Here is a 144,179-nt window from a genome sequence, read left to right on the forward strand (position 1 = left end):
AAAAAACCTCACACTTGCACTAACGGACAATTTGTTGGCGTAAATGCCTCTCATAAAAAGGTGAAATAAAACTGAGCAGCCCCTTTGCCCACAAACGGATCACCGCTAGAAAGTTTCCCATAAAGAAATTAAATAAAATTAAAGGGACATTGTTGGCTTAATAGTAACTAGTCATTCTCCACACATGCTCTGTATGTGTAAATATTTTTTATTTTATTTTTTCAAAAATAAAAAAGAAGACTGTCATTACAGAGAGAAGATAGTGGGAGTAAAAGTTGGGTTCTGGGTTTTTTTTTTTTTTTTTAATAATAAAAGTATATTTTGTAAATGTCATGATTGTCTTTATGATTTAATTAATTCTCAAAGTTTTTTAATCTTTTAAGGTCATTTCTGTCAAAATTTTTGATTTTGGCTAACAGACCCTCTTCTCTTAGTAATAGTATAGATAGAGTTATACTCCAAATGCCCCAGATTCATCTTCTTCAGCTCTTGATTTTAATAATGAAAAAAAAAAAGAGACAGAACCTGGACTAATGTGTGTAACCGAGATCTTCCATTAACTCAATATATGTGTAATTGTGTATCATTCAATACATTTGTTCAAATAATTAAAGACATTCTTACATCTATAATATTATAGGATCCTTTATTAACATGGACATTTACTATATACTAATTCTCAACGCACTGTTCATCGGCTTATGAACAGTGACGGCTCGAGCCGAGCCATTATGTGAAAAGTCTATTTTGCCCCTGCATGCTATTTCACACCTGGCGTACTGCTCCGTGCTATCGTGTCTTTGCTTCTTCGCTCCACACAGGGGTGGAGAAAGAGAGAGAGAGAGATGGCAAAGGAAGTGCTCCTGTCTAGCGTCTCAAAACGTCGGTGTCTTTCTTCTTCGCTCCAGAGGTAGAGAGAGAGAGAGAGAATGAGGGGAATTGAAATCGATGCTTGAGGTAGAGAGAGAGAGAGTATCGGTGCCCAAGTGGGAACAGCTGCATGTTCCGTCCCAGATTCAAATCGACGGCGGCCATGGCTGTTGGGATGAAGAGTCGATCTGTTTTTAGGTCCAACGCTCCACCCATCAATTCATCAAGAAGGTATTAATTGTTGAAGTGGTCTAATTGGAAGCATTGAAATTATATTCTTTTTTTTGTTTGATTCAGGATTTTGTGGGTGTTCAGAAAGCGGAGAGTTCAGTGAAAGAGCTCGGTTTCAATCCCAGTGGCTGTTCTTGACCTTGATAATGAAGAAGGTACAGACCATTTTGGGTTTTTTGATTTCTTCCCTGTTTTGAAATTTAAATGCTCAAATTCTTCCTTTCATTGTTCTTTTGTACTGAAATTTGAGTATTTTGATGGGCAGAGTGAGAACGAGAAGATAGACCTGAAATTGTTGTTGTGAATGTAGAAAAGAAAACAGGAGAAGATGAGAAGAAGGGTGAAAGGTCTGGTGCTTCGTGCTCAAGCTCGGATCTTCCTTGCATGGATAAGCTCAGGGATCAGATTTCTTGAGAGGTATGGGCTTGAACTTTATCAACAAATCTTCATATATGATTGATTTAGGATCTTTGATCATTGTTTATATGTCAATTATTATGGTTTTTCTTTGATAAATTCAATATTTACTGGTGATTTTTTTCCCCCGGATTAGTGATTGGATCGACCAGTTAAGGAATATGATGGCTGACGGCGGAGAGGGATCTGGTGGCGATATTCAAGGCGGTGAGGGAGAAGGAGAGGAAGAAGAGGTGGGCGGTGGAGGAGGAGAAGAAGAAGAAGAAGGAGGCGGAGGTCAAGGCCAAGGAGGAGGCCAAGGTGGTGGAGGAGAAGAAGGACAAGGAGGAGGAGAAGAGTGGAAAGAGAGGTATGGATCATGAGCTTTTTGATTTCAAAGATATAAACTTTTTGTTGTGTTTAGTTATATGGTATGATGTTGTGATTTTGATTGATTGTTGGGGAATTAGGAATGAGGTGTGTAAATTGAAATGTTCATTTGGAATTTTACTGAAGAACAATGTGTTTGTATAGTGTGGAAGATAATGGGATGAAATGTATGAACTCTAGAATTGGTTGGAAATTTTGGTAAAGAACAATGTGTTTATATAGTGTGGAAAGTTTTGAACTTGGAATCTTTTAGCAGATGAGTTGTGGTTTTGCAATGTGATTGTTTCATATGTTTGGATTTTAGGAAATGTGTTAGGATGTAGAGACCGATATGTTCAAAATTCAAAGTGTTAGGGTGATTTGTGTTGAAGATTTTGAAATTGTTGTTCGGTGGCATATTTGGGGGTTTGTAAGAAATTGGTGATTTTGAACCATATGCTTGGGGGGAGAAATTAATGTGACTGTTGTGGTATTGGAATGATGAAGCACAATATATTTGTTGGCATTTTATTCTGTTTCTCATACAAATGCTAATTGTGTTTGCTGCCCCAGGTACATAGAGTATAGTTATATATTCTTGACTTTATAACACTGATTATTTATGTGCAGTTCCAAACAAAGGGAATGGGCTTGATATGGAGAAATACTCATGGACCCAGAGTCTGTAAGAGGTCAATATAATCATTTCAGTGCCTGCTGGAACTAAATCAAGGGATATTGTTTATGAGGCCAAGAAGAACCGTCTGAAGTTTGGACTGAAGGGTCGGTCTCTTATAATTGATGTAAATCTGCTGCTTTATTATTCATATTATTAGTCGGCCGTATATCACAAACAACTAGATATGATATGAATGCATAGAGTAGTTTACTATGGTAACATTTCAAGCATAACTCTAGATATAGTTAGAGATCCTACACATAATCAAAAATAGTGGCAGATTAGAATGTGTGTGCATGAACTATACTAAAACAATGATGGTTCTGGTATATACCCCTTCCATTTATTTCTTTAATTTTGATCCTTCTTAATGGTACAGATGCATAGACTGCATATAGCTGCATTATGCATTAGTGAAAGTACTTGACACCATACAAAACTTGCCTTTCTAATTTAAATGGTATTTAGTAAACTTGGTGCAACTTTTATAACCTACTTTTCTTCGCTTCGCTCAATCATTGGTTTGTAGAGTTTGCTGCATGGTGGCTTGCAAGGAATATATTTATGCTTGAGTGATCACTCGCTTGGGATACTAACTAAAAGTTTTGGAGCCTTAGCAGTTAAATGTTTTGATTATACTTTGGCGTTAGCATGATGTAAAAAGATTTTAAATGTTCTGTATGCAGAATGTGTTCAGTTAATCTGAAATGCAATTTTTATTTTCTGTTGTGTTTTCTTTGCACCTAAAGAGTTTATTGACATTTTATATTACGTTTTGGACTTTTGGGCAAGTAAAAGCTGCATCACTCAGGCTTTAAATTCCCAAATAGTTTGAGGGTATCATACTGGCAATAAATGAGAGGAACATCTATTGAGATTGTGAAAACATCATATGAAAGAGTGATATAAAATTCATTTTTATTAGTGTAATAAGTAACAAAATAAATGCGAGATTGTTTATATGCCTGCAATTTAACAAACATATCATTTTCTATGCGAATTTGGATAGGACAATTATAGTATGAATTGGTTTCAATTGTTTCTTTTCTTTCAGGTTTGTCAACGTCTTCATTCATTTTTTCTGTACTATGCAGCAAAAGATATTCTATCAAGTGTAGGGAAGAAAACGGTGGAGTCCATGGTGCCATTAGCAGAGAAAACTAAAGACATGGCCGTATTTGCAGGTAAGACCACTCTGCATTATGTTGGTCATGTTGCGGTGGATTTGAAAGACAAGGCCGCTGTGGCAGGTTGGACTGTAGCGCACGACGGAACTGAGGCACCAGTGGAGGGAACCAAAGCAGCTGCAAGATTAGTTGCCGGAGCAGCAGGGTATGCTGGTCATGAGGCTGTGGATATTGTGTCCATGCCTTTTGAGTGCTGCTAAATATGCTCTGTTGTGGTGACTGGTGAGAAAGCTGAGGAGTTCACTGCTCGGAAGAAGGTAGAGGCGATGAGAGAATATGAGGCCAAGAAAGCAGCTGAAGCAAATAGGCCCAAGGTAGATATGTCATGTCGCCTATAATATGCTTACTGTTATTCATTCTGCAGTTAAACTTTCTGAAAGAGATGGAGAGGAGTAAAATTCTCAAATATATTGAATAAAATGGTTATCTTCTCTTTTAAAAAAAAAAGGTTATCTTCAAAGGCCACCAATTACTTATTTACTGATGATTAATTAGTATAAAACTAATTAGTTTATTGCTTGATGTGAACAAGGGTTCTGAGACTACTTATCAAGGAGGATAATCCAAATGCTGGGAGCAAGAGGAGACATGGACGAAACCAGTTCAGAGGGAATCTCAGCATATGCAGAGTGGCAGACCAACTGAAAAAACCAACCAGAAACCGCACAGTTAGAGAGGGAGCGCAAGAGGGCGGTACCTGGGTGCCGGGAACAATCGGCAGGACTTGAGGTGTGATACCGAGAGCTGTTAGTGAGACATTGGTTGAGATAGTTGAGAATACGAAAAACTTTGTTATTGGGTAGGGTGAAAATGGAATGGTTGAGGAGAGCGAGGAAGGGTGGAGCTCAAATGCACAGCAAGGAGGGCAAGAATGGAGCTCAAATGCACAGCAAGGGAAGCAGGGGTGGAGGTCATCTGAGAAGCATGGCAGGCAGGAGGGGAGGTCATCTGTGCTGGTGGTGATGTTACTAGAACATGATCTACTTAATGTTGTAAAACAGGCTAAATCTTTTGTTAATACAATGATTATGTCAACTATATTTTCTATGCTTTTGAATTTAGTCCTTAAATAATGTTGTGTTAGCTCCAAAACCGCGGCAAAGCGCGGGCATACTTTCTAGTGCAATCTAAAGCCGTGGAATAATCATTACAACATTGACATTAATCTATTAGCAGGTTTAGTGTTATTTATACTTTCCACCATCTCCGAAGATGTCATCCTCTCGAGTTCCTGCTGAAATCTCGTCATACTCCACAATGGCAAGCACACTGGCACCAAAATCCCGTCCTCTTTTTCCTTCTTGTGCTGGACAAAGAAACTAATAAGGTTCAAGGCCTTGTGAGGTCCAGAAAATGCCGGCGTTCCCCACCCCAAGTTGACTTCTCCAAAGCCAGTACGTCTAGTAACTGAAACTATGAAGTTCCCGGTCAAAGTAAATAGAGGCCGTCCTCTTATGACCATAAGATCTGCCACTGATTTCATGTACTCTTCATTCATTTCACCTTTTGCCTTCATCACCAACTCCAGTGCATATCCCAACAGACTTTCACACAATTGTTTCACTCCCGAAATAGCAGCTGGGTATGCGAATGTATTGCCGTAGTAAGTAGTAACGCAGAGGAAGACGTAGATTGTTGCGCTTCCCACGTGCATTGACTACGCATGAAACCCGAACAACCTGTTCCGGATTAAGTTCTATTGCAACTGTGCGGCATTTCCACAAACAAGATGTTATAAGGTCGAATGTCGAGCAATTGGAAAGGTGTGATGGAAGATGTTTCTTCAAGGCCATTATCTCCTTGTTTCTTCAAGATTTTTGCACCATTACTGCCTCATCAGAGCCCTGATCTGAGTAGTCAATCATTTCCTCGTATTCGTGATGTATACATGTAATTCGTGGTGGATCTCGGGCATTCAAGACCTCTCGCTCCCACACTAGCTGGTGGAATAGATGGTGCATTCTTTCCTTGAGCCATCTCCCCTACTGTGTTCAAGAACTGGACCAATCCAGGGGCATCACACATTGTGTAGTTTAGGCGCAATGCAAATATGAAACAGATGGTCACCTAGCAATTAAGTATGATCTAGTCAGCGATTTTTATCTTTATGTTCTTGTTATCATTATTAGAGCAAATTTTAGTTTAGTACTGTGCTGCATGAAAAACAGAAAAAGGAGGACATAGTCTAGCTGGTAATAAGTAATAACTTGCAATAACTAATTTTTTTTATTTTTTTTTATGAAAATTTGTAATAGGGCTAAATACTAGTTAGTAGTTACTACATTGTGGTTTCGGTTCAAAATCAATTCAGTCCATGAACCTCTAATTTCATCAAAAATACCCCTGCAATAACATTTCTCGTCCAATAGGTCATTCAGTCAATTGACAGTCAAATAGAGCTGTTAACTCGCTGAGGTGGCATGCCAACTCAGCTCTGGTGGGGACCCACATAGAAGGAAAATTCCCAAATTGACACTGGATTTTTTACAAATTTGATCAATACTGCTCCTCTAAAAAAAAAAAAAAATTCATGGCTGCTGCTAATTACTAATAATTACTCAAGTTTTCGGCTCTTTCTTCTTCAATTTATCACATACTTCTCAATCCATCATTCTTCTATCAGAAACACAGAACCTGATGGATTCAATTCCTCATCTTCAAACCAAAAAACATCAACTTCGATCAATTCTAAATCACACACTGCTTGTTTTGCAGTAAGAAAAAAAAAAGTAAAATCCTTTCCATATCTACCTAATTTCTGCAAATGATTGTATTAATAGTTCTGAAGGTGGACCTTCAGTGTGAAAAAAATAAAATAAATAGAATTCCTAATTCTGTTTATGAAAGTATTAGACATGAGGCACTTGCAAATGTCATAATATAGAACACACACCATAGAAAGAACAGATTGTGATCTAGATCGATTGAATTCAGCTATGTCAGGTGCGTAAGGGGATCCGCATGACAAGATGAGAAGTAGAAATGTGAATAAGGTGGCTTGGGAAGAGCAAGCTCCTCGGCCTGCTCATTGAGTACGGCTCCATCAAATCAGCTCCTCCTAAACCGACACTGACTCCGCCGTCGCGGTCATCTTCGCCACCACCTAGCTATAAGGAGGAGGTTGAAGACGAACATAACCATAGTTGCGTGGCACTGTTATGCTAGTTACTGGCAGTTCCACAAGTGTATTAAGGACAACGGCGATAGCGCACCACAATGTGTGAGATTGAGAGGCGAGATGAAGATCAAAAGCTTGGAGTGTTGGTGATAACCCACTAACCCATAACTCTAATTGTTGAATAAAAGAAAAACATAACAGAAAAAAGAAAACGCTCCTCATAAAGAAGCGGTGGAAGTGGGTTTCATTGGATATGGGGAGAGTGAAGAACTCATCAAGGAGATAAGGATGGAGGAGAAGGAAAATCAAAGGAGGTTGAGAAGCCTAGAAGAGAGTCAGGGTCAATTTGGGAACTTTACCTTTCGTGTGAGCCCCACCTGAGCTGAGTTGGCAGGCCACGTTAGTGAGTTAACGGCTCCATTTGACGGTTAATTGACGGAATGATCTATTAGACGAATAATGATAGTACAAGGGTGTAATTGATGAAATTAAAAGTTCAAACACTGAATTGATTTTAAACCCAAATTGTAGGATAGTAACCAATATTTAGCCATTTGAAATAACTAATTGTATCTGTTGACTTGCCTGAAATAACAACAAAGGGCAACCGAGAATGCCATCCGAGCCCGGGACATTGCATAGGAAGTCCTCTTACACAGGGCAAGGGGGTCGAATAGCATCTATGGTTTCCTCCAGAGTAGCGTCAGCATTAGCCTCAGCGAACAAGACACCTTCTCCGTTGCAATCCACCATAAGCTTTCTGTCAGGCCCTTCCCGGAGCCTACATGCCAAAGGGTAGTAATACACCAATTAATGCTTTACTTATTGCTTCCCTGATCATTGGAACGGGGTCTTTTCGGTTCGACATTGAAGGATTGTTCTTGTAGGCTATGATGACTGGTATCTGAAACCTAAGGCCTTGTTGGTCATCTATATCTGACAACATCTTTGTTTCATGTGGAGTTGGCCTCGCCGGAGTTATAAGTTGTGGCTGGGTTCGATTAACCTGAAACACTAAGGAGACTGGCAACGCCATGGCTTGATAATCAAAACCTTTACAAAGAAAATAGTGTTGAATGAGAGGATAGTGTTGGATGACCACAAGAAAACTACAAGATCGATAACTTTAGACTTTAGTTGTTATTTATAGAAAAGATGCAAGAGATACTTCTGTAGGCAGTTTTATTTGACTGTATGGGGTTATTATCACTGATAGGTCAGTCCCTCCTCATTTGGAGGAGAGTAAAACACGTGGTGGATTACACGTGAAGAAAGCATGAGAAATTATTGCTTTGGTGACCCATTAATTGAAGAATGGTATAGCTACATGATAGAGCTATAGAACATAGCATTTTTTGTTGAAGATGAGAAACAAATGTAGGACAAGATGGTCTGATGGTGCTTGGAGTTTTGTCATGAATTGATGAAGGAGACATGCAATTAATGTCAGCATGCAAACATAGGGCGTAAGAAATGGAAAAGCATGACCTGCCATGAAGAGCCAATGACGTAGCCAAAAATTTTGTTAGGAGGGGGTCAAGCAGTTGAAACTAAGAACCTCTAAAGAACAAAAAGCTTTAGAGAACAAGAAGCTTTTGAGGATAAATTCTCACACACTTTTCCAATCAACATACAGAGGCATATTTATACAACTTTATACAACCCTAAAACTGGGCTCACAAGGTGTAGATACCTCTACTAGCAAGACTAGTTTGCTATCTCACCAAGCATAAGTAACACGCTCTTTGGGACACCCACAAGCCATGGTGAGGCCCAACCGCTACTTGCATCTTGTAGCCCTATGTTCAAGCTACGCTACGGTATCCGGAAGTCACAAATCCGTCGCCGGGAAGCCACCTTTCCGGCCTTGCCAAGTTGCCTCCACAATATGATTTTCTAGACTAGAATAGTTGTTTGCTTGTCCCACATCGAAAACCATGTAAAGGAGAAGCATTCCTTCACCTATAAAAGGAATGCCTCCTCCCACTTAAACACCATCCCATTACATCTTTTGTAATCCCCTTGGGCCGCAAGGCTCAACACACATAGTTAAACATTCAAGTGGACGTAGTCTCTCGCTAAGTCGGGAGGCGAACCACTATACATCTCGTGTCACTCTCTCTCTCTCTCTCTCTCTCTCTCTAAAGCTAACTAGAGACCCCCTCGGTCACTAACGTTAACATTGGCGCCGTCTGTGGGAAGCCAACACAAAGGCTTCGTCACCTACCACGAACTTTGACCCGTAAGCGTCGAGTCAACGCTCGTTCAACATCAAATCGGGGCCGGTCAATGCTTGGTCAACTCCCATCTCAAAAGGTCAACGATGACCTACTCAAAAAAAAAAAAAAAAAATTATGGGTGTCAATTTACTCTGGACACCCGGAAAAATTCTTTGGCCACCCAATCTCTTCCTTGGCTTGTCATTCCGCCAGGAGCTTCCTCCAAGCTTTGATAGATTGCGGCCAGCGAAACTTCATCACACCTTCGTCATGCCTCCGTTGACCAACCAAGAGCTCTGCTGACCGAAAGCTTCGCGGACAAACCCCGCTGGTCACAGTCTGCAGCTGAGATTCACCGCTGGCAGATCACCATCAAGTGCCAGCAGACCTCAGCTAGCCTGCCTCCGCTAGCCTCCTTCCGCCGGACTTCCTCCGCTAGGCACCACCAGCGGAAACTGCTTCTTCCTCCACTAGCACACCAGGGCGCCAGCGGCCTCCATTCGGCCACCCACCGCTGGAAAATCATTCCGCCACCCTCCGCTGGGAAAAGTTCCGCTGAGCATACCCCGCTAGGTATCACCGCCGGACTACCTCAGCTGGCCTGCCTTCGCTAGCTTGCCTCCGCCGGACAATCTCTGCTAACCCACCACCGCTGGTCTCCTCCGCTGTCACGCCCCGAATTTTGAATGACAAATTCAAATCCGAAACATGAATTAAACAACTTAAACAATTAAACGTTCTGAATTTTTTTTTCTCAGAAACAACCTCGCCACTCACGCTCAAATTCAAAACTCGAAGACCTCGAGTTAATTATTACAACTCACTCGTACAAAGTAAATTGTAAAGCTCTAATGAGCATAACAAACCTCACAACTGAAAATCAGAGTATTACAAAGCAGCTACTCTACACGGTTCGATCACCTTCCTGAATTCTCCAGTCCTGTAGGATTATCCGCTACACCGTTTGAATAGTGTACCGGGATTGCAACAACACAAAACCCGGTAAGCTTTTGACAGCCAGTATGAGTAAAAGAAAGAATGGTTGATTTATTATAACACAGTACTTTTAACTCAAGTAACAACCAACAATTTCAACATCCACAAAGAAAACCACAATCTCGATAATCGATCACCAAAATCATTAACTCCAAATCATTTGAAATCACACACAAAGAAATCAAATGAATCACTCATCTCTACTCTTAACAAGATGTCTTTATCCCCACAATACGGAATAATATTTCTCAACTTTCTACAAGTCTCATCCATCACTGCACTTCCCAATTAAACTAATAAGAACATTAATCATGCATAGAAAATTAATTCAGGAAATAACCAACACGCATAAAATCAGAAGTCATAGTAATCCCTGCATATAATTTAGTTCAGGAGATTACATTAAAATCAAACAATAAAATGAAAACGAGAAATAAACGGGAAATCGAACCATAGAAATGATCAAGGAAATAAATAGAGATAATAAACAATATAACCGAAAAAGAAGAAAAGAGAAAAAGAATAGAAATTTAAACAAAAGAATTAACAAGGAAATTAATTAAAAACATCATCAACTCACACTAATAAATCCATCCAAAACTCAACACCTTTTACCAAAAGGACTCTTACAAGTCACATCGTGACAAAATCATAGGAAATGTTAACCTAACAAATCATTATGAAAATCCGGTCCAACCTGGACACGTTGGCAGACAGACTAGAGCTCTAACTGATCGAAATCACTAACCGGGCCAAAGGCGTAATTACGATATATTGCCTGAGGATGCAACCTGCAAACCCCGGATCTTTAGGCCAACCTGACCCTTAGATCAAAACATTTAAGCGAGTCGCACTGGACCCAAAATGTTAAAACAAATCAAACGGAGAAATCACAACCTGTGACTCTCAAATCCTCAGACCACCGGTCGTCAGATTAAAACATTTAAAATGGTCATACCGGACCTGAAAATGTTTCCCAACCCAAAAGGAGAAATCACAACCTGCAACTCCCCAAATCCTCAAACACTTTTCAAAACAATAGAAATACCATTTCCCACGACATATTGTTTCCCGAAAAGTCATACCCAAAAACAATATATGAACTCACTCACAAATATTGTTTGCATCACAACAATTCTACCAATACATATATGTTTCCGACATATGTAAATATTCAATTCAATAATCCACATACCACAATGCCACACCATCCATATATATATTCCACATAAATATATATATACGTAATTATCCGCTCAGGGATAATCACTAATACCAACTATAGTCCACACAATAAAATCGTGAAATTCATTTTTATAGTTTAAATACATTTTACTTACCTATGGACCGTAGTTGATCAAGCCCATATGATTTAAAACAAATATTTATTTCATAAATATTTTCACACAATTACGACAAAATAAAGTAATTAAATTTATTCGGTTCGTAATATGAACCACGTGAGGTTTACTCACCTCTGATCCAGCTGCGTCTTCTTAACAGCTCAATTAACAATCTCACGAATCGTCCGCCAAATAAATCCATCGATCACCTAATCCAATAATGATCTTAACTTAGCCAACAACTCAAAAGCACACATATACGGGAATCTGACGGTCGGATTCTAACTTATACAAAAATCCGACGGATGGATTCTCACAAATCGCCTCCCGAATCACCATTTCTCAATTATACGAAGATCCAACGGTCGGATCTTCGTCCGTGACCACACAAAGTCATCGGGACAGTCATACGATCAACATATCAAATCTACAATTCCATCAGACGGTCTGATCTTCACAGATCACAAATCGAACGATCGAAATCGATCGAACTTAAAAATTCATAACTTAATCATACGATATCCAAAAATTACGTGTAATATACCAAAATGATCGTATTGAAATATAGAATCTGAAAATGTACAGAAACCATATTTTTGATCCCCGGAGGTGGCCGGAAAGGGCCGCCGGAGTTAGTGGCAGAGCCGCCGCCGACCACCGCCAATGGTGTCGGGGCCGGGCTGCTCTTCTTCCTCTCATCATGCTTAACAAAAAACTCTAAAGGCTTGCTATCAGAAAACATCAAGAAGAGGTCGAAAATTACCAAACTCAGTCACGGTGGCCGGAATTTTTCCAGAATCCGGCGAGAGCTCCGATCAGCGTGAAAACGTCCACCACTCGCTTCGATTCCTTCTGGAGACTGGTTCAGAATCTCAAGGCGAGTTCATCAAGCCAAGAATCACAAAGAAAGGTGGCCGGAAACTCAAGATATCGGCGTTGACTCAAAATCGGGCTTAAATCGGAACAAGCTTTCCGCCGCCGCTACAGGCCGCGCCGCCATGAAAGGCTGCCACAGACAGGTGCGGAAGGACCATACGAAGCCAATGGAAGAAGTTTGGTGAGGATCGGTGGCCGGAGGAGGAAGATATGGCCGGACGAAAAATCAAGGCGATTTCCGGCCGAGAGCGTTTTCTGCAGCAGATTTTCCATTTTTGGAAAATCTGTTTTTATTTTTGGAAATTTCCAAAAATGGAAGCTTTATACCAAATTGGAAACTTTTTCAAAAAAATCATAACTAATTCATACGAACTCCGATTTTTGCGTTCCACATATGCACGCGATCGTATCGACGAGCTCTACAACTTTCATGAAGGAAGTTTTCCCAAATTCTGTATGTATAAAAAGTCACTTTTTGAGACCCCCTAAATAACGTTCGTTTTCGAAAATTAAATCGTTCGAACTAATTCCACAACTTCTTCAAGCCTCGTACTCGCTCCCACAATGGTGAAATCATTTCTAAAAATCCACGGAATTAAATTTGAATTTTTTTCGGGGTATTACAATCTACCCTCCTTAAAGAAATTTCGTCCCGAAATTTAAGCGCACTACCTATCAATCAGGTAAGGCTATCTTATTCTCAAATCCAGTCCATGCTCTCCTGCGTCGTAATAATTGGAAACGAGATCTTCATTCCATCTCAAACAACCTACCACTCACACAACACTCCAGAACAAGAAAACATAGGTTAGAGTTTAACCACCAACATTAGCCAAAACTTAAGCACACAAAACAATGTGCAGAAAACATTGCTTCACTAAATCATGAATTTATAAAATTCAAACACCTCCACAACGTCTTCTTATTCATTATGGGCCACTTGGGCCTTCTTGTGGGCTCTGGGAGGGTCCATTAACCCGCGTTTACTCCCAGTAATGATAGCTTGGGCTTGCCCAATCCTTGGGCTAAGCATTTGAACCGGCCATTTGGGCTGACCATTTGGGCTGAACATTGGGCTTCCATTTGGGCTTAACATTCGGGCCGAACATTTGGGCTGGAAACTCGGCCCACCAACTTTCAGCTCGGCTACGGTATGAAGTTGTACATACCGTTGGTATACCGTATCGACTTTACATACGTATACATACCGTACATACCATATGTATATCATACCGACCGTATATATGTATGAATACCGTACATACCGTATATACGTATGCATACCGTATATACGTCCGTATATCGAGCATATACGAGATCCAAAAATATTTGTATGATGTAAGGTTCGAGCTCCCGACCTCGAACACGAAGGTTTTGCTCCCAACCACTGAAGCAAGAGCTGTTTTCATTAATATATGCACACGCGTTATATTTATTATGTCATAGGCGACATAAATAAAATAAAGGGGGAGACAAGGTTCGAAACCTTAACCTGCTGCACGAAAGTTTTGTCCCCAACCACTGGAGCACAAGTTGTGCTTAATATAACGTGTACAAATGTTATACTTATTATGTCATAAGCGAACATAATAAAAATAAACGAGAGGCAAGGTTCGAACCTCTGACCTCTTGTACAAGAGCTTTGCTCTTCAACCACTAGAGCACCAGCTGCACTCGTTATTCTCCATGCAACTCCTTTTATTTATTCTATCATAAGCGATAGAATAAAACAAACTGTCGGTACACTCCACGTGCCACGACACGTCGCTTCCGTGATTTACGGAAAGCAGATCCCTTTCGGCGAAAGCTGTCTGCCACAGCGTCTCGAGATTCGGCATGTCCCCTTACACGCTCAACACGCGCCAACAGCTTTTCCGGGTTTCGGGGCGACTTTAATCCAACGCGTGGATTCAAATTCTGAGATCGTTCATCCAACGGTGGAGATCTGCTCACCTTGTTCTATAAATAGGTGCATTCTGGAGACGCGACTGTTCACTCCAAAGGAAAAGAAATTTTCTTCCAAGCTCAAGCCTTTCTCTCTCAACTCTTCAGCCTTTCTCTTCTCAAATCCCCAGTTTTTCACTCTCAAATCTTCAATCCTTCTCTCTCAGATCTTTTCTTCCATTTGAAGATTCGATCTCTTCTTTCCTCTGAACTTTCAGATCTCCAATACCCCTTCATCGACCTTAATCCTTCTAAGGTCAATCTCCCACAAACACTCAACAACTTCGTTCTTCAATTTACACTTCCTCTCAACTCATCACCATGGAACCACGAACTCTGCAACTAATGGAGCTACAAACCCAGCAACAAATCGAGGATGGAGGAAACAACCAAGCAGCCGGGAGTAGTGCCAACACGGATTTCTGGCGAAGCCGTACCAGGTGGATTCCTACTCCAGATCAAATAAGAATCCTCAAGGATCTTTACTACGACAAGGGAGTTAAGACCCCAACTACAGAGCATATTCACGAGATCTGTCTCCAGCTGCAACAGTATGGACAGGTTGAGGGCAAGAACATTTATTTTTGGTTCCAGAATGTCAGGGCTCGAGAGAAGCAGATGAAGAGGTGCAATCAGGCTGCTCAAGTGCCCATGGGAACTAGTTCTCCTGGTACTGGTGGATCCATTGATCTCAATTTTGGGTCCACTGGTTCTACTGGTGCTGGTGGATCCATCGACATCAATTTTGGGCCAGCTGGTGGATCCATTGACATCAATTTTGGGTCCACTAGTTCTACTGGTGCTGGTGGATCCATTGATCTCAATTTTGGTTCCACTGCTTCTACTGGTAATGAAGGATTTATTTACTTAAAATTTGTTTCATAATCTTCCTCACCCTTCAATACTAATACCAGTACAACTCTTTTGGCACAACAGGAGGACAATCTTCCATGGAACAACGAGGAGGAGTTCGCCAGGAGTTTGAAACTCTTCCTCTGTTCCCCGTGCACGGCGAGGACGTCTATGGTAACCCGAAGACTACTTCCGAGGAAGGTAGCGCATATGATTACTATTTCGGTGGCTCAGGCGGTTACAACCGTGGATCTCCAGTTTCTCTTGAGCTCAGCCTCAACCCATCCGGAGCTACTGATTAGGCTTAGTATAGCGTAGTTCCAATTTCCTTTTTGTAATATTAAATCAATAAGATGGTGTGCATGTTTTCTTTTCTTTTTGTTTAACCAACAACAACACCAAGGATCGAACCTTGGTCACCCAATACTATTTTCAAAACCATAAACAACTCTACTGCACACATCTCTCATAATGATGCAATAAAAACAATCACTCAAAAAGAATCCAACAATCAATTAAGTCGCATCGAGGTCTAGCTAGTATCGTCTGAGTCAAACCAAACACAAACAATTTCGTCGCTAGAATCAGGGATTAATAAAGCTAAACACTTCCTGAGTCAGCTGGGAAAAACCCACATCCTTAGAGTTACTCTTATTACTCTTATAAAGTCTCAACCATTCCATCTAAAAACATTTGTACGTCCAACTTAAGAAGGCAAAATTTCTATCAATTCATACTCGTATCCACATTCGATACTTGCATAGGTCAACATCATGCCTTCAACCAAACACTTCAACATTCAAAAGAACCGCACTTCCATAAAACAATTCTCATTGACTCAACAGAGTTAAATCCGGAGGTTCCCATTCCTCAAAGATTGTAACTCGCGGTAACTGAACTCATTCTAATACGAACCTACAAGACAACTTTACGGTTCTAAGTACTACCTCTTCGAATATCCATCATCTAAGAAGTATAGTATGCTTGGCTAATACACGTATAACACTTAAAACACAGTATAAGTCAAATACAAATCCATATTAACCAAGTTGTTACTACAGGGAAGGTATTCACGTTCCTAAAACGACCTAGAGGCCTAAACAACTCCCAACACTCACGCATACCCAATGACTTAGCCAATACCGAAGAGCACACGATGGGGATCCGCTGCAGACGGGCCATCACTCGGAAAGTATTGACACATCACCAAATATGCACCTTACGCTCTGATACCAAACTGTCACGCCCCGAATTTTGAATGACAAATTCAAATCCGAAACATGAATTAAACAACTTAAACAATTAAACGTTCTGAATTTTTTTTTCTCAGAAACAACCTCGCCACTCACGCTCAAATTCAAAACTCGAAGACCTCGAGTTAATTATTACAACTCACTCGTACAAAGTAAATTGTAAAGCTCTAATGAGCATAACAAACCTCACAACTGAAAATCAGAGTATTACAAAGCAGCTACTCTACACGGTTCGATCACCTTCCTGAATTCTCCAGTCCTGTAGGATTATCCGCTACACCGTTTGAATAGTGTACCGGGATTGCAACAACACAAAACCCGGTAAGCTTTTGACAGCCAGTATGAGTAAAAGAAAGAATGGTTGATTTATTATAACACAGTACTTTTAACTCAAGTAACAACCAACAATTTCAACATCCACAAAGAAAACCACAATCTCGATAATCGATCACCAAAATCATTAACTCCAAATCATTTGAAATCACACACAAAGAAATCAAATGAATCACTCATCTCTACTCTTAACAAGATGTCTTTATCCCCACAATACGGAATAATATTTCTCAACTTTCTACAAGTCTCATCCATCACTGCACTTCCCAATTAAACAAATAAGAACATTAATCATGCATAGAAAATTAATTCAGGAAATAACCAACACGCATAAAATCAGAAGTCATAGTAATCCCTGCATATAATTTAGTTCAGGAGATTACATTAAAATCAAACAATAAAATGAAAACGAGAAATAAACGGGAAATCGAACCATAGAAATGATCAAGGAAATAAATAGAGATAATAAACAATATAACCGAAAAAGAAGAAAAGAGAAAAAGAATAGAAATTTAAACAAAAGAATTAACAAGGAAATTAATTAAAAACATCATCAACTCACACTAATAAATCCATCCAAAACTCAACACCTTTTACCAAAAGGACTCTTACAAGTCACATCGTGACAAAATCATAGGAAATGTTAACCTAACAAATCATTATGAAAATCCGGTCCAACCTGGACACGTTGGCAGACAGACTAGAGCTCTAACTGATCGAAATCACTAACCGGGCCAAAGGCGTAATTACGATATATTGCCTGAGGATGCAACCTGCAAACCCCGGATCTTTAGGCCAACCTGACCCTTAGATCAAAACATTTAAGCGAGTCGCACTGGACCCAAAATGTTAAAACAAATCAAACGGAGAAATCACAACCTGTGACTCTCAAATCCTCAGACCACCGGTCGTCAGATTAAAACATTTAAAATGGTCATACCGGACCTGAAAATGTTTCCCAACCCAAAAGGAGAAATCACAACCTGCAACTCCCCAAATCCTCAAACACTTTTCAAAACAATAGAAATACCATTTCCCACGACATATTGTTTCCCGAAAAGTCATACCCAAAAACAATATATGAACTCACTCACAAATATTGTTTGCATCACAACAATTCTACCAATACATATATGTTTCCGACATATGTAAATATTCAATTCAATAATCCACATACCACAATGCCACACCATCCATATATATATTCCACATAAATATATATATACGTAATTATCCGCTCAGGGATAATCACTAATACCAACTATAGTCCACACAATAAAATCGTGAAATTCATTTTTATAGTTTAAATACATTTTACTTACCTATGGACCGTAGTTGATCAAGCCCATATGATTTAAAACAAATATTTATTTCATAAATATTTTCACACAATTACGACAAAATAAAGTAATTAAATTTATTCGGTTCGTAATATGAACCACGTGAGGTTTACTCACCTCTGATCCAGCTGCGTCTTCTTAACAGCTCAATTAACAATCTCACGAATCGTCCGCCAAATAAATCCATCGATCACCTAATCCAATAATGATCTTAACTTAGCCAACAACTCAAAAGCACACATATACGGGAATCTGACGGTCGGATTCTAACTTATACAAAAATCCGACGGATGGATTCTCACAAATCGCCTCCCGAATCACCATTTCTCAATTATACGAAGATCCAACGGTCGGATCTTCGTCCGTGACCACACAAAGTCATCGGGACAGTCATACGATCAACATATCAAATCTACAATTCCATCAGACGGTCTGATCTTCACAGATCACAAATCGAACGATCGAAATCGATCGAACTTAAAAATTCATAACTTAATCATACGATATCCAAAAATTACGTGTAATATACCAAAATGATCGTATTGAAATATAGAATCTGAAAATGTACAGAAACCATATTTTTGATCCCCGGAGGTGGCCGGAAAGGGCCGCCGGAGTTAGTGGCAGAGCCGCCGCCGACCACCGCCAATGGTGTCGGGGCCGGGCTGCTCTTCTTCCTCTCATCATGCTTAACAAAAAACTCTAAAGGCTTGCTATCAGAAAACATCAAGAAGAGGTCGAAAATTACCAAACTCAGTCACGGTGGCCGGAATTTTTCCAGAATCCGGCGAGAGCTCCGATCAGCGTGAAAACGTCCACCACTCGCTTCGATTCCTTCTGGAGACTGGTTCAGAATCTCAAGGCGAGTTCATCAAGCCAAGAATCACAAAGAAAGGTGGCCGGAAACTCAAGATATCGGCGTTGACTCAAAATCGGGCTTAAATCGGAACAAGCTTTCCGCCGCCGCTACAGGCCGCGCCGCCATGAAAGGCTGCCACAGACAGGTGCGGAAGGACCATACGAAGCCAATGGAAGAAGTTTGATGAGGATCGGTGGCCGGAGGAGGAAGATATGGCCGGACGAAAAATCAAGGCGATTTCCGGCCGAGAGCGTTTTCTGCAGCAGATTTTCCATTTTTGGAAAATCTGTTTTTATTTTTGGAAATTTCCAAAAATGGAAGCTTTATACCAAATTGGAAACTTTTTCAAAAAAATCATAACTAATTCATACGAACTCCGATTTTTGCGTTCCACATATGCACGCGATCGTATCGACGAGCTCTACAACTTTCATGAAGGAAGTTTTCCCAAATTCTGTATGTATAAAAAGTCACTTTTTGAGACCCCCTAAATAACGTTCGTTTTCGAAAATTAAATCGTTCGAACTAATTCCACAACTTCTTCAAGCCTCGTACTCGCTCCCACAATGGTGAAATCATTTCTAAAAATCCACGGAATTAAATTTGAATTTTTTTCGGGGTATTACATCCGCTGACCAAGCTCCGCTGGGTAGCCTCCACCAAGCATCACCGCAGCGCCAGCGTCGAGTCTCCGCTATCTTCGCTGAGCACCAAGCTGCCGCTAAGCACCAACCTGCAACCAGTGGACAAGGCCCCGCTCCGCCGGTCAAATACTCCGCTCCGCTAGCTAAAGCTGCTTCCGCTAGCCAAAGCTCCACCGCTGGCTAAAGCCACAACTCCAACTCGCTCCAAATCGGCATAAGATAAGTACCTATATCTTATCTTTTACGCTCTTGTAATTAGAGCTATTACCATACCAATGCCGTGCTTTTACTACTTTAAGCATGCCTACAAATATATCACACTTGATCTATCTTTACATGTTTCCATAACTTTTAAGCATGCCTACAACATTTCGTAGATTTGGCAACACTTTCTAGATCTCACATACTAGATATGCCATGCTTCACATACCGATCTCAATGATCCTTTAGCATATCTACAAAAATGCAAAAATGATATTAGCATCCACATTACAAGTACATGCTATACACATATGCCATGCTTCTATTTAATTGCAACTCAATTAAATAAACATGGGACACTCAAACAAAATATTATTACTTGTTCTATGTGTTTATCATTTTTCATACAGATACAAACTTTACGAGTCTATGGTCTACAACCAACCGCCAAGCGGTAAGGCAACGCCTCATAATAACAATGACCGCTACGCGACATTGCAGTAAGGGACTAGTTAACACAGCCCACGGCAGCCATTGATCTGGCAGTTAACCCCGACGCTTGGGTATCTAAGATTAGGTTCGCTACCTAACGCCCACTGCTTAAACGCAGCTCCCCTCATCAAACATTTTCCGACCATCCGGAGGTCTATAGCCAGGAGTGGGGGACTCCTTGCAGGGCCTAGCAGGGGCCCACCCGAAAGGGCAAAAGCGTTCGCTCCAACCAATTCTAGATGGACGACGCACTCGCACTAATTATGCTTGATATACGGCACAAAGCTACGCTTTGGTATCAACCCGCAAGAACACCCTCCTTGACTGGGCACTTCGGGGACTTGTACATACAGCCCAACATAATTAGCAACAGTCACGCTCATGCTTCAAGGCATCACCTCGAGCTACCTGTTAATGCCTCAGCGGCACCGCCGAGCTTTCACGCTCTCGCCTCAGCGGCATCCGCCGAGCTTTCGCGCTTGTGCCTCAGCGGCACCGCCGAGCTTTTGGCGCTCGTACCTCAGCGGCACCGTCGAGCTTTCACGCTCTCGCCTCAGCGGCAACCGCCAGGCTTTCGCGCTCATGCCTCAGCGGCACCGCCGAGCTTTCGCTCACGCCTTCGCGGCACCCCTGAGCTTCCGCTCACGAGCTTACCGCTCATGCCTTCGTGGCACCCTTGAGCTTCCGCTCACGAGCTCACCGTTCACGCCTTCCCGGCACCACGAGCTTCCGCTCACGAGCTTACCGCTCATGCCTTCGCGGCACCCTTGAGCTTCCGCTCATGCCTTCCCGGCACCCCGAGCTTCCCGCTCATGCCTTCGCGGCACCCCGAGCTTCCGCTCATGCCTTCGCGGCACCCCGAGCTTTCCGCTCATGCCTTCCCGGCACCACGAGCTTCCGCTCACGAGCTTACCGCTCATGCCTTCGCGGCACCCCGAGCTTCCGCTCATGCCTTCCCGGTAACCCCTGAGCTTCCGCTCACGAGCTTACTGCTCATGCCTTCGCGGCACCCTTGAGCTTCCGCTCACGAGCTCACCGCTCACGCCTTCCCGACACCACATTGAATTTTTCTACCATTCGTCGTTTACCGACCGCGACAAATCAAATTCTTTTCGCGTTCCATTAATACGAGCGAAAACCAAACAGACACAACCGTACGTGCGGTCATCATTCATGAGTTACAAATGCATACCTTCGCGGCACTCATGCAACTTACATCTCACGAGTGTAACCCCGTCAAACTCGACTTCGTTCGTCTCCTTGCGCGCGTCACACATTTATCATATGCAATCCATATGCTCACACGACCATGTATCACGCACCCCATACGTTCATATATGCCAACGCATATCAATGCAACTCACATTTGTTGCCCAATGCAACAAGCATTCTACATATGCCTATTTTTTTATCTTTGTTGTGCAGGTTAACGAGTCACTTCTTGCTTACGGAGTTCGGGGACTTGTAGGGGCTCCGTGCCGCCCGGTTACTTATGCTTGATGACTTCATGTTTATAACTCCCCAACCAAGAAGCTCCTCTTGCTTGCGGACTTCGGGGACTTGTAGATACCTCTACTAGCAAGACTAGTTTGCTATCTCACCAAGCATAAGTAACACGCTCTTTGGGACACTCACAAGCCATGGTGAGGCCCAACCGCTACTTGCATCTTGCAGCCCTATGTTCAAGCTACGCTACGGTATCCGGAAGTCACAAATCCGTCGCTGGGAAGCCACCTTTCCGGCCTTGCCAAGTTGCCTCCACAATATGCTTTTCTAGACTAGAATAGTTGTTTGCTTGTCCCACATCGAAAACCATGTAAATGAGAAGCATTCCTTCACCTATAAAAGGAATGCCTCCTCCCACTTAAACACCATCCCATTACATCTTTTGTAATCCCCTTGGGCCGCAAGGCTCAACACACATAGTTAAACATTCAAGTGGACGTAGTCTCCCGCTAAGGCGGGAGGCGAACCACTATACATCTCGTGTCACTCTCTCTCTCTCTCTAAAGCTAACTAGAGACCCCCTCGGTCACTAACGTTAACACAAGGAAAGTAATCAAACACAATTACAATCCTGATTCTATACAACTAACATAATTCTATTCCTAATAGTAATCCTAAAATATCTATGACTCACAACACTCCCCCTCAAGTTGAAGCATACACATCTCGAATGCCCAACTTGTCAAGTGAGTCATGAAATGCTTTAACTAACACACCCTCAGTCAGAACATCTGCTAACTGCTCCTCAGTTGGTATAAATGGGAAGGCAATCAGGTTTGTGTCCAACTTTTCCTTGATAAAGTGTCGGTCAACCTCCACATGCTTTGTACGATCATGCTGTACAGGGTTATGTGAAATTTCAATGGCTGCTTTGTTATCACAAAACAACTTCATAGCTTTTTTTTGGCTTGAACCCCAAATCACGCAATAAATTATGTAACCATAACAACTCACATAACTCATGTGCCATTCCTCTATACTCGGGTTCTGCACTAGATCTTGCCACCACCTTTTGTTTTTTACTCTTCCAAGTGACAAGGTTCCCTCCAACAAATGTAAAGTAACCCGAAGTCAATCTCCTATCTGTAATACAACCAGCCCAATCAGCATCAGTATAACCATTCACCTCCAGGCAGTGATGTTTAGAGAACATAAGGCCCTTCCCAGGAGCACGCTTCAGATACCGCAGGATTCGCACGACTGCCTCCATATGGTCTTCACTTGGGTTATGCATGAATTGGCTCACCACACTCACAACATACGCCAAATCCGGTCGAGTGTGACCTAAATAAATTAACCTGCCAACTAACCTCTGATACCTCGCCCTATCAGTCGGAACTTGATCAGGGTACTCTGCTAACCGGTGATTCTGTTCAATTGGTGTATCTGTTGGCCTACAATCTAACATGCCCGTTTCTAACAGTAAGTCTAGAACATATTTTCATTGGCACAAAAAAATGCTGTTACTCCCCCTGGCTACCTCTATCCCAAGGAAGTATCTCAAGTCACCGAGGTCTTTCATCTCAAACTCTGAAGCTAACTGCTGCTGCAACTTCCTTTTTCTATTTCTGTTCTTTCTTTCTCTTTCTTTTCTTTCTGCATCCTTCGTACTGCTACCACTCCCACTGACCATCTCTTCAAAATAACTATATTGCTACCCCTGAAGAGAAGGGTGAGTGGGGGCAAAATAGCAAGCGTCTTCGAAAAAAGTGACATCCATCGTTACATAAAATTTTTTGGTAGGAGGGTGAAAACACTTATACCCCTTCTGATGGGTCCCAAACCCGACAAAAACACACTTCAAGGCACGAGGGTCTAGCTCCGAGCGTTGGTTCTTACGAATATGAACAAAGGTAATGCACCCAAAGACTCGAGCAGGAAGATTATGAAAAGAAGGAAGAGATACATGGGACGAGAAAACCTCAAATGGAATCTTATTTTGAAGAACACTAGATGACATCCTATTGATAAGATGAGAGGCAGTGAGAACTGCTTTTCCCCACAAATACTTGGGCATATTTGCACTAAAGAGAAGCGAACGAGCAACTTCAAGGAGATGTCGATTCTTACGCTCAGAGACACCATTCTGTTCTGGGGTTTGATAACATGTGGTTTGATGGATGATACCCTGTGTACAAAGATACTCCTGAAACTCATTGCTCATATATTCCCCCCCATTGTCAGGCCAAAAAGGTTTGATGTGACCATTGTACTGGGTATGAATCATATTTTGAAAATTTTTAAAAGCTGGGAACACAGCATCCTTGGACTTTAGTAAAGCAATCCAAGAAACACGAGTACAATCGTCAATAAAAGACACAAAATATCGCATACCAGAAGGAGTAGGATCCCGTACGAGGGTCCCCATAAATCAGAATGAATCAATTCAAAAGGCACAAGACTTTTATTTGAAACACTCAAAGGGTAGTTAACTCGATGGCTTTTGGCCAGTACACAAGTTTCACACTTAAAAGATGACTCTGAAATACCCAAAAACAAAGAGGGCATATACTTTCTCATATTACTAAAGGAAGGATGACCAAGACGACGATGCCACAACCAGACTTCATTTAATCGCTGCTCAGAACTCAAAATCAAAGCTACTGGGACCTTCTTCCCTGGTGTTATCCCCGCATACATTCGATCCAGATGAAACAACCTCCCCCTCAAATCCCCTCGACCAATTATCTCCCTTGTCTGAAGATCCTGAAATACAACATGCATGGGAAAAAATTAAGGTCACAGAGCACTGAGATTCAGTATTTAATTGGGGAACAGAGATTAAGTGATGTGACAAATCAGGAACATATAACACATTCCTAAGCTCTAAGTTTGGTGTGACTCTAACAGTTCCTATTCCTAAGACGGGAAAGGCTTCACCATTAGCATTAGTAACTTTGGACACTGGTGGGGTTGAGAGAGAGGTAAAGAATGATTTATTGTAAGTCATATGATCAGATGCACTAGAATCAATAATCCAAGTATCTTCCCCAACAAAGTCAGAGACAAATAAAGCCTTACCAAACTTACCTCTTCCAACAAAAGAGACTGACGCATTACTTGGCTTCTGATCTTTTTCCTCCATACCCTGATAGTCCGGGTTTTGAATTAAATTTGCAGCAGTGGTACGGCCCTGTTGGTTAGGTCCTGATTTATTCCAGGTATTTTGTTGATTCGGATACCCATTCAATCGATGACACTTAGTCCTCCTATAGTACCCCGAAAATTCGTCATTATTTGCCGAGGATTTTCCGGAATCTAAATTGTGGTTATAGGACGGTTTCGTGGGTCGTGGACCGAGCGGAAGTGTTTCGGACGAATTAATTATTTGAAAAGTATGGTTTTAGGGGGGTGCAAAGGTTGACTTTTTATACATTAGGATTCTCCTAAAACTTCCTTCACGAAAGTTGTAGAGCGTGTCGATACGAGTTCGTGGACATGCGGAACGCGTCAATCGGAGTTCGTATGAGAAAGTTATGGTCTGCGGAAGTTTTGGAAAAGTTCTATAAATAGGAGTTTCCACTTTTGGAAATTTACTATTTCCATTTTTACTTTCACCATTCCCGAAAAAAATCAGAAACGCTCCGTTCTCTCTCCTCACCGGCGATCGACCCGACCCGAACCCGGTATTCCGACCCGGTCGGAACTCCATTCCCCGGCGACCTCCGGCCTTGAAATCTGCACAGAACGATTCGCCTCCCTTGTGCGGTCGTCTCTGTGGCAGCCTCTAGCGACGATTCACGGCGGAGGAGGTGCAACAAGGCGGCGACTTTTGGAGGAATCTGACCCGATCGGTTCTCCAATCTCCGACGTCGGCGAGGCTTCAAGCCGAGCTTGGGGAGCTCAGAGCAGCCTCTTTGATCGATCCTTGGTGGTTGTTTGGATCGATTCACGTGAAACTTGGTTCAACTCGGATTGAACAGTAATTCAAAGCTTGTGAGGTAGTTTTCGACCCTTTATGCTTGTTTTCTGACTTCGAGCTAGTTATGAAAATTCACAAGCATGCTTAGATGAGTAGCTTTGATGTTGGGAGTTTTGGGAAATAATGAGTTTTGGCCGGCGGTGGTGCGCCACCGCCTGTGGCGGCGTTCTGGTGGCTTTCCGGCCATGTAGGGAACTGTTTTTAGTATTATATATGTTCTACTCGTTGATACGAGCGTTTCGATATATAATATGCAAATTTTAGAGTTCGAATGGAATTGTTATGATTTTTACGGTTTCATATTGGTGAATTTATTCAATCATTGAGGATTTAAGCATCGGATCGACTTGTGGTTTGGACACATCGATCGTGGAAGTGTTCCGGAGACTTTGGGAGGTCTCGGAAGTGGTTTCGCCTACATTTGGCGTTACCTTGAGAGTTTGGTTCGATTTGGGGATTCGAACTTTATTAAATTGTGATTCGTTAACTGAATCAGAGCTGTTTTTCCTTAGGTATTCTTTGGACAGCTATTTTGGGTGATTTGGCTGCTTTGTTCTGTATTGAAGACGCAGCGGGAGTTTCGAGGTGAGTAATCTCACAAGGTTCATTAATGAAAGGAATACCTTTATTTCTGAGAGTTATTTAGTAACTGCAAACTATAGTTGGTATTAGTAGGCATTCCTGAGCGGATGACTACATATATATATATGTATTTTAGGGTTTGTGGATTTATGAAAACAATATGCATGAATTGATGCTTTTTATTGTTTTGGGTTATGGCTTTCGAAAAACAATGATTATGGAAATGTTGATTTCGATTGTTTTGAAAAGCGTTGAGATTTGTGTAACATTTTGGGTCCAGTGCGACTCCTTTATGTTTTGCTCCAAGGGACTGTGCGGCCCTAGGAACGAAGGTCTATGACCTTGGGCAGAATATCAGGTAATCACGTCTTTGGCCGGACGAGTGGTTACGTTCCAGTTAGAGCTCTAATATGTCTGCCATATAGATAATTCATGGGGTAACGAGAACTGGTTATTGATAACTCATGACATTATGTGTTTTTAGGGAACAAGTGTGAGTTGCTTCCTTATTAACGGTTTTTAGGGAGACAAGGTGCAAGTTGTTTTCCTTATTAACGAATTGATAGAATTCAAGTGTGCGTTGTTTTCTATGGTACGATTTTGGTACAATTGATAGAAATCAAGGAGTGAGTTGGTTTCTATGTTATATTGATAGAATTCAAGTGTGCGTTGTTTTCTATGGTACGATTTTGGTACAATTGATAGAAATCAAGGAGTGAGTTGCTTTCTATGTTATATTGATAGAATTCATGTGTGGGGTGTTTTCTATGGTACGATTTTGGTACAATTGATAGAAATCAAGGAGTGAGTTGCTTTCTATGTTTCATTTTAAAAGAAACCATGGGGTAAGTTGTTTTCTTTTATTTCGATTTGAAAGGAAATTAAAGTGTGAGTTATTCTCCTTTAATTCATGTTTTAAGGAATCAAAGCGTGAGTTGTTCTCCTTATTTCTGGTGTGAGTTATGTTGACTGTTTTGAGTTACTCATACGGGCTTGCAAAAGCTTACCGGGTTTGTTGTATGGCAACCCGGTACACTATTCAAACGGTGTAGGGGTTAATTCTGCAGGTTAGGATAATAGGGACTGAAGCTGGGATAGCGCCTTTGCAGCTTTATGGTAGGAAGCCATTTTTGTGACTTTACCGTTGATAAGGACTTCCGTTGTGTAGTTAGCTCTGAGGAGCATTTACATTTTATTTTGTTGTTGGCAATTTAATTTGTAAGCATTGTAATATATGACTCTGTGGAGCGGGTCAATATTGACATAGTGGGTTCAGGGCATCAATATGTACTTGGGTTAAAAAGGGGAAAAAGTTTCTAGGTATTTTGTATTGATGGATGAACGTTCACGTATATATAATTATGGGATTGTATATCGATTTTTATTTGTGTTAAAAATCAGGGGCGTGACACCTCCAATGCCCATAATTCTTGCAGAAAGTACAGTACGGCCATGTTCCTCCTTGAGAACTTGGTTGTGGTCGAAGTTGTTGAGATGGTGGTACATAATTCGACGGTGAAGGTTTCGTTTGGACAGTGAGACTTGATAACTCCGAATGAATTGCTTTGGTGCTATCAAGTTGAGCCTCATCTTTGCGTATATATGCAAAGGCATCCTCAAGGGTAGGTGGAGTTCCACGTCTGAGCAATTCACCCTTTGCACTAGCATGCTTGTCATCGAGACCATGAAGAAAAATATACAACCTCATTAGATCCTTTTCTTCATTGTGTAACTTGATGTCATCGACATTCTTCATCTTGTTAGGGCGCCTTTGATTAATTTCCAACCATAAGCCTTTGAGGGCAGCATAGTATACTGCCACAGGCCGCCCATCCTGAGTCATCATGAACGCCTTGGTATGGAGCTCATGTATTTGAGCAAAATCTGAGTCATTCAGATACAATTGCTTCAGAGTACTCCAAATTTCTGCTGCAGTTTCACACCCAATAATCAATTGTACTACCTCATCCGTCATGGCCTTGTAGAGTACAGACATCACGGCACCATTGTGTGTTTCCCACTTTGCATATCCCACATCTTCTTCATTCGGTGCCTTAATCAATCCATTCACATATCCCATCCTATCCAGACCGCAAAGATGAGCTGTCATCATCTTCCTCCAAGTACGATAATTTATGCCATTCAACTTGGCACCCCCAAATCCTCCTCCTGAGGATTCTTGATTCACAGATACCTCCACATTCTGCACATCAGAAGTCACAATCTGCTTGGAACTTTCTTCTCCACCCATGATACTTGAGCTGCTACAATCTTCTCCCTTGATGCTGCGGAAGCAACGAACAAAAAAAAACAAGACCAAAAATCCAAGACCAGATACTTGGCTCTGATACCAAGTTGAAACTAAGAACCTCTAAAGAATAGGAAGCTTTAGAGAACAAGAAGCTTTTGAGGATGAATTCTCACACACTTTTCCAATCAACATACAGAGGCATATTTATACAACTTTATACAACCCTAAAACTGGGCTCACAAGGAAAGTAATCAAACACAATTACAATCCTGATTCTATACAACTAAAATAATTCTATTCTTAATAGTAATCCTAAAATATCTATGACTCACAACACAAGCTTACATAGCTACTGGTCTATAAAAGTATAATGACCTAACTAAATAGAAAGAAATTTTTTATTAGCTCTCGAATCTCTTCGTATAATTAAAAATCGAGAAAATAAAACATTGTAGATAAGGATGAGATAAACCAAATTAAGGAGAGGAAAAGGAGCGAAAATAGATACAAGGAGACACATAGTTTTTTTGTTGTTGTTGTTGCTTTGGTCTTATAAACCAGTTAAAAAAAACTATATATTTATCGCATTAGAAGGGGTAAAATGAGTCAAATAAATTATATTCTCTTATATGAAGGTTGTAATCTAAGACATAAGGGACTTTGTCAAGATGGTGAGCAAGGTCAATTGATCTTCCTAATGTCCATGTAGCTATGCCATTGTGAAGAGCAATGCTTATATAAAGGCATCAGATACAAGAACAAATGGATCTGAGCTTGTCTAAGTTCAAGATCAAGGCAAAGTCATCCAAACTATAGAGAGTTTGTGATAGTAGTGAGATCTTTACTTGAGAGATTAGTGAGAAGAAAATTCATGTTGAGAGATAAGAGTGTGTGTTACCACTTTAGTGAAGTTTAGTCACTAAAGTGAGATTGTTTTTTGTAATCTCATTATTTTATATAGTGGAAGAAAGTACTACTACTGCCCTGAGGACGTAGGCACATTTGCCGAACCTAGTCAAATATTGTGTCTTCCTTTATTTATCTGTTGCTATTTCCACAAATCACACGAAAGGTGGAAAAAGTTAGATTCTAAGCCCTTCTTTCCCAATTACAGATGTTGTTCACAATCAAAAACCTTCCCATCATATCAATACTACTAATATAGACTACCAATGTTATCAATTTGGTTTCGTACAATACAAAACTTGCCCCTGTACCAGCGGTGTGGTGGTAATCTGAAGTTGGATGAAAACTTTCTTTTTCTTTTTTGGTCAAAGTTAGCTGAAAACTGGGTGATCCTTTGTATTTTTGTTAGGTGACTTTGGTATATAATGTTAATCATATAATTTGGGTACATGCATCAAATTTGGTAGCATGTGATACTAAATGAACTTGGTTTTATAGCATAGATAGATTAATTAATTAAAATGATTAAATTCAATTTAACTCTCTGAACTTTAGGGCTAAAATCAGTCCGGTCCTTAAACTTTTTTTTTTAATTACGTTGGTCCTTGTACTCTCAAATAACATCACCCGAGTCCAAAATTTGAATCGGCTGGGTCCAAAAATGACGTCACTTGCTGAATTGGAGCCAACATGGGCCACTTCAGCTTTTTAAACCTTGAAGGAGGGCAGAATGGACATTCTTACAATAAATAATAATAATAAAAATATAAAAAACTCAGAGAATGTCTTCGTGCAGCCAGAAATCGGAGAAATCTCTTCACGCCACCAAACCCATCCAATTCCCTTTCCTTCTTCTTCTTCCAAACCCAAACTCAAACCCAGTTGCTATCAAATTCAAATCCAAAACCCGAACTCAAATCCAGTTGCTATCAAATTCAAATCCACTGTCTTCAATCTCACCCTTCATGGCCATGAGCAGAGACATAGAGCCCCAAAACCATCACATCCTCTAGTTTACAGAACTAAAACAGGCCTCAATTTCCAACTTCCGGATAAAAAATTCCAACTCTAATCCACCAGCTAGTAGCTAACATTCAAGGAAGCACAACCAAATCTATTGAGAATGATCAACTCCCAGAATCAAAATCTCTGTAGAAACCCAGCATGCAGTAGCTGTTTGGACCCAAAATGAGCATTTTGGCCTGACAAGGCGTGTCTTGGAGAAATTGAGCCCATGTCAGTGGCTCAAGCTATATATTGTCGACCAGTTCGAAATATATTATTTAGAGGCTAAATAAAGCCTACTATGGAAGATTATGCGAGCTGCAAGAAAAGGAAATGATGGAAGCATGGAAATGAAAAGTCAACTTTAGCACATTTTCCTACTTCGACTAGGAGAAACCGAGCTAAACAAGGAAGGAAGGGCGGAAGACTAACCAAATGAAATCCAAATGAGCTAAAACTGTCCAGATTAATTCTAGACATCCCAATGATCATTTGTTATGAAGAGTTCCAGAGCTAGTTATGAGTGGAAAGCCTTTAAACAATCAGTCCAATTTTCTGCATAAGCAAAACTGGACCTGTAAGAGGTCCAGCAGCGTTTCCGGCCCAACCACTATACCAAAAGCTCTGAAATTTTACCAGGATGATCTTCACTCATAGTGGAACATTTGTTATGAAGAAGTCAAGGTCAAAATCTGAATTCTTGATGGAGATATAATTGAAGGAATAAAGGAGCCGAAAGTGCTTCCTTATCTCCAAAATTCATCATTCCTTATCTCCAATTATGCTTCCTTATCTCCGAAATTCATCATTCTTTATCTCCAATTATGCTTCCTTATCTCCAAAACTCATCATTCCTTATCTCTACTATCATTTGTTTAAGAATAAACACTTTGGCATGGTAGCCTATAAATAGAGGTTACAATGAAACACTTCAACACACAATTCATCAACAACAATCTCTAAGATTATCCAAGCCTCTCTAGAGCAGCCCTCTCCTTCTCTTACCGGTAGTCACACTCCAGTCCTAGTCTCCTCAAGAGCCGACTGTCAGTGCCACCAAACCTTCCAGCCAAGCTAAAGTCACGCTTTAGCAAGTTCTCCTCACTTCCTAGTAATTCTCGCTCTGCTCGATCTACAACATCGAGTATCGATTGTGATTTTGAAGAAGCTCAGCAAAAGTCCTTGCCACGAGGCACAAAGAATCCCACGACGAGGTTGGTGCTCTCCTCATCCACAATCGCTTGAAAGAAGTCAGGTCAAGGGACACCCCCGACGACCGCACCCGAACGGTGCTGGCACGCTCGCCCAAGAAAAGAGACTGTTGACCAGCTCAAGGAAAACTGGAGCCAAACAGTAGCAACAAGATCCAGAACCCAAAAACAGAAGAGACTCAAAAATGGAAGAATTAACCAATTTTTGTTCACTGAAACAAGAAATTGGGGAGAAAGGCCCCAACTTTGACTCCCAAAAAACTTGAGATTGAGAAAACAAGGGAGACCTAGATGAGAAAACATGGAAAAATCAAGGAAGCAGAAAGAAAACTCACCGGCCAAGAAGATTGAAAAACAGAAAAAATTGAAAGAGACCCAGATGAGGAAATTGAGGAACTTGAACAACCCAGAAGAGAATGGCTAGAGATGAGTGTGGTGAAGAATCAAGGAAGCTCCGTCGCATCGATGCGTACTGTAATACCCCGAAAAATCCAAATTAAATTCCGTTGTTTTTTAGAAATGATTTCACGATAGTGGGAGCGAGTACGAGGCTTGGAGAAGTGGTGGAATTAGTTTGAACGATTTTATTTCGAAATCGTACGTATTTAGGAGCGTCTCAAAAATTGACTTTTTATACGTATGGAATTTCGGAAAACTTCCTTCATGAAAGTTGTAGAGCTCGTCGATACGATCTCGTGCATATGTGGAACGTAATATTCGGAGTTCGTATGATTAAGTTATGAATATTTGAAAATTGGGAATTTTCTATAAATAGGAAAAATATCTGATTTTTTTCATTAAGGACGAAAAAAATCTGATTTTTGCGGAATAGTCCCCCCTCTCTCTCTCTCTCTCTCTCGCGCAAAACCCTCCCACCCTTGCCGACCCGCCGACCCGACCCGACCCGACGCCAGCGGCGCCGTCGCTCGTCCTCCGGCCACGACCCGGCCCTCCCCGAGGTCGCCTCGAGCCGTCCAGCCGCTCCCTGCCACCGCCTTGCCCCGCCGCTGCCCCCAGATGGAGATCGAAGACACCCCAGCCATGCAAACCCGACCCGGCCGGAAATCCCCGATTCCGGCGTTGCATGGGCCGATCGTTCCCATTTTCGTGATCTCCTCTTCCCCCTGATCATCCCCATGTAAGCCTTTCATCACGATTTTGTGTATAGAACGCTAGATCATGGTTTGACTTTTTCGACGTCCCTGATTTAATCTGAAATCTGATCGGACGCACAGGATTAATCCGACTTCCAAGCTTGATCTAGGACGATCTAGGCCAAACCAGACTTAGCTCCAGGTATGGAAGTCGATCACCCTTTCATTTTGAACCAGTTTGTAGTTGGTCACTTTGCCATCTGAGGTGGTTGACCGGCGTTGACCGCCGCGTTGACCGCCCACTGACCACCGCTTGTGGCAGCGCATTCGACCATATTTTGAATTTTTATTATCTAGGCTATGTTCTACGCATCCATACGAGCGTTTTGATATATTACAAGGTTAGGTTAGAAAAAGTTGATAAATAGTGGATTTACGTTTTTACGTTACTATTTAACGTTTTTACGTTTTATCTTAAGTTTACGATCTGCGAAGATCTGACCATCGGTTTTACTTCAAATTTAGATATGTTGATCGTATGACTGTCCCGATGACTTTGTGTGGTCATGGGCGAAGATCCGACCGTTGGATCTTCGTATAATTGTGAAATAGTGATTCGGAAGGCGATTCGTGAGAATCTAACCGTAAGATTTACGTATAATTTTGTGAAGATGTTAGTAAGGACGATTCAAGAAGATCTGACCGTTGGATCTTCATTATAATTTTGGAGGATGATCCTAAGGGCGATCCGTGAGGATCTGACCGTTGGATCATCATTAAATTAAGATTCGACCGTCGGATCATCATATAATTAGAATCCGACCGTTGGATTTCAGTATATGTGTGGTTTATGAGTAATTTACTAAGTCAAGATAGTATTTGATTAGGTGATTGACGAATCGAGTTGGTGGACGATTCAGATGGATATGTGGCTTTTAGAAGACGCAGCGGGATTAGAGGTGAGTAAACCTCACGTGGTTCATATTACGAACCCAATATATTTAATTGCTTTATTTTGCAATCATATGAACTATTGTTGGTGTATTAGACATTCCTGTGTGAATGTCTGTATATATATTATTACGTGAAATAATATGTATTGTTGGAGTTGTGTTGAGTTTATTGTTGAGAAACAATATATTGTGAGGGGTATTGAGGTTATTGTTGAGAAACAATATATTGTGAGGGGTATTGAGTTTATTGTTGTGAAACAATATATTGAGAGAGATGTTGAGTTTTATTGTTGAGGAACAATAAATTGTTGTGATCTGTGGAAGATCAATAGGTCACGGGGTGACCATGGCATACTATCAGCGAACCACGCTCTCGCGCCGGGTAGGTGGAACTGAATAGTATTAAATCGTGAACCACGCTCTCGCGCCGGGTAGGTGGAAACGATCAGTTAGAGCTCTAGTCTGTCTGCCAAATATTGAGTGACCTTATGGGGGAAATTGAGAGTAACTCATAAGTGTCTATATATATATATATGAGAGTGAGAAAGTAACGTGGGTTTGTGGTGGTCTTGTAATTTAATAAATCAACAGTTCTTTCTTGTTTACTCATACTAGCTGTCAAAAGCTTACCGGGTTTTGTGTTGTTGCAACTCCCGGTACACTATTCAAATTGTGTAGCGGGTAATCCTACAGGACAGGAGAACCAGGACGGTGATCGTGCGGTTAAAGCAATTGTTAGAGTTTTACAGCAATTGTAAGTTGTGAGGTGTGTTATGCTCATTTGAGCTTTACAATATTGCTTGTGAGAGTGGATTGTAATAATGAACTCGAAGTTTCGAGATTTGGATTTTGTAATTGTAATTATTCATGTTTCGGATTTGAATTTATTATTCAAAATTCGGGGTGTGACAGTTTGGTATCAGAGCGTAAGGTGCATATTTGGTGATGTGTCAATACCTTCCGAGTGATGGCCCGTCTGCAGCGGATCCCCATCGTGTGCTCTTCGGTATTGGCTAAGTCATTGGGTATGCGTGAGTGTTGGGAGTTGTTTAGACCGCTAGGTCGTTTTAGGAACGTGAATACCTTCCCTATAGTATTGACTTGGTTAATATGAATTTGTATTTGACTTATACTGTGTTTTAAGTGTTATACATGTATTAGCCAAGCATACTATACTCCTTAGGTGATGGATATTCGAAGGGGTTGTACTTAGAACCTTACAGTTGTCTTGTAGGTTCGTATGGGAATAAGTTCAGTGGCCGCGAGTTACAATCCTTGAGGAATAGGAACCTCTTGATTCAACTCTGTTAAGTCAACGAGGATTGTTTTATGGAAGTGAGGTTCTTTTGGATGTTGAAGTGTTTGGTTGAAGGCATGATGTGGACCTATGCACATACCTAGTGTGGATACGAGTATTAATGGATAGAAAGTTTGCCTTCTTAAGTTGGACGTACATATGTTTTTGGATGAGATATACATGTCAAATAATAGATATCTTGTTTTGTAACGAGATGTCTTAGTGGGGTTTTGGTAATTGGCATGGGTGATGTGTTTAAAGTGGCTTTGAGATAACTATGCTAATCTTGTGTGAGATTGAGTTATTAGTATAGATTGAGAAGGTTTTGTAGTGACGCTATATACACAACGTGATGAACTTTTAGAAGGAAAAGTTATGAGTAAAGGTATGGGTTTTTCCCTGATGTCTATAGTAGACTTGTGCATATGGCAGCGTTTGTGGCAGTGCCAGTAATGATTTTGTAGCAGCTTTCGTAGCAATGCTTATGTGATAGGCAGCTTGTGTAGTAGTGCTTGTGTGGCAGTGCTGGTAGTGCTTTAGTGGTAGTTTGTGTGACAAGGAATTTTATGGGGGCTAGATAAAGCTAGGCTTTATCTTGATTGTATTCTAAGTGGTAGGACACCTGTAAACAGGGATTGGAAATTCTCCGTTTGGACACCTTGGTCTGTTGACCTGACTATGACTTGTGGACATAGTTTTATTTAAGTGAAGGAAATTGATTTTGTGAACTAGTTTTCTTAAGTTTTGGATCGTAGTATGGAGTTGGACTGAAGTGAATTTGAGGTTGTTGTGTTTTAAGTTTAAGTAGGCGGGACACTTAAAGTTTTGAAATGGAATTTGATCTTGGTCGGTAATTAATGGGGAGATTTAGAGTCAACTCTCTGTAAATGTTATTAGATGAGGGTGTGTTTCTGTGGTGATGGATTTTAGGAGAAATGGTTAAGTGCAATTTTGGGTATTGATTGTAGTGACATTGTTGGGTATCCATAGTGGTTCAAGTGAATTACTATGCGATATGGAGTTTGATTCGGTTTCTAAATCGTAAATTCATAGGGTATGAATTGGGGTAAGTTTAATGGAGAAATTAATAGAGGAAATGGTTGAGATTTTATAAGATTTGTATGAGTAACTCTAAGGATGTGGGTTTTTCCTAGCTAACTCAGGATGTGTTTAGCTTTATTAAACCCTAATTCTAACGACAAAATTGTTGTGTTTGGTTTGACTCTAAGGATGCTAGCTAGACCTCTGTGCAACTTAATTGATTGTTTGTGATAAATCATTATGATTGATGTGTGCAGTAGAGTTGTTTATGGTTTTGAAAATAGTATTGGGTGACCAAGGTTCGATCCTTGGTGTTGTTGTTGGTTAAACAAAAAGAAAAGAAAACATGCACACCATCTTATTGATTTAATATTACAAAAAGGAAATTGGAACTACGCTATACTAAGCCTAATTAGTAGCTCCGGATGGGTTGAGGCTGAGCTCAAGAGAAACTGGAGATCCACGGTTGTAACCGCCTGAGCCACCAGAATAGTAACCAAATGCGCTACCTTCCTCAGAAGTAGTCTTCGGGTTACCAAAGACGTCCTCGCCGTGCACGGGGAACAGAGGAAGAGTTTCAACCTCCTGGTGATCTCCTCCTCGTTGTTGCAGGGATGTTTGTCCTCCTGTTGTGCCAAAAGAGTTGTACTGGTATTAGTGTTGAAGTGTGAGGAAGAATATGAAACAAAATTTAAATCAAGAAATCCTTCATTACCAGTAGAATCGGTGGAACCAAAGTTGAGATTAATGGATCTACCATCATCAGTAGAACTAGTGGACCCAAAATTGATGTCAATGGATCCACCAGCTGGCCCAAAATTGATGTCGATGGATCCACCAGCACCAGTAGAACCAGTGGACCCAAAATTGAGATCAATGGATCCACCAGTACCAGGAGAACTAGTTCCCATGGGCACTTGAGCAGCCTGATTGCACCTCTTCATCTGCTTCTCTCGAGCCCTGACATTCTGGAACCAAAAATAAATGTTCTTGCCCTCAACCTGTCCATACTGTTGCAGATGGAGACAGATCTCGTGAATCTGCTCTGTAGTTGGGGTCTTAACTCCCTTGTCGTAGTAAAGATCCCTGAGGATCCTTATTTGATCTGGAGTAGGAACCCACCTGGCACGGCTTCGCCAGAAATCTGTGTTGGCACTACTCCCGGCTGCTTGGTTGTTTCCTCCATCCTCGATTTGTTGCTGGGTTTGTAGCTCCATTAGTTGTAGAGTTCGTGGTTCCATGGTGATGAGTTGAGAGGAAGTGTAAATTGAAGAACGAAGTTGTTGAGTGTTTGTGGGAGATTGACCTTAGAAGGATTAAGGTCGATGAAGGGGTATTGGAGATCTGAAAGTTCAGAGGAAAGAAGAGATCGAATCTTCAAATGGAAGAAAAGATCTGAGAGAGAAGGATTGAAGATTTGAGAGTGAAAAAAACTGGGGATTTGAGAAGAGAAAGGCTGAAGAGTTGAGAGAGAAAGGCTTGAGCTCGGAAGAAAATTTCTTTTCCTTTGGAGTGAACAGTCGCGTCTCCAGAATGCACCTATTTATAGAACAAGGTGAGCAGATCTCCACCGTTGGATGAACGATCTCAGAATTTGAATCCACGCGTTGGATTAAAGTCGCCCCGAAACCCGGAAAAGCTGTTGGCGCGTGTTGAGCGTGTAAGGGGACCGAGGGAATCTCGAGGCGCTGTGGCAGACAGCTGTAGCCGAAAGCAGATTTGACTGCCGTAAATCACGGAAGGGATAAGCCGTGACACAAGTGGGCCGTACTTGGGCCTGTCTCGGATCAAGGCATCACTGTAGCTGTGGGAGGAGGCCTGATGGGCCGAGTTTCAGAAACAGTTTTGGACATGATGGGCCGAGTTTCTGAAACAGTCTTGGATGTTTTGGGCCGAATTGTTGAAACAGTTGAAACAGTTGGTTAAATAAAAGGATTGGTATGGATAATAACGTGAGCAGCCGTGCTCGAGTGGTTGAGTGTAAAGTTCGTGTACAAGAGGTCTGAGGTTCGAATCTCGCCTCTCGTTTATTTTTATTATGTTCGTTTATGACATAATAAGTATAAAATTTGTACACATTATATTAAGCACAGCTTGTGCTCCAGTGGCTGGGGACAAAGGTTTCGTGCAGCAGGTTGAGGTTTCGAACCTTGCCTCCCCCGTTATTTTATTTATGTCGCTTATGACATAATAAATATAACACGTGAGCATATATTAATGAAGGCAGCTCTTGCTTCAGTGGTTGGGAGCAAAACCTTTGTGTTCGAGGTCGGGAGTTCGAACCTTACCTCTTACAAATATTTTTGGATCTCGTATATGCTTGATATACGGACGTATATACGGTATGTACGGTATACATACGTATATATGGTCTGTACGGTATGCATACGTATATACAGTTGTACGATATGCATACGTATATACGGTCTGTACGGTATGCATACATATATACGGTATACCTACGGTATGTACAATTTCATACCGTAGCCGAGCTGGAAGTCGGTGGGCCGATTGGTAGGCCCAAATAGTAAGCCCAAATAGTAAGCCCAATTGTTCGGCCCGAATGGTAGGCCCAAATAGTAAGCCCAAATGTTAAGCCCAATCGTTCGGCCCGAATAGTAGGCCCAAATGTTAAACCCAAATTGGTTTGGGCCGGTTCGAAATTTGGATGGTTCGGTTTCTTCGGCCCAAATGGCCAGCCCTAATGCTTAGCCCAAGGATTGAGCAAGCCCAAGTCATCATCGCTGGGTGACATATTTTATTGGCGTGCTTTTGGGGATGAATTGTTTTGAGTGATGCATCTCTATTGTTGTGTAGAATAGTGCATGCTTAAGTTTTACTATAGAGATTTACCGTGATGCTAATTGAGTAGCGAAATGCTTTGTGGGAATGTTTACTGTGCTTGTATGCCAGTACAGAGTGATGATCTAAGTGAAGATCTATGTGATGATCTATGTGAGGATCTATGAGATGATCCATGTGACGATTTTGTGTATGTGATGTGGAGTGTTGTTGAGCAGTTGTTTTGTGAATTTACATTGTGATGAAAGGATTTAGTGGCCATAGGAATGTATTTTTATACAAGGGGCTGTGGCTTTGTAGATTTCTACAGATTTGGAAAAGATGGAGATTCTATGGTTAGGTCAACCTTAATCGAGAGGAATTGACTTACGCTCAAATTTCGGGACGAAATTTCTTTAAGGAGGGTAGAATGTAATACCCCGAAAAATCCAAATTAAATTCCGTTGTTTTTTAGAAATGATTTCACGATAGTGGGAGCGAGTACGAGGCTTGGAGAAGTGGTGGAATTAGTTTGAACGATTTTATTTCGAAATCGTACGTATTTAGGAGCGTCTCAAAAATTGACTTTTTATACGTATGGAATTTCGGAAAACTTCCTTCATGAAAGTTGTAGAGCTCGTCGATACGATCTCGTGTATATGTGGAACGTAATATTCGGAGTTCGTATGATTAAGTTATGAATATTTGAAAATTGGGAATTTTCTATAAATAGGAAAAATATCTGATTTTTTTCATTAAGGACGAAAAAAATCTGATTTTTGCGGAATAGTCCCCCCTCTCTCTCTCTCTCTCTCGCGCAAAACCCTCCCACCCTTGCCGACCCGCCGACCCGACCCGACGCCAGCGGCGCCGTCGCCGTCCAGCCGCTCCCTGCCACCGCCTTGCCCCGCCGCTGCCCCCAGATGGAGATCGAAGACACCCCAGCCATGCAAACCCGACCCGGCCGGAAATCCCCGATTCCGGCGTTGCATGGGCCGATCGTTCCCATTTTCGTGATCTCCTCTTCCCCCTGATCATCCCCATGTAAGCCTTTCATCACGATTTTGTGTATAGAACGCTAGATCATGGTTTGACTTTTTCGACGTCCCTGATTTAATCTGAAATCTGATCGGACGCACAGGATTAATCCGACTTCCAAGCTTGATCTAGGACGATCTAGGCCAAACCAGACTTAGCTCCAGGTATGGAAGTCGATCACCCTTTCATTTTGAACCAGTTTGTAGTTGGTCACTTTGCCATCTGAGGTGGTTGACCGGCGTTGACCGCCGCGTTGACCGCCCACTGACCACCGCTTGTGGCAGCGCATTCGACCATATTTTGAATTTTTATTATCTAGGCTATGTTCTACGCATCCATACGAGCGTTTTGATATATTACAAGGTTAGGTTAGAAAAAGTTGATAAATAGTGGATTTACGTTTTTACGTTACTATTTAACGTTTTTACGTTTTATCTTAAGTTTACGATCTGCGAAGATCTGACCATCGGTTTTACTTCAAATTTAGATATGTTGATCGTATGACTGTCCCGATGACTTTGTGTGGTCATGGGCGAAGATCCGACCGTTGGATCTTCGTATAATTGTGAAATAGTGATTCGGAAGGCGATTCGTGAGAATCTAACCGTAAGATTTACGTATAATTTTGTGAAGATGTTAGTAAGGACGATTCAAGAAGATCTGACCGTTGGATCTTCATTATAATTTTGGAGGATGATCCTAAGGGCGATCCGTGAGGATCTGACCGTTGGATCATCATTAAATTAAGATTCGACCGTCGGATCATCATATAATTAGAATCCGACCGTTGGATTTCAGTATATGTGTGGTTTATGAGTAATTTACTAAGTCAAGATAGTATTTGATTAGGTGATTGACGAATCGAGTTGGTGGACGATTCAGATGGATATGTGGCTTTTAGAAGACGCAGCGGGATTAGAGGTGAGTAAACCTCACGTGGTTCATATTACGAACCCAATATATTTAATTGCTTTATTTTGCAATCATATGAACTATTGTTGGTGTATTAGACATTCCTGTGTGAATGTCTGTATATATATTATTACGTGAAATAATATGTATTGTTGGAGTTGTGTTGAGTTTATTGTTGAGAAACAATATATTGTGAGGGGTATTGAGGTTATTGTTGAGAAACAATATATTGTGAGGGGTATTGAGTTTATTGTTGTGAAACAATATATTGAGAGAGATGTTGAGTTTTATTGTTGAGGAACAATAAATTGTTGTGATCTGTGGAAGATCAATAGGTCACGGGGTGACCATGGCATACTATCAGCGAACCACGCTCTCGCGCCGGGTAGGTGGAACTGAATAGTATTAAATCGTGAACCACGCTCTCGCGCCGGGTAGGTGGAAACGATCAGTTAGAGCTCTAGTCTGTCTGCCAAATATTGAGTGACCTTATGGGGGAAATTGAGAGTAACTCATAAGTGTCTATATATATATATATGAGAGTGAGAAAGTAACGTGGGTTTGTGGTGGTCTTGTAATTTAATAAATCAACAGTTCTTTCTTGTTTACTCATACTAGCTGTCAAAAGCTTACCGGGTTTTGTGTTGTTGCAACTCCCGGTACACTATTCAAATTGTGTAGCGGGTAATCCTACAGGACAGGAGAACCAGGACGGTGATCGTGCGGTTAAAGCAATTGTTAGAGTTTTACAGCAATTGTAAGTTGTGAGGTGTGTTATGCTCATTTGAGCTTTACAATATTGCTTGTGAGAGTGGATTGTAATAATGAACTTGAAGTTTCGAGATTTGGATTTTGTAATTGTAATTATTCATGTTTCGGATTTGAATTTATTATTCAAAATTCGGGGTGTGACACGTACTCTCTCTCCTTCCTCCATCACTTCTCGCTGCGCCACTCAGCGTTCCGCCGCTAGTTCTTCCACAAGATTTCGTCGCCGGCGGACTGCTGCATGGCTTGGAGGAGGGCGCAGGATTGGCGGAGGGTGTCGTTGGAGTGGAGGTCTGCTTGGATCTGAGTGAAGAGTATGTCCATTTCAGAATTCTGAAGGTTTGGTCCGATCCGATCGAGGAGGAGGACGAGGAGCGAGACGGCGTGGCATTTTCTTCGTAGTCAGCGAAGCTGAAGAACTTGGGGGCTTGTTTCTGACTCCTCTTGGGCTTGGCGGAGGAGGAGGGTTTTTATAGGGGTTTGAGAGTAGAGGTGGTAGAAGGGGTTTCGACGTCATTAGAGTGGTCGCCGATATAGAGAAAAAGAAGAGGAACAGAGAGAGAGAGAGAGTATAGAGAAAAAATAAAAAATTATATCAAATGAGAAATGTCAATTCTGCCCTCCTTCAGGGTTTAAAAATCTGAAGTGTGGGCCCCATGTCGGCTCCAACTCAGCAAGTGACATCTTTTTTTGGAACCCGAATTTAAATTTTGGACTTTGGTGATGTTCTATGAGAGTACAAAAACAAAGGTGATTAAAAAGAAAAGTTTAAATATCATACTGATTTTAGCCCTAAAGTTCAAGGGGTTAAACTGAATTTTTTCCTTAATTAAATGTAAGTAGACATATTGATTAATTGATAGACAGACATATGTGTTTATAGTGCCACCGTAAATTTCAGGTTAGTGCTTATTACTTGTCAAGTTTTATATATATATATTTTTTAGATAGTGAAATCTACACTCCCATTTTTATATTCTGCACTCTCATTCATACTTTGAAACTTGAGTTTCTGAATTTGCCTTTAAGTAAATAACTGACAGGACTCGCCCCAGATTTAATTTTGAAATCCGAGGTGGCCCTGCGGGCCCACCTTAGGAATAACTCTACCGAAAATTTGGCAAAGTCACCCCTAAGAATGGACTATCCAAAACCTATAGAAAAAATATTTACACTTCTAATATCAAACATCATCCTCAACTCCTGGAGCCACCCTGCTCCCCAAATCACGACAAACTTCACAATAGCCAACTGAACATCTAAAATTTAACATGTTCCAAATACACAAATATAACTCTCAAACTTTAAAACATTTGTCCAACAAGTTATCAGAGCAATAAAAAAAATAAAAAAGGAAAGTGAAATCAAGATACACGTAGATTAAATAAGTATCCTACAAGATAAATTACAACAGCAGTTGATGCTATGCCCCGACTCCTACTATGTCAAACCAGCTAATTTGTAGACTGAGCATTTGAAACCGAAGGGCCCAGGGGAAACTAATTGAAAAAGGTTAGCGTGAGCAGACAAAAATAAATAATCGAAATAAAAGGAAAAATCGAGAACTTATCATTTTCCCACAGTATACATTTTAAAACCAATGCATGCAAGTTTTAAGAAAATATTTCGAATAAAAGTTAGTTCATGAAAACCGACTAGCCCTGCTAGTCACAAACAGCAAAGTAAGAAAAACTGAAAAGTAGTAAAATAGAGTATGAGGGAAGAAGAAATCACCATAAAGTAAGTGAGGAGGACCTTTTCAAGACTCGACTGCCACCCACGAATTATCGCGAGGAGAAGCTTGAATCTAGCTGGCAACTAAAATATAACAACTCATGTACGGTGCAGAAGAAAACATACGAAAACTGATATCAGTAAGGCTTCCCCAAAATCTTGCAATAAACAATAATCGCAATAAAGGCATGAGTACGGTTCCCAATCATACTCGGAAAATCTTAAGTAAGAAATCATGTTCGAAATAAAAGAAATTCATAAATTCAATTAATAAATACGTTTCGGAAAGTTCAATATCATTTAAATCCGTAAAGTAATTTCAATCTTGAAAGTCATGACAGAAATCAATCTTGAAATTCTGCAACCCAGACTGTATCGATGAAGAAACAAGAATGGAAGTCGAGACTGATTCGGGGTCATATTCAGTGTTGTTCTTTCTCCAGAGCATTTTTTGTTGTTCACTACATTCATTCTTCTTCTTCTTTTAAACTCTCTTATCCTCATCACAGTATAAGCAGAATGTAATGTGATGATTTGAGATAAATGATTACATGAATAATGTTACTGCATTCTGTGATGATTTGAATAAATGAATACATGAAAAGGCAATATTTCAGTGGGGGTCGTTTAGAGTACCTTGATGTATGTCATATCTTTATTTTTTATTTTTTATTTTTACTTTTAATAAATTAGTATAGTGGAAACCTATTGAACTGGTCAACAGGTTACTCAATTAAATATCGACATGTGTCATTTTTAAAAATAAAATTTACCATGTTAACAACACATCCTTTCTTGACATGTAACATTGTTCAAAATCATGTAACAAATATTGTCAAAATAATAAATTACACCTAGTTGAACTGCAATTATGACTTATGACAACACTTATTGTGGTTATTGTAATTGAGTGGTCAAAGATGCAAATATCATATTCGGACAACTTTTATCGAATGAAAAACCTTGATTAGTTGATTATCAAGTGGAGAACCTCCTTACGATACAGAGTTCTTACATATATTTTGGTCTAATTTTAATTTTACCATGTTCACAACACAAAATATTGTCTGAATTGTAAAATGATTGATTTTTTTTTAAAATTCAATCTAACAGTAATGCTTGTTGTTAATGCTCGAAGTCTGGCGGTAGCCAAACCTTCGTTTAACGCGGGTCCGGCGGGCGGACCGCTACTCTGTATGCTTGGTGATTCCTGCTAGCTGCCAAATGAAAGACAAGGCGTCAGAAGGAGACCGCGTTGGGCGGTCATCACTTCTCCGATGCCTAAGTCAGTTGATATATATATAGGCAGCACAGTAATAAATGAGAGTTAATGCGTAATTTAATGAAGGGAGAAGAGAGGACCTTTTATAGGTGAGGAGAGGTCTGATCTTCTCCTTGTTTTCGATGTGGGACTGATGTGCTTCAGTTCCCAGTTTCAGTAGCTTCTGATGCCGTCTTGGCAGAGTGTGTGGCGGCGCGTCAGCGGTGATCCTGGGGAACTCTTGTGCTCCGGCCGTGGCCCGCCTGGCTGCCTATCTGTGGGTTACTCCTTTGATGATAGTTGGTACCTCTGGCGGTACGATGAGTGTGTCTGATTATAGCTAATTATGCTTTGCAACGTACATGTAGGTACAAGTCCCCCAAGTCCCCAGTCAAGGAGGGCAATCTTGGTTGGGGAGTTGATCGGCGGTGTGAAGCGTTTTCTTCCGCTAGACTTTTGCAAAAGCATAATTAGCGTCAGTGCGTTGTCAACCATGGATATTACTGAGCAAACGCTTTATACCCTTTCGGGTGGGCCCCTGCTAGGCCCCCCAGGGAGTCCCCCACTCCCCGGCTAAGATGGACCTCCGGATGGTCGCGAAATTTGTTTGGTGAGGGGGAGCTGCACGGAGCAGAGGGTGTTGGGTAGCGAACCCAATCTTTAGGACCCGAGTGACGGGGGTCAACGTACCTGATCAGGGTCGTCGTAGACTGTTGACTAGTCCCAGTGTCCCGTAGGGACAATCTGACTGTAATGACGCGTGGCGGTCATTTGTCAGAATGAGGCATGGCCTCGGGATCCGCCGCTGGCGGGAGTCCCCCCGCTGGTTCATAGCAGTAAACAGCGTCCAGTGGACGTGCTTGGCGTTAATTTATTGAGCGGTACCGCGCTGAATAAAGTACGCGATTTGTCAGATAAAAGAGGTTTCCGCTAGAGGTGCGTAGCGGAAGGTGTCCCGTTTGTATGATGACAAGGGAGAAGTGTCGCTTTTAGGAGACTTCGTAAATAACAGCTAGTGAAAAGTTCTGCTGGCGGGGTTCCGCCCAGCGGAGAACGTCACTAGGAGAGGATAAGTGAGAAGTTCCGCTGGCGGGGTTTCGCTCAGCGGAGACTCACTTGGAGAGGACAAGTGAGAAGTTCCGCTGGCGGGGTTTCGCTCAGCGGAGACTCACTTGGAGAGGACAAGTGAGAAGTTCCGCTGGCGGGGTTTCGCTCAGCGGAGACTCACTTGGAGAGGGGTGTACCCTGGATTGCTTTCGTGATACGCCTTGACACGTGGCAAGTAACTAGAGGGTTAGCGTGTGGAGACGCGTCTCCTCAGTCCGGCCGTCTTCTCGTCATTAATGCGAGTAATGATGGATTTCGTAACCGAGGTGACGCCTCGGTTAACCCGGAGGGTTAGTGCGGACAGGGGACACGTGGACGGCTGGGGTGTGATGTCGTTTTCTAGCGATCGGCCCAAAAGCCGCTGATGTTGACATAAAAGGGGGGGAACGTATTGAGAAGGGAGATCAGAAAATCCATTCGAACTGTTTGTCGTCTTCAAGCTCTGCCCAGCCGAGATTTGCAGAGAGAGTGCCGTGAGTTGGTGGAGTTCTCGTGGTCGAAGAGACGAAAATTTCCGTCGTCGGGGCATAGCGAGCATCAGTACGCCGGCGAGTTAACGACAGGTTAGTGTTCTGGTTATCCTTCTCTTCGGTTTTGTGTTGTTGTCGAATTGTGGGTTTGGTATTTGTGTCTGGGATTGGTGTGTGAACTGGGTTTCTTGATGCTCGTCGAGGGTGTAAGATGAGATTTTAGGTAGGTTACGATGTTTTGACAGAGAGTTGACAGTTAGGGTTTTGCTAGATGGTTGAATCTGGGTTGGGGGGGGGGGGGGGGGTTTGTTCATGTTTTGGTATTTTCTGGGTAGCTGTTCGTGGTGCTTTGCTATGGCTGATATAGGGATAGGTTAGATCCTTCTGTGGGCTAACTGATTTGGGTTTTAGGGTTTTTGGGATGGCCAACGTCGTAGAGATCTCGAGCAGTGAGGACTCCGGGTCTGACGTGTCAATCAGTGCGGCGGATAGGGTTTTTATTGACTCGTTGCGTCCGTCTGCCCGTGCAGGAACCTCACTGCCAGAGCCGTTAGACATCGAGCCGCTGCAAACCATACCCTGGGAAGTTGTCATGGGCCGTACGTCGCGTCCGGAGAGTTCTAGGGCGGGTGAGGAAGCTGCTGCGCGGGAGAGGAGTGAGGAGCGGCTAGCAAGTAATAGTGCCGCCAGTGGTTCTGCTGACGGGGGAAACTTGACGGGGGAGGAAACAGAGTCGGCGTGGGTGCTCCCGGATGGGACCCCCGTCGATGAGGCGGGAGGGCGGATGACTGCCGCCGTGGTCAACCGGATGAAACGGACATACCGGCTGCCGGGAGTGGTGAAGCTGCGCCAACCGACTGCGGACGAAAAGGCCTCAATTCTTCCAGCGGGGTTCGCCGCCGTTCACGAGGCAATATTCCGCCAAGGAGTGACGTTGCCGCTAGTGCCCAACCTTCAGATCTTGGTGTGTGAGTTCGGCGTCGCTTTTGGGCAGATCTGTCCCAACATGTGGCGGTTGATGCTGGCGATGAACTCCTTGTGGCGGCTATCCGGGTGCGAGGGGCCGACGGTGGCGGAGGTTTTGCACTTCTACGAACTGGTGTACATTAATCGCCAAGGGTGTAGGGGGCAAGTAAATTTGAGCCGCCGGCAGGGAGCGCCCAAGCTGATAGAGAATTTGAGGGATTCGATGTCCTACTGGCGGGGGACGTTTTGCGTGGCAACGACGGGGTGGGAGTATCAAGCGGAGTCCAACCAGGGGGAGCCGACATTTAGGATTAAGTCGGAGTTTCAGCCAATCCGAGGTTGTCCGTCGATCTCCGCTGAACATAGCTGGCGGTTTATGGTATACATGTTGCAATCGTTTGACTGACACTCTGTTGTTTTACAGCGGGCCTGCGCTACAATCTGACGCGGGAGGAAGAGTGCCGGGTTGCGCGTATCAAAGGTTGTTGGAAGAACCGCAATTTGCTGGACTTCCGTCTCCTCACCGGCTGGGAGCTGTTGGTCGATCAGCAGCTAACGCGCGCCATTGGTAAGAGGCCTCCGCCACATTGTATCTTTTGATAACTTGGTTAAAGCTGACAAGTGTTTGCATGTTCTCAGAGACTCCGCCAGGCAACAAAGCGAGCCGTGACGCCTTTGACAAAGCCATGGATCGCGCGGAGATAGACAACTTCCTGGAGACAATGTATGCTTCAGGCGAGGCGGCCCAGAGGACAGTTGTGAACCCGGAGACGCTGGAGGTGAGCGCATCCGAGGTTGCGGTGACGCTGCCCATGCCGCACCACTCGCACCTAGGGGCCGACGGTCTGCCCAGCGTGCAGGGGGATGGGAATGCGGGCGGGGGAAAAAAGGGATCCTCTACCGTGCCGCAGAAGGAAAGAGCGGTTGGCACTCGACGTGGGCCGCAGAAAGAAAGAGTTCTGGCGCCGGCGGGGGCTGCCGCGACTGCGGTGGGGAGACAACCGCCGATGGGGTCCAGGACTGCGCCCACTGGAGATGCACGGGGGATTCTGCGGAAGCGGCGCCAGTGTGACTCAGGCGGGGAGGAGGATGATGACGAGACCCTCGAGGTCCACAGGCAAAAGAAGAGCCGACAAGGCCCGTCGAAGGCCCCTGTGACGGCCGAGAGGGAGATGCCCGTGAGCGATCTGGACTCCTTCGCTGCCTTCACCGAGTTCATGACCGACAGTGAGAGGGAGTTCCTATATCACTTGTGCGAGCGGTTGGGGTTTGGCGGCCTGGCAGGGATGACGCGGCCAACGGCGATCGAGCGGTCGCCCTTTAGCTCAGCCTTTGGGCACCTGGCGGTCGGGCTGAACGAAATGTTCTTGGCGGCCTCCAAGCAACCCCGGATTGAGGGACAGCTCCGGGAGGAGGTTAAGAGGCTTGAGAGGGAGCTGGCGGAGGCCAAGGACAGGCTGGCAGACGTGGAGCGACGCCTGATGAAGGCAGACTGTGACGCGGCGGACGCTCGAGGCAAGCTAGACGTCGCCATCCAACGGGACATAGAACGAAATGATCAAGTCTCCCAGCTGGAGCAAGACAAGGCCTTGCTGCAAGAGCGTGTGACCGCCAAGGAGAAGAAAATTGACATCCTGCAGCGGGAGTCTGCCGCCAGGCAAGGGGAAGTGAAGAGACTGGAGGGTGAGTTGACCCGGCTAAGGGATGATGGAAGCCGAGCCGCCGCCGCCGCTGTGGAGAATTTCAAGCAGTCGGCGGAATACAAAAACGCGCTGAATGAAGCGCGAAGGCCGGCGCCCTGGCGAATGTCGAGATGTTGCGAGCGAAGGGTGCCATTGATTGGGCCAAGGCGTCCCTGCCCAAGGTGCCGCAAGCAAAAAATGCAGCGCCGACGAAGAGACCCCCGCCAGTACCCAGTCCCCCAGCAGGAGGTGGCAGCTCAGGCAGTGGGTATCAGACTCCGGCGGATGGGACCATTGAGACGCCAAGTCCTACCGCTCGAGGGACTGACCAAGCAAGTTGTGAACAGCCGTCGCAGGCTGAAGTAGGCGACGCCGAGGCCAACCCCTGACATGCCGGACGTGCCCTGTTTTGACTGTGTAGCCGCTGAGGCTGAAAATATATGTACTTTTGTTGTTTTTTTTTTTTTGAATGTAATGAACAATTTTTGGGTGGGGAGTCCCAGCCCTGAATATATGAAATATGGAATTTTTGACGTTGTGTGATGACATGTCTATACCGCTAGAGTTTTGACTTAGGATGTTCTTTTGCAATCAATGAAAAATTAAAGGAATTAAGATTGGTCCAAGTGCACAACGTAGCGGACGAGGTCCGCTGACCATTGCCGGCGTTGCCAGCTGCCCTCAGTGCTAGACTTGGTAACAATGGTTTGAATAATTCCTCGTTTCATTGATAACTGACTGGTCAGTGTTAACAAAAGTGGGGATGTACCCGTTGGGTAGCTTCCCTTAGCTAAATATTGAACAAAAATTTAGCTAAGTCAAGATGCTCCTGGGTAGCGACATGACTATTTGTAGTAATACCGAAGGTGTTCGGTATTCCAAGGGTGGGTCGTAGTGACTCCATCCTTGTCCATTAAGTAGAAGGTGCCTGGGCTAACAACTTCTACTATTTTATATGGACCTTCCCAAGTTGGGCGGAGTTTTGTTGGTGCTGGAATGACTTCCTTCATTACCCAGTCCCCCAGTTGGAGGTTGCGGGCCTTGACTCTGGCGTTGTAGAAACGCGAAACTCGTTGTTTGTTTTGCAGGTTTTGCAAATGGGCCTTGTGTCGTTTTTCCTCTAGGAGGTCCAAATCCAGGTTGATGCCATCGCCGTTGGTCTCTGGGTGGTAGCATTCGACCCGAGCGGTGGGTTGAGCCACCTCGACAGGCAGAACGGCCTCAGTTCCGAACGTCATACAAAAGGGGGTTTCACCAGTGGCGGAGGATGGAGTCGTTCTGATGGCCCATAGCACTTCTGGAAGCTTTTCCGCCCACAGGCCCTTGGCAGTGTCGAGTTTCTTTTTTAGCAGCTTCTTGATTATCTTGTTTGCCGCTTCGACCTGGCCGTTGGTTTGGGGGTGGGCGACAGAGGCAAAGCTCATCTTGGTGCCCAGATTGGCGGTGAATGAAATGAGTTCCTCATTGTTGAACTGTGTGCCGTTGTCTGTAATGATTGTGTGTGGGACACCATAGCGGCAGTAAATGTTTTTCCAGAGGAAGTGAATGACTTTGGCGGTAGTGATGGCCGTTAGTGGCTCTGCTTCTATCCACTTGCTGTTGTAGTCGATAGCGACAATGATGTACTTGAACTGTCCTTTGGCGGTTGGGAATTTTCCCATCAAGTCGAGGCCCCATGTAGAGTGGACCCATGGACCGATGATGACTGAAAGTGGTTCCGCCGGTGCACGTGGGAGATCGGCGAACTGCTGGCATTTGTGGCAAGATCTTGACACCTGCCGGGCGTCCTCACCAAGCGTAGGCCAAAAGTAGCCCTGTCGCATTGTACGATTGGCCAGGGACCTGGCGCCCGAGTGGTTTCCGCACTCCCCGCCGTGGATTCCTGCCAGCACGAGCTTTCCTTCCTCCGGGGTTAAACAGCGGAGGTTGGGGTGAGTGAACCCCTGGCGGTAAAGCTTGCCATTCTGGATATTGTAGCGGGTTGCTCTCCACTGAATTTGGCGTGCCCTGACCTTATCCTCTGGTAGTGTGCCGCTGCGCTTGTATGCAGTGATCTCGTCCATCCAGCTGGGGTTGATTTCAATGTTGAAGATCTCCGCTAGGGTTTTCGTGATGCTTGGCTTGTCAAGGCATTCCACCTTTGTGTCCGCTGGACCTTGATGTGGCTGGGCGGTTGCCAGTCTTGCCAGGGAATCAGCCTTGGCGTTCTTTTCCCAGGGAATTTGTGTGATGGTGTGAAAGTTGAACTTTTTGAGCAACGTTTCGACATATCCCAAGTATGCGGCCAGCTGCTGGTCCTTTGCCTGGAAGCTGTCGTTGACCTGGTTAACGACTAACTGAGAGTCGCTGAATATGTTGACACTGTCAGCCCCTGAGTCAATGGCGAGGAGTAGGCCGGCGATCAGTGCCTCGTACTCCGCCACATTGTTTGAAGCTTTGAAGTTGAATTTCAACGCGTACTCCGCGTTCAGTCCCCCTGGTCCTGTTAGGATGACTCCGGCGCCGCTGGCCGATCCGTCCATATGTAGGTTCCAATCCGACTGGAGGGGACTTGCCTCCCCGACGGTCACCACTTCCGCTCCGGGTACCATCTCTACACCGGGTTCAGGTTGACGTTCGGTGAGTTCAGCGATGAAGTCCGGCACTGCCTGGCCCTTCATGGCGGTTCTTGGTTTGTATTCTATGTCGAACTCGCTGAGCTCGATGGCCCACTTGCTGAGGCGCCCCGAGTGTTCAGGGTTCTGCATCACTTGTCTCAGCGGTTGATTTGTTAACACATGGATCGTGTGGGCCTGGAAGTACTGGCGGAGGCGCCTGGCGGCAATGATAAGTGCAAGGGCCAGTTGTTCCAAGGGAGGATACCTTGTCTCCGCTCCGTTCATGCCTCTGCCGGCGTAGAAAACCGGGAGCTCATCTTGGCCTTCCCTTCGGACAATTGCGCAACTTACCGCTGATGCAGATACCGCTAGATATATGAATAGGGTTTCTCCTTGGACAGGGACAGAGAGGAGAGGGACTGCCGCCAGATATTCCTTCAGGCCCTGGAACGCCGCCTGACATTCCGGATTCCAGTCGATGACCTTCTTGTGCGTTGTTTTGAGGAGTTTGAAGAATGGGGCACACTTGTCAGTGAGTCGAGAGATGAATCGAGAAAGGGCGGTTAACTTGCCCTGGAGGCATTGGACGTGCACCTTGTACTCTGGGTCCGCCAAGTCAAGGATGGCCTGGACCTTGTCTGGGTTAGCCTCAATGCCCCGCTCGCTGACAATGTATCCCAGGAATTTGCTAGCGGTGACTGCAAAGAAACATTTTTCCGGGTTGAGGCGCATACCATAGGCCAAGAGAATGGTTACTATGATCCTGAGGTTTGCCACATGTCCGCCGGCCTTTATGCTCTTAACTAGCATGTCGTCCACGTAGACCTCGATGATTTTTCCCAGATGCTCCGCGAACATGGCGTTTATCAACCGCTGGTAAGTGGCACCGGCGTTCTTCAGACCGAAAGGCATGACATTGTAGCAGTAGAGGCCTTTGTCGGTGGTGAAGGTTGTGCATTCCTGGTCGCTGGGGTGCATTTTGATCTGATTGTATCCGGAGAAAGCGTCCATCATGCTGAGGAGCTCATGTCCGGCGGTGGAATCGACCAGCTGATCGATACGGGGTAGCGGGAAACTATCCTTTGGGCATGCCTTGTTGAGGTTTTTGAAGTCAACACACATCCGCCACTTGCCGCTGGGCTTTTTGACCATCACCAAATTTGAGATCCACTGGGGATAGATGACTTGGCGGATGAATCCAATGTCTTGGAGTTTGGCGACCTCTTCTCCGATTGCCTGGTATTTTTCTTCATCGAAGGCCCTCCGCTTCTGCTTGATGGGATAAAAAGAGGGTTTGATGGTCAGTTTATGAGTGATAATCTCAGGGGAGATACCTGGCATGTCCGCGTAGGACCATGCAAAGACGGAGGCGTTATGACGTAGGAATTGAATGAGTTCTGCCTCTACTTCTGGATCTAGTTGGGCGCCTATACGGACCGTCCGCTCAGGGTGCTCGTCCGAGATACAGACAACCTTCAAGGATGTGTCCGGGTTGACCGGCTCCTTCCTTACATACTTCTTCTCCTCATCCCTAGGGTCCTCGAAGATATTTGGTGGCGGTGCCTGGTTTCCTACCGTTAGGACATCATGGCGGCGTGTTGACCGTGCCATAGTCGTTGAATAACACTCGCGTGCCAACTGCTGGCTTCCCCTCACACTGCCAGTGCCGTTAGGTGTGGGGAACTTCAGGAGAAGCATGTACTCGGCGATAATGCACTTAAGCTTGTTGAGCGCCGGTCGTCCGAGGATGGCATTATATGAGCTGAGACAATCAACGATTATAAATTCTGTATGTATCTCTGCCATACACGGACTAGCGCCAATAGTCAACCGCATGTAGTCAGAACCAAGCGGCTGTGTGACGTCACCAGAGAAGCTGAGCAGTGGCTCATGATCCTGGAGCAACTTGTTATTCCGCTTGAGATGGCTGTAGCAACCGCTGAAGATGACGTTGACAGCGGACCCGCTATCTACCAATATTCTCCCCACTGAGAACCTACCAAGAATGGCGTCGACCAAGAAGGGGTCATCATGGGGTAGGTGCACCCCGCGCTCTTCCTCCTCAGAGAATGTGATAGGTTCCCAACCAACCTTTGGGACCTTGGCGGATCTCTCGTAACGGATATTGCAGACTTCCTTTGGGTGATTAACGCGTGCGTAACGCTTCCTGGCTCTGTGAGACAAGCCCGTGATTGGAGCACCGCCGTCGATTGTGTTGATGCGGCCCAACGTCTCTACGTTGGCGATCACTGGTGGCGGTTGGCGCACCTTGAACTGTTCCATCTTGCCTTCACGGTACAAGGTCTCAATTGCCGTCTTGAGTGCGTTGCAGCTGTTGGTATTGTGGCCGCTGTCCTCGTGGTATTTGCACCATCTGCCGGTGTTTTTGGGTTTGCCCGTCTTTGGGTATTTTGCTGGAGGAGGTGGCGGGATCTGATCATTGCACTGATTGTATATTTCCTCGTACGAGGTTGTGAGGACCGTGAACACTGCATACCGTTGAGAAGACTCCGTTTGTCTGTTGCGGTTATCTTCCTGGGTCGGGCGGTTTCCCTTGTGGTATTGATCCTTCTGCCGCTTGTTCTGGTAGTGGCCCTATGGCCATTCCCTCTTTTTGTCAGTTGGTGATGCGGCGGGTGCCTTATTAACGGTTTCATGAATGGAGGTAGGCTGTGTGGCCTTTGCTGGCGTTACCGGTGGCGGTGGGACTTCTCCATATGTAATGAATTCCGCCTGGGCGTGAATGACCGCCTCACTCATGATATGGTCATACGCCGCATTTGGATGATTGTAGTTGAGGTGATAGAGGAACGGCCCTTTGAGGAGTCCTTGCTTGAAGGCTGCCGATGCCATCGATTTGTCCAGATCGCGGCACTGAGATGCCGCCGCTCGCCACCTTGTGACGAATGCCTTGAGTGACTCATTCTCTCCCTGTTTGACGCTGAACAGCTGACTCGTGTTATGATGTCCGGCGGACAGTAAGATGAACCGGGAGAGGAAGGTATGTGACAGTGCGTTGAACGAGTCGATGGATCCTGGCGGACATTCGAAGAACCAATTCATTGCCTCCCCGTCCAGTGTTTCGCTGAACAAGTGGCACAGAGTGGGGTCGTCAAATCCCTTATTGTTGGTGACCTTCTTGAAGGTGTCCATATGGACGAAGGGGTCGGTTGTACCGCTGTAATGCGACATCTTCGGAGTTTTTGCGTACGCAGGCCTGATAGCCTGTAGGATTGCAGCGGTGAAGGGCCCTGGTCTGGACGTGAAAAGTGGACTTTGAGTTGATGGCGCGGCGCCCGACTCCGCCCGGACCAGCCTTTGTTCCAACTGCTGCATCCTCTCCAGAATTTGGGCTGTTGCGTCGCCAGCGGGTCCGGCATATGTACTCCGCTGGGTCTGCCTATGCCTTGGCGCAGGCGGACCACCCTCAGTTCTTGCCCTAATTTCCGAGCGGTTGGTGCGTGGTACCGACTCTGCTTCCTGCTCCAACATGAGTTGGGGAATGGGCGGTGGTCCCATCCCCAGTAGTTCAGGGGGGTCCAGCGGGACCTGCATCTGTACAACTGGTTCCGGTCCCAATGCACCAGCGTTGGGATGACTACGCCTTGTACTATGCGAATGCTCGCTTTGTACCGGGTTGGCGGTTCTTTCTAACGTCCTTTTCATGTCATCAAAACGTGACATCAGCGCAGCCACCTGCTTTTGGGCCTCGGTCTTCTCTCTGCGCTCCTCTTCACGTTCTCTGTTTGCCTTGTGAAGGTCTGCCAGTGCCAACTCGTACATGGCGGCGAGGTCCTGGCCTGGTGGGCGGCTGCTGCCTGGATCCGTCTCACCGCCAGGGTTAGTTGGGGTGTTGAATAGTGCGCGGTTAACACCTACCGCTGGATTGGATGGTTGGGGGATGGCGGATTGGTCTGCCTGCTCATCGGCGTTTCCCCCGCTACCGCTAGTCATGGTAGTTGTGATGGGATGACCTCTTGTTCAAGGGTTCCCACAGACGGCGCCAATGTTAATGCTCGAAGTCTGGCGGTAGCCAAACCTTCGTTTAACGCGGGTCCGGCGGGCGGACCGCTACTCTGTATGCTTGGTGATTCCTGCTAGCTGCCAAATGAAAGACAAGGCGTCAGAAGGAGACCGCGTTGGGCGGTCTTCACTTCTCCGATGCCTAAGTCAGTTGATATATATATAGGCAGCACAGTAATAAATGAGAGTTAATGCGTAATTTAATGAAGGGAGAAGAGAGGACCTTTTATAGGTGAGGAGAGGTCTGATCTTCTCCTTGTTTTCGATGTGGGACTGATGTGCTTCAGTTCCCAGTTTCAGTAGCTTCTGATGCCGTCTTGGCAGAGTGTGTGGCGGCGCGTCAGCGGTGATCCTGGGGAACTCTTGTGCTCCGGCCGTGGCCCGCCTGGCTGCCTATCTGTGGGTTACTCCTTTGATGATAGTTGGTACCTCTGGCGGTACGATGAGTGTGTCTGATTATAGCTAATTATGCTTTGCAACGTACATGTAGGTACACTTGTTTTTATTATTCTTATTTACTATATACTAATTCTCAGTTAACTGTTCATCGGCTTAGTAACAGTGCCGGCTCAAGCCGAGCCGGTACTGGAAATGACGATTTTACCCTTCCTTTGTTGGCCTAATTACGGTGTTCTGTTTGACTTGGGTATAAAAGGTGTTGAACTGGTTGAGGTCTGCGCATTTGTTCTCGACATGCGATGGGTTCTGCATGTCGTTATTCTGTTCGATTTAGCACTTATTTGTTGGGTTTCTGTGAAGGATTGTTGGGTATGTGTCTGATTTGGTCTTTTTTGTGACAGATTTCTGGGTGTGTGACTGATTTGGGCAAGGAGAAGGAAGGCGATTCTGGAGGAAATGGGAGAGGAATTGAATGATTGTATTAAGCCATTAGATTTGATTCTGCATGAAGGAATCCAAAACAAACTAGACCAATGCGCGCGTAATCGAGCTCATTTGGTTTTTTCTCCGTCAACATCGCTACAATGAAGCTTCTGTTTCGACGAAAAGCTTCTGAATTTTGAAATTTTCAGCTGTTCAAAAGGTATATTCACTCTACCTGGTCTATATTTTTATTCGACTATATCAGATTGGGTACTTGATGAATCTGCATGTTGATCTTTGCTAGCGATCACAGTGCCCATGATTGTTTTCCACCTCTATAACTATGTCTGTTACATTTTCAGTTTAGAAAAAAATTGAAAAAGGTATATTCACTCTACTCCAATCATATTTTAACTGGACTGTATAAAATTGGCCGCTTGATGAGTCTGCATGTTGGTCTTTGCTAGAAATCACACTACCCACAATTGTTTTCTATCTCTATAACCAGCTCTGGTTGATTTTAATTTGAAAAGAATAAGGAACCCGGGCAAATAACGATTCAATAGTGTCTGATTATGTTTTGGGATTGGGTCGGTACATTTTGAAATGCATAGGGTGCCTTGGAGGTGAATTGTGTTCTGCATGTCAAGTGTGATTGTATGTTGGATTTTATGTTTGAGATTCAACTAACATTGTCAGTATTGTCCTCCTAGGGAGTTAAAGTTGAGGGTGGTCTACGATTTCATCTTGAAGGGTTTTTGCTTATTATATTTAAATTTTTCTTTCTGGGATTCAACCCTTGATAAGCATTGAGAATTTTAGCTACTGGGTTCTTCTCTGTTTTTGTGTTCCTGGTTGGATATTGTTATTAAAAGAGTGTAGGAGGATATGGAGCGGTTTGAGAGTGGGAATATTATCCAGGAGGCTCCCTGTTATGTTACTCAGGATCTCTACCAATTTGGAGTTAATTCTTCAGGTTCAATTCTTTTAGCTTTTTGGGTGTTCTTATTTTTTGTTTTCACGATTTGATGTGATGTGTTTTGCTGTTGTGTGTTATTTGGATATTGGGTGTGTTTTGTTGCTGATAGAACAGAGTAGTGTGAAATTTTGAAGCTTGAATTGGGTATTGAAGAATTTAATGCTTTATTGCTTGGAACTAAATGGAACAGTGTGGAGAGTTGGATGTCTAGAGTGAAGGTTTTTAATTTTCCTGGGTGTTGGGATCATTTTTGATGGTGCTGTTTACGTATAGATGTTAACTGTTTGTTGCTTCAGTATAAATACATGTAAATACATTAGTCTTTATTGAGAACAGCATAATGCACATGATGACGTCGTCCTCATGGTATTTTCTGCATATGTATACTTGAGTACAAATGGGCAGGTTGCAAGCACTTGAAGGATAGACCAGGTTGAGAACATAAGGAACCCAACAGTGAGTAATAGGCCACCTTTTACCCAATTTTTTCCTGCTGTAGTGGATGGAATAATTGGACCCATAAAGAGAACTACTACCAATGCACCTGATATTGATACTAAAGTGCCCATGACTTTGGCTTGAGTGCTGCTGCTTTTGAAACTTAGCCTTTCCATCCTATTGAATTGTAGGCAACCAAATGAAAAAAAAAAAAAAAAAAAAAAAAACTCATATGTACTAATTAGTCAGAGATGAGACATGAAGAAAATAAGTGAAAACCTTTAACTGTTAGTTATTTTTTACAGTGAGTTTTAAAGTTTAAAGTTTCTTTTCGGATTTTGTTGTTCGCCCAGTGCAAAGAAAGAGAAGAGACGAAATAAGTACAAGAGAGAGAGAGAGAGCTCTTACTCAAAACAAAACAATTGTGTTGGTTTGTAAGTGAAACTATAGTACTCTGCGTGAAATTGTGTATATGTGTGTGACTTGATCAATTTGAGATTCTTAATAGCAGGTCCCTGTATGTATTTTGGTTAGAAATAACATAACTATTCACTTCTGCTTCCTTCTAATTGGTTTGAGATAACATGTCTAATCACTTCTGCTTCCTTTAAATTGGTTTGAGATAATGCAGTCAGTGATTTAGCTGGTATTCCTTGAGCTGCAACTTTTGAATTGCCATAAACATTTATTGGAGGAATTGGTTTGGGTTTATTTTGGGGTGTTATTTAATGAAAGCCAATTAAGAACCCAACCTTATGACAGATTTAGATTGACTATTTTTGTAGCTTGCATTATTTACTATACAACTAAGTTTAGACAATTAAGTGTTCTGGATTTTGATCAAATACGACTAAATGGATCAAATATAATTAAATTTTGATATATTTAAAATTTGATATATCAAATATATTTTGATATATTTAAATGGATCAAATACGACAATTAAGTATCTTGCAGAACCCCCAACAATTTGTTTTCTTTGTCTTTTCAATATAACAGTATGTGTTCTTTAACGGAAAGTACATATAACTTTTAGTTACTAATATTCAGAACTGAGAAACTTTGTCTTTTAGTACTGCCAATTCAAAACTGAATGTAGTAACAGCAATATGCAGACTATTGATGATAAATAAAGCTAAACAACCAATGGTACGACGAAGGTGAGAAAAAGAAGGGATTTTTTTGTAAAGGCGTTCAAAAGGAGTTTGAAAAGAAAGAAGAGGAGTTGGAAGACGATTGATGATATGAATGGCAGAAAGAACGCACTCTCCCCAAAATTGTGTAGGGAGTTGAGCATGAAATTTCAAAGCCCGTGCAACTTGCAAAATGTGACGATGTTTGCGTTCCACTACCCCATTTTGTTGAGGCGTGTAAACGCAGGAATGTTGGAAAATAGCACCATTATCCTTGAAGAAAGATTGGAGTGAGAGAAATTCAGCACCATTGTCACTTCGAAAAGTCTTAATATGTGATGAAAATTGAGTAGACACATAGCGAAAAAAATGCTTCAAAAGTGATTGTGTTTCACTTTTGTGTCTCATCAAGAATATCCAAGTAAAACGAGTATAATCATCAACGATAGTTAAAAAGTAATGAGCACCAGAAAGAGAAGGGTGTTTATATCGACCCCAAATATCACAATGGATTAAATCAAACGGTTTTTCAGATGAAATGGAACTAACACCAAATGGCAAGCGATGTTGTTTAGCCAAAGGACAAATAGGGCAAGCATGCTGAACTGAAAGATTTAAGAAGTTCTTAGCAATGAATTTTAACGGGGAATGAGAAACATGACCTAAACGGCTATGCCAGAGATTGGTAGAGGAGGTTGTGAGGTTGCAGGCTGGTAGATGGTTTGGTGATGAATAGGAATTGGTCAAGGTTTTCTTCGTTGCCAATGCTACCAAGTAGTATAATCCATCACGCTGCTTACCCAAACCAATCATCCTCTTTGTAGCCAGATCCTGCAAAACACACCAATATGGGAAAAATGTCACTGAACAATTCAAGCCCCATGTTAGACGACTGACCGATAACAGATCAACTTTGAATGTAGGCACACACAGTACATCACGCAGATAATACACAGAATTCAGAGGCAATGATCCTTTTGCAACAATATTAGTCTTCTCTCCGCTAGGTAATAACACAGGAGGTAATGAACAATTTTTACTCTTATGCGAAAATAATTTAGGAGATGAAGAGATGTGATCCGTCGCCCCGCTGTCAATGATCCAGTTGCGGGAAGCGATCTTAGATAAACCTGGTTTAGTGGTAGCTGAATGTGATTGAGGACTAAAAGAATCATAAGATACTTTGTGATTCAAAATAGCCAAAATTTGTTGAAGTTCTTGCTCGGAGAGAGGACTGCAACCGGAGGAACCGTTTTGCCGATTAGATTGGTTTGGTCGATTATGTTGGTTGAACACTATTACCAAAGCCGGATGATCATAATGATCAATGAAAAATGATCTGACATTTTGATTTCCCATGGAAATGAGATCAAGGATTGTTGTACGAGATATAGAGTACAACGTAATGAGAAGAAAATTCGTTGCACGAAAAGATAAGGTGCAGCGGCTATGGAATCAGGATTTTAGTCCTGCTCTGATACCATGAAAGAAAGAAGATTGGCTAAAATGATATTGCATTGATACATTGTCGATTACATACAGATTACATATAGAGGGTACAAACCTATATTCACAAGGTAACTAATCTCACTGATCCTATAATCAAGCTATAATAAAGGAGTACAAAAACTAATAGATATCTACAGATCATACTGCCATCATACAGAGGATATTTAGGATTACTTTCCTAACAAGGTTGATTTCCTAACAAAACTGGCTACAGAAATGTAACAGTAAATGTAACAGTAAAGAGTTATATGATTAATTTGATAATTTTGTTGCAGTTTTGTTCGCTTTTTACAGATTTTATGCAAAAAAGTGTACGTATCATTGCAGTGCCACTGTTCCTTGGTTTGTTGTTTATCGTTGTCTCCATCTTTTATTCTTATTCAGGTATGAACCTTGAATTTTTGTTAGGTCAGCCAATGGTTTCATTTGCTTTCATTGTATTGTGTTGTTTTTCTACATTGAGTTTATGGCATCTGCAACTATGGTAACTGTTGTTATAAAGTTTCAATTGTTCCTGTTTTATTTTACAGATTTTGGGAACAGTGTGCTGTCGGATAGTTTAATTTTCTGCAATTCAGGTATATATTTGACTTAATGTGTTTCATGTACACAAAAGACATTAAGTATTGATCCTAATATTTGAACAGTTAATTACCATAGTTTTAGTTTTCCACGCATTGATGTTTCAATAGCCTTGGTAAAAGAATTGATATGAACTGCAATATTGGTTTGTCGGTTTCTTTAGATGAGTAAAAGTATTGTGTAGTTTTTTTTTTTCCATAATCTAAAATGTATGGTGTGACTTTTTGTGTAAATACAAATGGAGGAAGCAGCTTTTTGGACAACCTCCACAGCTAATCATCACTAGGCTAACAACTTCTCAGCAACTAATGTCACTTTTGGTAGACATCGACATCTCTTTTTGGTACCCAAATGAAGCAACGATTGTAACTAGGTTAGCCTAGGACAATATATTTTTGATAAGCTGTTTTAACAGCAGTTGTAATATATATTTGAACATTACCCGAACATTTATATTAATGGTAATGTTAGTCAAGCAAGATCTATGTTAGTTTCGAACTAAATTCTCTGTCCTTTAAGACTTGCACATTTTCTTCCAAAATAAATTCTCTATCCTTCAAGACTTGCACATTTTCTTCCAAAACCCGCAGCAACGCGCGGGCACGAATGCTAGTAGTAAACCAAAGTTCATTTAAATAAAAAATAAAATAAAAAAGGGTTCAACGATGAAAGATTGAAAGGTAAGTCGGGGCGGTAACGTAAAATTTTTTATATGGAAAACAATTTAAAAACGAGGCGTTAGGCGTGATGTGATGAGAACACACTTAACCCGCCAAACCCCGTGATCAAAACAAACTCTCTCTACTATCTGAACCGCGAACCGGATCAATCAATCTAGGGTTTCTCTCCCAATTAAGGCATGGAAACCCTAAACCCCACCACCAGCACCACCGTGGACGACGCCGCGGCGAACATCGGCTTCTCAATCCTGATGCGCTTCTCTGACAGCCGTCGCGAAATCGACCTCGAAATCCGCAAGCTCATAGCCATCATGTGCCAGGTATTCCGAGACCACAAGGCTCCTCCGACGCCGCTGGCCTACTTGGGCGCCACGTGCTCCTCTCTCGACCTGATCGCCGCTTCGAAGCCCCGACCTTCCGAAGACGTGCTCCACGCCCACATCACAATTCTGTCCATCGTCATCCCCAAAGTCCCGCCAGCATTTCTCATCAACAATCTCCAGTTGGTCTGCAATTCCTTAGCCCCAGCTCTCCGTTCTTCATCTCCAAGAGCAAGCTTCGACAGTGCCGCCTGCACAGGAGTTAAATGCATAGCTCAGTTGCTCATTAGCAGCGCTAACTGCGTCAACAACTGGTCACAAGTTTCGAAACCCTTCAGGTCCTTGTTCAGCTTCGCTTATGTCGTCTCCAGCATCGAGGTAGGTACATTACCTTTTCACTCTTTCGATATTGCTATGTATTCATAATAATTGAACTTTACCGCTAGCTGCTGCGGTTATGATCTTGAAACTGAGGATTTTTAGAGGTTTAGATGTAGTAGAGACTTGATAATTTAGTGAAATTGGAATATGGTGATGAATGCTAACCGGTCTTTCGAACAGCTAAGAGAACAAGCAGGTTTGTGTGTTCACGACACACTGCAAAGTTTTCGAGGAACTCCCCTGTTTGGCCCTGCAAGTAAAACCATTACTGACTTGTTAATGAAAAAGTATCTTCCGCCACGTGCGGAATCAAATACTGATAGAGTTAATCGCATCGACCAACTCAAGGCCATGTATACTTTGAATCTTGTGATGCTATGCCTTGGCGCTATGTCAACCGAGGACAGAACTGCTGTGCTCGTCTACTTTAAGGATCTCTTAGAACTGCACCAGACCCATGTTACAGGACTCATCACAGATGCTCTGTACAGACTCTGCCTCCATCCATCATCACCAGATGTTGACCTCGAATTGTTGCTCGATCTAATATGCTCAATATGTCTTTCTGTCTCCCAACACAAGACGAATTTCATCATGAAAACTATAGCTGGTTTGCTCAATTTTGGAGTGCCTAAAGTCTATTCCCTGAACAAGCAAATCTGCAAAATTAAACTCCCTATTATGTTTGATGCACTCATTGGTATAGACTCTTGTTTTCCCTCAACTCTTCTCTTAACCAACTTTTATTGCATATAATACAGCTTTGAGTACGTTAGATACCTTCTCCTCTTAGTGACATACTTTCTTTGCATTTGACAGTTTTACTCGAACAGTCTGACTTAAGGACCGTCCAAGATGCAGCAAACGCTCTTATGCGTCTTGTTGCTTATATTGATGAAGGCATGATTAAACAGGGAGTTGACCGTGCTCTGATGAATGCAAATATGGATGATGGAAGCCAGTCTGAGCCAACTCTAATTGAAAAATTGTGTGCTACTTTTCCAAAGTTACTTTCTTATCGCTGCACTAATATCCGGCACCTTGTTTTTGAAATAGTCTCAACAATGTTCAATAAATTAGGTTAGTGTTTTCTGTCTCTCAGAAATTATGTTGTATAGTCACTTAAACTTTTTGTGCATTTGTTTTCTACATGTGATAGAAGAAGTGTAATAGCTGTTATCCTACAGGAGTACACTCTTCTTATTTGATGAGGGGTACAGTCAAGACCTTGGCAGACATGCAGATTTTGCCTGATAGAGAATTCCCTTTCAAGGAAGAGGTGCTTGTTTTTCCTATATTAGATTTTAATAGACAAGGATGCTACTATCATTTTGTTCATGACTTTAAGTTTTAATGACTCAAATCTGAACATTTTTTCAGGTTAAGCTTCTTCTAGAAATGGTTAGTGAGAAATGTGGGCTTGATGCTATTTCGGCCATTATCCCTCAAGAACACATGGAACTGCTTGCAGAGGTCTGTTGAGAGAAGTCTTGAAATAAGAATGATCATGGTGTTCACTATTTGGTTCTCATCTAAATTACCCTTTTTTTTTTTTTTTGTAATTGTGTTGAAAACAGATCAATCAACAACTGGGTTCTAAATCTGTGGATGCGAGTTCTCATGTATCCAAAGCAACTACATCTGGGAATAACTTATCTCAGTAAGTGTTTCATCCAATTTTGAAATAGATTAGCAGACTAGAAACAGCAGTCAATATTCTTCATACTCCCTCTTTCATGAGTGCTAACTTCATTTGCTCTTTGTGGTCGTGATTAATAACTAGTTGTCTAGACTGTTGAATTGAGTCATGTATTTTTCAATTGTATCTTGTTTCTGTTCGCATTAACACACTGTGTTTGTTACTACCAGGTCCAACTATATGGACAATTATCGTCGATACTACAATATGAAACGGAAATTGGCTGGTAAAGAGAGTTTGTCTGATCGCCAGTGGAGAGCAGTTTTGGATAGGCAGGCTAGGAGAGATGCCAAGCAGGCTATCAGTAAAGGGATATTAGGTGCAGCCAGGATGGCAAAGAAGCTTAAACTCTAAATAGATTAGAGCTTAAACTAGTTCGTACTTACCTAATTAGTTTGTTAACTTGCTTACGAAATATATATTATATCATTCAGTCAGTTATTTCTGTTAAATTGTTGGTACTGTATGGCTCCCCTACATTGTTCTGGTTATGTTGTTATTGGGGCTCCATTTATGGGCTAATATCTATTATACTCTGACTGAAAAATTGTGTGCCACACTATGGTGGTCTGTGACTGCTGTTTGGTTCTGATATTGCTTTATATCAGCTTTATATATTATGGTTTTCAATACACATACATGTATATTAAGAAATAAACATAAATTTTTTTATAATAGTATAAACATTACTAGATATATACTACATTAATAGTACATGTATTTTAAGTAACCTAGTCACAGATGGTTAAATAACCTAGTTTTATTGAAAATGACTCAAACTTGATGTCATATATACAAAAGAAAGCTATAATTAGGACATGAGTACAAAGTTTACAACTATAAAATTGAAGAACCTAGTTTACGACTATAATTAGGGTCAGATGTTTCCGAACTCTACAGCTTCTTACTCACCTTCGCTACCATGACTGGCACCGGCCTGGTACATTACGTACTCTTTATTTTGTCTAGCTTGTTTCTAGCTATTAATTAATGTGTAATAACCGGATTTTTTATAATTAATCAAAAGCAAGGAACATGATCATTTCATTCTTTACCTTTCATGATGATTGTCGATTAGAGCACTATGAATTGTTGCCGACACTCGATCGACCGACAGCAGAAACTTAATTCCTTTCCTCTCTATTTCTCTCTCGTTCTCTCTCTCGTTTCCTCTCGTCACAGTCGAAGAAACAAAACAGAGCTTTGTTCATCGTGCTGCACCGTCCACCACAGACCACCAAACAACCTCAGACCACCTTCCACGGCTTCGCCTCGACCTTGCGCAGCTACCGGAGGTAACCTTGCGCGGCGGCACGGCCGGCAGCGACGGCGGCGACCCCGAGTCCGGTTTAGCTCGTTTTCGTTCCAAACTCGATATCTCGAGCTACAGAGCACCATTTCACTTGATTCTTGGCTCATTGAGCTCGCCTCATCTTCCTATACAAGCACCAAGAAGGATCGGAACTGGATCGAACGTTTTCACATTCGTCGGAGCTCGACCCGTGCGGATCGAACAACCAACCTTCGGATCAAGATATCTCGAGCTATACACGATCGTTTCTTGTGATTCTTGGCTTGTTGAGTTCATAAGGAAGTTCTGAACAATTCTCCAGAAGGGATCGAGGCGTGAGGTTGTAATTTTCACGTCGATTTTGGAGCTCGCCGGTTTCTGGAAAAATTCCGGCCACCGACTGGTTTTTGGTACATTTCGATCCCTTCCTGTCATTTTTGGTCTTGTGCTAGTTATGAAAAGTGTCCAGAATGAGAAAACGAAGGGGACAAGCACAGCCCCGATACCAATTGTGGTGGTCGGCGGTGGCTCTGTCCCTAACTCCGGCGGCCCTTTCCGGCCACCTCCGGAGGTCAAAAATTTAGTTTCTGTCCATTTTATGATTCTATGTTTCGATACGATCATTTCGGCGTATTATACGCATTTTTCGGTTATCGTATGAATTAGTTATGAATTTTGAGATTTCGATCGTTAGATTTATGATCTGTGGAATTAGGACCGTCAGATGAACCTATAATTTTGATATGATGATCGTATGACTGTCCCGGTGACTTTGTGAGGTCACGGGCGAAGATCCGACCGTTGGATCTTCGTATATTTGAGAAATAGTGATTCGGAAGGCGATTCGTGAGAATCCGACCGTCGGATTTTCATATAATTTTGTGGAGATGTTAGTAAGGGCGATTCAGGAAGATCTGACCGTTGGATCTTCGTGATAATTTTGGAGGATGATCCTAAGGGCGATCCGTGAGGATCCGACCGTTGGATCATCATATAAATTTGATCTGACCGTTGGATCATCATTAAATTAGAATCCGACCGTTGGATTTCTGTATATGTGTGGTCTATGAATGATTTCTAAGTTAAGATCGTGTTTGACTAGGTGGTTGATGGATTGATTGGTGAACGATTTCGGATCGTTGTTTTTGAGCTGTTAAGAAGACGCAGCGGGAATTTAGAGGTGAGTAAACCTCACGTGGTTCATATTACGAACCGAATAAATTTAATTACCTTATTTTGTCGTAATTGCGTGAAAATATTTATGGAATAAATATTTGTTTTAAAATCATATGGACTTGATCAACTACGGTCCATGGGTAAGTAAAATGATTTTTACTATACAAATGAATTTCTCGGTTTTATTGCATGTGAACTATAGTTGGTATTAGTGATTATCCCTGAGCGGATAATTACGTATATATATACTTACGTGATTATATGTGAATGGTGTGACATTGAAGAGTGTGGAATTGGGATGATTAAATTATTATGAATTGACATGTGACTTACCATAATTATATGTGATGAACATGATTGATGAGTTCTTGTTAATATTCATGATTTACATTGGAGGATGTATAGAGTTAGAGAATGTAGGGTTCTGAGGATGAGGTGTCTGAAGTTCGACGGTTAAGGATAACCGGAGTGTTTGTGTGCTGAGGACGGGGATGTCCAAGGTGCGACGGTTTATTATTAACCGAAGTTGTGTGCTGAGGACGGGGATGTCCAAAGCGCGACGGTTTATTATTAACCGAAGTATATGGTGCTGAGGACGGGGATGTCCAAAGCGCGACGGTTTATTATTAACCGAAGTATGTCGCATTACTTGCACCTAGGCCAAGGTGACTGGTAGCGATGTGGTTAGAGCTCTAACGTGCTGTTGGGATGGACCAAAGTGGTGTTATGTGGGTTGGGTTTTTGCAGGACCAGTGTGGTGTATTGTGATTTGAGGATTGTGAAAATGTATTCCTTGTGGTTTTACACGAGTGGTTTGATGTCTCTTTGCAGACGTAATACTGTTGAATTTTACTTGAACTGAAATTTAATAAATCAACAGTTCTTTCTTTTTACTCATACGGGCTGTCAAAAGCTTACCGGGTTTTGTGTTGTTGCAATCCCGGTACACTATTCAAACGGTGTAGCGGATAACCCTGCAGGTCAGGAGAACCAGGACGGTGATCGGGCAGCTTAGAGTAGTGTTATGTGAATTACAGCATTATATTGTGAGGTTTGTTATGCTCATTTAGAGCTTTACAATTTTACTTTGTAAGAGTGAATTGTAATAATTAACTCGAGGTTTTCGAGTTTTGTGTTGAGTGGCGAGTGGTGTGTTTGTTTCTGAGAAAAAAATTCAGAACGTTATTTGTATTAATTGTTTATTCATGTTTCGGATTTGAATTGGTTATTTAAAATTCGGGGCGTGACATAATGTTTGATTATCGATACACTTCAGTCCCTTGTTTGGTTGGCTAGCTATTTAAGAATTGTTTATTTGATGTTCATCTGTGTAGACTTGATAATTGATTTACTGGAAGGGGAATTGTAATGTGTGTTAATTGGCCGGATTCGGAAACAGGTGACAGACGAAGCGTGTTCGTGTCTTCATCATGTACTACAATGTTTTCAAGGCACGCCGCTGCTTGACCCTGCAAGCAAACAGATTGCTCACTTGTTGAATAAGCATCCTCCGCCGCAGCAAGCAATCCAACCAGATATCTGCAAGGAGAGTCAAGTAGTTCAGCGCAAAGTTTTTAAGGCCGTGCTTGCTTTGGATGCTGTGGCAGTACTTCTTCCCGTTATGTCAACCCAGGACAGAACTGCTGTGCTCTTCTCCTATAAAACTCTGTTTGAACTGCAACAAGGCTATGTTACATTTCGCATAATAAATGGTGTGCATAGAGTTTGTCTCAACCCATCTCCAGACGTTTCTCCTGAATTGTTGCTCGATCTAATATGCTCCATATGTCATTCTGTCTCCAAACATGAGACAAATTATATTGTGGAAAAGATATCTGAATTGCTGGGTACTGGAGTGGCGAAAGTCTATTCCTTGAACAGGAAAATCTGCGAAACTAAGCTCCCTATTGTGTTTGATGCACTCAAAGGTATACAGTTGTTTCCTCCATGAACTCTACTCTTAACTAACTTTTGTTGCATACACCATAACTCCAGATACATTAGATTTTCCTTTCTTTGAGTGACAGACTCTTTTGCATTTGTCAGTTATAATGGTAAAGCCTGAAGAAGAAGACATCGCTCATGCAGCACAGGCATTTAAGTGTTTAATTCGTGCTTGCATCGATGAAAGCTTGATCAAACAGGGAGTTGACCGTATTCTGATGAATGCAAATATGTATAACAGAACAAACTCTGAGCCAACTATAATTGAAAAATTGTGTGCTACTATTCAAAGCTTATTTGGTTATTCCGACACTACTATCCTGTACCTTGCTTTTGAAATTGTCTCAACAATGTTCGAGAAACTAGGTTAGTGTTTTCTGTCTTGTAGATATTTAAAATTACTTAACCTACTTTAAACTTTCCATGCGTTTATTTTTTTCATTTGTTTTAATAAGTGTGATAGCTGTTGTTGTGCAGGGGTATACTCTTCTTATTTGATGAAGGGTACACTGAAGACCTTAGCAGACATGCAGAAGTTGCCTGATCAAGAGTTCCGTTTCAAGGAGGAGGTGCTTATTTTTCATCTATTAATAGATTAAGGATGCTACTATCACTTTTTCATATATTATGTTTTAATAGATTAATGACTCAAACCTGAATTCTTTCAGGTCAAGCTTGTTCTACAAGTGGTTGTTGAGAAATGGGGGCGTGATGCTATAATGGCTGTCTTGCCTCAAGAACACATGGAACTGCTTGAATGAGATTTCTCATGCTATCAATACTTTTTCCTATCTTATATATTGTTAATATTTCTTTTTTTCTTTTTTTGGTTAAAAACAGATCAATGAACAGCTGGGTTCTAAATCTGTGGAGGCGAGATCTAATGTGTCCACAGCAACTACTGTCAGGTATCACCTTTCTCAGTCAGATTTTCATCCTGCAAGAACTCGCTTATCTTCATCGTGGTTATGTTTTATTAAAGGATTGTTTCGCCTCTAGCCTCAAATAGGACAGAGTTAAACAAGACTAACTTTCACGCGTGATATCCATCTTCCTTTTCGGCTTTGAACAATGAGCTGCACTCATGGAACACACTGAAACTAAATGCTCTCCCTATGTGCTTCTTGGTTTATAACTCATTGAGCATATTTTTGCCCTATCTTTCTCTAAATAGAATCCAAGCATATGCAAGCAACCGTAAACCCTGGATAAATGGTGAGTGGTCTTTAAAAAAATTAAAATGTGGAATAGATGAGAAGACTCCAAACAATATTCTATATTTATCTATTTAACTTACTTTTTTCTTTTCTCTATCTTCGCATGTGCACAGTTCATTTGCTTTCTGTGGTTGTGATTGATAAGTTTTGCATGCGTGTCTTGTTTCTGTTTGCATTAACAAACTGTTTTCATTACTGAAAGCTAGGGTTCTGAAGCTTGAGGAAGAGAGAGAGAAGAGAGAAACGAAAGGATAGAATTTCTATATATGTTTGTGTCTGTTACAACTAACTGAAAACGAGTATAGTAGCAGCTATTTATAGTAGCAGAGAGTAGTAGAAGAGTTACACGTGTAATACAGCTGTAGGTCACTAACAAGCTAACCATGCACTAAACAGAATTAACACTAATTAACCCTAATTAGGTATGGGCAATATCTGCTTTCTGTTAATACCCCTCCTCAGCTGGATGGCTGGGGGAAGACATCAAGCTGGAGCATAAGCTAGAGCATAAGTAGAGATGCTGAGGAGAGCAAAGACCTTTTGTAAACAGATCAGCGAGTTGTTCTTTGGAGGACACAAACTGTAAGCGTATAGAACCAGCCTTGACTTTATCTCGAGTAAAATGCACATCAACCTCAATATGCTTAAGCTTGGAGTGATACACTGGATTAGTGGGAAGGGCAAGAGCGGAGATATTGTCACAATGAAGAGTAGGAATGCTAGCAAGAGTAATCCGTAAATCATGCAGCAAGTGTTGTAACCATTGAAGCTCAGAAGTGGTGTCAGCCATACTCCGGTATTCAGCCTCAGTAGAAGAACGAGACACAGCTGTTTGCTTTTTACTACACCAAGAGATTGGGGAATCATTAAGCAAAATAACAAAGCCAGTGGTGGACTTCCTATCATTGGGGTCACCGGCCCAATCGGCATCACAATAAGCTTGAAGAGTGAACTGTTGTGGATGTAAAGAACCCCTCCTGAAATGAATACCATGAGTAAGGGTACCTCTGACATAACGAAGGATTCGTTTGGTGGCCAAGAGATGAGCTTCAGTTGGGGAATGAAGAAATTGACAGACAGAATTCACACTGTAGGCAATATCAGGTCTTGTGAAAGTAAGATATTGCAAACAACCTACCAAACTTCTGAAATAGGGAATATCTTGAGGTGACAAAGATGGACTTCCATCTTTATACAGTTTGAGCCCTGACTGACAAGGTGTCAGATGAGTGTGACAGTCATCCAAACCAGCTTTATGAATCAACTCTGTAGCATATTTATGTTGAGACACAAAGAGGCCATCAGAAGTATATGTGATTTCAAGACCAAGGAAAAAATGTAATCTGCCCAAATCTTTCATGTCAAACTCAGCCTGCAAAGCCATTTTGAGTTCTGAAATGAGAACTTCACTATCACCAGTGAGAATAATGTCATCCACATATAGAAGCAAATAGGCTATGGAGCTGCCAGATGTTTTAACAAATAAGGAAGGATCAGCATAAGAACACTTAAAACCAAGGCTTGGAAGAAAACTGGTGAACCTTTCATTCCAGGCTCTAGGTGCCTGTTTCAATCCATATAAGGATTTATGAAGTTTGCAAACAAGATGAGGATGAGCAGGATCTTCAAAGCCTCCAGGTTGGGCCATATATACTTCCTCATTAAGAATGCCATGAAGAAAAGCATTTTTGACATCCAGTTGATGCAAAGTCCATCCTGATTGTGCAGCCAAGCTTAAAATCAAACGCACAGTAGTATGTCTCACCATAGGAGAGAAGGTTTCATCGTAGTCCACCCCATGCTCCTGACTAAATCCTCTGGCAACAAGTCTAGCTTTGTGTCGTGCTATGGAGCCATCAGCATTTGTCTTGATTTTGAAAATCCATTTGCAGGAAACAAGGTTTTTGTTCGGAGGTAATTGAACAAGAGACCAAGTCTGCTGCTTAACAAGTGCATCATACTCCTCCTGCATTGCATTTTTCCAAACTGGACATTGCATAGCAATCTTATAATTATGGGGCTCAGAGGCAGAAAGATCACCAGAAGATGTGTTATTCAGTATGGACAAGAAGCATTTTTTTCTTTTGTATTCCTCTCTTACTCCTAGTGAGCATAGTATGATCATTTACTGTGGACTCAGAAAGACCTTGAACTGGATGTAAAATGTTAGAACTAGAGAGTTGTGATATGGAGCTAGCAGGAGCACACTCTAGAACAACTGAAATGGAACCACTCCCTGGTTGAGTATCAATAGTGACTGTACCAGTATCTTCTTCAAAATTAATAGTAGTGTTGGAGTCAGAATGAAATGCAGGAGAACTATGATGATCAGGTGAAGGAGGTAATAGACAATGCTCAGTAGAAGACAAAGAAGGAGTAACATCTCCAGTATGATCAGAAACAGATAAAGGACTAGAATCGTGAACATCAATATCCTGAGACATTATAGTAGTATGATTATGATCATGAATTGGAAGAGAGATTGGTACCTGATGTGAAGTGGTACTGACAAGAACAGATGCTGCAAGATGCTGTGAGGGCTGAGACTGAGTAATTGTTGGGCAAGAGCTGTGTGTAGAACCACCTGTAGAAGCACTGTGCAAACTGGCATATGGAAACTGATCTTCCTCAAAGAACACATGTCTGGAAATAATGCATTTTTTACTTGTCAAATTGTAGCATATGTAACCTTTGTAACCTGCTGCAAATCCAATGAATACACACTTTGCAGTCTTTGGTTGTAATTTATTACTGTTATATGGAGTCATAAGTGGATAACAGGTACAACCAAATACTCGAAGCTGCTCTAGAGATGGGGTTTTACAGTAGAGTTTCTCAAATGGAGACTGCATGTTCAATGTTGCCGTAGGCATTCTGTTAATCAAATACACTGAAATAGCACAAGCATGATACCAGAAGATGGCAGGAAGATAAGAGGCCTGCAAAAGAGTAATAGCTGTCTCTCTAATGTGTCTATTTTTTGTCACGCCCCGGATTTTGAATAACAAATCCAAATCCGAAACATGAATTAATACAACTCACATAAATACAACCTGAATTTTTTCTCAAAACAACCACACCTCACATCGCTCGATATTACATAAACCAAATCTCAAATTTGTTTATTACAGCACACTCTCACCAAATTATATTGTAAGGCTCAAATGAGCATAACTCACCTCACAATTACAATTGCTGTAAAACTAAAACAAATTCTCTAACCCGCACGATCACCGTCCTGATTCTCCTGACCTGCAGGATTACCCGCTACACCGTTTGAATAGTGTACCGGGATTGCAACAATACAAACCCGGTAAGCTTTTTGCAAAGCTCGTATGAGTAAATGAAAGGATTGCACGATTTAAAGTAACCAAATCAACTCAAGCATAAATTCAACTCAAGTATTTTCTTTGCATAATAATTGAAGTGTACAACGTCACTTCAAGCATCAATCAACTCACATCTCAACATGACTACTCAAAAACAAACAACTATTTACTCAATATATACTCACAGGCTTATGATTTATTTATATAAATCATCCCATGCAGTATATTATACTTACAGGCTTATGATTAATTAGATTAATCACCCCATTCAGTATATCATACTTACAGGCTTATGATTAATTATATTAATCACCCCATTCAGTATGTCATGTCATACCCAAGGGCATATGATAACTCGTTTATCCCCCAAGCAGTATGACAGCAGACAAACTAGAGCTCTAACTGTATCGTAAAGTGTCACCTGGGCCAAGGTTCACCTTACGAATGACTGCTTTCCTCAATTCACTCGACTCCTCATTTAATTCATCTCAACGACTCAACTATCGCACTTTACTCAATTACCCATTATCATAGACAACACAACATCTAAGATAAATCACATATTCCAAAGGGTAATGCTCAAAATATAACTCAGTAAATCACATCAATACTTCACCCGATGTCACACCATCCAATATATATTCCACGTAAATATATATATACGTAGTCACCCATACAAGAGTGACCACTAATACCAACTATAGTTCACATGCAATAAAATCTAGAAATTCATTTTTATAGTTTAAATACATTTTACTTACCTATGGACCGTAGTCGATCAAGTCCATATAATTTAAAACAAATATTTATTTTCATAAAACAATTTCCACAATTTCCCAATTAAATAAAATCACCGAATTTCGGTTCGTGAATGAACCATGTGCGATTTACTCACCTCGATATTCCCGCTGCGTCTTCAATTCAACACAATACACACCGAAACCGCTCACCCAAGGAAGACTGTCAATCACCTAGTCAAACATGACCTTAACTTAGCCAACAACTCAAAAACATACTCAAACGACAATCCAACGGTCGGATCGAAATTAAATGATGATCCAACGGTCGGATCCTCACGGATCGCCTTTAGGATCAACCTCCAAAAATCATCACGAAGATCCAACGGTCGGATCTTCCTGAATCGTCCTTACTAACATCTTCACAAATTTATACAAAAATCCGACGGACGGATTCTCACGAATCGCCTCCCTAATCACTGTTTCTCAATTATATGAAGATCCAACGGTCGGATCTTCGCCCGTGACCACACAAAGTCATCGGGACAGTCATACGATCAACATATCGAATCTACCATTCCATCAGACGGTCTGATCTTCACAGATCACAAATCGAACGATCGAAATCGATCGAAACTTAAAAATTCATAACTTAATCATACGATATCCAAAAATTATGAATTATATATGCAAACGATCGTATCGACACGTAGAACACAAAAATGGACAGAAACTGTCCTTGGGGTGGCCGGAGGTCGCCGGAAACCACCATCACAGTGGCGGCACCGCCACCCATCCAAAGTCAAAATTAGACAAAACTCCCAACACGAAAGTTCTTCATCTTAACTCGAATTGAAACTTTCATAACTACACCAAAGTCAGATTATAAGCCAAAAAGTAGAATTTTACCTTATAAGGTTTGAAACCCGAAGAACCCTAGTTTTGAATTCGTTCCAATTCGATTTCCACAGATGAAATCGATGCAATCCACCTTAGGGGAAATGATCTACATCCTCAGAAGTGCAGAATCCTCTCAAGAATCACGGCAAAAGGTGGCCGGAGGAGGGAGAACGACGGTGGGGAAAGGAGGTGATTTCCAGCTCGACTGCACCGTGTTCTTCGACTTGTAGCGGCTACCACGTTGGTTATTTCCCCTCGATGTCTTCTACAAAGTTGTAATATAGCTCAGGCCCAGCAAAATCCCTTTTGGAATCAACTCGATTCGAGGTTGGACGAGAGAGATATCGGCCGGTGAAGGAAGAGCAGCATCGGGCGAATTCCAGCTCGAGCTGTGCAGCTTCTCGGCCTCCTAGCACCTTCCATGGTTCTTTTCTCACTTTGATGTCTTCTAGGAAGTTTTAACTGACTTCAAGGCGAATGAAAATACTTTTGGAATCAAGTCGATCGGAGGTCTGTGGAGGGAGATATGGCCGGTGGAAGAGAGAGGAACAAATCTGGGCTCGGGAGAGAATTGGGGAGAAAATATAGGTTTCTGAAATTTCTGTCCTCCAATGCAATTTCCGGAACTTTTTTTGTATTTATAGAATTTTCCCGATTTTCAATCGCTTATAACTTTCTCATACGAACTCCGATTTTCGCATTCCATATGTCCACGAACTCGTATCGACGCGCTCTACAACTTTCATGAATGAAGTTTTCCCAAATTCCCAATGTATAAAAAGTCACTTTTTGAGACCTCCTAAATAACGTTCGTTTTCGAAAATTAATCGTTCGAACTAATTCCATAACTTCTCCAAGCCTCGTACTCGCTCCCACTATCGTGAAATCATTTCTAAAAATCCACGGAAATTAATTTGGATTTTTCGGGGTATTACAATCTACCCTCCTTAAAGAAATTTCGTCCCGAAATTTAAGCGCAAGTTAATTGCTCTCGATTACGGTTAACCTAACCATCGAATCTCCATCTTTCCCAAAACTGTAGTAATCTACAAAGCCACAGCCCTTTGTATAAAAATACATTCCTATGGCCACTAAATCCTTTCATCACAAACGTAAACTCACACAATAAGAATTCACAAATGAAATCCTCATTCCCACTTAAGTCATCAACATGACATTCCTTCACCGCATCATTTCTCAAATTTTCAACACAACAATTGCCTCAAGCAACCCACACTCAAATCACCACGTGACATTGCACATATAGCTGTTTTCACACAGATCGTCATCCTGTACTGGCATACAAGCACAGTAAACACTCCCACAAAGCGTTTCGCTACTCAATTAGCATCACTCAAAACAAATCATTCTCAAAAGCACGCCAATAAAACATGTCACCCAGTGATGATGACTTGGGCTTGCTCAATCCTTGGGCTAAGCATTAGGGCTGGCCAATTGGGCCGAAGAAACCGAACCATCCACATTTCGAACCGGCCCGAACCAATTTGGGTTTAACATTTGGGCCTACTAATCGGGCCGAACAATTGGGCTTACCATTTGGGCCTACAAATCGGGCCTAACATTTGGGCTCACTATTTGGGCCTACAAATCGGGCCTAACATTTGGGCTCACTATTTGGGCCTACAAATCGGGCCTAACATTTGGGCTTACTATTTGGCCCACAACTTTTTAGCTCGGCTACGGTATGAAATTGTACATACCGTAGGTATACCGTATATACGTATGCATACCATACAGACCGTATATACGTATGTATACCGTACATACCGTATATACGTCCGTATATCAAGCATATACGAGATCCAAAAATATTTGTAAGAGGTAAGGTTCGAACTCCCGACCTCGAACACGAAGGTTTTGCTCCCAACCACTGAAGCAAGAGCTGCCTTCATTAATATATGCCCACGTGTTATATTTATTATGTCATAAGCGACATAAATAAAATAACGGGGAAGGCAAGGTTCGAAACCTCAACCTGCTGCACAAAACTTTTGTCCCCAGCCACTGGAGCACAAGCTGTGCTTAATATAATGTGTACAAATGTTATACTTATTATGTCATAAGCGAACATAATAAAAATAAACGAGAGGCAAGGTTCGAACCTCTGACCTCTTGTACAAGAGCCTTGCTCTTCAACCACTAGAGCACCAGCTGCTCTCGTTACTATCCATGCAACTTCTTTTATTTATTCTATCATAAGCGATAGAATAACAACAAACTGTCGGTACACTCCACGTGCCACGACACGTCTCTTCCGTGATTTACGGAAAGCAAATCACTTTCGGCTAAAGCTGTCTGCCACAGCGTCTCGAGGTTCGGCCTGTCCCCTTACACGCTCAACACGCGCCAACAGCTTTTCCGGGTTTCGGGGCGACTTTAATCCAACGCGTGGATTCAAATTCTGAGATCGTTCATCCAACGGTGGAGATCTGCTCACCTTGTTCTATAAATAGGTGCATTCTGGAGAAAAACTGTTCACTCCAAAAGAAAAGAAATTTTCTTCCGAGCTCAAGTCTTTCTCTTCTCAAATCCTTTCTTCATCAATTTCGATCCTTCTCTTCTGATCTTCTCTCCCATCTAGTTGATTCAATCCCATCTTTCCTCTGAACTTTCAGATCTTCAATCTTTTCCTCCAAATCTTCAATCATTCTTTCTCAGATCTTTTCTTCCATTTGAAGATTCGATCTCATCTTTCCTCTGAGAATCTCAGATCTCCAATCACCAGTTCAACAACTCCAATCTTTCTAACAAAATCTCCCTCAAACACTAAACCATGTATTCCTCGATTTTCACATCCTCTCACTCCATAACCCAAGAGCCACGAACTCTGCAACTAATCGAGCTCCAAACCCCGCAACAAATGGAACCACAACAACAGCAACCAACAGAGGAGGGAGGAAACACCCAAGCAGCTGGAAGTAGTGCCAACATGGATTTCTGGCGAAGCCGTACCAGGTGGATTCCTACTCCAGAACAAATAAGAATCCTCAAGGATCTTTACTACGTCAAGGGATTTAAGTGCCCAACTACAGAGCACATTCATGAGATCTGCCTCCAGCTGAACCAGTATGGACATGTTGAGGGTGGTAAGAACATTTACTTTTGGTTCCAGAACGTCAGGGCTCGAGAGAAGCAGATGAATAGGTGTAATCAGGCTGCTCCAGTGCCCATGGAAACTAGTTCTCTTGGTACTGGTGGATCCATTGATCTCAATTTTGGGTCCACTGGTTCTACTGGTGCTGGTGGATCCATCGACATCAATTTTGGGCCAGCTGGTGGATCCATTGACATCAATTTTGGGTCCACTAGTTCTACTGATGATGGTAGATCCATTGATCTCAACTTTGGTTCCACCTATTCTACTGGTAATGAAGGATTTCTTGATTTAAATTTTGTTTCATATTCTTCCTCACACTTCAACACTAATACCAGTACAACTCTTTTGGCACAACAGGAGGACAAACATCCCTGCAACAACGAGGAGGAGATCACCAGGAGGTTCAAACTCTTCCTCTGTTCCCCGTGCACGGCGAGGACGTCTTTGGTAACCTGAAGGCTACTTCCGAGGAAGGTAGCGCTTTTGGTTACTATTCTGGTGGCTCAGGCGGTTACCACAGTGGCTCAAACGTTTCTCTTGAGCTCAGCCTCAATCCATCCGGAGCTGCTGACTAGGCTTAGTATAGCATGGTCCTCGTTTTCCTTTTTTTTTTTTTTTTTTTTTTTTTTGTAATGTAAAATCAATAAGATGGTGTGCATGTTTTCTTTTCTTTTTGTTTAACCAACAACAACACCAAGGATCGAACCTTGGTCACCCAATACTATTTTCAAAACCATAAACAACTCTACTGCACACATCTTTCATAATGATGCAATAAAAACAATCACTCAAAAAGAATCCAACAATCAATTAAGTCGCATCGAGGTCTAGCTAGTATCCTCTGAGTCAAACCAAACACAACAATTTCATCGATAGGATTAGGGATTTATAAAGCTAAACACATCCTGAGTTAGCTAGGAAAAACCCACGTCTTTAGAGTTACTCTTACAACTCTTATAAAATCTCAACCATTTCCTCTATTAATTGCTCCATTAAACTTACCACAATTCATACCCTATGAATTTACGATTTAGAAACCGAATCAAACTCCATATCGCATAGTAATTCACTTGAACCACTATGGATACCCAACAATGTCACTACAATCAATACCCAAAATTGCACTTAACCATTTCTCCTAAAATCCATCACCACAGAAACACACCCTCATCTAATAACATTTACAGAGAGTTGACTCTAAATCTCCCCATTATTTACCGACCAAGATCAAACTCCATTTCAAAACTTTAAGTGTCCCGCCTACTTAAACTTAAAACACAAACAACCTCAAATTCACTTCAGTCCAACTCCATACTACGATCCAAAACTTAAGAAAACTAGTTCACAAAATCAATTTCCTTCACTTAAATAAAACTATGTCCACAAGTCATAGTCAGGTCAACAGACCAAGGTGTCCAAACGGAGAATTTCCAATCCAGTTGTCTTTGTGAAACGCAAAATATCAATCAAAATGATGCTCGCAACATCAACCACGTATACAAAACATGTTCCTCGGATCTCGATTTAAATTTAGAAATACTAAAACTACCACTAGTCCCACTTCAAATAGCCCTTAAGATTTTAGGTACTCGGAGAGAACTCAAATATATAGTCGTTCGTCTCAATCACTCAAACACGAGATCAAACTCCGTTCTCGCACCTCAAACTCTGCTCAACAACTTACAAGCACATGGAAGAATTAACCACAATAATTTCTTCCCTAACCGCAACACTACTCACAACTCCACATGAGTCTAGAATCTATTCAAATGCATCTGTATGTCCAACTTAAGAAGGCAAAATTACTATCAATTAATACTCGTATCCACATCAGATACGAGCATAGGTCCACACCATGCCTTCAACCAAACACTTCTACATACAAAAGGAAACTCATTTCCATAAACAATCCTCACTGACTCATCAGAGTTAAATCCGGAGGTTTCCATTCCTCGAAGATCACAACTCGCGGAAACTAAACTTATTCTAATACGAACTTAGAAGGCAACTCTACCGTCCTACGGACATACACGCTGTCTAGACCCCATACTAAGACATACCCAATGATTATACCAATACCGAAGAGTATATGATGGGGATCCGCTGCAGACGGGCCATCACTCGGGGAGTACTGATTATCACCAAATATGTACCTTACGCTCTGATACCAAACTGTCACGCCCCGGATTTTGAATAACAAATCCAAATCCGAAACATGAATTAATACAACTCACATAAATACAACCTGAATTTTTTCTCAAAACAACCACACCTCACATCGCTCGATATTACATAAACCAAATCTCAAATTTGTTTATTACAGCACACTCTCACCAAATTATATTGTAAGGCTCAAATGAGCATAACTCACCTCACAATTACAATTGCTGTAAAACTAAAACAAATTCTCTAACCCGCACGATCACCGTCCTGATTCTCCTGACCTGCAGGATTACCCGCTACACCGTTTGAATAGTGTACCGGGATTGCAACAATACAAACCCGGTAAGCTTTTTGCAAAGCTCGTATGAGTAAATGAAAGGATTGCACGATTTAAAGTAACCAAATCAACTCAAGCATAAATTCAACTCAAGTATTTTCTTTGCATAATAATTGAAGTGTACAACGTCACTTCAAGCATCAATCAACTCACATCTCAACATGACTACTCAAAAACAAACAACTGTTTACTCAATATATACTCACAGGCTTATGATTTATTTATATAAATCATCCCATGCAGTATATTATACTTACAGGCTTATGATTAATTAGATTAATCACCCCATTCAGTATATCATACTTACAGGCTTATGATTAATTATATTAATCACCCCATTCAGTATGTCATGTCATACCCAAGGGCATATGATAACTCGTTTATCCCCCAAGCAGTATGACAGCAGACAGACTAGAGCTCTAACTGTATCGTAAAGTGTCACCTGGGCCAAGGTTCACCTTACGAATGACTGCTTTCCTCAATTCACTCGACTCCTCATTTAATTCATCTCAACGACTCAACTATCGCACTTTACTCAATTACCCATTATCATAGACAACACAACATCTAAGATAAATCACATATTCCAAAGGGTAATGCTCAAAATATAACTCAGTAAATCACATCAATACTTCACCCGATGTCACACCATCCAATATATATTCCACGTAAATATATATATACGTAGTCACCCATACAAGAGTGACCACTAATACCAACTATAGTTCACATGCAATAAAATCTAGAAATTCATTTTTATAGTTTAAATACATTTTACTTACCTATGGACCGTAGTCGATCAAGTCCATATAATTTAAAACAAATATTTATTTTCATAAAACAATTTCCACAATTTCCCAATTAAATAAAATCACCGAATTTCGGTTCGTGAATGAACCATGTGCGATTTACTCACCTCGATATTCCCGCTGCGTCTTCAATTCAACACAATACACACCGAAACCGCTCACCCAAGGAAGACTGTCAATCACCTAGTCAAACATGACCTTAACTTAGCCAACAACTCAAAAACATACTCAAACGACAATCCAACGGTCGGATCGAAATTAAATGATGATCCAACGGTCGGATCCTCACGGATCGCCTTTAGGATCAACCTCCAAAAATCATCACGAAGATCCAACGGTCGGATCTTCCTGAATCGTCCTTACTAACATCTTCACAAATTTATACAAAAATCCGACGGACGGATTCTCACGAATCGCCTCCCTAATCACTGTTTCTCAATTATATGAAGATCCAACGGTCGGATCTTCGCCCGTGACCACACAAAGTCATCGGGACAGTCATACGATCAACATATCGAATCTACCATTCCATCAGACGGTCTGATCTTCACAGATCACAAATCGAACGATCGAAATCGATCGAAACTTAAAAATTCATAACTTAATCATACGATATCCAAAAATTATGAATTATATATGCAAACGATCGTATCGACACGTAGAACACAAAAATGGACAGAAACTGTCCTTGGGGTGGCCGGAGGTCGCCGGAAACCACCATCACAGTGGCGGCACCGCCACCCATCCAAAGTCAAAATTAGACAAAACTCCCAACACGAAAGTTCTTCATCTTAACTCGAATTGAAACTTTCATAACTACACCAAAGTCAGATTATAAGCCAAAAAGTAGAATTTTACCTTATAAGGTTTGAAACCCGAAGAACCCTAGTTTTGAATTCGTTCCAATTCGATTTCCACAGATGAAATCGATGCAATCCACCTTAGGGGAAATGATCTACATCCTCAGAAGTGCAGAATCCTCTCAAGAATCACGGCAAAAGGTGGCCGGAGGAGGGAGAACGACGGTGGGGAAAGGAGGTGATTTCCAGCTCGACTGCACCGTGTTCTTCGACTTGTAGCGGCTACCACGTTGGTTATTTCCCCTCGATGTCTTCTACAAAGTTGTAATATAGCTCAGGCCCAGCAAAATCCCTTTTGGAATCAACTCGATTCGAGGTTGGACGAGAGAGATATCGGCCGGTGAAGGAAGAGCAGCATCGGGCGAATTCCAGCTCGAGCTGTGCAGCTTCTCGGCCTCCTAGCACCTTCCATGGTTCTTTTCTCACTTTGATGTCTTCTAGGAAGTTTTAACTGACTTCAAGGCGAATGAAAATACTTTTGGAATCAAGTCGATCGGAGGTCTGTGGAGGGAGATATGGCCGGTGGAAGAGAGAGGAACAAATCTGGGCTCGGGAGAGAATTGGGGAGAAAATATAGGTTTCTGAAATTTCTGTCCTCCAATGCAATTTCCGGAACTTTTTTTGTATTTATAGAATTTTCCCGATTTTCAATCGCTTATAACTTTCTCATACGAACTCCGATTTTCGCATTCCATATGTCCACGAACTCGTATCGACGCGCTCTACAACTTTCATGAATGAAGTTTTCCCAAATTCCCAATGTATAAAAAGTCACTTTTTGAGACCTCCTAAATAACGTTCGTTTTCGAAAATTAATCGTTCGAACTAATTCCATAACTTCTCCAAGCCTCGTACTCGCTCCCACTATCGTGAAATCATTTCTAAAAATCCACGGAAATTAATTTGGATTTTTCGGGGTATTACATTTTTTCTTTCAGAAATGCCATTCTGTTGTGGTGTATAGGGACATGAAACCTGATGTGAAATGCCTTGTTTACACAGAAATTCTCTAAATTTGTTTCCTGTATATTCTCCTCCTCCATCACTTCGAAGACATTTGACATGAGTAGAAAATTGAGTTTCAACAAATGCACATAGAGCTTGAAAGTAGCTAAGTACTTCAGATTTATTTTTCATGGGAAAAATCCAGGTATATCTAGTACAATCATCTATGAACAATACAAAAAATTTGAAACCATCTATAGAAAGATGAGGGGAAGGACCCCAAACATCTGAGTGAACAATCTCAAAGGGAAACTGACTCCTAGATTGAGAAGTTGGAAAAGGCAGCCTATGAAATTTCCCAAGTAGGCAAGCTTCACAAACTGCAGAATCCTCCTTTGGCATACTTGAGATGTTGCCTTTATTCAACATACTAGTAACTATTTCATTTGAGGGATGTCCAAACCTTTGATGCCACAGAGAATGTTTAACCACTCTTCCAACATAAGCTGAAGCTGAATTGCTTTGAAGACTAGGTGATTTGCTACTTGAACCATGATGTCTTTGAATATGTAATGGCAGATCAAAAGGTATAGGATAAAGCCCTTGATTACTCAGTCCCTTGTACAGCACCTTTCCCAGCACCTTGTCCTGTATTACACACATAAACTCATCAAACCAAACAGAACAATTGTTCTGTTTGCATAGTTGATAGATAGAAAGCAAATGAGCAGCAAGTTCAGGTATAAGGAGAACATTGTTGAGTTTCAACCTGCCTAGTTTAGTATTACCAATGTGAGTGATGTTTAAAAATTTACCATCACCAACTTGTACTGAATCAGTGGCAGTATATGGAGCAAGATTGTTAAGCAGCTGCACTTCACTAGTCATATGGTTGGTGGCACCAGAATTAGCCAACCAAAATTGAGGTGTGTTACTGGAAGAGGCAAACATGGCAACTCCTTGTGGTTGAGTATTCTGAAACTGCTGAGGTGCCTGATTATTCTGAAACATTGGAGTTGATTGAGGTATGTTTGTGGTAGTTTGGAGTTGTGGTGTTGACTGTTGCTGCTGACCAGGAAACCCAAATATGTAGTAGCATCGATCTGCTGTGTGGTTTGGCTTGCCACAGTATTGACACCCAGTGGAGTTTGAGTTGCCTTGTTGAGAATTCTGAAGATTGGATAAAGTCCTGCATGTTTTGGCTCCATGGCCTACTTTTCCACAAAGCTGACATGTGAAGTTAGAACCACCTCCATTCTGTCTGAAGTTGTTGTAGCCTGCATTGCCTCCATTAAATTGATTGTTAAATGGAGTACCATTTCCTCTACTCATGCCATTGTTAAAGTTGTTGTTCCCTCTATAACCTCCAGTGTTATTGACGAATCTTGCATTGTTTCCAAACTGACCATTTGGTCGTGCAACATAGAAGCCAGTCATAGATGGACTTGGATCAGCTATAGTGAAAGGATTAGGCTGAGTAATGTTTCCATATGGCATTGCAGAAATAGGAGCATAAGGGGCTTGTGAAGACAAGTGGATATTGTTATTAGCTGGAGTAGTGAGTAATGGACTATAACCAGGAGGCACAGATGGCACTTGAGACTGTAGACCTGAGGTAGAAACACAAGATGTGTTGCTCGAGGCAGAGCCAGAAGAGATGGTATTTTTGGCCATCATGGCAGTAAGAGTTGTAGTTGAAGTTGCTTGAGCCTCACTCTCAATATCAATCTCTGCAGCCTTAAGTAAAGTCTTGAGTTCACCCACAGAACAAGCAACAAACTGAGCTCGGATTACAGTCTTAATAGCAGCATACTCAGATGGTAAACCTCTCAATACTGTAACAACAATGTCTTCATCATCTACAAAGACTCCAACTGTTTCAAGAGCATCTCTAGCAGCCTTGATCTTATCCATGTAAGATTCAATATCATCACCTCCTTTCTTCAAATTCTGCAGATTAGATTTGAGTTGCAGAATATTTTGTCTATTAGGAGCTGCAAACTTGAGTTTCAACCTATGCCACATATCTTGAGCAGACTTGCTTCCAACAGCACATGACATGGCCACAGGACTAAGTGTTTGACCAATCATATTAACAATGCTTTGATCTTGTATCTTCCAGTTAGCATACTCAGATGATATCACATTTCCAGAACCATCAGATGCAGAAACAAATTGAGTGGGGCATGGAAGTGAGCCATCAACATATCCATACAGATTTTGACCTCTAAGAAAGGATTCAATGCGAAATAGCCATGTAGGATAGTTGGATTCATCAAGTAAGATATTTGGGAGATACACAGTAGTCTGAGTAGTGATTGTAGAGGCTTGATTCGTAGATGCAGTCATCTTGGTAAGATAAGAGGTAGGGACAAAAGAATCGAGTGTATATCTGTGTAATACTAGTAGATCTCAGGCTTTGAAACCTCACAAAGTATCAAAGAATTAAGAACCTTCACGAATCTTAACAAAGAGCCAACGATCACCACAAATCTTCAAGGAAAGCTAAGAAAAGCTAGGGTTTTGAAACCTCATAGAGTTATATCAACTGATAATGACTTCAATTCCACAATCATGGCTTGCAAATGAGTTCAGACTAACAATACTTCAAGATCTAAGGTTTCGAAACCACTGAAAGTAAGAAAATTCTCACAACTTCACAATCAAGTAGTTAAAAATGTGCATAGATTCATAATCGAACACTGATTATACCAAATCGAAGCTTCACAATTAAGAAATCACTCTGTAAAATTGTAGATCTAACTTTTCCTTCTTCAAGAACACGAAGACTTATCTGAAATTTGCAGGAGAAGAAAGCCGAGCACCGAAGCAAGCACGAGCAGTGAGTTCGAGACTCAGAAATAAGCAGAAGCAAACCCTAGGTCGCAACCTGAGCTCTTGATACCATGAAAGCTAGGGTTCTGAAGCTTGAGGAAGAGAGAGAGAAGAGAGAAACGAAAGGATAGAATTTCTATATATGTTTGTGTCTGTTACAACTAACTGAAAACGAGTATAGTAGCAGCTATTTATAGTAGCAGAGAGTAGTAGAAGAGTTACACGTAGCAGCAGAGAGTAGTAGAAGAGTTACACGTGTAATACAGCTGTAGGTCACTAACAAGCTAACCATGCACTAAACAGAATTAACACTAATTAACCCTAATTAGGTATGGGAAATATCTGCTTTCTGTTAATAATTACTACCAGAAACAATCAAGCGTATGATAAAGCACCATGTAACAATTCAAAACGGGAGATGGATGATCCAGATATTGAGTATGAGGCCTGGAATAGAGAGTTCAGGGAATGGCGTGCTAGGAATATTGCCAAGGGTGCTGCCGCATGAAGGATGTTGGGTGCAGCTGCGATGACAAAGAAGCTTAAACTCTAGAGGCTTGTAGTTCAAGACAGTTTATATACTTATCTACGTAGTTAACTTATTCACGAAGGTAAGTTGTTATTGTAGGCCACGTTTATGTTCTGATTCCTGATGTTGAGTCTGATCCAACAGAAGTCTAGAGTGGTGTGCTTGTTTGTATACAATATTGGAACAGGGTTTATAGGAGAAAACAGAAACTCCGCATATTTTTAACATAATTTGATGTTTAGTTGGAAAGTTGTGCAAAGTATGCCTACAAATAACAATAGTTTCTGAGATATGAAACCAAGTGAAAGTGAGTCAGACTACCATGCGAGTAAACCTAAATAGCATGCTTGGGAATTTGTTGATGGATGCTGTGTTATGCCATACCCTGCCTTTGTGAGAGAAAACTGTATAAGATCTTTGAAACGCAGGAAAATCTGTTCCAACAGACTCTCATTGATCTTCTAGGACACTGTTGCTGCATCATGTCTGCGAGGTATCTCTAGCTAGGTTGCAAGTGCAATTGAACGCTTCAAATCTTATTTAATGAAAATCATTTCAATTTAAAGCTTATGGAAGGACATAAAGTGTTGGAGTAAGTTTTGATTAGTAATCTAATCTTGTGATGCTTGGAATGTTTTTTACAATACCATAATCAGAGCAAACAAACTAATATGCTACAGCTGATTGAGGTGGTTGAAAGCAACCTCGGTAACTAGTTGATGGCTGGAATAGTATTTGATTTTACATTAACTTGCAGAAGTAGTTTAGTGAATCTCCAGAGTAGTTGATGCGTACTGAAACTAGGAATGAAATCTCTACATCTTAATGTTTCCTAGCTATAAATGCATGCCTTTGCTGATGTGTTGTAATAAACTCAGAACATACTGGAGCTCTCCAGTAGCAGCTCAAACTGAGTTCCCCTCTATTTCTTACTGCGACTTCAATCCAGATGGTGTCTTATTAAATCGTTTATCCAACATACACTGGAAAAGCTGCATGTATATGGCCTTATACTTAACCGATCAAGAAGGCTAGGCTGTTGCTAGTTTATTGATGCTTTGACTGATCAATCTATTGCTTCTCGGGGAATTCGATGATTGTGGATTGCAAGTGGATTTAATTAGTGAGGAAGCTAGCTAGGTACTAATCTATGGTGGCCAGTGATACAAGCTGGGAGGGGAAGGTCATGCACATGAGAACATGTTACCTTGTCAATCTTTCTTTCTTAATTTCTAGCTGCTTCAGTCACTTTTGGTTTATTATCAGATGCATTTGAACGACCCAACAGCTGCTATGCAGTTTCCTATTATTTGTTTGCACCGGACTCTGTTTAACAACTGGCTTTTTACGCTTTGAATGTAAAAACTGAAAACAGTGAATAGGAGGCAGAGGATGCTTTAATAGTCCATACTCTATTGGCTTGCATAACAAATGAGAATTGAAGTCTTCGTCACTTTTTATCCTTGTGTTTTGCTTATCTATTGAGAGAAACATATAGATTAGTTGTAAACAAAAAAATTTATGAAAAAAAAAAAAAAAATCTTTCCTTGATCATGTCTCTCAGTCACTAACTTAATTAGGGTTTAGAAGATCTGCATAAATTCACTATTTAATAGCATGCATGTAGGTAGATAATGATGATATTTCTCTAGGGTTGAGCCACAGAGATGTTATATGAGTTAATGTCTAGAAACAAACCCAATTCAACATAGGAAATCAACTAATCAAGGACCACACGATTTTTCCTGGCGTGAGTATCTGTCTTTGCCCTTTTTGGTCTACAGATAAGTAAAGCCAGCTTAGGTTTCCCATTTAATTGTATCACTTCTGTGGTAAGTCTAGCTGAACTGGATTTCTGCGTGCATAGCTCTTATACCATGTCATGATTGATATCCCTGAGACCCTGACAATTCACATTCAAACTCGTATATATAGGTAGGGTTTGCGCGCCATTATATAATGCTACATCGATGGGCCTCTAAGAAAATGTATATTTAATTTGGCGTCCTCATGTTATGCCTTTGGTACTGCTCCCTATATGTGTGTGTGTATATCAACTTACAGTCTATTGACATCGAAGTTTTGAAGCAGGAATCCAAAACCAATGAGAAAGAACTTCGAAACAAAAAATATATGTACTTAGCTAGCTACCACCAAAGTAGTGTTATTAGTTGGAATATTAACATTTCAATGATCGAGATCTGGCAACAAAATATCTGGCTAGTATTGTGATGATCGAGATCGTTGTACTTGTAAGAGTAGTTGAATATCTTTATTAAGATTGAGTTAATTTTCCCCGGCCTATATATTAATGCAAAAGAAGAAAGCAGGAAGTATATATATGAAGCTAGCTAGGGTTTGGTTTATATCATCCAACTACCCATGCCTGCTCTCTCTGAGACTCTCTAGGGTTGAGCCACAACGATTTTAATTTTCAGAACCAAACAACAAAGAAATTAAGGACCACAAAATCTTTGACTTTTGTCAGTTCAAAATGTTCCTATATAAGAAACTGGAGTGAATATCTCTCTTTGCCCTTTTTGGTACTATAGATTAAGTCAGCTTTGAGCTTCGTATTGTCCCCTATCCTTAATCAACTGTAATTGCATGAATCTAAATCTATATCCTCAAAACTTATGCTGGGCACCATTAGAAAAATATCATCGATATCTTCAAAATAAGACCAATATTTACTGTTACAATAAACTAACTGGTTTTGCTTCATTATTTGTTTATGGTTTACCATTTGAGTGATTACGTAGTCGTAACACTTAATTAAGTGTCTAGTAAATGGAGGATGGATCAATTTGTTTCTAGGGTTCTTCTCCGAAACTGTTCTTAGGACCAGCCAATGGCCGGGAATTACTCATCGAGGTGCACTTTCTAAGCTAACACTACAAGAATAAGTTAATCACACGACACTCATCACACGACACATGAGTTTTTGCTGTCGTCTGAGTTAGTCAGACGACAGATTTTTTAAATCGGTCGTCTCATCTCTACTCATCCAACACATGATCATTTAGTAAATTTGAGAGATTTCAGACGACACTAACAAGGACACCTGTTGTCTGAATAACGAAAAAAAAAAAACAAACAATAATTAATTTATATTTATTTTTTTCCCCTCTCAAAACACCCAAAACCTAGCAATAAACCCGCGAGTTCCCTCCCTTAGCTAAAAATTAGGGTTGACTCTCCCTCCCTCCCTCCGACTGACCATCGCTCTCACCCTCAATCACCATCGCTCTCACCCTTAATCCCCCTCACCCTCTCAACCTCACCGACCGTAGCTCTCCACCTCGCTCTCAGTCGATCTCAGCGGGTTTTTCTTACTTCAAGCTCTGATACAACAAGGCCCAGCATATAATTTGTAGAAGTAAGGAGAGAAACGAAGAAGGAACAGATCGGCAAACTAATTGCAGACCCACTCAGGCAACGATTAAAGCAGAGAGAAGAAGACTCTAGGAGCAACTGGAGTTCAAGAAAGCTGTCAAAGGCGCAAATCAAGGTCCAATTTCAATGCTTTAATTATCCAATTTCTGAAATTTCCAATTGGGTTTCGCGATTTTGATTGTTATTGAAAACCTAATTGCAGTTCTGTTCATTGCTTCTGGAGACGACGATACGATTAAGTGCAATTTGGTGGGCTTAACTCTCCTCTCCATTTTGCTGCAGCTAAAGGGCACAACGAGGTCGTTTTGGGTTTTCTTTTTTTCTTTTTCTGGGTTTGCTTCCCATTTGAAATTGATGACCGTTTGATTTTTCTGATTTTGGTTATTTTCTGGCTTTGATTCAGATTATTTCATTGCTTTTGGAGAATGGAGCTGATGTAAACTCCAGAAATTGGATAGTGGTGGTTGGTGACTTCTTTTGGATTGGCAATTGGATTGGTAAATGAAGCTATCGTGTTCACCCTGTTTTCCGGGAGCATAACCCGGAATTATTGATTTGTTAGATCAAGGCTGACATCAGTTTTGTGGTTGAATTTTCTTGTCTAATTTCAGTGCTCTTGGAATATGTTTTAACTGTTTTAAAGGTCAGATTTGAAGAAAATGCTCTGATGCTCATCCGTAGAATTTGAACTTTTGGCATGAATTTGTTAAGTGTCACATATCAATGTCATTAGCATGATTAGTCTTTTCATTCTTATGGAGCAGCTAATCTTTCAGGATACATATACATGTTTAGTCTAAATGGAAATTGAACCAGATTATATAGATATATGTTCCTTGTGAAAACATATGCATGAAAGTAATGAACAATGACAATAAGTTTTCACTTTCTTTTGAAGTGAAATTGTGGACTTGAGAGGGGAAAATAGGTCACACCAATTTGTAAGCATTGCTCTATTTCGAGAAGTTATATTTGCGTGGATAGAAATTAAAACCATCTCTTGGTCACCACCTCCTAATAGGAAAACTGGATTAGGGAGACCTGGTAGAAATTTATTTGTTGCAGGTTTCAGCTTCTTAACTACAGAGAGAGATTTGGAAAGGAAGTTCTCTAGGTTTGGCCGAGTACAAGATGTTCGTATTGTTAGAGACAAGAGGTAATTCTGCTGTTTTTAAGTGCATTCAATGGGCTGTTTGTCATTTGTTAATGCATTTCACGACGTTAACTATAACCATAGTTATTTTTGATTGGCAGCTGATCAGCAGATACCGTTTATCAGTAGCAGCAAGGTCAATTGTATTGCTCATCTATTCAGTCTGCTTTCAAGGTATCACCCTTTATGTGCGATCTTGCATCTTGATTAATTGTGAATTATGTCATGTACTATTACAGTTCTGATTCCTTAGCAATGATCTACCCGTATTCCTGGTTTAGATTTTGCTGTCTTTAAATAAATTAGTTTCTGTTTTGAAATTTTGTCATAAGTGTTGAGCTTTTGATTGAAATTCTGAATTCTTCCTTTATTTTTCTGCCATTTTTTTCATATTGGTTATGAATGTCAAGAAACAAACTTGATCCAACTGAATTCATTCTAATACAACATGTACAATAGGATGCGCTTGAATATAGATACCAAAATCACATTAGAAGGGTGACTATATTTTACCTCAGGTCATTCACAGTTACTTTTGTATGCAAAGTGATAGGAATGTAATGACCATATGTAGATATTAAAAAAATAAATAAAAATTCAGACACTTTATCAAGTGACTAATGGAGAATAACAAGCTTAGATGACAGTCAGAAACAATAGTATTAGTGAACTGAGCATCCTGAATGGTTAATGTGATGGAGGCCAGCTACATACCCCTCATTTCTATACTCCTTATACCTGTAATTATATTTTGGTCTTTACATTTTCTATCACTCAGTTATACATTTATTGTCAGTTTCTTCATTCTGACACACAAAGCAGCTCTCTCTTTACGAATTTATTTATAAAACCAAGAAGCTAAATAATTTTTTCAGTCATTTTATATGTCTGTTCCAACTTTTTACAGTATGAAACAAACTATTGCAAGATACAACAAGTGTGACGAGTCTTCAGAGACCGCTTTGGTAGAATCAATGGCAGAGGGACTGTTCTGATTCTTTTTTTGAGGTATCTACATAGTGATCTGAGGTTTGGTGTGTCTATTTGAAAACAGAAGAAAAAGTTATATATATAAATAAACCTGGGATAAACTTCTGTAAAATTTGACTTCTCCCTGATACTTTAAAAAATATATATACTACAGCTTGCCCTATGTGCAGAAAAATTGCAAGAGATTTGACAGAAGCATCATTATCAGGTGCAGGATTGTGTACGGTAGCAGCTCTTGCCATGATGTTTTTAACTTGGAATGGTAAGTAGTTCGTATCTCTTTAATTGGTTATTTATCACTGCATATTACTCAAATTCAACTGAATGGGCATTTAGTGGCCCCTTCTTTAATTTCCTTTAATTTGATGTTTAGTCTAATGTTCTGTAGAAATTTTTTTTTTTGTTAATTTCCTTTGCTTTTCTCTTTTGACAGTTTTTTTTCTTTCCTTATTTCTACTGCTCTACATTCCTTTAGTTCATATACATTATCAAATTATATTTCCAATCTATGATGATTATTAGTTGGGAGCTTCTCATGTGTTTCTGTTTATTAACAAAGGGAAACAAGATCTTATAAGATCCGAACATAAGTAACAGCTGCATAGGACCAAAAAAATGAACACAGGGATATTAACTAAGCTGTAGCTATGCAAGTTTTAGGATGATACTGAATGTTGGATTAGCTTGGCAGTATTGGTGGTTTGGTGCAAGAGTAACTTTATTTGTTCTTGCCTCTCTATTCCAGACATCATTCGCCATATGTATCAATCAGTTCAAAATCCGTCTGTGAATTTCAGTATTGGTGGATAACATCAGTCGCATCATGAAAAGGTAAATTAAGATATACTAAGGTAATTATAGAGAAGATCGAGTTATGTTTACCTTGGTACTAACAACATCATTTTCATCATCTGTGTTTGCAGGGATCCCACTTCCAATGTCATGACCGAGACAGAAATAGGAAGACTTTGAGAAATACAAAGGATGCTTATGCAGATTGCAGATTAAAGTTTTGAGTTTTGAAATTTTTTCTGATGCAAAGACTATTAAGGTACATTTTACTTGACTTCCCAGAACCTTCCTACACCATGCATCCTACGCAAATAGAAGTTGTCTATAGATTTGTAAACTTTGGCATTAATAATACAAAACGTACTCCTTTTTCTAATGGTTGCTATTGTATGGTATATTTAGGAGGATTTATTAGCGCGGTATGTTCAGAACTCTAATCTACATGCATTTCTTTAAAATACAGGTCGCTTGAATATATGACGATACTTGGAGCGTCTGTCAAGGATCTGAACCCATGAAGTCAAGGTTGCTGTGTTGCCACTTTTGAGAGATTCTATTTGTTTCAAGTGCAGAGACAGAGACAGACTGCGAAAGAAAAAAAGGAGTGATCGATCTGGATTTATTTGACAAGAGGTGTAGAGATAGAGAGAAATTGTGAAAGCAGAAGAGGAGGAATCGGTGTTGGAGAAGAGGCTTCAAACGTAGAAGACAGGACATCAGTTGATAGCAGGTAATATAGAAAGAAGAACAGGGATCTGGGTCTGAGTTTGTTTTGGATTGCTCATCTATTTGTGTCTTTATTTTTCTTCTCATACTGAGTTTTTGTTTTGAAATGCTCCGGTGAATTGGTTTCAGACTATATTCCTGTCAGCTTTGTAGTTATCGGTTTGCTTGCATAATTGTTATCAGCTTCATAGTTGTTGCTTTCATGGTTGTGCATTGGATTATCATTTGAACAGAATTTGCAGCTCCATTCAACCTTCTCTTATCTGACTACCCCATTTTTTAATGGCAGCGCACCAGAATCAGGACCAAACGAGCTTCTCATCAACAGCCGAACCAAAGGATGATACCTTTGACAATCTCATGTAAAGTAACTGGTTTGAAGTATAAATGCAGATTATTTTGTTAATAGCTAACTACCTTTGCAATTAGAGTTTAGGAACTTCGGTTAGAATGATCATTTTTTGAACAAATGTTGGTTAATATACCATACAAAAATTGGGGAAAAATGCAAACCCGCAGCATCGCGCGGGGGTAGTAGCTAGTTATTATTACTTACTAGATTGAGGTTACTTTTGGTTAGAATTGCTGGATTTGATCATATCTGGATATGGATATGTACTTTTGGAAATGTTTTGGATTGGCAATGTAAGAACAGATGTGGCATTGATATATGACAATGTTATATTTTGGATTTGTTCAGGATATGAATGTTCATATTTGCAACAATTGTGCAAAGTTAATTCAGACAACATATATAGGTCAAATAACTGTAGTTTCCAAAGGTATCACACAACTGAAGGGTTCACAAAACCATTGTCTGACAACTACTCATACAACACATCTAAAAACAGCAAATAATACATGTTGTCTGAACTTCATTTCAGACAACAGAAATAACAAATTGATGTTGTGTGATCTCCATTCCAGTAACATGTATAATAAAGTTACTGTCGTCTGATATTCAAATCAGACAACAGATATAACAATAATATGTTGACTAAGATTCATTTCAGACAACAGAAATAACAAATTGATGTTGTGTGATCTCCATTCTGATAACATGTATAATAAAGTTACTGTCGTCTGAAATTAAAATCAGACAACAGATATAACAATAATATGTTGACTAAGATTCATTTCAGACAACAGAAATAACAAATTGATGTTGTGTGATCTCCATAAGACACAACTAAAATAACAATGACGGTTGTTGGAGATTCATTTCAGACGACAGTGTCATTATAACTGTGTGGTGTGAAATTCATTTCAGACATCATGTAGTTGTGTTGCTGTTGTCTGAGATTCATATCACACAACACAGTTTTCCTAAAACTGTTGAGGTAATATAGCTTTTCTCAACAGTTAATAAATGAACTGTCGTGTGAGTTTGTAACAGACAACAGTTAAACCTAATTATTTTAATTTGGAAATATTCAGACGACACATACTTAGCTATATATGTTGTGTGAATTTTGAACAGACAATGGTTTTTAACTGTCGTCTGAATGAGGTCAATCAGACGACAGGCTACTAGACAACAGCAGCTTTTTCATTCAGACGACAGTTAATGAACTGTCGTCTGATTAACTTTGTGGTATAGTGTAAATTGATCGAACAATGACGAGCCGGTCGTCGCAACCCTGGAGCCTATCGACATCGATTGGCGCATTCCGTTGATCGATTACCTCAAACAACCAGATCCTACGCCAGACAGGAAGATACGTTTTCTTGCCTTAAACTATTTCCTCAGGGGTGACGAGTTGCGACGCCGAAGGGAAGATGGCATAGACTTCCGATGTGTCTATGGCCGCGAAGCCAAGCGCTTAATGCGCGAAGCCCACGCCGGAGTATGTGGCGCCCATCAAGCGGGCCCTAAGATGCGCTGGCTTATCCGCAGACATGGGTATTATTGGCCCAGCATTTTGAAGGACTGTATCACGTTCGCGAAAGGATGTCAAGAGTGCCAGGCACATGGTCCGGTGCAACACGTTCCCAATATTCCCATGCAGCCGATTATCAAGCCTTGGCCTGCACGAGGCTGGGCATTGGACTTGATTGGGATGATTCACCCTCATTCTTCCCTCCAACACAAGTTCATCATTGTGGCCACTGATTTCTTTACCAAATGGGTCGAAGCTGAGCCTTTGAAAGAGGCTTCCGGTGCCACTATTCGCCAATTTATTTTTCAGAACATCATCTGCAGGTTTGGTATCCCTGAAGTGCTTGTCTCAGACAGGGGGGCAGCGTTCATGGGCGGTGCGGTTGAGAAGCTCGTCAACGAGTTGGGCATCCAGTTCGTCCACAGTACACCGTACTATGCTCAGTCCAATGGTCAGGCAGAGGCCAGTAACAAAATTATTATCACCATTATAAAGAAGATGCTTGCTGAAAATCCTCGTTTGTGGCACAATACATTGTATGAGACTCTTTGGGCTTATCGCACCTCCAAGAGGAACCCTACTGCTACAACACCCTATGCACTAATGTTTGGGCATGATGCAGTCTTACCCCTAGAACTCAATGTTCAATCCTTGCGCGTTCAGGATCAGCATCACCTGATTGGCGAAGATTTTGTTCAAGCAATGTGGCAGGAGCATGAGGACTTGAGCGGGCAGCGCTTAGCGGCTTTGGACGTTTTAGTAATGGAAAAACAGCGTATCGCCCGCGCCTATGATAAGAGGACGCGTGGCCGCAGTTACAAGGAAGGGGACCTTGTTTGGAAAGCAGTTCTGCCCTTTGGCGAGAAATTGACTGGTCGCGGTAAATGGACTCCACGATGGGAAGGACCCTTTGTTGTTCACCGCATTCTGGAGCGCGGGGCTTTTCACCTCAAAGATTTGGACGGCGACATCCATCGCAATCCCATCAACGGGCGCTTCCTGAAGAAATATTACCCTAGTGTTTGGGAATATGAGGACCCTCCAGATCCTCCTTCTTCCCAGACTGGGGGGCAACCGTAGTCTTCCTCGGCTCCCATCATCCCTTCATATTCAGGCCTTTCATGTGGCCTTTGTTTTATGGATTTGCTTCGCCTACGAATACTAGGGGGGCAATACTCTATACATTTATTTCAAGTTGTTTCAAGTTCCTTGACAACATGTGTTAAGAATTACATGTAATGGCCTAAGCATGAGGCCTCGTTTAACAGTTTATATATATATATTGCCTATACATGAGGCCTTATTTTATAACAGTTTTTACTAGAATACTCAGAAACTTTCATTCATAAAGTGGCTTTGCGGCCAGAAGCATTACAAATCGAGATAATTACATTTGCGGTTTACAAGGCCAAAAGTGGCTTAATAATCATAAGAGTTGCAGGTCTGCTGAAAATTTTTGGATCTTGGATCTTGTGATCTTATGGTGACAAAGGGGGCGGTTGAGGTGTGATCATGAACACTCTTCCTCTCTTCACCCACATGCCTTATCTGGTCTGAGTCGCAGCTGCTCTCATTTGTACCGGAGATAGAGGGAAGGAAATAATCCATCCCAACCCGTCTAGCGGATTATCCTCCGGGATGGAGATGGTCTGCAGGAGAGTGCGATTCACAACCACATCTACCTCCAGGGGAATGACAGAAGTCTGACAGTCTGTTCCCGGAGGTAGGCTGCGAAAGAAGAACAGTCGGCCTCGAGTGGCCTTCCTCCCTTCTTCCGCCTGCTCCACGCGAGAAAATCTGGGGAGAAGGATCCCTCAGAATCTGGTTTTGCCGCGTTAGGAGCGCCGCGTGTTCTTCAACCTAATGGAAACTGGGGAATCCCATCCGGATTTCCAGAGACCAAAGACATGCGGATGGACCTGAGATTAGGCCATAAGACCTACCCAGGCATTGAGATTAAGCCATAAAACCTAAGGATTTGAGGTTGAGGCTGAGATCGTGAGGAGAAGATTTCAGAAACAAAAGGAAGAGAAGTAGGATTTGTGAAATGATTACTGGCGAGGCCATATTTGATCGAGTTTCTCTTCTCGGAGCACAGGTATTTATAGAGCCAGTCTCAGTGGTCTTAACTGCACGATGGGCAGTTGGAATATGTTCAACGCCATCAATAAAGAGTATCGTTGGAATTGAATACAAAGATCTCGGAAATGAAGATAATTGAAAGCGCGTGGGAAGCGGGACAGTTTCCAAGAAGGTAACCGCTTTGTTTCGAGATTATCTTTTCAAAACAGTTTCAAAAGCAATAAAAGCAAGTTAATTGCTAAATTGTTTGAGAAGTAAATTGAGCATATATTTGGGCCAAGCAATGTGGGCTAAATATTTAGATTATTAATAATTTATATTGTTCGTACAAATACGGGCCTGATATCAAAATATCAGAGGCCCAAAAGTCTTCGGCCTGCATGGGTCAAGCGAAGAAAGAGCTCGTCCAGGCGAAAACTAGCATCCGCGGTGGCTTGTGCGGCTTGTTGGGCAGCTACTCGAGCTTGAGTCAGTTCTTGAGACAGCACCTCGAAGGCAGCAAGGGGTTGTTCTAATTGGGGCTCTGCATGGGCGAGCCTAACAGTGACATCAGTCAACCGGGCCTGGAGGGCCTGAATTTGGGACCTTAAATGGTTCCTCTCGATCGTCAGATCCCTGATGAGGTCAGCTTGATTGCCCAGGAAATCGCGCGCATTGTCTGTTTGATGAGTAAGGGTTTGGTAGTGTGCTTCGGTCTGCCTGGCTTGAGCGCTCGCGACCGCCCTCTCATTGAGCCCTTGCGGGAGTTGCTGCAACAGTTGGTCAACCTCGAGAAATTGATCTTCAGAGACAGCGCCCTCGCGGAGAAGCGCTCTCAGATATTCCAAAACTTTAGCAGGCGCGCCAGGGACTAAAATATCAGGGCCCAAAAGGCGACGAAGACCTTCTCTGGCGTCGTCTGCGACCTCATGTGGGGTCACTTCAAGCACGCGAGCTAGCCGTTCTAAAGTAGATGGAGTAGGTTGCTCAGCGACAGGGGCTTCAAGGGGCTCCGCAACAGGTACTGCTTCCGGCGCCGGCTCAGGCAGTACTCCTATCTCCTCGACTTCAATAACTTGGGGGGCATTGGGAGCAGGTTCTTCACCAACCACATTGGGAGCAGGTTCAGGAGGAGCCTCATCCGCTATTTCTCTGACTACCGCTTCTGCATTTGGACTCTGGAAAGAAACGTCTTCAGAATAACCAAGTCAAAGGTAAAGATAAAGTTTCTGGTTAAAAAGAAGTACCTCTTCAGCCGGTAGCTCGCGGGAATCTGCTGTTGGTATTGGGGCAATCTCACCGGAAGTTGGACCCGAGGCAGGTACTCCTGACTCTAGAAGGAGCATTGGTTGCTCGCGGGGAATGCGAAGAAGCGGCAGCCTTTCCTCAAGCTCAGGCGAGCTGTCATCTATGACTTGCGCCGGAATTACCACCAACTGCATGTTGCTTGCAGCATTGATGGCAGAGGGAGAGTCACTATTGTTTTCTCGGGCTGGCGTGCCAGATTCATCCTCGCCGGCAGCAGAGGAGCCTTCCCCAACTTGCCTCGAAAACTTACGACGAACCTGATGCAGAGAAATGTTATCATACATGGAAAAACATGTTGGCAATGATCACTTTAAACAGGGATATTACCAGTCGATCAGCGATTGGTTCATCTGTTGCCCAAGGATCGGTCCGGAATTCGGCGCGACTACGTTTGCGTGCTAGAGCAGCGGCAATCTATCAAACAAAGTCAAATTAGAATTCGAGAGGGCTACCAAATGATACGTGCTAAGAAAAGAATCCTTACAGTTTGGGGATCATCATCATCAGAGGAAGAGTCCTCTATCTCAGGTTTGTTCAGCTTTGCTTTCTGCTTAGCGGCTGGGCCAGTGACCAAAGGAACACCTGCGGCGCGATTGCTGGAAGGCGGTGTGCGCCCCTGCTATGAACTTTGAGTTAAGAGTTTGAAGGTGAAAATGATCAAGGAAACAACGAATATGCTAAAAATTTACCTCTGGAGGATGCTCGCGAATTACAATTCCAGACTGAACCAAGCGTGGGGCTCGCGCGGGTCGCGGAGCCTGTTCAGGCGATGGAGGTCTTTCCTCATTTTCATGGAAGCGAGCAAGTTCTTCAGTATCAGCGTCGTAAGGATATCTCAGTTCTTCGAAGATGGCCGCGAAGAGTTCGTCATCTCTTTGCCTCCAGCAGTTAACAGAGACTTCCTTCCACCAGTGATCATAATCTTCAGCGGTCCCATCTATGGGGACGATATTAGCCGCCCAGTCAGGGAGATCGACCAGTGCAAGCATGCTTTGTTCGGGCGGAGGTCCAGTTAAGGGGCCAATACGGCGCCAAGAAGTGTTGTAGTTCCAGGCATCATAGAGGGGAAATGGCACCAATTGGACGAGACCAAACTGGCGAGCAAAGTGATTGGGAGCATAAAGCTCATAGGTGAGTTCGTCAACAGCGAGCCTGATATCTGAACAAGAGATCGCGCGGCAAAAAGCCAAGCGCGCGCGATCGCTATAACCAGGTGCCCCAGGAAGGAACCCATTTTCAAGAGGAGCGGGGAATCTCCTATTAAGTATTAAATCGCAATAGGGCATTTCATGCAGGAGGTACAAGTATGAGAAGCACTCAGAATATGGTGGAGATATGTACCTCGCCTCGCGACAAAACCATTGACCAAGAAGGGCATTAGTTGGTGGTAGCAGAGGAATGTCGTCGCGGCGGAAGAATGAAAAGTAGGTTTGAATCCAGAAGTCAAGAATCCAAAAGGGGCCAGAAATGCTAGTCTCAAAAGGATGCATTGTGGCTTGGTATAGAGTGCGGTAGAGGGCACCCAACACTGGTTGTCCTAACCCCACGCGGCGGCCGTTGTAGAGGGCCGTTGCTAGAAGAGTCCAAGCACCAGTGGGCTTACAAGCAGAAGTATAGAAAATGAACTTGCAGAGCCAGTACTCCAGGAAAGCAATACCACCAGTCGCATTGCGCTCCTTGCGATAGTGGGTCACCCACCGCGGATAGGAGCCGCTATGAGCGCTCCGGCCAGTTTGGGCCATGGTTGATGCAAAGGTATCAGAATCGAATTGGCCATGCAGGTAGGGCTCGCCATCGATGGGCAATCCAGTAATGGTGAGGATATCCAACAATGTTATACTCATTTGGCCAAATCGAAAATCAAAGGTGTTGGTGGCAGTATGCCAAAAGCAAAGAAAGGCAGCGAGTGGTGAGCGATTTCCACCGCGAGGAAGGCGAAAGCATAAATCGATGGTGTGGGTAATACCTGCCCTGTCCCAGCGAGTCAAATCTCATGCTCTTACTTCACGGTACCAGGAGAGCTCCTCTGGGCTGATTTTGGATGGCCAATGCCCTATTTTTGCTCGATGATTATGCGCACCCCAACTGCTGAAATCTGCAGTGGTCCTCCGGAGGACTTGAGTGGGTCGACGAATGGGCAGGCTGTAGAGGACGATGGCATCGTCGGGAATGGAGTCTTGCGGTGTCGGACCTAGTCCGGCGTGATGATTTGAAAGCCTGAGAAGCAAAGGTCTCTGGACGGAAGTATGAGCGCGACAGCGGGCACCAATTTTGACTCCCCAGGTGCGAGCAATGCCATCAGTGAGTTCTTCTTCCTGATCGATGATTACTTTCTTTGGCGGGGCCATTTCTGGGTTTCTGCAAAGTGGGTATGGAGCGAGAGTTTTTCTGGGTTTAAGAGACTGGAAGGGTTTCTGATGTGACAGGCCTAGAGTGGCTGCGGTATTTAAATAAAAGATTTTGTGAGGGAAACGATGCGACGAAAAGATGTTTTGCCAAGCGAATAGACACAACCTTCATTAATTGCATCGTTTCGATCATCAGACGTGTCATTTTAGTCCCCTTCAATCAATTACACATATGGGCCTGATATCGGGGCCTGGGGGGCAATGTTTGAGCCCAAAAGTAATTTTGGCAAGATCCTTTAGTGGATTTAGCATAGCGGGCCGATACCTGCGGCCCAAAAAATAAGCCTACTCAGGTTTGGGTTACAGCTTCACCCATTCCGTGATCCGCGAGGAAAACGAAACCTTATTGGAGTCGGGTAGCGAGGACTGAATAGGAAACTTCAATCAATATCCCTTTTATAACAAGGAACAGTCAAAACCCTAGGTATATATACCAGGTTTCAAGGACAAAGGAAGGACCTCTCTCATATCAATCAATCCTAGCGATTACAAAGCCTCCCCGGAGCAAACCTTCAACCTCGTTGAAACCCGGTGACCGTGCGCCAGTCCTAGTCTCTCCGAGAGCCGACTGTCAGCATCACCAGACCAACCCGGCGACCGTACTTCCAGTCCCAGTCTCCCCAGGAGCCGACTGCGAGCGCAACCGCCACCGTTACTACCAGCGAAGCAAGGGTAACGCCCTCGCAACCCAGCGAAGCTAAAGTCACGCTTTAGCGCAACCCGTGCTTTCTCCAAACTTCCCAGTGATTGCTCTGCTTAGTCTGCAATACTAAGTATCGATTCGGTGACGCGAAGAGATCACACCCAAAGTCCTTATCCTTAAGGCAGAAAGTCCTTATCCGTAAGGCTAGAGAAGAACCTTGTGGCGAGGTTGGTGCTCTCCTCGTCCACAAACGCTTGAAGAAGAAGTCAGGTCAAGGGACTACCCCGACGACTGCACCCCACGGTGCTGGCATGCCTGCGCACACGCTCAAAAGAGACAGTTTGCGAGCCAACTGGTTTTTGCGCCAAACAAGATCGTCAGAATTAACGTCCAATTTGGACGGAATCTGAGAAATTGGACATGACTGACTGAAATTGGAAAGTTTGGGGGGTAAAAATTCAAAATTGAGAGTCGAGGGGGTGACATGATGACACCCCCAAACCTCAGGGGGGTAAACTGAAATTAATCCAATTTAATATATTTTGCAAGAGCTACACCTACCGCCTGGAGCTCCTAGGTAGCTCATGATGAATAAGTTGCTTCAGTTGCTACTGTCTTTTTGAACAGAAGATAATGCACTAAAACTTCATCAGTTGCTACTGTCAGCTGCACTATTATATATGGATCAGGTCAGCATCTGAATGTACAAAAGAAAATAATAACTCAATTCTTAGAAGATGGTGGTAGATGGGTGTTGTAGTTTATTCAGTGTTCAAAAGCCAAAAAAATGTCTGTAATAACATATATAGGATGCCTGTAACATATATATATATATATATATATATATATATATATATATATATATATATATATATATATATGCACAGCCTTCCCGGTCTGCACGCTGTTTGGGTCGCATGCATCACCACTCTTAGTTATTGTTTCATCGTAAGTCAAAGGAGCAAGTAATTAATCAATACATTTGAGATTTGAGTTAATAGTCTAGATAATAAGACACGATTACCACCATCTAAAATGTTATCTTTTTGAAACTTATTTAGGTGTTACGTACTTTTCACGATGAGCATGATTTGCCAATGAGCGAGTCTCTCAAAAACTTAGTCATACATATGTTTACTACAGTTAGGATCGATACATCATGTTTTGGCTGGGCGAAGATGACCTAATAGGCTAATAATATTATTCATACGCAATTGTACATTGTAATTGAGATATAGGGCAATACCGCAATAGTACTATTTTTAAATGTTATGGAAACCTATATCTCAATTACAATTTACAATGGACTCACATGATCAGTGGTCTCATTCAAAAAGAGAGAGAGACTTTGTTATAAAAGTAGCGAGCTCTGACTACGTACTTCCCCTCCCGCAACTATTTCCTCCATGCATAAGGTATCTGCATGCTCTTGTACGTACAAGAAAGCATCTATATCTTTGTGAAAACTAAATCCAAGTTTCTTCATATTCTGATACTAGCTAGTTTTCTCTCCCTGAGCATGTCTCAGTTCCCGTGAGTGTATCTTCCTCCCTACCTTAGTCGCTACAACCACCCCAGTATTTAACACACGACCACCAGCTTTTCTCATCTTAAGTTCATCCCTCTAACATTCTACCAAACCCCATTCAACAAATCTAGATCTTTACAATCTGGACTCCCTACCCATCCCCATGACACCATCCCATCAAGGCACTCTTAAATAGTATTAATCTCACTCTTACACAAAACCCACTCTGCCCGTTACCAGAGCTCCCTTGACCATTAATTAAGCACTTCCATTTCCTTGATTCTCTGCTTCTCGATTTCTCTTTTTGCCCAAGACGTACAACTGCTCTTTCTTTGCCATTCCAGTGCAATTCTGGGAAATGATGCTGCATTAGTCATAAAATTACTGGGGTAACTCTCATCAGTCGAATCAATCTCAAAAAAGAAGTATATATCCGACTGTATTTCATAATTAAGTCATTCATTATTTTATTTTTTTACCATTTGAGTGATTGACTGATTGCGTACTGGGCTGTGCTACCATCACAGACATACCCACACAACTGCTGTATTTGAAGAAACTTGTTGGCTTGTTGCATAAAAATGAGCAGACTAGGTCATAAACTATATTTATATAAACAGGTAAAAGGTAGACTCTATATCTCTCTTGGCCATAATATTCAAAAACAGACTCGACACTTTGCCCCAATAAAAAAGAAAAAAAAAAGCAGGATTTCCTAAAGGTAAACCATCTTTCGTTTTGTATCTAGTTTTATACCTTTCTTGTTGCATTTGACAAACTCTGGAATATTGTGGTTTTACTGATTTTCATTGCTAGTAATGAAGCCTCTTCAATTCGAACCACTGTTAGATAATGGTTGCTTTCTTAATATTAATCGTTGGAGGCCAATTTACCTTATCACAAAAGAAAAAGATAAAGTCAATCACGCACGTATGTCGTTTGAGATTGTTTTTATTTCATTACCATAGGCTATAGCTAATTTCATCTTGCAGTACCAGTTCGGATGCAAAGGCTACGGCATTCTTCACAGTCGTGTTAATCTATACGAAGTATTCTTGAAGCTAGCATAAATCCAACACCAATGATAATTTAATAGTCTAGTAATTATGAACCCTAATGACTAGACGAACTGAGTTTTGGTAGATGTCATTGCCTTACAGCTGAGCTAATTAAGCATGCATGTGCATAGCAAGTTTACCAACTAACTAAGATTAACCCAAATTGAAGCACAAGCTAGCTAGCAGATTGTGTAAACCTATGTAAGGTGAACCGATTATTCTTAGGAAATTTTTCTTTTTTGGTTGTATCTAATAAAATTCTCAGAGCCCCTCTTTCTTTCTTCCCCAATTCCTATTTATCATATCAGGTGTGTTCCTATTTTTTAGTAACAATTAAATGTTCCTTTCTTGATCAATATATTGAGATTGTTGTAATGATCCTTATCGCACTAGATTCCCTGATGGATTACTCAAGAGCGTGGCAAGTTCTCCCACAATGTAGTACTAGCTAGCTAGGGTTCTTTATAAGATTTGAAACGGTCATCATATACATGCATTCATAGATATGTTACGGTTCGTGGTTCTCCAATTTTAAATAGAGTTATCATGCATGTATCTGAAGTATGACCGGACTTCACCCTTCATAAATATGAGCCAATTCTTTCTGCATAAATGATCTTCTGGTTGATCAACTGTATGTTCCGAGCTGCTAGGATTTTGATGATGATGAAGTTAGAAAAAGAATGAAGAACTAAGCCAAACAACGAAAGCGCGAAGAAGAAGAATCTAATTATGTTGATATTTTCTCTGGTAATTTTACAGGTTCATATATACTTCTTTAACATAAATTTCTTTGTTTTTTTTTATTATTTTTATTTTTTTAATGAGTAACCGTGTAACAGCTGAAGATTCCCCCTTATGCACCGACACGTGTTTCAGTCTGAGACAAATCTGTTTGACCTAGCCTTGACATTCTTCTTCAATAACCTTAACACGAGTGAGTAAAGGAAACTAAAAACTCTTGGATGCAAGGGTTTCTTACTTGAAAAAGAAGTCCGAGATCTTTTTAAGATTCTTCGCAAATGTTATGTGCATGTTTTGTTCCTCATATCCATTTTCCTTCCGAACTTTTGTTATCTAATCTAAATAACTAAACAGATACAAGATTACAAAAAGTGATCAAGCTCCAAGCTACTTGGTTGGTTCAGCTGACGTCTGTAATTGGTTTATCATGAGAGTTGATCTTCTCCTGTAGTTCAAGATTGGACATCCGCTCAGCTTCTAATGCTCGCTTAAGCTTTAATATCTTGAATTACAAAATTTAAGTCGGCAAACATTGTAGATTTGACAAAGTTGATAGTCATCCACCGAAAGTATAGTACAGATCGATAACAATATCTTTTCTGCTCGGGTACTCCATTCTCTTAATATAGCTCTCAATCTTTCATTCTCCTCCACGTACTGTTAAAGTATTAGTACACTCCAGTTAAAGGGATAAAAATGTAGGATCAATTAGCAGAAATTTTAGGTTCTCGAGAAAACATTGAAAAATTTCTAATGATTTTAAAGAGACCTGCCTGTTGTTCATTCGAACTTACTGGATTTCAGTTATTCAGTATCCCTCTCAGCTATCAAAGACCGAGCAAGCCTTAGCTCAGACTACAGTTGATTCATCTACAACATAAATTAATATCTCTACTGAGTAACCCTTTAAGCTTGCAAATGGAATATGTATAATGGAGTATAAGATAATAGGCAACAATAGAAGAAAACAGTTATCGAAGGATTGATACAATTAAGCCAAAAGATATTTAGGCTACATGTATGAGTGGATTAGATGAATCTACCTTATATTTTTCACAAACTATAAAGACAGACCCCACTTAGTATTGTGAACCAGATATTATTTTAACAAAAAGTGTCGACCGTAATTCCTGATCACGAGCTAATTATAAAAGTGTTTTAGCATGGACTGAAAGTGTTGTAGTATACCATGCATATGTCCAACATTAGAAACTATGCGTTAAGTTCATTTTACCTCCTTAAACTTTATGCCTGAAATTGTCTGTGCCTCCAAACTTTAATTTAATCACATATGCCCTTATACTCTCTAATATGATCAATCACAACCATTAGTAAACTAATTCCTTAATTTCTTCATAAATTAGTGACAATGCATGCCCACTTTGGGTCAATTTTTAGACTTGATCATGTAAATAGTGTATATCTTGCATGATTAAAGGCTAAAAACTGGTTTGAGTGAATAAACAAATTAAATGGCACGGAATAGAGGTTCAGAATTAGGCAATATCCATTGAAATAGGGTCTTATTTTTAAGCTTCTAGTTAATTTTCATATACGTGCCTACGTACATATGTAAAACTTATTAGGGTTATAGTTATTTCTGATCAATAACTATAGTTCTTTACTTGTGAAATCAAGTTCCCGATCATAGTACCACAAAGATCTTTATATGATCGAGCTAATATTTGGAACCAAACCCCAATTCAAATCAAAGGACCACACAGCCGATTAGCCGCCAAAATTTTCCTATATAGGAAACTGGCAAAAAAAATTTGATATGCCCTTTTTGGTGTTTGTTTTTAATAACTCAAGACTTTTGAGTTTTCTATTCTACCCTTCTCAAGGTTAATTGTTGTAAACATCAACATGAATCTAAATTTTTATACATACACCCATCATTAACATAAATTGTAGGCACCACCAGAAAGATCTCATTGAGATTTTCGAATTAAGACCAATATCGAATCTGTTTAGTCGACTAATCTTAAGTTTAAGATTTAGAATTTTGAATATATACTTTTTGTTTTATCCCAAACTGAAATGGTATCACTTCTGTGGCAAGTCTAGCCGTACAACAATACAAATTAAATGGCATGCAAATAGATGTTCAAAATTAGCTAATATCCATTGAAATAGGGTCTTACCATTAAGCTGCCAGTTAAGTTGATTCATTAATTTCGCTGCCAGATCTTCTCCTTTTTCCAGGAGAATTAATTCCATTTCCCCAGAAGATATCAGATCATCATGGCCCCAGTTGAAGAAATGAAGAGATTGAGAAAGTAGAAATTAAGTGCCATATAAATTAGCCGGATATTTACTTTAGTTTTTTACCTATTATAAAGAGGCCAATGGGGACGATGATATGATTTTCTGCAGAAATCCATCAGAAGAAGTACAAAATGGGATTAAATCTCTTGAAAAAAGGAGAAAGGTTTGGCAGCGAATCGAAATTAATTAAGTCAGGAAAAGTTTAGGGTTTTATATTGAGATACATTTATATTTTTTCTTGGTACAAGAAGAGTAATTAGTTGAGTAATGGGTGAAGCTTGGTAGGTAGAATCCTCTTCTTCATCTTCAATCAATATTTGGTTGATCGATATATATATACCTGCCAAAATCTTCATCTTCAGTGAATTTGATTTTTCAATATGACAGCTAGGATTTGAAAATAAAATTTAGATACACGCACGTACATATAGATGTACACAGTACACACACACATATCTGAGAAACTAAGTATAAACTCTAGCTAGTTACATGTTCCTTTCTCGATCAATTGACACTCTTGCAATGATCCTTGTCGCATAAGATTCCCTGCTAGATTTCTCAAGAGGCAAATTCTCCCACAATCTGGAAACTAGCTAGGGTTCTTTATAAGATTTAAAACAGTCATCATACATTCATAGATATGTTATGGTTCGTGGTCCTTCATTTTTAAATAACGTTAACATGCACGTTCTGAAGTATGATCGAACTCCACCCTCCGTTTGATTCAATTTTTTCTGTACAAATGATCTTCTGGTTGATCAATTATATGTTCCAGCGACCTCTTATGTTTCCCTACTCCTTGTAGTATTAAAAAGAACACTATACACTCGTGGGTGCAAAGGGTTTCTATAATTCTTGAATGTTCTGTACATGTTCTGTCCTCTCGTCCATTTTTCTTCCTAAATATACGCACTTAGCTACCATCAAAGATTTGGCAACCTAATTAGTTAATATTTCAATGATCGAGATCTGGCAACAAAATATCTGGCTAATATCGCAATGATCGAGATCGTGTTGTACTTGTAAGAGTTGAATATCTTGAAGATTGAGTTTCTTTGCACAGGCCTGCATATATTAATGCAAAAGAAGAATGCAGGAGGTATATATATGAAGCTAGGGTTTGGTTTTATACCATCCAGCTACCCATGCATGCTCTCTCTGAGACTCTCTAGGATTGAGCCACAAAGATCTTATATGAGTTAATGTTCAGAAGGACTCGCAACTAGCCGTTGTTGATCACCACGTACTGTCCTCTCAGTCCCTCAATCTCCATAGCAAGGTTCTCTATACGCATGAAGCAAAAAAAAAAAAGGACTCCAGGTCTGAACATCCATTATGTCTCTCAGCTAGGATTTGGTCTAAAAGAAACAAGACATCGAGAATTCACTATATATATATATATATATCTCCAGTATTCTACTCTAAATGTACTTAGCACATGCCGCTGATCTCACAGAAATTTTAACCCCCCACACCTACCACAGCTATAGAGAATTCAAAGAAGTATCAGACTGTAATTAATAATTACGGTGAGATAAAGTTATACAGTTGGACTGAGCAAGCAATAGTTGATGGTTGTGCAGGTGCAATGATATTGACTATAGCTAGCGCCTGTATAGCCAAGTACGTGTTAGGCCTGAGATCGAAATAAAGTGATCATTCAATGCTTGCTTGGCTTTTGGTTGTGCTCCACAATTTGTATACCATTTGAGTGATTGCGTACTGGGCTGTGCTGCCCTCACAGACATACCCACAACTGTTGTATATGAAGAAATTGTTGCATAAAAATGAGCAGGTCTATCTGAAATGTGGTTCGACTGATTTTCATTGCTAGAAATAAAGCCTCTTCAGTCTTCAATTCGAACCACTGTTAGATAAAAGTTGCTTTCTTAATATAATAATATTAATTGTTGGAGGTCAACTTACCTGATCACAAAAGGAAAAGATAAAATAGTTTACAGTCTTATTAATCTATACGAAGTACTCTTGAATCATAAATCGAACACCAATGATAATTAGTCTAGTAATTATGAACCCTTATTGATCATCGATCAACTGCGTCCCAGTACATCTAATTAACCATAATACACAACACAAAAAAAGTCCTAAATAAATAAATCATTAAATACACGTAATAAGCCTATGATAACTGATATATAAATCATTACACATTGGTGATATCACACAATTAACTGAAACACAGACTCGATCACACAAGATTTGTGTATTGAGTCTTTTGAGCTAACTTCTAGTTTCTTCGGGAGTTAAGCATGTAGAAAGGGAAGTTCTCTATCTTATTAACTAATTCGCAACTATTTTACCAAATTATATTGATCGTGTAGTTGGTAAGATTGTTCAACTCTTAGAAGTGGTCCTCATTTTTTCTATATGCAGAAGTACCGAGAAGTACTACTTGCTCTTTCCAGTACTGCTTTTGAATTGATGCTTTTGAAAAGATGCTTTGAAGGCCAGATATATATATCTCCAATTGGGAGAAAACTAGCTCACAAAGATAGTGTGTTTAACTACTCTCCGGTATAACTCCGACTACAAGTGAAAAAGAATCACTCGATTCAACTAGCTAGTCTCTTATTCTATACACTTCGTTGTTTTGCCATCTGATTCCTCTCATCCTAATTAACCATGAGTCAAGGCACAGCACATTCTACTGTGAGTGAAGGCTCAGCACATTCTTCTATTGGGAGCCAAGACTCAGATGCGAGTACGGTTCTAAAAAAGCGCTATGTCTTAATGTACTCCGTGGTGGATGTGCCTTTAGGCATCCGAATTGTTCCTCGCAGTCTGAATGAGCAAGGAGAAGAGGAAATCTGCTGTGGAATGCATCAAACTTGGCGTGATCCTCATCTAGGACACGCCATTGCTCTAAGCTGCACCTCATGCAAACTAGATGCCATCAATCATGGCCAGAATTTTCTGAATGTTGATCATTTGAAGGCCAGCCATTCGGCTGTTGATGCGGAAGACGGCAAATTAAACCACTTGGTTGTGTCATGCCCCGGACATCAATGTGGCTTAACTGGCAAGGTAAGGATTTTGAGGAGGGGACGGGAACCCATGATTGGCGGTGGTATTTCGACTCCGATTTTGGAAGTAGAGGTCATAGGACCTTTTTTGGTCAACTGCAAACAGAACGTGAACTATTTATTCAATCTGTATTGCTACGATGAAGAAGATAACTTTTGCACCACTCAGTTGGTGCGGCAATACCCAGATAGAAGCCGAAACCTAAGGGTAAGTGTATTTAATATCATGCATGCATATTTGATATTTCTCTGTTTTTGGTTTGTTTTGGATTTAATTCTCTCCGTTTTGGCCTACTTTGACAGATTTTCCAGGCGGAGGGGGACCATGCAGATATGGGTTTGGTGATGGGATTTAGATGGAGGTGGACAGAGTGTGAGTGGGTTTATGAGGGGCATGATAGGTTTGGGCTCCGAGTAATGGATGCCTACAATTCTCGAAGTGTCACGCCCCGGATTTTGAATAACAAATTCAAATCCGAAACATGAATTAATACAACTCACATAAATACAACCTGAATTTTTTTCTCAAAACAACCACACCTCACATCGCTGGATATTACATAAACCAAATCTCAAATTTGTTTATTACAACACACTCTCACCAAATCAAATTGTAAGGCTCAATGAGCTTAACTCACCTCACTATTACAAATGCTGTAAAACTATAACAAATACTCTAACCCGCACGATCACCGTCCTGATTCTCCTGACCTGTAGGATTACCCGCTACACAATTTGAATAGTGTACCGGGATTGCAACAACACAAACCCGGTAAGCTTTTGACAGCTCGTATGAGTAAATGAAAGGATTGCACGATTTAAAGTAACCAATTCAACTCAAGCATAAATTTAACTCAAGTATTTTCTTTGCATAATAATTGAAGTGTACAACGTCACTTCAAGCATCAATCAACTCACATCTCAACATGACTACTCAAAAACAAATAACTGTTTACTCAATATATACTCACAGGCTTATGATTTATTTATATAAATCATCCCATGCAGTATATTATACTTACAGGCTTATGATTAATTAGATTAATCACCCCATTCAGTATATCATACTTACAGGCTTATGATTAATTATATTAATCACCCCATTCAGTATGTCATGTCATACCCAAGGGCATATGATAACTCGTTTATCCCCCAAGCAGTATGATGACAGACAGACTAGAGCTCTAACTGTATCGTAAAGTGTCACCTGGGCCAAGGTTCACCTTACGAATGACTGCTTTTCTCAATTCACTCGACTCCTCATTTAATTCATCTCAACGACTCAACTATCGCACTTTACTCAATTACCCATTATCATAGACAACACAACATCTAAGATAAATCACATATTCCAAAGGGTAATGCTCAAAATATAACTCAGTAAATCACACCATCCAATATATATTCCACGTAAATATATATATACGTAGTCACCCACACAAGAGTGACCACTAATACCAACTATAGTTCACATGCAATAAAATCTAGAAATTCATTTTTATAGTTTAAATACATTTTACTTACCTATGGACCGTAGTCGATCAAGTCCATATAATTTAAAACAAATATTTATTTTCATAAAACAATTTCCACAATTTCTCAATTAAATAAAATCACTGAATTTCGGTTCGTGAATGAACCATGTGCGATTTACTCACCTCGATATTCCCGCTGCGTCTTCAATTCAACACAATACACACCGAAATCGCTCACCCAAGGGAGACCGTCAATCACCTAATCACACATGACCTTAACTTAGCCAATAACTCAAACATATTCAAACGACAATCCAACGGTCGGATCGAAATTAAATGATGATCCAACGGTCGGATCCTCACGGATCGCCCTTAGGATCACCCTCCAAAAATGATCACGAAGATCCAACGGTCGGATCTTCCTGAATCGTCCTTACTAACATCTTCACAAATTTATACGAAAATCCGACGGTCGGATTCTTACAAATCGCCTTCCAAAACTCTAATTCACACTTATACGAAGATCCAACGGTCGGATCTTCGCCCATGACCACACAAGGCCTCTGGGACAATCATACGATCAACATATCAAAACTACAAGTCCAGCAGACGGTCCGATCTTCACAGATCATGGATCGAACGATCGAAATCAATCGAAATCGTAAAATTCATAACTAAATCATATGATATCCAAAAATTGCGTATAATATATCAAAATGATCGTATTGAAATATAGAATCTGAAAATGTACAGAAACCATATTTTTGATCCCCGGAGGTGGCCGGAAAGGGCCGCCGGAATTAGTGGCAGAGCCGCCGCCGACCACGGCCAATGGTGTCGGGGCCGGGCTGCTCCTCTTCCTCTCATCATGCTTAACAACTTTCATAACTACCATGTAAGCTGAAAATGACCGGAAGTGGTTGAAATTACCTAAAACAGTCGAGGTGGCCGGAAAATTTCCAGAATCCGGCGAAATTTGCAGAATCCGGCAAGGCTTGATTTCGACGTCAAAACTTCAATTTCAGGTTTCGATCCCTTCTAGAGAGTTGTTAAGAAACTCAAGGTGAACTCATTGGTTCAAGAATCACAGAAAAATATGGTCTGTAGCTCGAGATATACCGATCGAAAGCTTCGGTGGTCGGAAAAATTCCAGAATCCGGCGAGCTTGAGTTTCGACGTAAAAACTTCAATTTCGGGCTTCGATTCCTTCTGAATAGTTGTTAAGAAACACAAGATGAACTCACTGGTTCAAGAAACACCTAAAACGAAGTCCTGTAACTCGAGATATTTGGATCCCTTGCTCCGTTTCGATTCAAGTCGGGGTTGAACTCCAACCGCCTCCAGAGACAGCGCCGCCGTGAAAGGGTGTTTCTGGGAGTTTCAGGAAGTTGAGGCGAGCTCGAGGATGAAGTTTGGTGAGGATTGATGGCCTGTAGCTCGAGTTATCACAATTGGAAAGAAATCGGGGCTGGACGTACCCGGTCTCTTCGCCGCCGTTTCCGACTGTGCTGTGACCCAAAACCGCTGCAGGTAGCTTCGCAAGGCTGAGATGATGCCACTGGAGGTTGTCCGGCGTTGAATGATGGCCTGTGGAGGAAAAGAGAGCTTGGAGAAATTTTTGCTTTGTTTCGGTATCTTTCGGACGAGAGAGAGTGAGAGAGAGAGGTCGATAGAGAAACGAAAAAAAGAAACAGAATGATGGCTCTCCGACAAGAGGAGGACCGTTACAGCTAAAGGGAGGGGTGAGAAAACTAAAGGAAGGGTGAAATGTTTGTCTTTGATTCTTTCACGAGATGGTATTATTCCTCTATCGAGGTTCGTATTATTCCTCCGACGAGTTTCGTACAATTCCTCTAACGAGGTTATTACAATCTACCCCCCTTAAAGGAATTTCGTCCCGAAATTCAAGCACAAGTTAATTGCTCTCGATTACGGTTAACCTAACCATCGAATCTCCATCTTTCCCAAAACTGTAGTAATCTACAAAGCCACAGCCCTTTGTATAAAAATACATTCCTATGGCCACTAAATCCTTTCATCACGATGTAAATTCACAAAACAACTGCTCAACATCATTCCACATCAATTACACAAAATCATCACGTGGATCATCACATAGATCATCACATAGATCTTCACATAATATTGCTTCTTTAAAACCAAATTTTTTAAACACCTCCACAACGTCTTCTTATTCCTTATGGACTTGGGAGGGTCCACTAGCACACGTTCACTCAACAGTGATGATGGCTTGGGCTTGCTCATTCCTTGGGCTAAGCATTAGGGCTGGCCAATTGGGCTGAAGAAACCGAACCATCCACATTTCGAACCGGCCCGAACCAAATTGGGTTTAACATTTGGGCCTACCATTCGGGCCGAACAATTGGGCTTACTATTTGGGCCTACCAATCGGGCCGAACAATTGGGCTTACTATTTGGGCCTACCAATCGGCCCACCAACTTTCAGCTCGACTACGGTATGAAATTGTACATACCGTAGGTATACCGTATATATGTATGCATACCGTATAGACCGTATATACATATGTATACCGTACAAACCGTATATACGTATGCATACCGTACAAACCGTATATATGTATGTATACCGTACATACCGTATATGCGTCCGTATATCAAGCATATACGAAATCCAAAAATATTTGTAGGAGGTAAGGTTCGAACTCCCGACCTCGAACACGAAGGTTTTGCTCCCAACCACTGAAGCAAGAGCTGCCTTCATTAATATAAACCCACGAGTTATATTTATTATGTCAAAAGCAACATAAAAATAAATACAAGGGGATGCAAGGTTTCGAACCCTTGACCTGCTGCTCACAAAACTTGCCCCTAACCACTGGGGCACAAGCTGTGCTTAACATAATGTGTACAAATTTTATACTTATTATGTCATAAACGAACATAATAAAAATAAACGAGAGGCGAGGTTCGAACCTCAGACCTCTTGTACACGAACTTTACACTCAACCACTCAAGCACGGCTGCTCACGTTATTATCCATACCAATCCTTTTATTTAAACCAACTGTTTCAACAATTCGGCCCAAAACATCCAAGACTGTTGCAGAAACCCAGCCCAACGTATCCAAAACTGTTACAGAAATCCGGCCCAACTCATCCAAAACTGTTTCAGAAACTCGGCCCATCATGTCCAAAACTGTTTCTGAAACTCGGCCCATCAGGCCTCCACCCACAGCTACAGTGATGCCTTGATCCTAGACAGGCCCAAGTACGGCCCACTTGTGTCACGGCTTATCCCTTCCGTGATTTACGGCAGTCAAATCTGCTTTCGGCTACAGCTGTCTGCCACAGCGCCTCGAGATTCCCTCGGTCCCCTTACACGCTCTCCACGCGCCAACAACTTTTCCGGGTTTCAGGGCGACTTTAATCCAACGCGTAGAATGAATCACAGGAATCGTCCATCCAACGGTGGAGATCTGCTCACCTTGTTCTATAAATAGGTGCATCATGGAGAAAAACTGTTCACACCAAAGAAAAGAAATTTTCCCCAGCCATTCTCTCTCAAACTCTTCAGCCTTCCTCTCGAACTCAAATCCTTTCTTCATCAATTTCAATCCTTCTCCTCCCGATCTTCTCTTCCATCTAGTTGATTCAATCCCATCTTTCCTCTGAACTTTCAGATCTCCAACCCACCATCATCATCCTTAATCCCTTTAACAACAACTCCTTCAAACACTCGACAACTTTACTCTTCGATCTTCACATCCCCTCAACCCATCACCATGGAACCACGAACTCTGCAACTGATGGAGCTACAAACCCAGCAACAAATCGAGGATGGAGGAAACAACCAAGCAGCCGGGAGTAGTGCCAACACAGATTTCTGGCGAAGCCGTGCCAGGTGGGTTCCTACTCCAGATCAAATAAGGATCCTCAAGGATCTTTACTACGACAAGGGAGTTAAGTGCCCAACTACAGGGCACATTCACGAGATCTGTCTCCAGCTGAACCAGTATGGACATGTTGAGGGCAAGAACATTTACTTTTGGTTCCAGAACGTCAGGGCTCGAGAGAAGCAGATGAAGAGGTGCAATCAGGCTGCTCAAGTGCCCATGAGAACTAGTTCTCCTGGTACTGGTGGATCCATTGATCTCAATTTTGGGTCCACTGGTTCTACTGGTGCTGGTGGATCCATCGACATCAATTTTGGGCCAGCTGGTGGATCCATTGACATCAATTTTGGGTCCACTAGTTCTACTGGTGCTGGTGGATCCATTGATCTCAATTTTGGTTCCACTGCTTCTAGTGGTAATGAAGGATTTATTTACTTAAATTTTGTTTCATAATCTTCCTCACCCTTCAATACTAATACCAGTACAACTCTTTTGGCACAACAGGAGGACAATCTTCCATGGAACAACGAGGAGGAGTTCGCCAGGAGTTTGAAACTCTTCCTCTGTTCCCCGTGCATGGCGAGGACGTCTATGGTAACCCGAAGACTACTTCCGAGGAAGGTAGCGCATATGATTACTATTTCGGTGGCGCAGGCGGTTACAACCGTGGATCTCCAGTTTCTCTTGAGCTCAGCCTCAACCCATCCGGAGCTACTGATTAGGCTTAGTATAGCGTAGTTCCAATTTCCTTTTTGTAATATTAAATCAATAAGATGGTGTGCATGTTTTCTTTTCTTTTTGTTTAACCAACAACAACACCAAGGATCGAACCTTGGTCACCCAATACTATTTTCAAAACCATAAACAACTCTACTGCACACATCTTTCATAATGATGCAATAAAAACAATCACTCAAAAAGAATCCAACAATCAATTAAGTCGCATCGAGGTCTAGCTAGTATCCTCTGAGTCAAACCAAACACAAACAATTTCATCGATAGGATTAGGGATTTATAAAGCTAAACACATCCTGAGTTAGCTAGGAAAAACCCACGTCTTTAGAGTTACTCTTACAAATCTTATAAAATATCAACCATTTCCTCTATTAATTGCTCCATTAAACTTACCACAATTCATACCCTATGAATTTACGATTTAGAAACCGAATCAAACTCCATATCACATAGTAATTCACTTGAACCACTATGGATACCCAACAATGTCACTACAATCAATACCCAAAATTGCACTTAACCATTTCTCCTAAAATCCATCACCACAGAAACACACCCTCATCTAATAACATTTACAGAGAGTTGACTCTAAATCTCCCCATTATTTACCGACCAAGATCAAACTCCATTTCAAAACTTTAAGTGTCCCGCCTACTTAAACTTAAAACACAAACAACCTCAAATTCACTTCAGTCCAACTCCATACTACGATCCAAAACTTAAGAAAACTAGTTCACAAAATCAATTTCCTTCACTTAAATAAAACTATGTCCACAAGTCATAGTCAGGTCAACAGACCAAGGTGTCCAAACGGAGAATTTCCAATCCAGTTGTCTTTGTGAAACGCAAAATATCAATCAAAATGATGCTCGCAACATCAACCACGTATACAAAACATGTTCCTCGGATCTCGATTTAAATTTAGAAATACTAAAACTACCACTAGTCCCACTTCAAATAGCCCTTAAGATTTTAGGTACTCGGAGAGAACTCAAATATATAGTCGTTCGTCTCAATCACTCAAACACGAGATCAAACTCCGTTCTCGCACCTCAAACTCTGCTCAACAACTTACAAGCACATGGAAGAATTAACCACAATAATTTCTTCCCTAACCGCAACACTACTCACAACTCCACATGAGTCTAGAATCTATTCAAATGCATCTGTATGTCCAACTTAAGAAGGCAAAATTACTATCAATTAATACTCGTATCCACATCAGATACGAGCATAGGTCCACACCATGCCTTCAACCAAACACTTCTACATACAAAAGGAAACTCATTTCCATAAACAATCCTCACTGACTCATCAGAGTTAAATCCGGAGGTTTCCATTCCTCGAAGATCACAACTCGCGGAAACTAAACTTATTCTAATACGAACTTAGAAGGCAACTCTACCGTCCTACGGACATACACGCTGTCTAGACCCCATACTAAGACATACCCAATGATTATACCAATACCGAAGAGTATATGATGGGGATCCGCTGCAGACGGGCCATCACTCGGGAAGTATTGATTATCACCAAATATGTACCTTACGCTCTGATACCAAACTGTCACGCCCCGGATTTTGAATAACAAATTCAAATCCGAAACATGAATTAATACAACTCACATAAATACAACCTGAATTTTTTTCTCAAAACAACCACACCTCACATCGCTGGATATTACATAAACCAAATCTCAAATTTGTTTATTACAACACACTCTCACCAAATCAAATTGTAAGGCTCAATGAGCTTAACTCACCTCACTATTACAAATGCTGTAAAACTATAACAAATACTCTAACCCGCACGATCACCGTCCTGATTCTCCTGACCTGTAGGATTACCCGCTACACAATTTGAATAGTGTACCGGGATTGCAACAACACAAACCCGGTAAGCTTTTGACAGCTCGTATGAGTAAATGAAAGGATTGCACGATTTAAAGTAACCAATTCAACTCAAGCATAAATTTAACTCAAGTATTTTCTTAGCATAATAATTGAAGTGTACAACGTCACTTCAAGCATCAATCAACTCACATCTCAACATGACTACTCAAAAACAAATAACTGTTTACTCAATATATACTCACAGGCTTATGATTTATTTATATAAATCATCCCATGCAGTATATTATACTTACAGGCTTATGATTAATTAGATTAATCACCCCATTCAGTATATCATACTTACAGGCTTATGATTAATTATATTAATCACCCCATTCAGTATGTCATGTCATACCCAAGGGCATATGATAACTCGTTTATCCCCCAAGCAGTATGATGACAGACAGACTAGAGCTCTAACTGTATCGTAAAGTGTCACCTGGGCCAAGGTTCACCTTACGAATGACTGCTTTTCTCAATTCACTCGACTCCTCATTTAATTCATCTCAACGACTCAACTATCGCACTTTACTCAATTACCCATTATCATAGACAACACAACATCTAAGATAAATCACATATTCCAAAGGGTAATGCTCAAAATATAACTCAGTAAATCACACCATCCAATATATATTCCACGTAAATATATATATACGTAGTCACCCACACAAGAGTGACCACTAATACCAACTATAGTTCACATGCAATAAAATCTAGAAATTCATTTTTATAGTTTAAATACATTTTACTTACCTATGGACCGTAGTCGATCAAGTCCATATAATTTAAAACAAATATTTATTTTCATAAAACAATTTCCACAATTTCTCAATTAAATAAAATCACTGAATTTCGGTTCGTGAATGAACCATGTGCGATTTACTCACCTCGATATTCCCGCTGCGTCTTCAATTCAACACAATACACACCGAAATCGCTCACCCAAGGGAGACCGTCAATCACCTAATCACACATGACCTTAACTTAGCCAATAACTCAAACATATTCAAACGACAATCCAACGGTCGGATCGAAATTAAATGATGATCCAACGGTCGGATCCTCACGGATCGCCCTTAGGATCACCCTCCAAAAATGATCACGAAGATCCAACGGTCGGATCTTCCTGAATCGTCCTTACTAACATCTTCACAAATTTATACGAAAATCCGACGGTCGGATTCTTACAAATCGCCTTCCAAAACTCTAATTCACACTTATACGAAGATCCAACGGTCGGATCTTCGCCCATGACCACACAAGGCCTCTGGGACAATCATACGATCAACATATCAAAACTACAAGTCCAGCAGACGGTCCGATCTTCACAGATCATGGATCGAACGATCGAAATCAATCGAAATCGTAAAATTCATAACTAAATCATATGATATCCAAAAATTGCGTATAATATATCAAAATGATCGTATTGAAATATAGAATCTGAAAATGTACAGAAACCATATTTTTGATCCCCGGAGGTGGCCGGAAAGGGCCGCCGGAATTAGTGGCAGAGCCGCCGCCGACCACGGCCAATGGTGTCGGGGCCGGGCTGCTCCTCTTCCTCTCATCATGCTTAACAACTTTCATAACTACCATGTAAGCTGAAAATGACCGGAAGTGGTTGAAATTACCTAAAACAGTCGAGGTGGCCGGAAAATTTCCAGAATCCGGCGAAATTTGCAGAATCCGGCAAGGCTTGATTTCGACGTCAAAACTTCAATTTCAGGTTTCGATCCCTTCTAGAGAGTTGTTAAGAAACTCAAGGTGAACTCATTGGTTCAAGAATCACAGAAAAATATGGTCTGTAGCTCGAGATATACCGATCGAAAGCTTCGGTGGTCGGAAAAATTCCAGAATCCGGCGAGCTTGAGTTTCGACGTAAAAACTTCAATTTCGGGCTTCGATTCCTTCTGAATAGTTGTTAAGAAACACAAGATGAACTCACTGGTTCAAGAAACACCTAAAACGAAGTCCTGTAACTCGAGATATTTGGATCCCTTGCTCCGTTTCGATTCAAGTCGGGGTTGAACTCCAACCGCCTCCAGAGACAGCGCCGCCGTGAAAGGGTGTTTCTGGGAGTTTCAGGAAGTTGAGGCGAGCTCGAGGATGAAGTTTGGTGAGGATTGATGGCCTGTAGCTCGAGTTATCACAATTGGAAAGAAATCGGGGCTGGACGTACCCGGTCTCTTCGCCGCCGTTTCCGACTGTGCTGTGACCCAAAACCGCTGCAGGTAGCTTCGCAAGGCTGAGATGATGCCACTGGAGGTTGTCCGGCGTTGAATGATGGCCTGTGGAGGAAAAGAGAGCTTGGAGAAATTTTTGCTTTGTTTCGGTATCTTTCGGACGAGAGAGAGTGAGAGAGAGAGGTCGATAGAGAAACGAAAAAAAGAAACAGAATGATGGCTCTCCGACAAGAGGAGGACCGTTACAGCTAAAGGGAGGGGTGAGAAAACTAAAGGAAGGGTGAAATGTTTGTCTTTGATTCTTTCACGAGATGGTATTATTCCTCTATCGAGGTTCGTATTATTCCTCCGACGAGTTTCGTACAATTCCTCTAACGAGGTTATTACACGAAGAGAGGGTTATCCGCCTGATCACTGGAGGTCTAGCTCTAGCTCTAGCGAAGATGAAGAAGAAGATGATGGAGTTGGTGATGGTGATGGTGATGGTGGTGGTGATGGTGATGGTGGTGGTGGTGGTGGTGGTGGTGGTGGTGACGATGATGCTGATGATGATGATGATGAGGATGAAGAGGATGGAGATGATGATGTGTCACGCCCCGGATTTTGAATAACAAATCCAAATCCGAAACATGAATTAATACAACTCACATAAATACAACCTGAATTTTTTCTCAAAACAACCACACCTCACATCGCTCGATATTACATAAACCAAATCTCAAATTTGTTTATTACAGCACACTCTCACCAAATTATATTGTAAGGCTCAAATGAGCATAACTCACCTCACAATTACAATTGCTGTAAAACTAAAACAAATTCTCTAACCCGCACGATCACCGTCCTGATTCTCCTGACCTGCAGGATTACCCGCTACACCGTTTGAATAGTGTACCGGGATTGCAACAATACAAACCCGGTAAGCTTTTTGCAAAGCTCGTATGAGTAAATGAAAGGATTGCACGATTTAAAGTAACACAATCAACTCAAGCACATTTTAATTTTGTTTTGCATAAGAATTGAAGTGTACAACATCACTTCAAGCATCAATCAACTCACATCTCATCATGACTACTCAATAATAATAAACAACTTCTTACTCAATATATACTCACAGGCTTATGATTTATTTATATAAATCATCCCATGCAGTATATTATACTTACAGGCTTATGATTAATTATATTAATCACCCCATTCAGTATATCATACTTACAGGCTTATGATTAATTATATTAATCACCCCATTCAGTATGTCATGTCATACCCAAGGGCATATGATAACTCGTTTATCCCCCAAGCAGTATGACGGCAGACAGACTAGAGCTCTAACTGTATCGTAAAGTGTCACCTGGGCCAAGGTTCACCTTACGATTGACTGCTTTCCTCAATTCACTCGACTCCTCATTTAATTCATCTCAACGACTCAACTATCGCACTTTACTCAATTACCCATTATCATAGACAACACTACATCTAAGATAAATCACATATTCCAAAGGGTAATGCTCAAAATATAACTCAGTAAATCACATCAATACTTCACCCGATGTCACACCATCCAATATATATTCCACGTAAATATATATATACGTAGTCACCCACACAAGAGTGACCACTAATACCAACTATAGTTCACATGCAATAAAATCTAGAAATTCATTTTTATAGTTTAAATACATTTTACTTACCTATGGACCGTAGTCGATCAAGTCCATATAATTTAAAACAAATATTTATTTTCATAAAACAATTTCCACAATTTCCCAATTAAATGAAATCACCGAATTTCGGTTCGTGAATGAACCATGTGCGATTTACTCACCTCGATATTCCAGCTGCGTCTTCAATTCAACACAATACACACCGAAACCGCTCACCCAAGGAAGACCGTCAATCACCTAGTCAAACATGACCTTAACTTAGCCAACAACTCAAAAACATACTCAAACGACAATCCAACGGTCGGATCGAAATTAAATGATGATCCAACGGTCGGATCCTCACGGATCGCCTTTAGGATCACCCTCCAAAAATCATCACGAAGATCCAACGGTCGGATCTTCCTGAATCGTCCTTACTAACATCTTCACAAATTTATACGAAAATCCGACGGACGGATTCTCACGAATCGCCTCCCTAATCACTGTTTTGCATTTATACGAAGATCCAACGGTCGGATCTTCGCCCATGACCACACAAAGTCATCGGAACAGTCATACGATCAACATGTTATAATTTGAAGTAAAACCGATGGTCAGATCTTCGCAGATCGTAAACCGAAGATAAAACGTAAAAACGTTTAAATAGTAACGTCAAAACGTAAATCCATTATTTATCCACATTTTCTAAAATAACCTTGTAATATATCAAAACGCTCGTATGGATGCGTAGATCATCGTCCAGATAATATAAACTCAAAATAAGGTCCGACCCGCCGCCACAAGCGGAGGACAGACGGTGGTCAACGCGGCGGTCAACGAAGGTCAACCACCTCTGATGCAAAAGTCGTCAACTACAAACTTCTTCAAAATGAAAGGGTGATCAACTTTCATACCTGGAGCTAAGCCTGGTTCGGCCTAGATCGTCCTAGATCAAGCGTTGAAGTTGGATTAATCTCGGCCGCACGATCGGATCCTAGATTGAATCAGAGGCGTCCAAAAAGTCAAACCTTGATCTAGCGGTCTACACTCAAAATCGTCATGCAAGGCTTACATGGGGATGATCAGGGGAAGGAGGACAACCCAAAAAGTCGAAGAAATCTGTCGGGTGGTCGCCGGAAGTAGGAAATCCGGTCGGGTCCGAATCCGCTTTGCTGAGCATCTTCGATCCAGGTCTGGGGGCAGCGGCTCGGCAAAGCGATGGGAGGGGACGGCTGGGCGTGGAGCGGCGATCACGGGGGAGTCCGGGTCCGGGCCGGGAGGAGGTCGGAGGGCCGCCGTTTGGCCGGGTCGGGTCGGTCGGAACCCGAGGGTTCTGAGGGTTTTCGATCGAGAGAGAGAGAGAATCCGGGGGACTATTCCGCAAAAACAGAAAAGTTTCGTCCTTAATGAAAAATAAAATCAGAAAATTCCCAATTTATAGAAAATTCCCAATTTTCAAAAATTCATAACTTAATCATACGAACTCCGAATAATGCGTTCCACATGTCCACGAACTTGTATCGACGAGCTCTACAACTTTCATGAAGGAAGTTTTCCCAAATTTTGAACGTATAAAAAGTCAACTTTGTTGACCCCCTAAAAACGTTCGTTTTCGAAAATAAAATCGTTCGAACTAATTCCACAACTTCTCCAAGCTTCGTACTCGCTCCTACTATCGTGAAATCATTTCTAAAAATCCATGGAATTTAATTTGGATTTTTCGGGGTATTACATGATGATGGTGATGTTGATGATGATGGTGATAGTGATGGTGGTGATAATGAGGATGACGACCAGTACTAAGGCCAAGGAGTTTGCCATTTTGGGGCATATGGGTATGGCTATCGGCAAGGCCAAGCAGTTGGATCTGTTGGGGCATTTGGGTATGACTATGGGTACCAAGGTTAGGGACTTTAGGCATTTGGGTATGGCTATAGGGTTTAGGGATGATGGTGATCATTGTCAAGAAGCTTCCAGATGTTTTTTTTATATATGTTTTAGTTTAGATCGTATTTGACTTTATTTTCTAGCTACGTAAGAGTTTGTTAGTCTGCTTTCATTGTAATCATAGGTCTCGAGCTGTGTTTAGGCCTTAATGATGTTCGTCCTTCTAGACTTCAGCTGTTTTTCTCCTAATTATGTAATAGTTTGTCTGTCTATCTGCCTTGTAATCTCGAGACTTAAGCTGTGTTTGGGCTTAATGATGATGTTTGTGTTATTTAAAATCGGTTAGTCGGTTTTCCTCTGTTCTTCTTCTCCATTAATCATAACTTTCATAATCACTTGGGAGGAACGAAATGATATACGCTTGTGTAAATTTGTAACTAATAGCCAACCAGTTACTTCTAGTCTCTTTGATCTTTAATTTCTATAACACCCCAAAGCCCGGTTAGTATTGATTAATGAAAGATGGGACAATACACACAAGGTAAAGAAATGAGATGTAATGATCTCTATGACCAAAAACAAGACATTCATCATATATGAGATCAACCCTAGCTATCCTGCATGCAGTCGAAATTTAAAGCATTATAATGATTGAATCCCAAACTTGTTCAAATATATACATCCCAATTTCTTTTTAGTCTGAAGTGACATCTCATAAATGATATGATAGATCTAAAAGATCAATTCTGTTAAAAACTTTCCATAGGACAGCAAGTTTGGTAATAATATGGCTTGATGATAACCTAAAATTGCCCGTATGCCATTGTTACAATAGTACTCTTGCTCTATAGCTCAATTATAATGAACATGAGTGGTTTCATTCAAAAAGAGACAACCAAAGTCGTAGAAGTCACGAGCTGCCTCCATATCATATTTGCATGCTCTTGTACAGTCAGGACAGTAAGTCACCTACAAAACAGACAGCAAATCCTCAATTTGCAAAAGCTTAGACTTCAAAGCATTGTCATCGATAACGAAACTGAAGGACAAGAAATTGCTGGCAAGTGGCAATACAAACCTCCAGTAACTTTGGCTGGAAAGAAGTATCAAGCATGACATCCACACCATTCATGGCCCTCGACGTTGGACTTTGCATCTCAGGGTGCGCTTTTGCAGCTGCCTCAAAGACTGATCGGATCATTTTTTTTTTTTACTTTAGAGTGAATATCAGACCATTTAACTACAGCAAACACAAGAGTAAAAATAAGAGTTCATTCAAGTACGCTTAGCATGCTAAAAATTGTGGAAACCTTTTCACTTCGGAGAGAAGCAAGTAATGAAATAAACTAGACAGGTGTGTTAAGAGAGTAGGAGAGAGTCAAGCTGAAAATGGTTCGGATCATGATGAACACGTGTCGTGATTTGCTGCGGTTTGTTACACCAGTAATAGAAACTAAGTAGTATAAATAGTCATGCTTAGCTATTTTCATTTAGTTGAGAAAACTGTACGGTTACTAAAGCATAATACAATTGGTTCGCTGTTTTTTCTCTCTGCCTTTCTTCCTCCTCTAGCTTAGGGTTTCATTCACCATTGTTGCTTCAATTTCAAGCTTTTTCACTGTGACTATGAGTTTTAGCATGGTATCAAAGCCCATGGCGGCCTGACCAGTGCTCGATCACTCTTCCTCCGCTGCAATTTTACTCTTCAAAACCCTAGATTGATTCAGATTTGTACAATTACCAAATCAAATACCAAATTCATGTACAATTACGAAGCAAAATCATCAACTAAAGCACGATTGCAAGTAGATCTGTAGCTATTCATTCTCAATTTCTCAGTTCCTCTTCTTCTGAAGTTTCGTTCGAAGATTGAGTATTTTGAATCATACAAGAGTTGCAAGATTCGTAGTTGTTCATCTTCAAGTTCCAGAAATCTGTTCATCATCAAGATTCAACCTGTCTCAACCTCAACAATGGCGTGCTCATCAAATCAGGCATGTACTGTTATTTCCGTTCGACTCGATGAAACCAATTATCACATTTGGTTGTTTTTGATGCAACATTATCTTCGTGGCCATGGCTTACTCAAATTTGTCGATGGTTCATATCCTTGTCCATCACAATCTGTTATTGGTAATGATGGTTCACTTTCAGCTAGCAATTCAAATGCATATGAGCGTTGGCTGGAGCATGATAGCTTCGTTATTTCTATGATTACCAACACACTCTGTCCTGATGCTCTTACTTTGGTAGTTGGCTGCCAATCTGCAGTGGAGGTATGGCTTACTCTCAAGAGAAGATATGCTACTGTATCTGAGTCTAGTATAATGCAATTGATGTCTGCTATGCAAAGTATACAAAAGGGATCTGATTCTATAGAGAAATACTTGTTGAAATTTAAGAGCATAAGGGATCAATTAGCTGCAGTTGGTGTTAGAATGACTGATCAAGATGTGAAAGTACTGATTCTTGCTGGTTTACCTAGTGAATATGGTCATACTAGGCAAATTATTAGAGGCAAAAGTAATGTTGATTTGGAAGAAGTGAGATCTTTGTTGTTGTCTGCTGAATGTGAAATTGAATTGGAAAATAAGTCTGCATCCTTAGCTCCTTTTGCTGCAATGTTAGCTCAAAATGGCATGTTTCACAACCCTAACTATGGGATGAACTCTGGTTTGATGCCATCTTCTGATTTTGGTCAACCTTTTGGGATGCAATCTATCTTACTCTCTTCCCTTGATAATCATGGAGTCACTCAGAATAGTATGAGCCCTTGTGTGAACTATGGCATGACTAATATGCGTCAATATAGTGCTTCCCCTGCAACTACACATTATGGCTTTGTCACTCCACAGACCACTATGACGGCAAGTACTGGTTTTGTTGTGCCACCCATATCAGTTACTTCACCAACCACATTTCAGCACAACTTCAATTTGCCCAATGGGAACTATCAGTCTATGCCATCTATGGGAAATAACACATTCATGATGAACAACAATTTGGGAACTGAAGGAAGCTACAATTCAATGCCATCCCGATTTGGTTTCTCACATCAGTCAGCTGGTTGTCTTGCTCAAAATGGTTGTAATGTGTCTGTGTCATATGGTAATCAACAGCACCAAGCTCCTACAATGAATAATTGCAACTACAACAATCTTTCACAACAGAATGCAGTGATGCCGCAACAGCAATTGTCTCAGCAGAATGCACAAACTGTAGCATCTAACAATGGTTATCAGCAGGGTGTTTTTAGCAACTCATTCTCTGATGGTGGCTACTCAGATGACAGTGTTTCATATCCAAACGACAAGGATACAAACAACTACAACAACATGACCAATAACAATAATGAAAACCAAGAAACACAGGGAACTTCAACAATGTCATTGTTTGCCAGATCTGTGAAAAACCAGGTCATGGTGCATGGAAGTGCTTTCAGAGAAATACTCGGCCACAAAATGGTGCCTCTACCTCATCTGTGATATGTTAGATATGCAAGAAACCTGGGCACTCTACCGTAAGCTGTAGATACATGAAATTTTCAACCAATTCTCACAATGGTCATCAAGCAATTCTTGCCTATTGTCAAAATACACCACCGACTCATGGAGTGTGGCACATTGATTATGGAGCTACAAACCATATGACCTCCAACAGCAATCACTCACCACTGCAGAAAGTTCTGAAGACACATCACTATGCAGCAATTCTTAAATTTCCAGTTCCATATTTACTTATCCCTGCTGCAACCTAGTACTTGATAATCAAGCACTAGTTTGAGGGGGGATGTTAAGAGAGTAGGAGAGAGTCAAGCTGAAAATGGTTCGGATCATGATGAACACGTGTCGTGATTTGCTGCGGTTTGTTACACCAGTAATAGAAACTAAGTAGTATAAATAGTCATGCTTAGCTATTTTCATTTAGTTGAGAAAACTGTACGGTTACTAACGCATAATACAATTGGTTCTCTGTTTTTTCTCTCTGCCTTTCTTCGTCTTCTTCCTCCTCTAGCTTAGGGTTTCATTCACCATTGTTGCTTCAATTTCAAGCTTTTTCACTGTGACTATGAGTTTTAGCAAGGTGATCATACATTCATACCTTGGTGCTCCTGTTCAAATTCTATCACAAATTACGACGTGTTCACATGATTCAGGGTCCCTCGATAGTTCTGAAAGACATGGTAAATTGATTATGAAGCAAGATAAAACACATAGAAAACTTCAAAGTGTATACTCTTTGAATCTACAACATAGTTTGCAAGACATACCATAACAGTAAAGTGGGTGTCATACTCAAAAAAATAAAAAATAAAAAATAGAAAATGTGCTTGTCTAAAGAATAATATTGGTTGTTTGCCGGTCTAACCTGAAATGAAAATAACTACTTTAATAGAGACATCTCACAAATAGACTCTAAGAAGGTAACTCGCAGACAAACTCTACAGACGGTTAAATAAGCACATTCATATGACTGGCATTGAGAAAGAATCTACTCAGTATCGATAGTGTGCATAGTGCATCACAGAAAGTGTCTGAAAGAAATATTTTCGTAGGGTTCAAACTCTGTTGTAAAACTTGTTTGAACCCACCCAAAATTAACATTTTTTCCGACAAGGGAGACTCGAAGAAATCTAGGCCAATATCGGTGGCCCAACCTATATATTTTCGACAAGTTCGGAATATATTATTTAGAGGCTAAATAAAGCCTACTTGGAGATCAAGCAATCTCGAAGCAAATCTGGATATTACTTGATTTACTATTAATTATCAAATATTTGATAATTAATGGTAATTTGTTTGCTTGATTACCAAGTATTGCGCAGAGGGAATAATAACGTGAGCCATGCGGATAGTCAAGTTTCCCATGCAATTAATGTGCAATGGCATATATAGAAGCATGTAATCATGCTTGATTATGGTCATCAAGGAAGGTATATATATAAGTCAGATTACGTGGGCTATATATATATGCATGCAATTAAAGATTGTTGGACTTGGACGTACAACATATGAGTCCTCGCGAAGATATATATCAATATAAGATACGTGCATATCCAACAGTTCGCATCCAAGAAGATTACGACCAAGACTCCAAGAGGCAATTAATCTTGCTCCAAGAATATGAATTAATATCAAGTTTTTCAAAAAGCCAAAATCTAAAAATAAATTATAGCTTTGACCCAAACGCTGTGTTTGAATAGGTAACCATACCCGAATAAAATACTTCTCTGGTGTATGGAACCGAGCTGTAAATCTGGCAGAACGTTGCTTGTCCTCCCCAAATACCAAAAAGATAATCAGGAGTGCATTCATTACCTTTTTCAACATTCTTGATTGGCCATAATATACAGAAACTGAAAATAACAAATTCAATAATTAGTTTACCAAAAAAAAAAAAAAACAGGAGGAATTTTAGACTCTTCAGAAAACAGAAAAATAAATGAAGAAAGACAAAGGACAACCTCATAGCTGATGCTAATGGCTCCTCTGGCATAAAGAGAAAAGGAGATACTCTGAAATTTGGCTCAGAGCTGAACCCAGCTCATCCATCACATGTTGGTAAATATATGGTCTAATTGCTATATTAATAATTAAATCAAGAACTCATTTATGCAGATTATGTACCAAATAGGATGCATAGATCTAAACAATGCAAAGCGATAAAAGTTAGAAAAACCTTAAACAATATGGTCGAGTCTAGAACTTGGTTCTATGTCCTTAAGACGAAATTGCCTCCTCATCGGTGCTTAAAGGTTTTAATGGCAAACGTCTCCCAGGATACAACGACCTTCTTCTTGTGGTAGTAGCACTTCAAACCTCAAGAACAGCGAACTTAGATTGTGTATGAACTCTCTCTTGAAAAGACTCAATTGGTTTTCAAGACATTAGGAAATACTCATATATAGAAGGAGAGGAGGAAAGATGAATTCAAGAAGTCTTTTTCAGAATATAGTGTAGCAAGTGTTTTATAGATGTAAGAAGACATTTTGAGGAGATATGACTTTTCACCAAAAGTTATCTTTGTGATCAGCCATGACATCTCATTGCATAGTCATTTACATTTATTCAACTTCACACATTTTCACTATATTATTCATCCACAAATTATGGAAAATAAAATACTTAATATTAAATTTTCCAACATCACATACCTACAAGAAACATAAAATACAGAGGTCTCGTCTATCTTCTCTTCGTCCGCCAGTCTATATGTCATTAAATATTGCCGCATTGCATTTATAACACGATCAGCAAGAGGCTCATCAGCAGTCCACTCCGAAAGACGTGGCAGAAGCGCCGTGTCAACCACATGCTTTTCAGTTTCCATTTCAAATATCTTTGATGCTGTTTGGCTCCCAAAATCAGTCTGGTACAAACTGTATCTTTTGAATGCGCGAGCATGCCAGCACCGTGGGGTGCAGTCGTCGGGGCGTCCCTTGACCTGACTTCTTCTCAAACGATATGGACGAGGAGAGCACCAACCTCGTCACAAGGTTCTTTTCTTTGCCTTCAGGAAAAGGACTTTTTGCCTTACGGGTAAGGGCTTTGGTTGTGGTCTCTTGCGTTCACCGAATCGATACTTAGTGTTTGTAGACTAAGCAGAGCAATCACTGGGAAGTTGGGAGAAAGCACGGGTTTGCTAAAGAGTATCTTTAGCTTCGCTGGGCGTTACCCTTTCTTCGATGGTAGTATCGGTGGCAGTGGCACTAACAGTCGGCTCCTGGGGAGACTGAGACTAGAAGTACGGTCGCCGGGTTGGTTTGGTGGCACTGACAGTCGGCTCTTGAGGAGACTGGGACTGGAGTGTGGTCACCGGTAAGAGAGGTTGCTCCGGCGAGGCTTTGATAATCGTAGAGATTAGTTTGAGAGTTGTCTTTTTCTGTATCGCCTTTAGCCTCTATATATAGGCTGCTCGTAGATTCTCCTTCCAAATAGGAATGAAATACTATATTTTAGGCCACAGTTATTGGCCTTTAATCAAATCAAAACTCTTAATAGTTTTGATAACATCGTAAGAAGTAAGAGATTAACTTTGTCGTAGCAATCTTCTAGGCAAGGTTAATTACCTTTTAGAATCCTGGATGTAATCTTCTTGGATGCGAACAGTAGGATATGCACGTCTCTTAATTACAAATATATCGTCGTGAGGACTTTGTAGCTCGCGGCATGCAATCATGTATAGGGGATCTGATATATATATCCGCACCTTGTTCCACGTCCACCTTAATTGTTTGATTGCATGGGAAACCATATTGAGTCCCTAATGAATTGGTCCATGTCCATGCCACCTTTAATTGCAATATGTGTAGCTTTGATAACTACCATGCATGCATCACGTCCTTACTCTTTCCTTAACTGATCAACCATGCCAAAAGCAAGAGAAATTTTATTAACACATCCCCAATTTCTTAATACACACCTCTCAAAAATTTTTGGCCAACTTTTCCCTAAAGTTTCCTCTTTTACCCTCCTTCTCTTTTCCTCCTCTTTCTTTTCTCTACAGTCTCTAACCCGACCATTTGTTTTCTCTCCACCATTCTCTATTTCGTACCACACCCAGCACCAACTAAATCACTCACTCATATATTGATTAGTAAATCTAATCAATATATATAGTCATCAGTGACTCATCACAAATTCACAATTGAAGACAAAAAATGGGTAGTGTTTCAAATTGTGCAGAACGGTTTTTTATTTTTTCTTTTCTGCTCTGATGTGCATAATTGTTATGCATGATATATGAGGCAAAATTGCTAAGTTGTGATGTATTTGGATTGGTTTGAGAGATACATAAGCAAATCCTGAAGAAAGAAATACTTTGAATAGTTTTGTCATCTTTAAGCATCTTGCCGTCGAACAGTGAAGATTCTTTTTTTTTTCTTGGTTAAGTTGGGAAAAAGGGCTTTAAAGGAATTTGAAAATTTACAAAAATTTGGGATGTGTATTAAATAGTTTGAGATGTGCAGATAAAATTTTATAGGAATATATATTCTTGATGCCAGCTTGCATAGTATTCGCTATCCTTTCGCGAACGTATCAATTGTATGAGAATATTCACTATTCGCATGGCTCACATCAGACTCGGGATCAAGCAAATCAATTATCTTTAATTATCAAATATTCGATAATTAATAATAAATCAAGGAGTATCCAGATTTGCCTCAAGATTGCTTGATCTCCAAGTAGGCTTTATTTAGCCTCTAGACAATATATTCCGAGCTTGTCGAAAATATATAACTTGGGCCACGGATATTGGCCCGGTTCTTTTCGAGTCCCCCTTCGTCGGGAAAAAATGTTATTTTGGGTTATTTTGGGTTGGAACATTGCCCCCCAGACCTCGAAGTCAAAGTTCCTCGTCTTGACTGAAGAGGTCTTGAGTCAGCGCTTGTTCTTGTAATAACGTCGCTTTAAAGCCACTTGCATTGGCTTAATTGATATCACTGGACTGATTCTAGATAGGCCCCTAATTAGGCCATGAAGCTTGATTATCACAATCTAACTCCATATTGATAGACAAAGACTCGCAGGTGATGTACTCGCCATAAGTCTTCGAATTGCTCCAGAAAGTATCATCAACTTGGATGTAGTTTATTTGTAGGCCACTGGAATTGGCCACCTTAAAAGTACTAAGACACTACATAAGTCTTGAGCAAGAATATTGGCAAAGTAAAACTTTGGTAAAAACTTAAAAGCCACATGGGTTGGCCTTAGAAATACAAAGACACTATAAGTCTAATATGATGAAGTTTGGCACTAAAGTAACGCCACCAGAATTCTCTATTTGCCCCCCAGGTTTAACATTTATAATGAAGCGAGTTGCGCTAGGGGTTGGCGAGACTTGGGAAGGGTGGAATGCCCCCCATGCGAAGGAGGCTGCTTTTGATTGTGAATGAATGGCCTTCGCGGCCCTTTGAAGCTTCGCGGAGTGTATGCTTTTCCAAGTAAAGCGAATATACCAAATGCGCTGTTTGAGATCATGATTGAATCATGGCCATCCTCTTATGATACGTGGCCAAACGAGCCCACCAACATAACACATGCAGGCGCCATGCTTACTCGCGACAACTAAAACCGTATGGGCTTTAATTATGCTTAATCAAAAGCCATCAAGCCACTATGCTGGCTCCATGTGTAAGTGCTAATAAGAGCAAGTTCACCCGTAGTCAAGAAAAGGCAAAGTCGAGAAGTCAAGAATTCGACCAGTCAAGGTACTGTTCACTGCCACTGGACATGGGTTTCCACCCGTTTTTTTTCTTGACCGGTCAAGACTGTTCATCGTGGCACTGTTCATCAATTTTACTTTTACTGTTCGAGGAAATTTTCAGGATGCTCGAGGAAATTTTCATAAAGTGAAATCCTCAATCTAAGAGTTTGATAATAAAGTATACGACACGACGAGTTCGTGGGAATTTTTGGGGAATTTTTCGTACACCCGAAATGTTTATAATGAATTTTTGAAGTTTGGAAATTATGAAAATGCATTTAAATAAAAAGAATTTCCGCGGTGCAATCCTAGCCGTTGATCTCACCACCGTTTCATCCCAGCCATCCACCTCTTGATCCTAGCCCTTGATTACAATTCAGGTTGGGATGTTTATAATCCTGGATAAGATCAAGGATGGAGATTAGTTTCAGAAAACACGAGAGAGAGAGAGAGAGCTCGGTGCTCTGACCCGAGACGCAGCACGGCCCGAGAGAGAAACCTGACCGGAGGGACGACGTCCGGCCACCCCACGACGGCGCACAGATACCTTTCCCTTCGTCTCTGCGTCGCCTACCTCCCTGCATCCTCAGATTGTCCATGCACGGGACGAGTGAGGAGAATCGATGGTGAGAAACTTGGAACTTTTCCGGCGAGTTTCTGCAGACTCCGGCCACCGATTTGCTTATATGTGGTATGAAACTTCATCTTCTCGTCATGTTGTACATGCCTATGTGGTTTGTTTTCGAATTCGATTGGGTTCTGATAATTTTCACTTTTGGGTGACTTCGGCTCCGTCGCAATTCCTCGACACTAGCGACTTTTCCGGCATTTCTGGTCTGGGTTTCGGCCTCGCTTGCAGCTCCATGCGAGATATTGTGCCGAGCTGGCAGCCACGATACCTTTGGGCCGAGCTGGTAGCCGGCCAAGCTTGGGCAAGAAAAAAGTCACGAGCTTGCCTTTTTTCTTGGCCTCGGTCATGAAAAGGCAAACCTTGGCTGGTCAAACTTGGGCCGGTGGAAGCAAAATTTTCCTTCTGCCCGGTCACCACATCATCAATCCTTGCTGGTGCCCAGTCAAAACGAAACTGGTGGACTTGCTCTAATAGACTTAACTCCCTAGCGAGCAATGAACTATGCGTCACATGTTGGCCTGGGTATGCTTGCTGCAATACTTTACTCTGTCTTTCAAGTCTAGGCCAAAAGTCAAGGCCTCTCTAATCATGATGACCTCACAACACTTTTTCCTCTATGCCACAAGCTGGCAATAATAAAAGATCACAGCGAATGCAATATCTCCTTGCTCCTGCAACATCTCTATTTAATAGCAAAGAGTATGATGGCTTGGATTAAATCTTTTTAGCCACTAACTTGGCTAGCCGACACATAACCACCAGGTATGCCACATATTGAGCACGTAAAGCCAAAAATCACCTCTTCACCATTTCTTATGCAGCTCCTTTGACAAAGAAGAAATAATGATCCTGTAACTTGAATCCATTATGCTTTTCTCCCCTGCAACTTGTTTCCTCCATGTGAACTCATATTGCGAGCAGTTCTCCATCATGTTCATTGATAATATATAATTGGCTGCTCTACTTTTCATCTTGTACCAAAGCCCCACAAAACAACAAGTTGGCAGATCACCAACCTTTAGCTTTCATGTTCCAGAATCTAGGAAACTGCTGCTATGCATGGGATTATACTTTTCTTTGTCTCTGATAACAATAAAGTGCTGAACACGACTCCCTTGATGAGCAACAGAGCAAGTAAACTTCAAAAGCCACATGAGTTGGCCTATGGTAACTAGCTATGGCTCCATACCAATCACTGCCGCAACTCAGAACTCTGCCTTTGTGAGGGGAAGTAATTAGTTGCTACCATGCGTAAGTGTTGCCTTCATCAACCCACCAGCTCCAATGTGTCTCCAGCTAGATGCTACACCGCATACCCAGCAATAATAGAAGCCCATGAAACTGAATGTCTCTTAGGCATTCCATCAAACACCTTGTGTGCATATTGCAGATTCTCAGATTCTTTATGAAAGCTCAACAGAATAGCCCACAAAAGATCAATTCATCAGCCAACAAAGTGCAAACCATGAAATGATAACTACTCCCTGGGGATTGCGCTTGATTCCTCGCGGCGGCAGTGGGAGATTACTCCGGATTGGGTATGCCTTCTCCATGAACCCGCTTTAGCGTCGACAGCCGTCGTCTTGGATCTGCCTTGACATCTACCACTGTGGTTGGCAGAAGATTATCCATTAAGGTCCACTTGCTGGCCCTTAGAGCGACTTCGCCTCAGCGCGTGCATATCTTGTTGGAAGAAGTTCTGGCGCAGCGCTTCGCCTGATCATATCGCATTGACGTCAATTGCACTTAGTGAGCACCGCTTCACGTGATCCTTGCTCTTCAGAAAAACACTCGCGAAAATGTTCCTCGCGAACATTCACAGGCATTCGTTAATATTTGGCCTCCTTCGTGAAAACTCGCTTCGCGGCCATCTCCTTCGCGGCCAGTCGCTTCGCGATCACTCGCTGATGTCTCCGCGTCCTTCGCAACGCATAACTCTCTCTTTTTGTATTTTTCCTTTTCCTTTTTTTTTTTTTTTTTTTTAACTTAAAAAAAGATGCAAACTGAAAATTGACAGAAAATTAGAAGCAAAGAAAGAAAGAAGCTAGCGGCAACACATTTAGCTAACCTCTAGAAGGCCACGGGGGAGGCCACCTATGCTTCACTCCAAGCTCCGATGCATCAAAATTTATGGCACGAAAATCCTTCTTGCGGGAGCTTGTAGGAAAATAACAAAGATACTTCGCGTCGAAGACTTGAAAGAAATTTGGCTCATAGGAGGAGTAATATTGCTGTCACGCCCCGAATTTTGAATAATTAAATTCAAATCCGAAACGCGATAACTTAACAAGCACAAGAAAAACACATAGAAAATTTTTCATTTAAACTAAGCAACAAACAAACTGAACTCACAATGTCAATACCGACTCGTTCTTTAGAGTCACATATTACATTACAGATAGTTTACAAATCAAACTGAATGACAATTCAATAAGTAAACACACCCACCACAACTCACTACCCAGCGGAAGACTTAAAACTAAGAGCACCCTTCCACGTCCACGCCATCGAACGTACACCTCAGCTTTGATAATGATCACTCGATATTCAAACCTGCACAATAACCCCTACACCATAGAATAGTGCACCGGGAATGTAAACAACAAACCCGGTAAGCCTTTCAGCCCATATGAGTAAACTCAAATAAAGTGACTCACGTCACGCATGCTTATAATCTCTCAATTCGTGAGATGAATTAAAGCAACAATATTTAATTCCACAAAACACAACCAAACATCAAGTTCATATCATATCATATCATCTCAACGACAAATCACACTCACTTCCCCTCAACATAAAGCATTTGTCAAAACGATAACCTCACAACTCATTCACAACTCACTACAAGTCTCAAACCACAACGCACTTACAATTGAATTAAGTAAAATTAGTAATCCCTGCATTGAAACTTAGTTCAGAAGATCACATTAAAAACAAACAATGGAAATCATATAAATCCCTGCATAGAGTTTAGTTCAGGAATTTACATAAAACAAACAATTCAAAAAGCAGTAATCCCTGCATATAACTTAGTTCAGGAGATTACATTAAAGCAAACAATACAAAAGCAGTAATCCCTGCATATAACTTAGTTCAGGAGATTACATTAAAACAAACAATTCAAAAGACAGTAATCCCTGTATATAACTTAGTTCAGGAGATTATATAAAATTCAACAATTAGAAGGAAAAGGAAAATAAATGAAGAAGTCAAACAACTCACACTAGAGTCGATGATCACTCATCAACACTAAAGCCGATGATCACCCATCAACTCCAAATAAATCATATTAACACAACTCACCCATAATATGAAATCAAGTCCCTCTTGGACAATAAAAGAAAGAACCCACCCGAACTCTCTTTTAAAAACATGTGTACTCATGTGCCTCAAGTGACCCAACGCGTCACTCCCATGCAGTACGTACTCATGGGTCTCAAGTAACCCAACGCGTCACTCCCATGCAGTACAAGGCAGACAGACTAGAGCTCTAACTGATCGTAACCACTAACCCGGCCAAAGGTGTGGTTCCCGATATACTTGCCTCAGTCACCACTGTGACACCAGATCCGTAGATCCGAAAATATTTATAAAGTCTCACACAACTCAACACATCACACTCAACACAGGATACTCTTTAACACAATCACATCAATCAATCACATGATATATTGCATTCCCGAAAAGAGTAAATGAACAAAATAATTATCCAAATCAACTCTCAATCATTACTTCACCAACGTCACACCATCCAATATATATATTCCACGTAAATATATATATATACGTAGTCATTCACGCAGGAATGACCACTAATACCAACTATAGTTTTATAAATTAACTACTCGAAAATCATTTTATATCAAAACATTGTTTTAACTTACCCATGAACCGTTGTCGATCAAGTTCATATATTTTAAAACAAATAATTTGTTTCGAAAATGATTTAACAATTAAACAAGTAATTCCGAGTAATAAATAAATCCGTTCGTAAATGAACCACGTGAGATTTACTCACCTCTAAATCCCGCTGCATCTTCTCTTACAGCCGAGACAAAGTACAGAACACACTCCATCAATCACCTAAGTAAAATGCATCACAACTTAGTATACGGATCGAAAACGATTAAAGTTCAAACCCCCGTTGAACTAAAATCCCCAAAAGTAATGCCAATCGAGGCGAAACTTCATCCGAGACCACCCGAGGCCTACGGAATACTTATACGATCAATATAACAAAACTACAAGTCAATTGGACGGCCGAATCCTCACGGATCGAAAACCGATCGAACCGAAAACCCTAAAACTTAGAAAATTCAAAACATGCTCATACGACTTCCAAAAATTACAAACTATATATCGAAATGCTCGTATCAACGAGTAGATCGCACTGAGGAGCAGAAACTGCCCCAGAGGTGGCCGGAAGCCGCCGGAAACCACCACCACAGTGGCGGCACCGCCACCAAACCAAAGTCAAAATTTGACAAAACTTCCAACATCAAAGTTCTTCATCTCAACTCCAATTGAAACATTCATAACTAGTACAAAGTCAGAATCAAAGCCATTTGGCTGGAATATACCTCGCAAGTTCAGAAATTCGAAGAACCCTAGATTCCCAATCTTCAAAATTCGAGCTCCACAGGTTGAATCGTTGCAAGCCGCTTAGAGGGAAGCATGTACGTCCTCTGGGCTTCAAAAGCCCCCAAAGAACGCCAGCTATAGTGGCCGGATCTGGGAGAACCAAGGCCGGCGATTTGAGGCGATTTGCAGCTCCACCGTGCAACTTCTCGGCCTTGTAGCATCGTGCACAGGTCTACCCACACCGTGAAACTTCATCGAGACGAATTTGGGACTGAGACGAAGAAATAGGGACAAAAATCACGGCCTATGGTGGCCGGACGGCGGAGAACGAAGCCGCCGAAGTTGGCTGGGCGGAACTGAGGTCGGGGGAGAAACTTTCCCTTTTTGGAAATTTTCGGGGTTTCTGAAAATTTTTGGGATTTTTGCTATTTAACTAAAATGGAAACTTTTTCCAAATGCCATAACTTCTTCATACGAACTCCGATTTCCGCTTTTCACATGTTCACGAACTCGTATCGACGCGCTCTACGACTTTCTTGAAGGAAGTTCTCACAGAATCTAAACTTATAAAAAGTCAACCTTTGTGAACCCCCCCAAAACGTGCAAATAATTATTTGTCCAAAAATAAATCCACTCCACCCTCGAACCACGAAATCGTATAAACGAACACTTTATTAATCCCAGGAAACATTTAGGAATTAATAACAAATTTCCGAGGTCTTACAATTGCCCCCCAAGTATCTTTGTTGGTTGACGATGCATGATCCTCAATTGCACTTTTGGAGATGAAGATGTCCCAAGATCGGCTTTGTCGCCAACTACCATGTCATAGAACATGGACTCTCTAGAATTAGCCACAAATTGGCTTTTGCATTTGACCCCTTGTTGGTCAAAATTTCCCATATCAAGAGCCTCAAAGAACTTGAATTCTTGCATGTGATTCTCGGAACCAATAATTAAATTGTAATTATCATCATATTCATCATAGATTGGCTCCGCATCGAGATCATATTTAGAGTCACCAAAGATTGGTGAATTGATCTCCTCTGCAAAAATAGGCATATCAAACATTTGTTTGCCTCTATTTTCTTTCCAGACATCATATTGAGACGCATCTATGGACTGTATAGTATCCATCATAGACAAATTTCTTTTGCAAGAAATTTGAATAACTGTAAACAAGAGTTAACTTATATCGATGATACTCAAACTTACAGTCGCGAAGGACAAATTGGCCACTAGAATAATTGTTCTGACCATTCTTGCAACGTGGGCTGCAGATGTATCCTCCACATATACCAAGGCCACCGCTTGGCCTTGAAGCACTGATGAAGAATTTCAGCTTGAATTGATTAATAAAGCCACATATTGGCTTCTCAAGACCACAACTTAATTGATAATTAAGTTGGCCATGATTGTGGCCACCTTCACCATGACGTCCAGTAGCATGGCCAAGGTAAGATTGATGATTAAGTGGGCCATCTTTGTTGTAAATAGCAGATTGATTCGCTAGACCACATTTAATCAGTTCTTGGCCTTCGTATAATTCTGTTGATTCACAAAGCCGCTCCGCATGATTAGAGGAATGAACATGGGCAGAATCTTGCCCCCCATGTATCTGATCAGTAGCCACGTATATGGCTGGGTCAGTGGAGAAATCAGATATTCGTTCAAAGACAATTGTATTGTCAGAAGAACAATCTTGTTGATGATCTTCTCCATGTACAACCTCTATGTAAGGCTGTGATTTTCCAGTGAGGTCCTTCGATTGATCGCCACCTATAGGTAATTCAATCTCAGAAACAACCTCTTCGCATGCAACTGCTTGACTTTCCAAGAAGTCTTCATGATCTTTGCCAACTTCAGACTTAACTTCTTGGTCGGTTTCTGATTCCGCAGCTTGGCAATTCAGAGCATCTTCTGATGCCGCATACTTGGTTGGGAGGGCATACTTGGCTGGGAGGACAAAAACCGTGTCACCGATCCACTTGATTTGGCCGGGACTCTCAATAATCACCTCATTAAGTGAGGAATCTTCATAGGCATCATGTTGAGACGCCTCTAATGTTTGCTCAGTCTCACCATAGCCAAATTTGCAGGAGTTTTTGAACTCCATGAGTTAGGCATTCTAGGACTTTCCTCATACAAGGATTTCTCTCCGGCTTCCCAATGATGGACGCAAAGAGACCCTAGTAGGTCCCACTGCGTGTGCCAAAATGTTTGGCTCCCAAAATCAGTCTGGTACAAACTGTCTCTTTTGAATGCGCGAGCGTGCCAGTACCATGGGGTGCAGTCGTCGGGGCGTCTCTTGACCTGACTTCTTCTCAAACGATGTGGACGAGGAGAGCATCAACCTCGTCACAAGGTTCTTTTCTCTGCCTTCCGGAAAAGGACTTCTTGCCTTACGAGTAATGGCTTTGGTTGTGGTCTCTTGCGTTCACCGAATCGATACTTAGTGTTGTAGACTAAGCAGAGCAATCACTGGGAAGTTGGGAGAAAGCACGGGTTTGCTAAAGAGTATCTTTAGCTTCGCTGGGTTGCGAGGGCGTTACCCTTTCTTCGCTGGTAGTATCGGTGGCAGTGGCACTAACAGTCGGCTCCTGGGGAGACTGAGACTAGAAGTACGGTCGCCGGGTTGGTTTGGTGGCACTGACAGTCGGCTCTTGAGGAGACTGGGACTGGAGTGTGGTCACCGGTAAGAGAGGTTGCTCCGGGGAGGCTTTGATAATCGTAGAGATTAGTTTGAGAGTTGTCTTTTTCTGTATCGCCTTTAGCCTCTATATATAGGCTGCTCGTAGATTCTCCTTCCAAATAGGAATGAAATACTATATTTTAGGCCATAGTTATTGGCCTTTAATCAAATCAAAACTCTTAATAGTTTTGATAACATCGTAAGCAGTAAGAGATTAACTCTGTCGTAGCAATCTTCTAGGCAAGGTTAATTACCTTTTAGAATCCTGGATGTAATCTTCTTGGATGCGAACAGTAGGATATGCACGTCTCTTAATTGCAAATATATCGTTGCGAGCACTCTGTAGTAGGGGTGGGCGGCTGGGCGAGGTTCGGTGCGGATCGGTGTTAGGCCAAAACCGCAACCGAACCGCTTCATTCGGTTGTGCTATATCTAAAACCGCAACCGCATTTTAAAAACCCACACCGCTTACTTCGGTTACACCATTTTGCGGTGCGGTGCGGTGCGGATCGGTGTCGGTTGTGTTCGGCTTTCTTTTTTTTTTCACATATTTTCGACCAAAGTCGATAAATTTAGCTGTCCTAAAATGAGCAAAATCAACTATCAAAATATCAACAAAATAAACAAATCATAATCTATTCACTAAATCAAGTAATGAACATTTCAAATAACCTGTTCATGAAATCAACATCTCAACTAGATAAATAACATTAACAATCTGTCAGCGTCCCAGTTGGTATTGTTCCCGTGCTTGACCCAGTTGGTGTCGCATTGGGAGTTTGCAATGCTCCACTTCCCTGACAATGAAATCAAACACATAATTTAGCAGAAATGAACATAGTTTGAGATGCTAAACTAATTTGCTGTACTAGTAGCTCAATAACAGTAAACAATGAAACAATCAATTAACAAACACTCATTGTCAAACAATTATCAAACACTCAAACAGTCATTATCAATCAATTATCAAACACTCTGTAAAGGAAAACTAATGAAAACCAATTATCAAACACTCTGTAAAAAAAAAAAAAAAAAAAAAAATATCACACTGAAATCAACAGATCAACAACAACCAGACTTGAAATCAACAGATCAACAGCGTTAAGACTTGAAATCAAACTCAAAATCATCACTATCCACACAATAGCTCAATCATGATTTCAGACTTCTCAAACAAACTTAAGAAGCAGTGATAACAAAACCAAATCGATTTGAAGAACTGAAGAAGCAAGCAAGTAAGAATTGAGATAACATAAACAAGCTGAACCCAAAATTGATTCGAAGTCGAACTCAAAATCAAGGTGAACCCATACCGATTCCATCCGGAGATGAGATGAGAGGACGTCCTCGGTTGGAGTTAGTCAGCGTCGTCAGCCTTAGTAGGCGTCTTCGGTCGGCGTTCGATTGCTGTGCGTCGAGAGAGAAGAGGGCTGTCGCTGTGAGTTGAGAGAGAGGAGAGGACAACCTCGGTCCGAGTTAGTTGGCGTCGTTGACCTTAGTCGGCGCCTTCGGTCGCTGTTCGATTGTTGCGAGTCGAGAGAGAAGAGCGGCTGTCGCTGTGAGTTGAGAGAGATGAGGGTCTCGACGAAATGAGGGAGAGTTGACATGAGTCAGCTGGGTTTTCTTCAATGAAAGCAATCAGGTGCAATGAGGAGTACGTGTAACCGGATTTGAACCAATCAGAATTCGACAACTATTAAAAATAATATCAATATAAATATATAATATTAATTTAAATAAATACTAATTATTCGGACTAGTTTGGTTTTTTTCGGCCGGTTCACAAGCTGAACCCGGTTCAGGACCGTATATATCCGGTCCGGTTCGGTCAAGTCTTTTTTTCCCCTGTTTCATCCGGTTCGGTTCCCGAGCCGGTTTTCCGGGCCGGTTAGGCCGGTTTTTGGCCTCCGGTTCGGTTTCTGCCCACTCCTACTCTGTAGCTCGCGGCATGCAATCATGTATTGGGGATCTGATATATATATCCGCACCTTGTTCCATGTCCACCTTAATTGCTTGATTGCATGGGAAACCATATTGAGTCCTTAATGAATTGGTCCATGTCCATGCCACCTTTAATTGCAATATGTGTAGCTTTGATAACTACCATGCATGCATCACGTCCTTACTCTTTCCTTAACTGATCAACCATGCCAAAAGCAATTATAGGAATATATATTCTTGATGCCAGCTTGCATAGTATTCGCTATCCTTTCGCGAACGTATCAATTGTATGAGAATATTCACTATTCGCATGGCTCACATCAGACTCGGGATCAAGCAAATCAATTATCTTTAATTATCAAATATTCGATAATTAATAATAAATCAAGGAGTATTCAGATTTGCCTCAAGATTGCTTGATCTCCAAGTAGGCTTTATTTAGCCTCTAGACAATATATTCCGAGCTTGTCGAAAATATATAACTTGGACCACGGATATTGGCCCGGTTGTCTTCGAGTCCTCCTTCGTCGGGAAAAAATGTTATTTTGGGTTCAAACAGATGCATTGACACCATTCACTACAGATTCAGTACAGAAAGATTAGGAAGAGATTCAAAAATATCTAGAGCACTTTCTCCAAAAGGGCCAGGAATATCCACCTATAAAGCAAAAAAATTCTATATAACAAACAAGTTTACATTCTAAATATCCTAAGCTTTCATATCAAAATGTAATGTCCCACAAAAGAACTTCTGTACTAGAAAAATAATATTACCTCCAGAGACTGTAATGAAGGAAAATTCCGCGGTACATACAATAAGTCGGCCAGTGAGGTCTCATAGGCCCTGGTGACGGTTCCCTTTATTCTAAAGGATTTCGGATTTCCCCGAAGATTCAAGTACGAAAGACATGGCAACTGAAAAGGAATAAATGCCTAAAACAACAAAATGAAGAAAACATATCAATGAAATGCTACTAGATTGCCATTAAATGTTATTGACCAATCCTGTACGCATGACAATCTGAATCTAATAATCAAATGTTGCTATCATGTATATTGCCAAATAGAATATCACACTCACTCAGCACAAGATTGTAAAATCAACAAAAACTACCGAAAACGGTCGAACCTTATTGATTAAATTCTGAACACATCTGTCTGAAAGATCAAGATCCGTGACTTGCTCCAATGACGGTCAGGCAGATCAATGCTGCCCGGATTTTCCTTGTCAAACACTCCTCCACAAAACCCCAGTGCATGCCCACTCGCCAAAATTTCAAAAAAAGAAAAAAAAAGTTACAGATTGAAACTTTAATTTTCTGGGAAACCAAACAGGGTCCTAGGAATTAGGGGACAGCTGCAGAGCCTGTTTGGAAGCTGAGCGAGAGAGG

The 144,179-nt window shown here is 41.4% G+C and overlaps 3 protein-coding genes, 5 long non-coding RNA genes and 1 pseudogene across 18 annotated transcripts; 6 read left to right on the forward strand and 3 right to left on the reverse strand.

Moving 5' to 3' along the window:
- Positions 1 to 809: 809 nt before the first annotated feature.
- Positions 810 to 4,775, forward strand: LOC133713977 (uncharacterized). Of its 8 annotated transcripts, none has more exons than XR_009848388.1 (8): positions 810 to 1,068; positions 1,168 to 1,256; positions 1,367 to 1,518; positions 1,655 to 1,867; positions 2,497 to 2,649; positions 3,600 to 3,729; positions 3,796 to 4,046; positions 4,265 to 4,774. It is a non-coding gene; the product is annotated as an uncharacterized LOC133713977 (long non-coding RNA). The 8 variants fall into 8 exon arrangements; XR_009848389.1 differs by having other exon boundaries at positions 2,497 to 2,669; positions 3,640 to 3,729; positions 4,265 to 4,773; XR_009848384.1 differs by having other exon boundaries at positions 3,640 to 3,729; positions 4,265 to 4,770.
- A 78-nt stretch (positions 4,776 to 4,853) lies between these two features.
- Positions 4,854 to 7,943, reverse strand: LOC133713967 (alcohol acyl transferase 1 allele GSa-like; annotated as a pseudogene).
- Positions 7,944 to 9,828: 1,885 nt separating this feature from the next.
- Positions 9,829 to 12,889, reverse strand: LOC133736806 (uncharacterized). Its single transcript, XR_009859743.1, has 3 exons — positions 12,172 to 12,889; positions 11,541 to 11,617; positions 9,829 to 10,024 (listed from the first exon to the last, which is right to left on the reverse strand). It is a non-coding gene; the product is annotated as an uncharacterized LOC133736806 (long non-coding RNA).
- A 1,450-nt stretch (positions 12,890 to 14,339) lies between these two features.
- On the forward strand, positions 14,340 to 15,455 carry LOC133739396 (protein WUSCHEL-like). The gene is made up of 2 exons (XM_062167180.1): positions 14,340 to 15,075; positions 15,165 to 15,455. The coding sequence occupies exons 1-2, from the start codon at positions 14,550 to 14,552 to the stop codon at positions 15,380 to 15,382; spliced, it is 744 nt and encodes a 247-aa protein (XP_062023164.1). The 5' UTR covers positions 14,340 to 14,549; the 3' UTR covers positions 15,383 to 15,455.
- Positions 15,456 to 16,411: 956 nt separating this feature from the next.
- LOC133740636 (uncharacterized) lies at positions 16,412 to 18,953 on the reverse strand. Its single transcript, XR_009861346.1, has 3 exons — positions 18,755 to 18,953; positions 18,124 to 18,200; positions 16,412 to 16,607 (listed from the first exon to the last, which is right to left on the reverse strand). It is a non-coding gene; the product is annotated as an uncharacterized LOC133740636 (long non-coding RNA).
- A 41,511-nt stretch (positions 18,954 to 60,464) lies between these two features.
- LOC133709855 (uncharacterized) lies at positions 60,465 to 61,314 on the forward strand. Its single transcript, XR_009846392.1, has 3 exons — positions 60,465 to 60,574; positions 60,721 to 60,768; positions 61,017 to 61,314. It is a non-coding gene; the product is annotated as an uncharacterized LOC133709855 (long non-coding RNA).
- Positions 61,315 to 61,531: 217 nt separating this feature from the next.
- LOC133713999 (uncharacterized) lies at positions 61,532 to 64,484 on the forward strand. The gene is made up of 7 exons (XM_062140013.1): positions 61,532 to 62,150; positions 62,334 to 62,853; positions 62,973 to 63,233; positions 63,341 to 63,432; positions 63,534 to 63,626; positions 63,731 to 63,813; positions 64,023 to 64,484. Exons 1-7 carry the CDS (start codon positions 61,632 to 61,634, stop codon positions 64,204 to 64,206), a joined length of 1,752 nt encoding a protein of 583 aa, XP_061995997.1. The 5' UTR covers positions 61,532 to 61,631; the 3' UTR covers positions 64,207 to 64,484.
- A 105-nt stretch (positions 64,485 to 64,589) lies between these two features.
- LOC133714006 (uncharacterized) lies at positions 64,590 to 86,015 on the forward strand. The gene is made up of 6 exons (XM_062140023.1): positions 64,590 to 64,792; positions 67,719 to 68,247; positions 68,366 to 68,629; positions 68,741 to 68,832; positions 68,932 to 69,171; positions 85,883 to 86,015. Exons 1-5 carry the CDS (start codon positions 64,775 to 64,777, stop codon positions 69,022 to 69,024), a joined length of 996 nt encoding a protein of 331 aa, XP_061996007.1. The 5' UTR covers positions 64,590 to 64,774; the 3' UTR covers positions 69,025 to 69,171; positions 85,883 to 86,015.
- A 3,230-nt stretch (positions 86,016 to 89,245) lies between these two features.
- On the forward strand, positions 89,246 to 93,798 carry LOC133714015 (uncharacterized). 4 transcript variants are annotated; one of them, XR_009848399.1, is made up of 10 exons: positions 89,246 to 89,553; positions 89,641 to 89,737; positions 89,842 to 90,594; positions 90,693 to 90,765; positions 91,499 to 91,599; positions 91,736 to 91,843; positions 92,327 to 92,412; positions 92,505 to 92,632; positions 92,837 to 93,103; positions 93,389 to 93,798. It is a non-coding gene; the product is annotated as an uncharacterized LOC133714015 (long non-coding RNA). The 4 variants fall into 4 exon arrangements; XR_009848397.1 differs by having other exon boundaries at positions 91,752 to 91,843; XR_009848398.1 differs by having other exon boundaries at positions 91,790 to 91,843.
- Positions 93,799 to 144,179: the final 50,381 nt, after the last annotated feature.

The sequence above is a fragment of the Rosa rugosa genome, chromosome 1, assembly GCF_958449725.1.
Source record: "Rosa rugosa chromosome 1, drRosRugo1.1, whole genome shotgun sequence".
NCBI lineage: Eukaryota > Viridiplantae > Streptophyta > Magnoliopsida > Rosales > Rosaceae > Rosa > Rosa rugosa.

Coding starts and splice junctions, on each gene's coding strand:
- LOC133739396 (XM_062167180.1), top strand. CDS start 14,550: ATGGAACCACGAACTCTGCAACTAATGGAGCTACAAACCCAGCAACAA. Junction 15,076..15,164: donor TGGTTCCACTGCTTCTACTG/GTAATGAAGGAT, acceptor TTGGCACAACAG/GAGGACAATCTTCCATGGAA.
- LOC133713999 (XM_062140013.1), top strand. CDS start 61,632: ATGGAAACCCTAAACCCCACCACCAGCACCACCGTGGACGACGCCGCG. Junction 63,433..63,533: donor AATTCCCTTTCAAGGAAGAG/GTGCTTGTTTTT, acceptor ACATTTTTTCAG/GTTAAGCTTCTTCTAGAAAT. Junction 63,627..63,730: donor ACATGGAACTGCTTGCAGAG/GTCTGTTGAGAG, acceptor TGTTGAAAACAG/ATCAATCAACAACTGGGTTC.
- LOC133714006 (XM_062140023.1), top strand. Junction 68,248..68,365: donor TGTGTTTGATGCACTCAAAG/GTATACAGTTGT, acceptor TGCATTTGTCAG/TTATAATGGTAAAGCCTGAA. Junction 68,630..68,740: donor AACAATGTTCGAGAAACTAG/GTTAGTGTTTTC, acceptor GTTGTTGTGCAG/GGGTATACTCTTCTTATTTG.